Source organism: Ailuropoda melanoleuca, chromosome 12 (assembly GCF_002007445.2).
Source record: "Ailuropoda melanoleuca isolate Jingjing chromosome 12, ASM200744v2, whole genome shotgun sequence".
Lineage (NCBI taxonomy): Eukaryota > Metazoa > Chordata > Mammalia > Carnivora > Ursidae > Ailuropoda > Ailuropoda melanoleuca.
The window spans coordinates 48,303,385-48,442,000 of NC_048229.1; the positions used below are offsets into that span (position 1 = coordinate 48,303,385).

The following is a 138,616-nucleotide window of genomic DNA, read 5'->3' on the forward strand; positions in this document are numbered from 1 at the left end:
CAAGGTTTGATGATATTTGCTGTCTCCTAGATCCACCCATTCAAGAGCCCTTTTGGTTATTTATTGTCAAAATGACTCTGCAATCACACAGTCATTATTGCCATAAACAAACTGGCTGATCAATCACTCGTGTTTTGTCATTATCATCTGGGCTCCTTTTCTTTCTGTTTTTCACACTTTTCAATTCATTAAAAAGCATAATGATTCATGAATACCTATCTCTCGGAATGTTCATCTTACATTTTACATAACCGGCCAGACTTTTTTTCCTTGCTACCGATCCATTTAACCATGTATGTCCCCAACAGCTAACTCCTTTCTGGAATGATAATTTTGATAAGAATCTCTCGTTTGTTGGCCTGCCACAGGATTTCCTACAGTGGGAGCTTCCTCGCTGATCTCCTCCTCTTGCCTCCTCTTGCCTCCTCCTCTTGCCTCTTGCCTCTGAAATGCCTTTACAGAAGTAAATCAGAGGTTGTCTTTCTACTACTAGGAGCCCTGGATTCCAGCTGAGATTAGAACTAAATACAAATTCCAATGCCTGTTCCTTCAGGTCCAGCATCATCTGTTCATTGCTTATTTCCCAGTATCATGTTTTAACTCTTTCCCTCTCATTTGTTGCTATCCATCCATGCCGGCCTTCTTTCCTTCTTCTGCTCACCAAGCTTATTCCAGCCTCTGATCTTTGCACATTTTGTCACCTTTGCCTAACAGGCTACTCCCCAAGATGCCTGCATAGTTGACTCCTGCAAATTATTCAAGTCTTATATCTTCTCTTCAGAGGCCTTTCCTGACCACCCATACTCCCCACAGCTCTTAGGAGTTCCCTCTGCTATAGTACTTTTTGTAGGTTTTTTTTTTCTTTGTAGAATTTAGCACAAGCAAGAATTCTTTTATTTGCTAACTTGCATACTTATTCATTATCTGACTTCTCAACGAGAAGCTAAGTTCCTCTAGAACAAGGACTTTACAGGCCTTGTTCCTTGTTGCATTTCTAGCGCTGCAACAGTTCCTGGCATGGAGTAGAAAGCTCAATAGAAAATTCTAGAATGAAAGAACAAATACATGATCTCACTTAATCTTCACAAAAGCTTCACAGTCTTCACAATTTCAGACAATATGATGGAGGCTTACCAAACTTAAATTATTTTCCCAAGGCTAATAGCAGAGGTAGCAATGGAACCTGAGTTTCCAAATCACAGTTGTTAGGTGAGGACTCTGGGAGTTTCCACCCCTGCCCCTTTCCTCAGATGTTTAAAGAGATGCCCTGTCCTGACCTATCTCATCCAGATCCAGAACCATAGAATTAATGATTCGGATGGATTGAGAGAACACTAATATCCTCTCCGTTCAGTACCCTATGCCCTTTCTCGAGCAGAGTGCTATCTATAAAAGCATAACTTCTCAAAGCAGACAGACCTACGTCTGAATCCCATCTGAGTGCCACTTGATAGTGTCTTTCACTCCAGACCTCGATTCCCTTATTCTTACTCTCCAAGTGGGAACATGCCTGCTGGTGTTGCTTTGGGGATTAAATGAGATAACATACAGAAAGTGCTTAGTACTAGGCCAGGAACAGGTAATGTTCAATAAAAATTACCTATTTTTAACGTTGTTGTCATGTCTGAAAATGTGGTATAAGGGCTAAGAGAATTGCTTCTAGTGTCCTGCAGATCTGGGTTCAAATCATACCACTTTGGACAAATATAGCTTCGGGCAAACGCTGCAACCTCTCTATGCTTTGATTTCTTTATTTGTATATAGGCGATACTAATAGCACCTGGTTTATTGGTGTTCATGAGGAATAAAGAGAGCAGAGCCCAAATTTCTGTCCACATTGGAAGTGAACCCAGCAGCTGCTGCTGTCATCAGCACCATCCCATCAAGTAAAGTAAAATAGTGGGGCTTTGGCGGGCATAAGGAGGGAATCTCTCTGCCTCTCCCAAGCCTTGACCCTGTGATCCTAAAATTTCTCCAGACCAGCCAATCTCCCTGCTGCTTCTCAGGGCTGAGCCGATATCCACTAGAATCCTCCAGGTCTGGCATCACGAGCCTCCTCTTCAGAGGTCAGAGGCAGCCACCTGCTTCCAGAATCTCCATCTCTCCTTGAAACCACACCGCACAAATCCAGATGCGGGCACACACACTCACACACACACACACACGTGCACACACACACTCGGAATCCTGCTTGGCTTTCAGAGGAAGGAAACAAGCAGTTACTGTTGATTTCTCTCAAATTGCCGCGGTCGACATTACAGCTCCCACGCACTCCCCCAGGCCCCTGCCTGCAGAAAACACACTCCGGTTCATTTTGTCTTCCTCGCTACCAGTTGGACAGACTTTGAGGACCCTTTTAAGACATTTTGGGGTATTGTTTCCCAGCATATGTGGGCAGCATTACTACTTCCAGCCCCTCAGGACTACTTAACAACATCAGCAAAGCAATTAAGCCCGGTTTTCAGGAAAATGCCAGCGGCTCTGCAGTGTCTGGATGGGAGTCTCAGCCCAATTATTTCCAGCTAGTTGTGAACTGCGGAAAAGTGGACTTTACTTCATTAGAACTTCAGCTCCCACTGATTAAAAGTCGGCTGTGTTGGAGACAGTAAGGAAAAATGAAACAATTAAACTTGTCATCAGTAAAATTGCTGTGTATTCCTCAATGCAGAGTTTTCCTTCTCTCCAGAGGAGTGATTAAAATGAACTGATTGAACTCTAATTTGATTGACTGGAGAGCCTCCATCCATTGAGCTGAACCTGAACTTCCACTTATTGCTCTTCTTAGCTTGGGACAAAAAACCCTCCTGCAGGCCTGCCAGAGCCTGGCAGATGCTTGAACCCATCAGGTGGTGCTTGCCCTGCACAGAGATCTGCTGAGGCATGTGGTAGGCAGAAATATGCACCCCCAAAGATGCCCCGGCCCTAACCCTGGTACCTGTGAATATGTTATCTTACATGGCAAGAAACTTTGCAGATGGGGTTAAGGTTAGGGACGTTGAAAAAGGGAGATGATCCCCTTGGCCAGGTGGACAAATCTAGTTACATGAATTCTTAAAAGCAGAGAACCTTCCTGGTGATATGACTACAGGAGAGTCAGAGAGAAGCAGTGTTGCTGGCTTCGGAGATGGGGGAGGGGGGCCATGGGCTAAGGCATGTGAGTGGCCTCTAGGAGCTGGAAAGGGCAAGGAAGCGCATTCTTTATTGGAGACTCAAGGAAGAAATACAATCCTGTCAACACCTTGAATTTAGCACAGTGAGACCCTCGTCATACTTTAGCTAATCTATAGAACTGAAAAATAATAAATCTGTGCTGTTTGAAGCCACTGAGTTTGTGATAATTTGTGACAGCAGCAATAGGAAACTAATAGCACAAATAGGAATTTGTGATAATTTGTGACAGCAGCAAGGCTGGGTAAGAAGGGCAGGCACTGGTAGAGTCTCTCCAGAGGCTGCAGGCTGGAGCCAGATGCCAGGAAGGGAGCAAGTTGTATCCATGATGCAATCTGGTGCATTTATGGTGCAAGAATTTGGAAGGAGAGCAGCTAGAGAGGAAATGCCTCATGCCCTGGACATGCAGGATTTCCAAAGCCATCTGAGCCACAGAGGTTGCAAGATTACATTTCACTTATTTTACAAAGATCCTGCATAGAGTTGGTGCTCAATAAATGCTGAGTGATTTATTTTGGGGAAATCTAGAGCAGCATCCTCAGTTACCAAGTAGGGGAGGCCAGCATCAATGCATTCCTGGTCTTCCTGTCTCAGAGGGAAAGTCCATGAAATATATTTTCAACATACCCTTTCTTGATGAACTGAAATTGCAGACACCTTGAAAGTTAACTGTGAGATTGTTAAAGCCAAGGCAAGTAAAGGAGTATATTATATTTCCTATTCTGTACCTTATACTTATTTCTAAGGTATCTATTACCTTCGGCTGTTAATAATAGAAGCTATAAAGCTACAATAAAATCAATAAAAAAGGAACAAAAATAAAAAAAAATGCTGAGTGATTTAAGGTTGAATGGGAAATGTGCTAAAAGGGGGTGGCTCAGTCAGTTAAGCATCTGACTCTTGATTTCGACTCAGATGGTGACCTCAGGGTTGCGAGATCGAGCCCCATGTCAGGCTCCATGCTCAGAAGGGAATCTGCTTGAGATTCTCTCCCTCTCCCTCTGTCCCTCCTCTCTCTCTCTCTCAAAAATAAATTAAAAAAATCTTTTTAAAATGTGCTAAAAGAATAAATGAATGGAAAAATAAATGTGAATTAAATGAATGCTGAGTGAATAAAAATGCCATACCCAAGCTTGATAATCTGGGCACTTTAACATTGGGTCAGGAAACCATACAGCTCACTGCACAGAACCCCGTGGAAACCAAGGAGAAAGACCAGAATAAGGCAAAACATAGTCTTGTCTCCTGTTTGTGTTTCTGCATACGGGTGCTCAGAGACATTTCTAGACCCTGTCTAAGATTCCTACCTCGATTTGAAGCCAGAATATGAGTTCAAGTTGCGTTTTATCACACATCTTCCTCTGCTTAGGCCACCATAACAAATTCCACAGACAGGGTGGCTTAACAATAGAGATTTATTTCTCACAGTTCTAGATGCTAAAAAGTCCAAGACCAAAGTCCTGGCCTCTAGGAGTGGCCTCTAGGAGTTGTGAACTGTGGTGAGGGCTCTCTTCCTGGCTTGCAGATGGCCCCCTTCTTGCTCTGTATTCATATGAACTTTCTTCAATACTGCACTCAGATTGAGAGAGAGAGAAAGAGAGCCCTTGCTCCCTTTCTCTGCTTATAAAACCACCAATCCCATCATGAGGACCCCCACCCTCATGATCTAATCTAATCTAATCTTACTACCCAAAAGCCCTATCTCCAAATACCATCCCTTGAGATGTTAGGGATTCAACACATGAATTTAGGTAGGGGGAATACAAACATCCAGTCTCTAACACCAGACAAGCTGTGTGGCCTTGGTGATTCACTTAACCTTAGTGAACTCCATTATCTCATCTGCAAGTCAGGGTCTGGGATACAGATAACAGAGAGCACTTACAGAGTACCTATCATATCCAGGCTCTGTGCTAAATGCTCTTTGGGCATTAAACATTTTTGCACTCCCAATAACGCTGTACATTCTGATAGTATGTTATTTTGATTGTATATATAAGGAAATGTACAATGCCTAGAAAGATGGAGTAACTTGTTCACAGTCACAGTAGCAGGTCCAAAATTTGGACTCCAGTCTATTTGAAACCAGAACTGGGATTCTTAACCCAACATAAAGGAATATTATGACTGAAGCTGATGTCATGATTGCTTGAAACTCTTCAGCTCTAGAAACACTTTGCAGAGCTAGGCAAAGAAGTTAAGGCCATGTAAATCCTCTCTCTTAATAAGAATTCAAAGGAAGCTCGAAAATATCTACAGCTGAGTAACCAGAGTGTGTGTGCGTGTGTGTGTGTGTGTGTGATTTTGCCCATGTACGTTTGCAGGCATTGTGCAGAAACTGTCATTGTGCAATAGCAATGTTCCACACAGAACGAAGCACTGCACAAGGCCTGCCATTCACGTGGCCTCCCCTGGCAACTGATGCCTGCTGCCATTTTCCACTGGAAGAGAAATGTGATTTCTATATGTCAGGTGACAGTCTTTAAAAGGCCTCCAATGATTCATATTTCAATGTGTATTTAATCCACCCTGGCAAACAGCCTATGTGAGCCTCTCCACTGCCTTCTTCCTAGCAACCAAGGCCTTTTGTCATCGCAACTTCAAATGGGCTTGCAGTCGCTTTGCACGTAGGACTTGGATTCCTGACACCAAGGCCCGCCTCTCCTCCCCACCTCACAGCATTGAAAGAAAGATGAATCAATGCGGCTTTTACCTTGGGAATGAGTTCACTGTCAAAGGTCCATGTCCATCTTGTTTATGAGTCTTTCAGCACAACCCAGTGCGTCCTGTTGCTCAGAAGTAAGAGGCTTACATGAGACTAGCTTTTAATTAGAGCTGAGCCAAGATCGTGCTGTTCCATTACTCTGAGGCTCGGTGTCTCACTCCTGCCTTTGCACAAGCCTCCAGGGGGCCACCCACTAGTCCCCATGATGGAAGGAAAGCAGGCATGGAAAACGGGAGAAGGAACTTGGGACCCTTGAGCAATGCCTAACCCTGCAGATAGATCCTCTTTCCCACTTAATAGATCCCATCTTTCCCAACCTTTCAAAAAGCATCTCTAGGCCAATGACTCTCAAGTTTAGTCTCCAGTCGAAGTGACTTCACCAAAGTCCAGACCCAAAAAGCCAATACTAAATTGCCATCTCAGCCTGTGGGCCTTACAGACATCTCAAACTCAACATGTCCAACTGTTTGATCGCCCCTAGGCATATTCAGACACTTTCTTATTTGTTTTACTCACCTCAATAAATTACATCAAGTTTCTCCAGGGAATCATCACTGGAACTTCTGTCCTTTCCTGACATCCAACCCACCAGCAACTCTGGTTGACTCTACTCCCCAAATACCCCTCAACTCTACCCATTTCCCTCTATCCTCACTACTATTATCATCTCTTAAATACCACGAAATCCTCTTAACTGGTCTCCCTATGGCCCTCCACCGTATTAGTTACTTCACTATGTCAAGAGCGATCTATTCTAAACCAAAAATTTGAGTACATTGCTCCTCTGCATAAAATGCTTCTATGGCTTCCCTTTATCTGTAATATAAAACCTGAGGGGAGCCTGGGTGGCAGAGCGGTTGGGCGTCTGCCTTCGGCTCAGGGCGTGATCCCGGCATTATGGGATCGAGCCCCACGTCAGGCTCCTCTGCTATGAGCCTGCTTCTTCCTCTCCCACTCCCCCTGCTTGTGTTCCCTCTCTCTCGCTGGCTGTCTCTATCTCTGCCTTATAAATAAATAAAAAATCTTTAAAAAAAAAATAAAAATAAAATAAAACCTGGAGTCTTTTCCTTGGGCTACAATGCCCAGCATGAGGCAACCTCTCACTCCCTCTTCGATTTTATCTCATGACAGTCTTATTCTCATTTATTCTGGCCTTGTCAAACTGGATTCCTCTTGTTTCTGCAAATATGCAGTCTCTTTATCACCTCTGGTCATGACACATGTTGTTCTATCGGCCTGGAAAGTTCTTACTTCTGCTTTTCCATGGTTGTCTCCTTTTATTCCATTAAGAAACTCAGCTTTATCACCCTATCTTCATAGTTTATTCACCTTCCCCACCCTCAATATACTTTATCATTTCACATGATTTGTCTTTACAGACTTATAACAATTCATTTTTACCCATTAATTTCTCATCTTTTATTGTCTTCATCTAGTCTTGAAACTTCAGGTGGACTTGTTCCATGCCTAGAACAGAGTCAATGTTCAGTAACCACTTAGTTAATTAATAGCTACATAGGTGAATGAGTGACTTGCCCCAAATTCCACAGCTGACAAGTGGCGGGACTAGGATTCAAACCCAGGGCTGCCCTTGCCATAGCTCATGCTCTTAAGTCATGATTTTTGGCCTCAGAGCTAGTTATTGGCAAACTCATGTGCTTCCCTTCCACCCCATTATACCAGGAGTCCAACATTCCTATGCTGCCATTCCCACTGAAGGTTTTGGTAGAAAATAATCCCCTCACAGAGAAATCAGAGGTGGAATTCCAGGCATCCAAAGGGAGGAGATAATCGTTTACTCTCCAGGGAAGCTTTCTGGTCTACCTGTGTTTTAAATTGTGCCCATCTGGGACACATACTCTGTGTTATTGGCATAGGAAAGGACAACCAACAGCTCCCCCAAAACTCATCCATGGGTCCCCAGAGACTGAGTTCTGAGTAGGTGGGGTCATGAAGACTTCCAGACACTTTTCAGTGGCCTAAGGCACCTGTTCAAAGTATTATGTATCCCATGCCACATGCCCTAGACCCACCTGAGTTCCAGGCAGCTGTGTGGGCATCTCTGAGCACACAACCAGCATCTTACCTCAACTGTATTTCAGCATCTCTCTGTTTCTTTCTATTCCCAAATGTTATCTAAAGCCATGAAGGTTCTCAGGCACCAACTCGTGTAGTCCCAAAGTGTATGCTTTATAACCCCAAAGAGAATCCTCAACCTATGTGGTGTGGGAATCAGTGAACAAATGTTTCACCTTCCTGTTTGTCACAGTGACAATTCCACAGTGAATTCTGTACCATTCCTCAGAGGGTCCCCAGCAAAATTGAACCCCAATTGCCCACTGGGTAAATCACTTAGTAATACATCTTTTACTGGCTTTTCTTCTCCGTCTCCCTCCTTCCTCACTCTACTTACTTGGATCACCCCACAATTAAACTACTTCCACGCAACTCTGTGTCTCAGGCTCTTCTTTCAGGGAAACCTACTTGAAGCAGGGCTAAGTCCTACTGTAGTGTTCAGCACCCAAGAAACCAGAAGCTGAGAAGAACAAAAGGCAATGTCGGCTCTGAGCAGTGCCTCCAAAAAAAGTAAGTTTGGAAGCATAGATCACTGCCATGCAAGGAAACCTTCCCAACTGAGTCAGTCTTGGCCTTTGACCATCAGTGGAACTTCTGAGGTCATCTCACTCTACTCTGAAACTTTCCACAGCTTCCTGCCTCCTTTACCCCAACACTTAAACCACTTACGATGTGCCTCCAACTTACCCCTATAGCCTCGTTCTCCTTACAATGGTTCCTCTAAACCTTTGTACTTCCCATGTTCCAGTGGAACACCAAAACTTACCCAACTTGGAGTCTTTGATTCTTACACCTCCATCTACCCTGTTCATGAAGGCATCCACATAGGGCCAGCTTTGTGGTCCTTCAACCTATGTAGTCACTGGACCCCATACTTAGTTGAGTTAATGTTCCGCTATTGTCATCTTAAAATTCTTAATTATTTTTTTAAAATGGAGCCCTGCATTTCATTTTGCACTGGGCCCTGAAAGCGGTGTGGCCTGTCCTTGCTCCCGAGCATGCAGGCATGAGATTTGACTTTCAATGTACCATATAGGATTATAAAGGAATTATCATCTCTTATATTAGGGCAGAATCTCTTTCCCATCTCTCACCTCTCAGACCAAAACCTTTTTTAAAGCCAATAGTGGATTATTTGAAGAAGGGGAATATTGTTTAATGCTGCTTCTACCCATTTTCTTAGTGAATTTGGGACCAAGGGCAGAGTTAATCTTAACACCCCCAGGAGAGCCACATATTCCCAGGCACCCAATAAATATTTTCAAAACGTAGAGGTTATATCTGTGACTTACAAGGAGGGGAATTCCAAGGGTTCTCTCTTATACTTCCTTTGTTGAATCTCAACATCTCATTTTAGTATTTTGCAGGTCTTTAAATACCCATGGTTTATTTATGAACTGAGGGTTATTAACTGTTTGAAACTTCATTAAGTCCTTCCCTGGGGATAGTCTCGGCTGAGGTCCTTTTAGATGATCCCTCCCCAAATATCTGTCTAGTTTAGATTTAATAGAACAGTTTATTGTATGTTGATAAAATAATAATGAATTAATAAAGCCTTCACTGAGACTTAGGTAACAGATACATAATCTGTCGTTGTTAAAGCACCATGCAAATGTTTTTAATAATCAGCATTTAATATGCAGCAACCCAGACGTAAATCCAGTCTCAACACACATTTGGAAACTCATTTTCAGCAGCTCATGAGTTTCTTAGAGAGGAGAAAACCCTCTCCAATTGATGCTAATTGTACAGTGGGACATCTGGTGTCCTTGAGTCCCTTAAATTCTGGTAGGGACCATGGGACCTTAGTTCAGGAGAAACAGAGGACCCACCATTGGAAGATGCCTCCAGTCGCCTCCCTCCAAGGTTGAGATTTGTAGATTCTTGCCACTTCTGCCTTGTATTTTAAGATGATCCACCCAGAAAATGAATCAAGGGTACTGTAACCAGGTGAGTTGGACGTCCATGTTTTTTTAAAACATTGCAGGGACAGCTACGAGAAGCTTCAGAGTAGCAGGTGGGAGATGCCACAATAGTTATATACAATAGCTACAGCCTATATACGAAAGTTAAATAATAAATAAATAAATAAATAAATAAATAGTTAAATAGTTTAATCCTGCTGTTTATTTTCTCCCTATCAGATTTGCCCTCTGGCTGGACTTTTCCAGACAGGGGTTTCGGCACTCATATCTAGCCCAGATATCACAATAAGAGTTATTCTTTATCCTCCTTTCCTGTATCTTATTCTTGAAAGAATGTCACTTGGGCGACTGACACTTGTCGTCACCTTGAATTTGTGCAAGAGGTCACATTTCAGGTTGAGATTTTTATGATCTTAGACAAGTACCCAGGACAGATGTAGGCAAGTCGTCATGTTGAATCCATTCAAGAGGGCTCCCATTCCAACACTTTGAGAAAGCCAGCTTTACTCACAGATGAGTAAAGCTGTCGTATAACCAGTTGACTAATAGTATAACCAGACGATAGTACAACCAGAGTATCTCCACCACGGACTAATCTCAATACCTGCAGTTCCCACCGTTGTCATATTTCTTTGGGATTAAGTGTAAATCCAGAATTTGGTAAAGTAAAAGAAGTTTGGGGTTTGAAACCACAAGAATTGAATTCAAGGCCAACACACCATCTTATTAGCTGTTGGTTCCTTGGATGGGTCCCTTCCCTTCTGTGAGCCTAAGAGAGGACATTGGATTTCGTGAACCTGAAGTGCACATTCAGCACATTTCAGGGCATTCTGTCCGGGGAAAGTGAGACATTTAATTTCATTAGTAGCCATAATCACCTTAGCACTGATTCGTTTGCTCAATATGGAAACACCTTGAAAAGCAGAGCGCAGGTCAGTGAGAGTATGACTGCGAAGACAGGCAATCTTGATGAAGTCAAGAAATTGGGAAGTGAGGGAGCTCTGGGAGGACAAGTTTTAGCATGGCACTTCAGTGGGAAGCTCTGGCTATTGAAGCATGAGGTATGCACATGTTTGGAGCAAAGAGAAGAATGAAGAAGAAAAGGAAGAATTGCAAAGAAAAAAATGTCACTATTTTGCCTTTTGTTCAGGAATGGCGTCTGGTCACTGCAAACAAGAAATCTTGGCTCTGCGTGGCTCATCCCAGAACTTAGTGCATAAGAGCCATTCTGTACATTTGGAGCCATGCTGCCTGACATCCAATCGCAACAAGTTGCTTAAACTTATTGTGCTTTTATGTTTTCATCTGGAAATTGGGACTAATAATCCTCATAGAGCTATCATGAGTCAAGTGAGTCCATATACGTAAAATGTAGCTCAATGAGGGTTTGCTATCACCACTATCTCCCCTCTGCCCCTGTGTTTTCTATTTCATGGTGAGTGAGGAGGGGAGGTGCAAGGAGAGGAAACCTGATTGCCCTGTTCTGTGGATATAGCCCTCTTAGCTCTCACCACACTTTCTTGCAGATTCTGATCTCTTAGACTACCAGGCCAGGGACAGTGTCTCAGACAATGGCCTTGGGCAACATAAAAGGGATTTATAGCCCAGCTGGCAACACAGGCTGCTGCCTCCTATAGGGGGATTTTGTCCTTAGAGGCTCTAAAATTCCAGAGAAGAAATTACAATGTCAGCTCTTAACTTTGCCTCAAGCACCTGTCTAACGCTCCCTAGCATTTTCAGATGTGTGTATTCACAGAAGCACTTGCACACACGGGTTTGTATATATGCACATATATACAAGTTCGTAGACATAAGCATCTACACACACTAAAACAGAGAGAAATAGACATAGAAACATGCACACATATACACTCACACAGAACAACACGTGAACGTATACACAGAGCGAGGTAATGCTAATATACAGCCAGGAAAAGACAGACATTCACATATATACCCATACTGGGACAATGTCGCTTGGCACATGGTTACACTGACACGAACTGTACATCCATGAACTGGAAGCCTTGTCCAGCAACTTGAAGAAACAGAGAATGTAGGAAACCATGCCCTCAGCCCTTAGTTCTAGTTCAAAGTCAACACTACACACACCCAGCTTTGTAGCTGTGTTGAGGACCCAGAGTGGAGGACAGAGGCAGGTCAAAGGAGACAGCGTCCCACCAACTCTGGGAAGGTCCAGCTGTCAGAAACTTGCAGCCCTGAGAGCCCACAGAAGCAGACACCAGGCTCTGCCAGTCAGAGGGGAGTCGGGAGCACTCTGCTTCTTAGAGTTCTGGGCCCCAAACCCAGCTTTTTCACCAGCAATGAAAAGGAATGTCTGAGGAGCTCCTGGCCGACCAAGAGCAGAACCAGCCATGAGAGTATGGCAAACTTCATCCTGATTGGATTCACTGGAAGAAAAAGAGGAAACCCAGACGGGCTTGAACCAGAATTCACCAGTAGTCAGGGGCAGGCGTGAGGGATAAGGGAAAGTCATGATCCTATGTAATCTCCAGCATAGTCCCTGTGGGAAAGTTCTGCCTGGGGCATTTCTGCCACATTTCTCCCTGACGTTTTGTTGATTCTAAAACACTTATGTCTCACTATTCCCACATTCCTTCCTTCTCCGCCCTTCACTTAAGGGCTACAGCCCAGACCAGCATCCTTACAGGGCCTCTATTGCCTACTTCAAGATGGCAACTTCTGCTGCTCATTGAAGGCCCCAGAGTCACCATCCAGACAAATAAAAGATTCCAAGTCATGGAGAAGATGACCAGTATATCTGGTCCGCCGCAAGACTCAGCCTAAAATAATCTACTTTGCATGTTATCTGGAGGTACAAAATAGAATGTGTCCTACCTCAATTCCCCAGAATGATTCAAAGAGCATTCTCAGCTCTCAGGAATTCCTCAAGTTATCTGCCATCATAAAAATCATTTATGAAGCCTTCCATTCAAATGTACCTGGAATTAGTAGTGTATTTACTTTTAGGAGCTGTTACTACAAGGAGAGCTCATAGAACCGATAAATTTTAATAGAGAACACTCTAAAATATTGGGTACTTCTTGGACTCTCACTCAACTGGACTCCCCAAAAGGAGCCAGCTCAAATTCCCCTACTGCCCAACCGCAGATGGAAATCTTCAGGTAGAAACTAAACAGCCCACCAGTTATGAGGAGCTTGTGGAGGGATTCATGGATCATGAAAAGGCTGGTCTGAATGGCCATGATGTCCTAACCCACTCTGTGAGTGTATGAATCTATGACATGATGGAAAAGGCACAGGACTTTGGAATAAGGTTTAGATCTGAATTGGGGGAGTGAAATAGGGAGTTGGTATTTGAGATGTAAATCCTAGTGCCTAGTCTGGAGAGGGGTTTCTATTTGGAGAGGGTTATAAGCCCAGATGGTTGATTGGCTCCTCCATGTCCCACGGGTTCTCATGACCAGTCCCTGCTTCTTCTGCCTTGCATTAATATATTCCCTACATTCTCGTGTGAAATGACTTAGGGTCTGAGAATACACACCATTTCCATGACTTTGTGCTTGCAGTTCCCTAAGCCAGTTCTCTAATCCTCCATTCCTCACCTGTTGGACTCCTACATATACTTCAAGTCCCAGTCTAAGCGGTATCTCCTTGGAGTAGTCTTTTTTGACCCACTTTTCCTGGAAATTAAGTGTCCTTCTATGAGCTCCTGAACACAATGTGGGAATTTTTGCTTTCTTCTCAATTTCTCCAACTAGACTACAGGAACTTTTTAGGAAGAGAGCAAGCCTTTATCTTATTGTTGTTATCTTTAGCAGTATCCTGGGGTCTGGTATGTAGCAGATGCTTCAAGTGTTAGCTGCATGCCTGTATGAATTGAGAAGACACAAGACAGCTAGTGCAGTGGTTAAGAGCACAGGCTTTGAGCTAGACTGCCTGGGTTTGTATCCTGGTTCTGCCACTTACTGATAGTTGGACTCTGATAAATTCCTTTATCCTCTCCATATCTCAACTTCTCCATCTGCAAAATGGGTATTATAATAAGGCTGTTATGAGGGTTAAGTGAGCTAATATGTGTAAAATATTTAAATAGTGGCCAGTACACAGTAAGCACTCAGTGTACGTTAGCTGTTATTATGACATCAAATGAGTCCAAATGCTTTCCCATCTGGGCATTATCAGTGATTCTGAAGACTTCTCTTCAATGGTCAATGCCAGAAGAGAAGCAAGAAATGACTCTACCTGCCCTTTGGCTCCTATAACCATCCCTTCTCTGGGGCCTGAACACTTGCTATTTAGGCAGAGTGGACTTTATTTACAAGGGCCTAGTTAATCAAGTCCATCTGTAATGTAAATGTGCTTCTCATTATGCTAATGCAAGCACTAGACATGCAAATCCATAAGCATTTGCATGCCTAATGCAACAGTTCTTGTCCACCCTGTTCTGTTGCTATTTACTATCTAGTTTTTATGACTTATGGATTTCCAACCCTTTAAATTTATATCAGCGCCGTGACATATCTGCAAGCAGCGACAGTTTTATGAGCACTAAAAAAGCTGCAACACACCACCACTAAATACTAATGACATAAATGCTAGCTGTAATGGCCCCTATTTTTATTACAATACCAAACCTCATATATTGCAATTACCTCTGCACTCAAACCAGACCGAGCCACACTGTACAGGAGCCAGCCCAGTGGAGGAGATGTGACCTGTAGTGGAGTTTCCAGGTCAAGCCAGTCAGTAGTGCTGAGGAGCTGAGGTCAGCAATTGTGGCAGGATTTCATCTGAGAGTCCACTGGGCCTGGAAGTCAGAGATCTCCATCAGAGATAGATACAATCAGATGCTGAAATGGGCCTTACAATCCTCAGGTACTGTTTAAAGATGTTTCATATGTTTTAGCCCTGCCACTCCCTGCTATTGCCATGAAAAGTAAGAACAGAATCTAGGAAAAGGTGTCACAACTACAGGCTCCTAGTCCCAAATGAGTCCCTAACCTGCTGTGTGACCCTGAACAAATCCTTCCCCTCTCTGGGCCTTAGACTCTTCATCTGAAGAGGTGGAACTAAATATCATTAAAGGCACTTTCAATTCCCACATTCTGGGACTGACTCTGTAGAAAATTCAAGCCCAAGATGTAGCCATTAATTTTCTCCAGAATGAAAATATATCCACCAGGACATTTTTATGCCTTGTTTTATAAGTTCTGATTTTGCACCTTAAAATAATAACACCTTGAATTTCTTTTATGGCATTTCCTATCTAAAACACTTTTCTGTCTATTACAGCATTCATTCTTGGTGTTGAGCCAGACAGGATTTTTTTTTCCATTGTGAAGGTGGAGAAGTTGAGGCTGAGAAAAAGGAAAAGGGTTTGCCCAAGTTTTATAACACATCAGGGCCAACGTCTGGATTAAAACCTGCATCTTTATTGGTGGCCTTCTATTCAGCTGTCTCCTCCTTGTCCAGTGGCTACCCCTTCCAGAATCTGTAAGAGTGACCTTTCTTGGTATAGTGAGAAGGACAACAGAAAGGATCCTGGACCATCCTCTCTGCAATGCCTCAAACTCCACCACTCAGGTTTTGTTCATTTGGCTTCTGATCTGAGCCCCTGGGAGAGAGAGTTCCTTAAGTGGTTATCCATCCCAGCCTTTCTGGGTGGACTAGTATACAGGATCACTTTTCCCATGGAGAGATAGCTAAGGGCAGGCTCAAGTAGGGGGGTTGCATTAGTTGAGAACATAGGGACATTTTCTAGGGGCAGGAGGCTTGGATGGGGGACATGAGATGGTCAGAGGAGAACACAAGTGGATGGGCTTGAGAGAGAATATCAGTGGGGATGAACTGTGCCATCAAAGGCCAGTCTAACTTCCATTTGCTGTCAAGGCCATGAGATGAAGTCCTGCTGGCCCAGGGCAGGAAGACAAGATGCATAACCTGTTTGCTGAATAGAATTTTCTACACTAGAACTTCTTCTGATCATCGTTTGACTAAAGCAATTCAACTCCATCCAGAATGAAGAGAAGTCACTGAGACTGACTAAAAAGTGGTGTCATGGACGAAATGTATCCCTTCAAAATTCATATATCAAAGCCCTAACCCCCAAAGTGATTATGTTTGGATATAGGGCCTTTAGAGAGGTAATTAAGGCTAAATGAGGTCATAAGGTTAGGGCTCTCATCCAGTATGAGCAATGCCCTTATAAGAGGAGAGATGATAGAGATGCATGAACACAGGAAAGACCATAGGAAGCAGAGTGAGAAGGTGATCTGTAAGCAAAGGAGAAAGGCTTCAGGAGACACCAAATCTGCCAACACCTTGATCTTGGACTCTCAGCCTCCAGAACTGGAAGGAATAAATTTCCTTTGTGAAGCCACCAGTCTACCATATTTTGTAATGGCTCTGGTTGGCTTCCTCAAAGTAAAAGCTGCAAGAATAAGCTTAACCTCACATTAAATGGAAGTCTGTGTGAAGAAGCTGAGGATATAAAATGGCAGGGAAAGGCAGACTCATTTTCAAGGAAACATCTCAAAATCCCATACATGAATGAATAGGATCCTGGGAAAACCACCCAGTAAACTTTGGGTAGAGTAGATAATAAAGAGATGAAAAGAATTCCAATATATGATACTTCAGCAAACAAGTACTCACCCCAGTACCACATAATGGGGGAATAGTCACCTTGAGTGTGAGCATGCATTTGGCAGAACTTGGATTGTATATCCCCTTATGAGGTCTGAAATCCTCCATGAAAAGTCATCTCTTTAGGTAAGGCATTGTTTTCTGGTATTAATATAGTTGATTGGCCTTACATTTCTATATTACTTAGGACTTTGGTTGGCAACAAAAGTAAACCCAACCCATATAGCTTAAGCAGAAAAAGAAAATCATGTAATGAAAGAATCCTGTAACTGAAAAGTTTATAAACCTAAGTATTTTCAGGCACAGCTGGAAGCACACGATTTAACAATATCACTAGGACAAGGTTTTCCCGTTTGTTCACATCTATCTTCCTCTACGTTAGTGTGACTGTCATCAAGCTCCTCCCTTTTGAGCCCATGCCTTCTCATAGATTTCCTTTCACATCTCCTTGGCTCCAGTGGGATTACAGGAACAAATGACTGTGTCCGGGGAAAACTTATGACTCCGATTGGCCAGATAAAAGTCACATTCCTGGAGGAGTAGAGGAGTTGGCCTCACCCAAAGCACATAGGTTACTGCTGGAGGAAGGGGTGGGGAAGGGCTTCATCTCTAACTGAAAAAACGAGGGCTGTTAGAACAGATGGAGTGAATGGATGATTAGGTGGTCAAAACACAACCAATGGCCATTCTGACATGACTGCCTTTTGTTGGTCAATTCCTGGTAATAACTCCCTAAGTGTAAAGGAGGAAAGGTGGAGGCATTGTCCAAGGAAGCCAGACCAGGATGGGTCCGTGTGTTCGCAGCTGCAGATAACCAATCACCCTGACTACTGGGGAAATGATTTTCAGGTTCCAACTGAAAAGTCATTTCTTGGACTTGTGGTCTCAGTTCTGACATATAAAGAGCTTAGATGACATCATTCCCATCCTTACAAAATAAAAAAAAAACTTAACTAACTGAAAAATCAATGTAGTTTTTTGGGCCTATTAGAGAATTGAGGTTGCAGGGCAGACTGATGTCTTGAAATGTGAAGAGACAGGCAAATACAGAAAAACGCAGCCAACATCAGCTTACCTGAAGCAAAAGCCCCTGGAGCCTGAAACCAAAACGGCAAATAAATGCGTTTATATTAAATTATAATATATTTACATTACATGGCTGGAGGAGGAGTGTGAACTAGCTTGAGAGTGAGGAAATCATGGAGACCAGTCGTACATTTTTCCTCACACTTTCATGGGTTTTAACTCCAGAAACCCCCCCAGAATCCCATGGTGAACAGCCAAGACAAATCCCTCATATTTCTGGCAAAGGGAGGGAGAAAGTAACATTTTTAAATATGCCCAGTGCATTCTCCATAACAAAGGCTTATTCTCCATTAAAAGAATTTTACCGGAGCCTTATCTCACAAAGGCAAAAGGGCGCTTACCTAACTGGAGCTCCCTCTAGACTCCTTGAAGAGGGGGAGAGAAAAAGAAAGGAGAGAGACTCACCTTTATTGACCTAATCAATATTTTTTTCAAATAATACTAACAATGTAGTGTATGTTTATCAATTTGGATAAATGAAATCAATAACAGCAGTTTTATAAGTGATTAGTGGGCAGAATTACGAATATTCTGCCATAACATACTACCTGTGAAATGGTATACAGTTGACCCCTGAACACCATGGTTTTGAACTGTAGAGGTCCCCTTATATGTGGATTTTTTTCAATAAATACAGTATTAGAAATATATTTTCTCTTCCTTATGGTTTTCTTAGTAACATTTTCTTTTTTTTTCTAGTTTAGTCTATTGTAAGAATACAGTAGATGACACATGTAACAAACAGAATATGGGCTAATTGACTATGTTATTGGGAAGGCTTTCAGTCCAGGGTAGGCTCTTAGCAGTTGAGTTTTTGGGGAATCAAAAGTTATACATAGATTTTCAAATCATGGGGATTGGCACCCCTAAACCCTATGTTGTCAAAAGTCATAATAGTGTTATTTGAAAGTAGACTTAGATCAGCTGTAAATGTATATTTCAAACTCTCAGGAAGCCACTAAAATTTTTTTTAAAGAAGTACAATTGGGGACGCCTGGGTGACACAGCGGTTAAGCGTCTGCCTTCAGCTCAGGGCGTGATCCCGGCGTTATGGGATCGAGCCCCACATCAGGCTCTTCCGCTATGAGCCTGCTTCTTCCTCTCCCACTCCCCCTGCTTGTGTTTCCTCTCTCGCTGGCTGTCTCTATCTCTGTCAAATAAATAAATAAAATCTTTAAAAAAAAAAAAAGAAGTACAATTGATATGCAAAAAGAGATGAGAAAATAAAATCATATAAAATGGTCAATTAAAACCAGAGAATGCATGAGAAGAAGGGGGCGGGGAGACAAGTACAATGGTGGGGAGTGAGAGGTACAGGCTTCCAGTTACAGAATGAACAAGTCACAAGGATGAAGGTACAGCATTGGGAATATAGTTGATGGTATTGGAATAATGTTGTATAGTGACAGATGGTGGCTACACTTATAATGAGCATAGCTCAACATAGAGAATTATTGAATCATTATATTGTACAGCTGAAACTAATGTAAGATTGTGTGTCAAGTATACTTCAATAAAAAAAGAAATCAAACAAAATGTGTCCTCAGACAACAATAGAATTCAGCTGTAAGTCCATAACAGAAAGATAATTTAAAAATCCCAAAAATATTTGGACATTAAATAACACACTTCTAAATAACACATGGGTTAAAGAAGAAGTCGCAGGAGAAATTTAAATATATTTCGAATTAAATAAAAGTAAGCATACAACTTATCAAAACGTGTGAAATGTAGCAAAAGCAGTATTTACAGAGAAATTTATAACATTATAATTTAATAAATTATAACATGTATTAGAAAAGAAGAAAGATCTGAAATCAATAATCTAAGCTTCCACATTAGGAAACTATAGAAAGAAAGCAATTTAAGCCCAGAAAAAAAGCAGAAGAAAAATAATAAAAACTAGATTACAAATAAATAAAACAGAAAAAAAATTTAATTCAACAAAACCAATATCTGATTCTTCAAAAAGATTGATAAAATTGATTAATCTCTAGTCAGGCTCAACAAGAAATAAGAGAGAAGACAAAAATTACTAGTAGAAATAAAAAGGAACCATCATTACTGATTCCACGGACACTAAGGAGAATCATAAAGGAATAAGGATGACCACAAATTCTATAACTTTGATGAAATGGACCAACTACTTGAAAGACACAAGCTATCAGAACTCACATAAGGAGAAACAGATCCTCTGATTAATCTATATCTATTTAAAAAATTAACAAATAATTAATAATTATACTTACTAAAGAAATTTGACAAATAATTCGTAACCATTCCAAAAGAAAGCACCAGGCCCAGATAGTTCCACTGGTGAATTCTACCAAAGGTTTGAGAAAAAAAGTAATACCAATTCTCTACAATCTCTTTAGAAAATAAAAGCAGAGGAGACACTTTCTAGCTCATTCCATGAGATCAGATTATCCTAATACCAAAACCCTACAAAGACATTACAAGAAATAAAGACCACAGAGCAATATCTCTTATGAGCATAGATACAAAAATCCTCAATAAAATATTAGCAAATTTAATCCAACAATGTATAAAAAATCTATTGAGTATAATCAAGTGGCATTTATTCCAGGTATGCAAGCCTGAGTCAACATTCAAAAACCAACCAAAATAATTTCTCTCATATTTAGAATGCCCAAGCTTCTCTCTGAGCCACCACATCAACAGGTTAAAGAAGAAAAAATCATATGATCATATCAATTGATCCAGAAAAGGCATTTGAAAAAATCCAACACCCATTCATGATTAAAAACAAAACAAAACAAAACAAAAACCTCTCAGCAACTAGGAATAGAGGAGAACTTTCTCAATTTGATAAAGGAAATTTGCAAAAATCCTACAGCTGAAATAATCAGGACAAGGTGGTACTCCTGAAAGAATGGACACATAGATTAATAAAACAGAGTAAAGAGCCCAAAAGTAGACCCACACAAATATAGTCAATCTTTGACAAAGGAGCAAAGCCAACTCAACAAAGAATCATCTTTCCAGCAAATTGGACAATTTGGACAACCTGGAACAATTGGATAACCAGCTGCAATTTTTTATCTAGATAGAGAACTGACATGTTTTCCAAAAATGAACCCAACATGGATTATAGAAATAAATATAGGGGCACCTGGGTAGCGCAGTCGTTGAGAGTCTGCCTTCGGCTCAGGGCGTGATCGATTGAGTCCCACATCGGGCTCCTCCGCTGGGAGCCTGCTTCTTCCTCTCCCACTCCTCTGCTGTGTTCCCTCTCTAGCTGGCTGTCTCTCTGTCACATAAATAAATAAAATCTTAAAAAAAAAAGATTAGAAATAAATATATAGAGCAAAACTATAAAATTTCTTTTAAAAAAACAACAGGAAGAAATTCTAGGTGACTATGCATTTGATGGTAAGTTAAGTACAGCCCCTGAAGCACAACCTATGAAAGAAAAAATTGATGTTGGACTTCATTAAAATTTAAAATTTATGCTCTTCAGAAGACACCATAAACAGACAAGCCACGGACTGAGAGAAAATATTTTCAAAACACATATCCAAAAAAGAGCTTGTATCCAAAATGTAAAAAGAACTTTCAAATTGCAACAATAATGCAGCAAATAACCCAATCTTAAAATGGGCAAATGATCTGAACAGATACCCCACTAAAGAAAACATACAAATGGAAAACAAGCATTATTTAAAAATACACAACATCATTTGCCATTACTGAATTATATATTAAAACAAGAATTGGGACCACTACGTAACCATCAGAATGGCCAAACTCCAAAAAATTAACAATACCAAATGCTGGTGATGACACAGAGCAACAGGAATTCTCCTTGCTGAAGGAAATGCAAAATGGTGCAGCCGCTTTGGAAGATAGCTTGGCAGTTTCCGACAAGACTAAACATGATCTTACCACAAGATCCAGCAATCGTCCTCCTAGGTATATACTCAAATATTTGAAAATGTATGCCTACACAAAAACCCACCTGCAAATGCTTATAGAATCCTTATTCATAATTGCTAACAGCTAGAAGCAACTAAGATGTCCTTCAGTAGGTGAATGCATAAACAAACTGTTATATCCACACAGTAGAATACTATTCATCAATAAAAAGAAATGAGCTGTCAAGCATGAAAAGACATGGAACCTTAAATACATATTGCTAAGTGAAAGAAGCCAGTGGAGAAGGCTGCATGCTGTATAATTCCAATTATACGACATTCTGTAAAAGATGAAACTATAAAAACAGTTAAAAAAAAGTGTTTTCTTGGAAGTTGGAGGACTGTAAGGGGAAACGATGAATATACAAAGCACAGGAGATTTTTAGAGCAGTAGAAATGCTCTGTATGATACTTTAATAGTGAACACAGGACATTGTGCATTGGTTAAAACTCAGAGTTTACAGCACAAAGAGTACACTTGAATGTGTGCGGATTTTAAAAATTAGGAGGTTGGGGGATCACAGGAAGAAATACAGATTGTGACAAAAGAGTCTACCTATGTGACAAATGTATGGAACAACCTCAGAGAAGAGTGGGCAGAAAAGGGGCTGACCTAAGTAACCTTGGAAATGAATGGAGTCTGTAAGACTAAAGGCAAGAAGAACTTCACAGAAGAACTGTGCTCTACTTGATCATGTTATTTCCTATTCAGGTCCTATAGGTTAATAATTCCGAAACCACTATTAATGTATACTGGAATCGAACAACTAAGTATATAGATGTTGGGGGTATGAGCCAAGTTTCTCACTGTTGGTGTGGGAATTTACATACAAATAAGGGGAGAAGGCCACAATGATCCAGGTGATTGATAACAGATTAGAGTTACAAACATTAGTATGAACTCACCTTTCATTTAATATAGACACAAATGGTTACATAGAGAAATAGTTATAAATGTGTGTATATGCATGGATTAGTATACATACATACATTTTCTCGATCTGTCAGCTGAGAGGCAGAGAAGCAATGACACCCCAGTAGCAACAAACACACCTGGTACCCAGATCTTGGTTTCTAATACCATTCTAATAAAGGAACCAGAGCTCCTTGAAGACACAGTAGATTCTAGGACTGGGGTGGGAAATATCCAAGATGAGCCTTGAGCATTTTATAGTACCAAAAAAATGAGGAAGTTAAAATTCTGTGTCAAGGGGGCACGTTAAAGAGGAGCCAATTGAAAGAGCTTCTAATGGTCAAAGCTGCAATGATATGAGCAATAAAATCAGATAGTATTAGATTGTAACCCAAACTATAAAGTAAATATCCAGGAGCCCATACTGATATAAATGTGATTGAATAAATAAGTAAATGAGGGAGAAGAGACAAATTTCTTTTGCATAGGAATTCCAAAAGATTCATGTAGATACATACTGAGCTCTCAAGAAGAGGAAGAATCACTCCACTTTTTAAACATGACTGTACATATTGACTTCCTTCCAAAGAATACAGTTTGGAGGAGTGCCGGGGTGGCTCAGTAAGTTAAACGACTGACTTTTGATTTCGGCTCAGGTCATGATCTCAGGGTCCATGCTCAGCAGGGAGTATGCTTGAGATTCTCTCTCTCCCTCTCCCTCTGCCTGCCCCCCCTCACCATGAGTGCTCTCTCTCTCTCAAATAAATAAATCTAAAAAAAAAAAAAAAAGAAGGAAGGAAGGAGAGAAAGAAAAGAAGGAAGGAAGAAGAGAAAGAAAGAAAGAAAGAAAGAGAGAGAGAGAGAGAGAGAGAAAGAAAGAAAGAAAGAAAGAAAGAAAGAAAGAAAGAAAGAAAGAATACATTCTGTAAAGGAGGAGATTAACTTCACCATGGAGAAACCTGACAAACACTGCCTCAGCCAGGTGACTGAGGTCAGTACCAACATGATAAAACATGCTGGTGAGAAGTACACTTGATATAATGTTTATGAAAAAGTCACTTACTTCTGTGGTCTTCCTCCTAAAAACCCATAATTCCACTCTAACCGTGAGAAAAATATTGGACAAATTCTGATAAAAGGGCAATCTACAAAATACTTGACCAGTACTCCTCAAAACTGTCAAAGTCATCAAAAACAAGAGAGGTTCTGAGAAACCGTTTCAGCCCAGAGAAGCCTAAGGAGACAGGACAACTGAATATAACCCAGCATTCTGGATGGGATCCCAGAACACAAAAAAACATGCGGTAAAAACTAAGGAAATCTACATGAAGCATGGACTTTAGTTAAGAATAATGTATTAATATTGTTTCATTAATTGTGACAAGTGTACTGTACTAATGTTGAGCTGTTAGTAGTGGGGGAAACTAGGTAAGAGGGTATGGGAGAATTCTCTGTACTATCTTCATAATTTATTTTTCCGTCTAAACCTATTCTAAAAAATATAGTCTACGAAAAACAAAATAAAGTCACATTCTCTCTGAAGACCTCCGCTTCCTCCAAACTCCCATGGGACTTGCTACCTCTCCCTACCAAGGCACTGGACGCATGTCTCCGAGCCTACCTCCTCTCCAGTCCCTCAGCCTCCCCAGAGCACCAGTGCTGTCATCCTTAACTTTGTAACCCTGCCATCATTTGAAGAAGGGAAATTGTACCTTCTGAGAATGGTTTTATAGACAATAACCTGTGCTTGCATCCAGATGTTCTGGTCTCTTCCAGAAACAGCCTGCCCTATTGCCAATGGCCTTGCCACCTCTGGGGACACTGCTGTCTGCATTAAGGGCTCCACGTGCCCCATGGACCTGCTCTCTTTTCAGAGCTAGAGAACACATTGACCACTTCAGGACAAAGCTCCCGGCCCAGGGTCCAATTACAGCCCTTCTCCTCTTGCCCGGTTGCCCTCTGTCTCCTCTCTGGGGCTCAGGGGCCTTCTTTGCCTCAGTGGGGATCAGTTGGTTAAAATCAGGAAGGTCGGCTTTGGTCTGGGTTATTTCCCTGCCCGAGGCAGTGTAGCAGTTCTATTTTTAAAACCCTTGGTTCCTCTCTGTCTTGCTCAGAAGGTGGCTGGTGCTTCAGGACCCTGCTCAGGATAAATGCTCCTCTTCTGCTCTTCCCTCTCTCCTCTGCTTTTATGCCATTGCCAATATCATCCTCCCCCTGGTGCTGTCAGGGGAAGTTGGGCGCGTAATTCTTCCAGGGAAGCCTTTAGAAAGAAAGAATTTAAGTTCAATCAAAGTGTCAGGACTGAGTTTCCTGTGTGGTGGGTGTAGGCGAAAGGAGCTTCGTAAGACCACCGGCATACCTCACTGTCTCCTTTTCCTCTCCCCACCACAGAGTGGCCCCTTCTGGATCTTAGCCTTTATTAGGTGACAACAGAGCAAATATGAGGTGACAGTCAGCCTACCAGAAGCCAATCACAGCAGCAGCTTCAAGAGGAAAGATCTGACTGTAGGAGCACACACACACACACACACACACACACACACGTATGCATACACATGTACTCATGCGTGCATGCCCACACACACACCTGCTCAACAATCATTTAGGTCTTTGTAACATGGCAGCACTTTCTAAGAGCTTTCCCCAAATTGTCTCCACGTCTCCCCTCAGCCAGTTCATCCCTTCTCAGCGCTCCCGACTTAACTTAATGCCTGTGAGGGCCGAGTTTATTCCTCCAGCTCAGACCTGTCCTCTGGCCTCCAGACCTAGATACTCAGCAGTCTTTTTGACACTGATGTATGATGTCTCAAAGGAACTTCAAAAGCAACATGTCCCATATTGACCTCACACCCGCTCCTGCCCCAGATCCAGCTCTCCTCTCTGGGAGTGGCAACACTGCCATCTTATAGCATAACCAGAAATCTTGGAGAAATCAAAGAGAGCACCCTTGACACCCTCTTTCCCTCACTTCCTAATCCGTCATTAATCATAAAGATTTAACTCCCAAATATCTCCCAAATCCATCTACTTCTCTCCAACCTCACTGTCATTGCCATAGTCCTAGCCATCTCTATCCCTAAGCCTGGATGGCTGCCACAGATGGCTGTCATTAGATCACCTGCTTCCACTCTTGTCCCCTTCCAGGCCAGATGGATTCCCTCTCCTCCCCAGTCTGGGACAACATTGGCCCTTTATCAGTCCTTCCAACATTTCCACAGAACTGTAGTGTTTTACACTTTGGGGGTTTTGCACATGCTGTTTCTTTTGCCTGGAATGCTATGCTCTGTCCCACCCCCCCCAACCTTGGCCTAGCTCATTCTTAGTCACACTTCAAATCTCAGCTCAAAATGAGACCTCCTCATAGCTCAGTTCCATATGCAGGGGACTCTTCCATAGCCCTATCACTCTGGAATTGTGCAACTCTGTATGATAGCCGGAATAAGGTATGCCTGTGTTCTCAAGGGCAAAGGTGTGTCTGTTCAGTTCATGCTGTAATCCCAGCACCTGGAACAGTGTCCGGCTCCTAGTAGGGACTCCATAACTATTTTTGGCTTGAATGCATGGACCCTCCCGAAGAAGTAGGTTTTTATTATCCTGCTTTCTATACAGCACAGAGACACTCTTCAAGTAGCCTAGGTCACACAACCGTTTGTAGCAGAGCCAGAATTTGAACAAGGTCAAGTCGCCTCTAAAGCCTATGTTGCTGATCAGTATTTTGTCCTGACCTGTCCCTCTGTGTTCATGGGACCTGTGGGCCAGGAAGTTCCTGAGGCTTCTTTCCTCCTGACCAGGTACCACCCACACTGGGGGAGAGGGTGACAAACCACAAGGAAATCTGAGCTAGAGGTTGATGAGGGATGTGCAAAAATCCCGTGGAGGGAGAATTCTGAGCATCCATGCAGTCATACCCCCGCCTTTTGGTCTTACCAGTGGTAACAAGGCTGATTGTCTACTGCGTGCCTGGCACTATTTTAAGTGTTTTACATGTATTCACTTAATTAAGCCTCACCAGAATCTTATGAAGTAGATATTATATTACCCCCATTTTTCAGATGAGAAAACTGAGGCCCAGACCAAAATTAATAAATGACGTGCTGAGAGCTGCACCGTGAATCATGGCTGAGCTGGGATACGAACCCAGGCAGTCTGCTCTGGAGCCCACACTTCAGCTACGCTTCATCCTGTGGAACTTTCTCAGCTGCGTTATCAACATCTCGGTATGTGGGACAATTACGAGGCGCAGTGCTTCCCCAGATGAGGGGTGAGCTTGCGAGGGAATCCTTTCTCCAGGGATGTTAAATTTGAGCCTCGTGACCCAGGAATGGAAATTACTATCGCCCAGGCATCCTGGAGGTGGGCTCCTGAAGGCTCTGCCGTTAGACAACCTTCGCCCCAGGGCTGTCCTGCTTCCTGCCTCTTCCTGAGCCAATTTCTCCAGGCTTTGCTGCCAAAAGGTATATTAAAAAATTCCTCCTCTGCTTAAAATAGCCAATTTCTGTTTCTTACAGCCAAAGTGTCCCCATAGACACTTTCCAGAACTCCAGGTTGGGCTCCAAGGAGAAGATTATGGACTTGGGCCTTTGATGCAGCTTTTCTTACACTTGGAAATTAAGCCAACATCCTAACAAAAACAGAGCAGCAGGGAGCTCTGAGCCTGTCACAGGGACAGCTGTAGGAGCTGGTGGAAGGTGGGCAGGGGCCCCCAAGACCAGGTCAAGAGGGCTGGGGCTACACGGTCCGGAAAGTAGGGGTAAGGAAAGGAAGAAGCTGGGAGCTCCCACCTCGGAAGATAGGCCCAAGAACGGCAATAGGCAGGAAGGGACAGCAAGCAAGGTGGCTTTGGCAGTGTGAAGGGCCAAATTAAAATGACACGAGTCAGGCAGGCAGGTTCTCCAGCAGGGACAGATTAGACAAGGGCTCTGGTGACGCCGCCTTCATTATCAGCACGGACACCAGGCAGAAACACCGTGGGCTGCGATGGGCTGTCACCATTAAGTGTAAGTGAAGGATGTGGTCACCAAACAGCCTCCCAGGCATCCTACAGAGAGGCAAACACATTCGCCAACACCAGCGCAGGCAGGACACCCCTTCTCCTGTGAAGCAAGCTGATGCTAATTACACTTCTCAAGTGATCTCTTCAGTACTATAGAAGTAACAACTATGTATAAGCGGATTTCATTATGGGAAATTATAGGTAACCCTGGTCCCCAGTCACTGCTGCTTCAGCCTGAAGACCACACACAAAGGGAAAGATGAGATGCTGATTCAGCAGATGTTTGTTCACTCTTTCCATACTTTAGCCCATGCAAGGTGTTGGGAGCAGTTGTTTGCAAAACTGGGCTGCACATCGAAATCACACAGGGCACTTGTGATCGTGCAGAACCCGAGACGCTGGCTTGTAAATAATGCTGCTACAAGCATAAGGCTGCATGTATCCTTTTGAACCAGTGTTCTTGGCATTCTTTGGGTAAATACACAGTAATGCAATTACTTGATTGTAGGGTAATTCTGTTTTTAACTTTTTGAGACACCTCCATACTATTTTCCAGAGTGACTACACCAGTCTGCATGCCCATCAACAGTGCACAAGGGTTCCTTTTTCTCCACATCCTTGCCAACACCTATAGAATCTGCATTTTAACAAGATCCCCCAGATGATCTGAATGCAATAACCATTGATAAGCCACAAGGAGCTTATGCTCCCTCCAGGAGGAAAAAAAAAGATATCTTTGTGGTATAATTAAATAACATTGCCAGGGTACATGGGCAAAAATTGTCTTGGAAGCAATAACAATCACTACTATTTACTCTGCACTTACTATGTCTTTGCCCCATTAAATCTTTCATAGGTATTACCTCCTTAATCCTAACAGAATGAAATATCATTGCTTATCTCATTTTAACAGAGAAGGAAACCAAGGCTCAGAGACATTAAGCCCCTTACACAGTCACACAGTCAGTCAGGGAGCAGCTGGGGTGATAGACATCTACTATTTTTGTTCACCCCACATGCATTTCACCTTCTCTGGTACCAGCTGTCCCTGGACAGGCCTGCCTCTTCCCACCTCTATCTCCAACCTGGCTCCATACCTGGTCAATTAGCTCATTTTATTTCTCTGGTTAAAGAGACTGGTTCTGACAGTGCACCTGACTTAATTCAGTCTGATATTCATCAGCTCTGGATTTTTTTCCTGGAGTTCTGGTGAAAAAGGGCTCTCCTCCTAATGGGGAACCAGATAGACTAATGTGAGCCTGTGGGGCTGCTGGAAACATATTGCCCCATTTGGGGGCCTGGAAATGAAACCTGATGTGAAAAGAGGCAGATCTCTGGTGACATTATTTAGGGTGCCTGGACCAGCCACACCTGAATTCAATCATCCTTGGATTTTTTTTTTTTTAAGTTATGGAAGCCAGTACATTATTGGGGGAAGGTGGCACAAAGTGTGGTTTGAGTTGAGTTTCTAGAGTACTGATAAATCCAGCTACAAAGGCAGCCCTTAAAACTAGCTCTGCTTTATTCAAAGGCTATTTCCTTAACCAGTACCCCCTACTCTGCCCTAAAAGGTGGTTGAAACCCAAAGGTCATGAAAATGTACTTGGTCCCCATGAGGAGTCCACAATGGTGTGGGAGGGAGAGAATTAAAGCAAACAAGACAGACAGCCAAGCCCTTTACCCTAATTTCTTATCCTTCTCTGCACTATACTCCCTTTCAGCTGGGCTATGGGCAAGGCAGGCCCCCTACCTGGGTTCCTCTATAGGACCTGTCCAGAACAGCCTGTGCTGTGCATGTGTGCAGTGACTGTGAGCTAAGTATTGCTCCATAAGTGTTTGATTGGCAACTCCAGGCTACCTGGAAACTTCTGTGGTGGGTATTCAGCAGGCTGAGTTCATACGTCTTTTTTCAACAGCCTTAGACTTACATTGCTGCCATTTTTGCCCCTGATGCTCCCTTCTCCCGTCTTGGGGAGAGTTAAGAAGCTGTCTTCTGATTACCCCCCTTTCTTTATCCCTTTCTTCCCCTACCGATCTTCCTAGTTCTTATGTTCCATAGATGAGAGAAAATCATAATCAGAAGGGGGAATGAACCATGAGAGACTATGGACTGAGAAACAAACTGAGGGCTTCAGAAGGGAGGGGGGTGAGGGAATGGGATAGGCCGGTGATGGGTAGTAAGGAGGGCACGTATTGCATGGTGCACTGGGTGTTATACGCGACTAATGAATCATCGAACTTTACATCAGAAACCAGGGATGTACTGTATGGTGACTAAAATAACATAATAAAAAAACATTAAAAATAAAAAAAATAAAGAAGCTGTCTTCTCTCTCATGCATATGATTCTCCAGCACTCACTCTCCTCCCTCAGTCCCCACCTCACTGCCCTTCTTTGCTCCAAGCAGAATTACAGTTCCGGGAGCAGCATCCAAGCTGCTTTTCACCCCTGCCCCAGACCAAGGTCCCTTTACTCCTCATTCTCTTGTTTGTGCTTGTCTGTGGCAGAATAACATCGGTGGGAAAAATTCAATAATTCACAGCTCACTTCAGTTTTCCCTAGCTCGACTGCAAGGCTAGCTGAATTAAGCAATTTTATCAACAGATATTAACAAGCAAAAGATTTATTCATTGGGCCTGTGGATGAGACCAAGGAATGGTGGAAGAGACCAATTCTCCAGCGCCCACCATTGACTTCATGGCTTCCAGCATGCTATCCCTCTGGATGGATATGGCTTCTGGTAGGTGACATGTTTAATGGCTCCCTTGAGCTTCTAACCAAGGAGAAAATGGCTTTGCCCTGATGGAGCAGAAGCCCTGAGCTCTGGGAAATATGATTGGATGGCTGGTTTGCCATTCAGTTGTTCATATATGAATCAAACCCCTACCACTCCAGCTTCCGTTCCAAACTCTAAGGATAAGGTAACACCAAGGACAGATTAAGTGCCTGTTCCCAGGGAGGGAGAGACGGTATACAGGTAAATGAGCATTCTGGGGCCATGTAATGAAGCTCAACGGGTAAGAGAGGAAGTGGCTCAGTATTAGAGAGAATTATCAGGGACGGCCAGCTGAGGCATGAAAGAGGAAAGAGCCATGCAAAACATAGGGATGGAAGAGTACTCCTTGCCCCCAAAAGATGAGCTCGGACAAAAGTTCTAAGACAGGAGAGAGCTTGGCATACTGTAGGAACTCACAGTGGAATGAGCTACTCTGCAGTAGAGGAAAACAACAGAAGATGGGGTTATAGGGGTCCCTAGGGACCAGATCATGGAAGCTTGGCAAGCCACTACAAGGAGTCACAGTGCATTGTGAAGACACTGGATGATTTCAAGCAGAGGATTCATGTGTTGTGGTTTGGTTTATGCTCGAGAAGCTCACTCTGGCTACTGAGAGGAGAGAGAATTAAAAGGGGCCAAAAGAAGATTTATATCACAGCTCCAAGAGCTAGTCACCACATAGTTTTCCTGTGGGCTAACACTTGAAGGTAGGATTTTGGGGGATGGTTTTAAGCTGGAAACTCAGAAGAACCCGCCTACCATCCAGGGAATCTTGCATTTCATAGGCTTCCAGTTGGAATGGGACCCTAGAGGTCATCTAGTCGCACTCCTGCGGGAACAGATTGGCTTCTGCCCTCAGCCTGGACCCCAGCTTCTCATGGAAGAGACAGGGACACATTTAGGCTATCAAAGAAAACAGCTGCCAACTTTACAGCCGCAAGGAGCACCACTGTCACTCAGATTGATGCAGGAGATTATTTCGACCCACATGCTGGCGAACCTGCCAAGCAAGTTCCCACTTGGCCAACATCCGAGAGCCCAGAGGAGAAGGAAGGAAAAGCACCAGACACTCAGATGCCACGTGAAGGGTGAGCTGTGAGCCCGCACCCACAGCTCAATTGGTATTGCTAACATACCCTCTCCCTCAGCATCTTCAGAATAAGTAAATAATCCATCTACCTGAAATGAACTCCTTCAAAAAGAGAGAAAGAGGGAGAGAGAGAGAGCATTTGGAACATTGCTGAGACCTAAATTGACCAACTTTGATCAAGATGAGTTAGTAAAATAGCAGGCCCCACATCAGCTGCGTATTTGGATCCACTCAGTCATTATAAAACCATCTGAACTTCTCAGCAGAAGTACACATTGGGGAGTTTATTTTTGAGTCTCTCAGAATACAAAGGAGAGTCTATCCAATACCAGATCTGGGCAGAGCACACAGCTTCCTTTTAAATGAGGAGAATGAGATGCCCAGTTGCTTCTCCTTTGTTAGTAATTCCCTCTTCCCTCTTTGAAAGTTTCCCTGAAAGTAGGCAGTAATTTCTGATGATGGAAGAAAAGGCTCTTGGAGCCTCACCTGAGTAAGCAGGTTGCTGCTGGCTCGCAGAGCATTCTAGAGAACTCTTTGTTGGGCTGAACTCCCAGCTGGACCCTGGGTCTGAGGAAGGAGGAGAATTTGCGGAATCCTTGATTTTCTTCAGAGGAAACCAACTGAGCCCACTCCACCTCCATGGTCTGAAGCAGAACCCAAAGCTGTGAGGGGATTTCAGAAGTCATTCTGCTTTCAGCTAGAACAAAAACCCAGAGACCCCATGACTAGCCACAAACCAGGGTCTGCTGGGGACATACCAGCTCCCTCATTGGTAAGGCATCATGTAGCTGCTGTCAACAACTTGCCACTATTCTGGCTCCATTGAAAAATCTTCTGGGCTTTACCACCATTGTCACCATAATCAAGGGCTTCAACTCCAGCCATTTCCAGAGACCTCATGGCTTGATCCTGGATTAAACAACCAATCAACCAATACTGAATCATATCATTAGGTGTTGGAAGAAAAGGAAGGTATTACTGCCCTATAACAAAAATAAAATATGGCCCCTGCCCTCTAAAGCCCATGCTGGGGGTGGGGTAGGGCAACAGCATCAAGGACAACTGTGCTATAAGGTTAACTCCAGACAACAGGTACCATTCCATTCCATTCTAGAATCAATGTGGCTGTCCGGGGTGATGGTGGAGATTTAGAAAGGAGTACCACGCCAAGCCTGCACTTCAGGATCAGTCCAAGGAGTCTCATTGCCAGAGTACTGTGATTCCTCATTCATCCATCCATCCGTTCAAGAAACACTTCATGCTGACCCTATTCCAGACACTGTGTTAGGCCCTGAGGATGTAATTGTACATCAGGCCAGTAACAAGGTAAATACCTTTGCAGAGTTCATGGTCTGGTGAATCAGGCAGATACACTCATGATGCAACCAGCAATCCCTCCCACTGTCTGCCCACACATTCGTGTGTTCACTCACCCTTCATTCAAGGAACATTTACAGAGCATCTACCAGCCCTGACACTGTGCCAGGCACTAGGCGCTCTGTGGGGAGCAGCAGATGAGGGCTTATCCTTATGGAGCTCAGTGCCCAGCAGAGTTGTGGTCAGGGTGTCATCTGAATAGGAGAGCTCAGGAGGTCAGCAGAGAGTGAGGCCTTGATGTGTGGGGGTCAGAGACAACCGTGCAGACTTGCAGATGGGGTGGATGGAGCTCAAATGAAGCCTTGAAGGTCAGGCTGGAGCCTGCTCGGGTCAGGCAGGGGTCAGTCCCTTCAGTTGCTGGTCCCTCCCCTGCACCTCTTCCCTGACCTCTTCAGAGTTTAGCAAGATGAACAAAGACCTCCCTAGGCTCTGGGCTGTGACTACACAACCGGAAATCCTTTCTTTGTAATCATGATATTCTCCTTGTTAATTTCAGCTACATTGTGTCTCCTTTGCTGTGGCCTGAAGTATGTTCCCAGTTAAAAGTGTTTTCCCAGTCAGAAGACCTAGCAACAAATTCAAACGCCACCCATACATCTAATCTTGGCCTTTTCCTCACTGTCCCTGCTTGCTGCTATTCCAGGGTCAAAGCTGGGACTTCTTGGGGACAGGCTGAGTTCAGAGTAAAATGGGAGAGGTGAGAGCAAGCACACGTGCCCAGGAAGGTTTTTCTGCCAGCACAGGGTCTGAAAGCACTTCCATGTCAGCATTTTCTTGCCACTGATGGGGGGGATAGAGGACTGGAGGATTTGGGAAGTTCCCCTGAAGGGCAGTTTCACTGGCTGGGTCCATGTCCTGCAATCACACCAGACACAGTATGGTTTCATTCATCACCATCACAGACACATGTTCTGTGCCAGGCACCATGGGAGGCACTGGGCCAAGCAAGATGAACAGGATGCAGTATCCACCTTAGAGGGGCTCACCCCCTAAAGGGACACAGACATGGAAACAGGACTCATGCAGTAAGGGGGGGGGTAGCATTCAGGCATGCAACCAGAGAATATTCATCCATAGTGGCCAATGAAAATACATGAGCAACAGGGATGGGGGTGAAAGACACTTAGGGAATACAGGTGTCTGTTCTCATTATTGACTGGGGGGGCAGGTGTGCAGGGAAAAGAAAGGTCGTAGGATCCTAACTCTACCGTTCACTTGCTCAGTGTCCCTCTTCCTATCTGGTTTTAGTTTTATCATTTATTTGATAAATACGCAGAGTTCCCCTATGTCCTGCTTCTGTGATAGGGTGATGCCCCAGGTGTCCACTGCTCCTCACTGTTACTACCATTTATTCCGGACTTGCTATGGGTAGGGCTATGGCAGCGCTGAGCATTTTTATGCCTTTTAACATAGTTTTCTCAACCGCCCTGTTGTGCAGGCATTACTATCCCCATTTGAAATATGAGCAAACTGAGGCTCAGAGTGTGGATGTATCTTCAATGAGGAGCTCTGTGCAAAGAGATCAAGAGACCTTTGTAATCGCCCCTGGGAAACATTTTCCTCCGAATTAAATTGGCTCAAAGGGAGGTGTACCTGCGCTTTCCCTCCAGGCTTGACCTCCCAGTTCCAGGGCACTGCTGGCCTCCCGCAGAGTCAGAGTCGGTAATAGGTTTCAGTTTTGTTTGAAAGCCAGTGGGGGTGACAAGGACTGGGCCAAGCGCAGGCCTGGAGTTACAAGGCTGGATGGGGCGAGGCGTAAGGCTTAGACTCACCAACGGGTTTATCCGAAAAGATGTCTCGGAGCAAACCTTGGACATCTAGCCCAACCCTCTCACTTGGGAGTTGAGGGAAAACGTTCAGACAGAGACGTGGCGGGGGGGGGGCGGGGGGGGGCGAGGAGAGCAGTCTCGGTTCGCACATCAAGCCAGGGGCAGAGTACCCGGCCGCGTCCGCAGCGCATGGTCTCTCCTCCTCCACTTGGTTCGCAGGGCCCAAGACCCCGTCTGAGACATCAGGACCCCTCCTGGACCCGCGGGAGCGGCCAGCCCCTTCGCTCCGCTCCCTCCCCCCGTCAAGGCACAATTAAAGAGTGGGGTGACGTGCCCTCTCCAACTGGGTAATTATATTCTCATTAGGAGCCGGCCACCCGGGGTTGGAACATTAGCGCTCCAGCGCAGCCCCGGGGACGCGCTCCCAGCTCTGGGGACCGTGGAAGCCGTGTCGGGGGAGTGAGCGAGCTAGGGGGACCGCGCAGGACCTAGCGGAGCCCGGCGCGGTTCCAGACAGCGCACGCGAGTGACCCCGGCTTCTCGCCAGCGATCCAGCGCTGGCCAGGAGGCTCCCACAGGTACAAGGCGCCGCCTGGAAAACCCGGGCCTGGAAGTCAGGTCTGGGCTAATTGGGTCCTAGAAACCTCCCTGAGATACCCACCCCAACCCCAACCCGCACCAGAACCCTAACACTGCCGCAGCCCGCAGGAAACTCAGGTTGGGAGCTGGGGGGAGGGAGGTAAGAGAGACCACACTGCAAAGAGGGAGGCCAGGAAGGAGTAATCACTCGGCTTCTCCGGGGTGAGGAAGGCGTCAAAAAAGCAGGAGAGGAGGAAGTAACCAAGGTGACCTGGGCAGGGGAGGAGTCTTTGAGACTTTTGAGAGGGAGGCTGAATGAGGGGGTGGTCCCGGAACCCCGACAGGCTCTATTCCGATCAGGTTTATAAGAGATGAAAGAGGAGGCAGGGCCAGATCTGAAAGGGCCTGGAGGGTTTTAAGCATTAAAGGGAACCACGGGGAGGTGTGGGTTTTAGGATGGGCTCCCTCCCTAGCCTCTGGTTGGGGGCAGGGATGTAGTTTCTACTGAGCCGCTGGCCGTTTTTTCCTCTATCCCTCTCAGTCCCCAACACACCAGTTAGGAATATCTGGTTCCCTCTCAGCTGGGGCACAATTTTCAGATGAAGGTTGAGTCACCTGCCTCTGGCACAGGTAACGATCACCCCCACCTCTATCCCAGAGGTGAGGGAGGCGGCTCAACTGACAAGTGCCTGGCCCCAGTGAGGCCTCTAACACCAACTCCAGGTCCCTGGGGAGAGCTGTCCACATCTCCACCCAGACTAATGGGAAGCTCAGGCCTGAGATAAGGGCAGTTTGGGGGAGGAGGGAGTGGAGAACCCCACATTTCCCCTGGGGCCTCTGGGGCAGGACTGCCTGCTTAGCACTTCAGAGAGCTTGCTGGAGTGGGTACCACTATCCCCTAAACCCACTGCCAAGCGGGAGGCAGGCCCAGGCCCAGGCCCAGGCCCAGATATCTCCCTTGCTAACCAGGACCAAACAAGTCCTGGTTGGGAGAGCAAAAAGGGGGAAATGAACCTTGGAAAAGCAGCTACAGAACAGCTTCCCAGAGGAGGCAGGTTCTTACCTGAACTGCTTAGATCCCTGAAAAACAGGATTTTGAAAAGTAGAGGAGAGAAGGGTGCTTCCGATTGAAGCAAAGAAACACAGCAGGTGCAGAGGCATGAAGACAGGAGTGGGAGATGGGCTCATCAAATGGCAGAGGGAAGGGATCAGCAGGTGGAGGAAGCAGTGACTGGAGCCAGTCTGAGAAGGATCTCTCATGCCAAAATCAGACCTCTGGGAAGCCAGGGGCCCTCCCTTAGCTGGAGCCAGGACAGAATCAAAGGATAACTTCCCCCTCTCTGTCCCACTTGGGGTCCACTTGGTCCCTTCTGGTTCACCTTCCAGGCTTCAGAGCCAGGGCTCCAGTGAGCCTGAGTTCCCTAGATAGGCAGGCTCCCTCTTTGCCTCCATCCCAGCATCAGGCCTAGCATTCAGGAGACTGCCCCCAGGAGCCAGATTAGTGCAGGTGACAGCCAGGGCTCATAAAACCCAGGCCAAAGAACTGCAGGCCCATGTTCAAGTTAACAGAGGACTGCTGGAATCTCAGAGCAGGTGAGACTTGGAGATTTTTAAATGCCTCTTTGTCTTTCTATAGTTGGGCAAACTGAGGCCAGCGGAGGGACTTGCCCAATCACCCAGATGGAGCACAGCCTGGTGATCCCAAAGCCTGGACAGACATCCTGGACAGACACACTAGTGGTACCCTCCCCAGGAAGAGGGGTGATCACCCACCCACAGCGAGCAAGCTGATAGCACATTAGGGGCGCTGCTTCCTTGGGTCGTGAATACCCAACCGGCACCGCCGTCGAGCCCTCATCCCAGGCGAGAGGAGAATACCAGGTGCACCGTGGGCGCGCGCCTGGCGGGCTGGCTGCTCCGGGACAGAGCGGTTGGGTCGAGCTAGTTCCGCCAAAGGCTCCCGTTCTCCTTGATCTCTCCCTCCCAACCGGAAGAATGCGGAGATAGCATTTTTTCAAGTGTCCCTTTTTAAAAAAGAATAGCTTTTCTTCTTAAACCTCTCCACACTTCCCTGGGGACTGACTGTGGGGGAGAGAATTGTGGGACAGGAAGAGAAAAGCACTCCTCACTCCTGAAGTCCCTACCTATCCCCACCGCGGGACCCCGGGCCGCTGGGGCTTCCGAGCGCACCCTTAGTGATACTGGTCCCTAGGATTGAGCGCGGAGGAGGAACAGGTCCGCGATTCAAGGAAGGCCGCTTGTTCGGTTAATTTCAATCAGAGGAGCCGCAGGAATTACGAGAAACGTTGCTTATTGTGCTATTATTACCCCCTTCTCTCCACCCCCCAGGAATCAATTAAATTCACCCCTGAATCTCGGCTACGAAAAAACTTCTAAAAGGACCAAAGCCAGAGGTGCCCCTCCAGGCCCAGACTTTTGCCCCAGGCCGTTGGCAGCCCCTTCCTGGAGCCCGACCTCCCCGCTGCTGAAACGACTGGGTCAGACTTCCAGACTTAAAACGAAGTCGTTTATTTCAATTTTGCTTTCACATTATGTTCCGATACAATCAAAACTCCTGGACGAACCTCTTGAATTAAAGTCCTGCGTTGAGCGCAATCCCAGGTCCTGGGCGCCCCGGGAATACGGCCGGCGGACTCGGGATTCAGAGGCGCGGGTATAAAACATAACGCTGCTTCGGGAACTGTGGGGCGGACGGTTGGGGAAATCCGGGGGCAGAGGCGTGGGAATCGTGCCGGCTCCTCAACTGGGATTCTTCCTGATGCATTTGGACTTAGAAAAATCCAAACTTCCCTTCCAGGCCTGTAGTGGCGCCGGGCCTATCAAGATTTCAGCCAAAGCAGGGAGCACAGGCGAATGCGGGGCTGGCTCTAGGCCTGGCGCAAAAAGGAGCGCAGGCCGGCTTTGCAAGGATGAGCCCCGGCCTTTCTCGGGTTGCCTTATCACCAAGTCGTCGACTTCCCGCGCCTCTGAGCCTCGCCCTTCCACAGCCCGCCCCCAAACCTTGCCGCTGGGGAAGATGCGGAGTTTAGAAAGCTGTTCCAGAAAAATAAAAGTCCCACTTCAACTTTATTGGGTTAAAGCAAAATTAAATCTTGGCTATTCACACGTATGTTACAGAGGACGAGGAAGCGTCCGGAAGAACCTCCTGGCATTTAGTGGAGCCACAGAACACGAGGGCATTGACAAGCATCAAGACATCAAGCAGCCTTAGATTTCACGATCACTCCGAATAGGACATAGAAATACGGAAATACAGCCAGTTTCCACTGGGAAGAGTTCTTTGAATACAAATGATATATATTTATATATATATTTTTGAACCAGTCACCCCTAAGGTGAGTCCTTTCTCTGCTAACGAGCAGCGGGAGGACACAACGTATCTTCAGCTAATTAACTCTTGATCGGTGTTTTAAGAGCAATACTCGCCAAATTAAAACTACCTCCCCCATTCAAAACAAAACAAAAACCAAACACAAACCTTATCCCCTCTCCAAACTAAAAAGAGGGGAGGGGCATATTAGATTTCAGCAGGTGGAAAGATTCAGAGGGATCTGAGGAAGATATTTCACATTATACAGTGAAATACAAAGTTTCTTTCGTATAAATTGTAGGGAATAGGAACATGGGGGTAGAAACAATGACAAGGCAGTCTCTCTTGATTACTTCAACCGGAATGGGGGAGACGAGTTTATTTTTGGAAATGGGAGTGCGCAGAGCTAAGCGGAATTTACTTCTCCTAATGAGGAAACGGACAGAGTGGTCCGACCGCCGGCGCGCACCTTTTACCCGGATACAGCTGGGGAACACGTAGGAAGTTTCAAGTCGTGCCGCTTTCTCGTCCTCTAAATTTCAGCCTCTTTCTCATTCCCCCTCCTGCCTTCCTCCTGCCTTCGCCCTCTCTCCGCCTCCATTCCGGCGATGAGCCAGTCAGAGGGGAAACACCAGGAATCCGGAGAAGGTCGAGTACTTCCAGCCCCCCATCAAGTTCCCCCGCTCCAGCTTGAGGTATGCTCGGTCGCCTTTCTCCATCTGGATTAGAACTCCATTGCTGGCGGCCTCCCGGGTCACGTCCTGGTCACCGGCAAAGGCTGAAATCACCGGCCACCCGTTTAACATGAGGCTCACCTGGGAAAGAGAAAGGCCTGCGTCAGAGGAGCAACCTAGGCGGGTCCGGAAGCGGCGGTAAAGACGCGAACCTTCGCCGCTTGGCTAACAGCCATAAAGGCCTGGGAACATGGTGGAAGGGGTGGGAATAGAAAAAGGGGCTTTGCAGCTTACTGCTGAGGGTCCAATGGGACGAAAGACAGCCAAACTGGGTGACAGGAAGGGCCTGCCCCCCAAGAGTCACTTTCATTCCTGAGCGCGCCAAGCAAATCCCGACTGCGCTCTTTTATCCAGTTTTATGAACCCGCAGGCGGCTCAGGTGCCCTGAGACTTTCGCGCCCCCCCCCCCGCTCACCCCCATACAAAGAGAAACTCAGGCAACTGGAATTTCCTGGAGAACAAACAAAACCAATGAAAACCCTAGTTCCTCCTGGCCCTAGCTGCCACTCTGGAGACACAGTGGAGAAGCTGGGCAAGGGTTCTGGAGGATGAGAAATTTCGCCAGGGCTGCACTCTGTGCTTCATCCCCAAACCCAGGCTCAATTCCTATCCCAGATCCAACCCTGCCGCCACCACCTCCTTTTGCCCTTGCCGTGGCATCGGCAGCCAAAGGCCCAGTGCCCTCTCCCCAGCCGTGCATCCTGCCTTCTGTCTCTGCCCAATGGAAACCTGGACACCTTCGGGAACCTGGAGAGCCGGTGAGTGCTGGCTGGAGCACGGCTGGAGCCCAGAGGGAGTAGCACTACACTCCCTCCCTTCTTTCTCCACCCTTCAACCGCTTGGGGTCGGCGCTGGTAGTTCAAAAACCCAGAGTCCGTCCCCAGATGGATGCCAGGAGTCCCCCTGAGCTTGGTGCTGAAGGCATGCACACAGGAGTCCAGGCGTCCCAGCTGGGACAGGGGATGGGGATCCTGTCTGTGGTACTGAAGGTGAAGGTCCCAGGGAACTGTCTCTGATGCTAACCAGCAACCGCTATGGGAAATCCCTGCAGTCCTGTCGGAAAGGGGGAGAACCTCTTTGGAGGGGCCCAGAAGGTGAAGGCAGGAAACTCTGTGTGGGAAGGGGACTAGGTTCCAAGAGCCCGCGAAAGAAGCAAGAGACAGTCCAAGCCACAGAACTGTGAGCCCCTGCTATTCGTCCACCCAAGCAACCCCAGGCACATGCAGCTGCCGGTTCTATCGCCCACCCTCATACGGCCCGCTCTCTCTTACGGCTAATAGCCCCCTACCGGGCCGGGGCCTGACCCTGAGACGGTGGCTGACCTGAATGGTCTGTCTGTTGTAGACTTTAACCACGTGGAAGTTAAAACTGTAGATCCCTTTGCGCGGGGCGATGAAAGTGCTGCGTTCTGAATCAAAGTTGTTCCCGATGTTCACTAGTACCTATAAGGAGACGGGAACGAAGGGGAGTAGACAAGAGTCAGTCCCGAACTCCTGTCCCCGAGCCTCTGCAGAGCCTAGGAGTGGATCGAACATCAACCTTCCACCTCTCCCCCGCCCCGCAAACCAATCTGCATGGAGCACTCACCTGGTCAAAGTAGATGATCATAGTGCGATTACTCATCTCGGACGGCTCGTGGTTGGTGCTTCTTATGGCAGAGAAAGCCACCTTGGCGCTGCCAGAGCGTACAGAGATGCCTAGAGCTGTGCCCGTGGGATCGGACGTGGGGTTGGAGTCGCACACCACCAGGCACTTGCCTTCCAGCACGATGGGCTCCGTCTCATTCTGCCCGCGGGCCGGGCCCGCCAGCCACGCCGCCCCCAGCAGCAGCAGCTCCACGACGCCCAGCATCGCGAGCCCCCTCCTCNCCCAGCCCCACTCCGAAGCCCCCTCCTCAGCTCCGTGCGCAGCTTCACAGACGCCTCTCCGGACACTACTGCTCTTCCTTGCACTCCCAGGCAAGCGTGCCCCCCGCGCGATGCTCCCGGAGCCCCGCCCGGGCCTCAGGGGTGCCGCGGCTGCCCAGCCGCACTTGGATGCATAGCCGCTGCCGCTCGGTCCCCGCTGCTTCCGCCGCCTTCTGCTCACACCCGCCACCGCCGCCGCTGCCGCCGCTCTGAATTATTGATGCAGCCGGCGCTGCAGCGGGAGCGGGCGGAGAGCGCGCGCCGGGCACAAAGGCGCTGACGGCCGCCTGGCCCCGCCCCCGCTGCCTCCTAGCCCGCCTCCCTCCACAGGTCCGCCCCCGCACCGGCCTAGACTCCGCCCCCCAACCAATCCTAACGCGTCGCGCTCCCCGCTGAGCCAATGGCGGCGTTGTCCGCGCGCGGCCACCTGACCCCGGGCGCCGTTGTTATTAGGCGCGGCGAGGCGGGAGGCGCGCGGCAGCGGGGTTGGGCTCTGGCCGGGAGTCGACTGAAGGAGCGAGGACTGGGAGCGCGCGCGCGCGCGCGCCTGTGCCCGGACTGTTTGCCGCGGCCACTCGCTCTTTCTCCTCCCGCCTCATGCCAGCGTCTTATTCAGCCCCCTCAGCCCTTCCGCCCGCCTCCAGTCGCCAGCCTGCAGGTAGGAGGCGGCGCGCGCGCCCAGGGTCGGGAATAGAATCAGGGGCGTGAGGCGCCCGGGTGTGGGCGCGCGGGGTGGGAGGGGAGCGNGTGCGCGGTGGCCTCCAGAGGCGATGCAGGTGTCGCTGTCCCGAGCCGGCTTGCGGGACTCCAGGCCAGTCTCAGCGCCCGCTTCTCCAGCCCGCGGCCACCGCGATGGAGTTCGCCCAGCCGCCCTCGCCCATCTCTCGAACCCCCTTGTCTGCGTGCCGCGGAGTCCCATCGAGTGTGCACTCCTTCCTTCTTTCGTTCATTTATTCGGAATAGATCTTTGAACGCGTACGAAGTGCCAGGCACTGGGCGGGGCTCTGAGGATGCTGTGGTGAGCCAAAGCAGACGAGGCCTGCCTTCGTGCCTCTTACAGTCCAGCACACTAGGCAGTGGCAAGTACAGTGGCATCGCACGCAGTTTCATTTACCTGATTGCATTTTCTCTTTTGCACTTACTCCGTATTTTTTATGTACTGTGCACCTTTACTTCTTGTTTTATCCACGTGTGTCTGCGCATCAGCGTTGAGCGTAGACGCCGAATCTTGTGATTTATGGGGGATTTTTAAGAGTAATTTCAACCCTAGAAGAATTTTTGCCTCACGCATTGACTTAGAACTTTACACACACACGTAATCACAAACGGGGAAGCAAAAATACAGTTTCCCCAGGGGTAGGCAGAGGGGAGCTGCGGAGAGGGTGAGAGGAAGGGCTCGTTCCAGTCCGAGGAGCCGGCAGGCGGAGACCTGAAGGATGAACGCAGGCAGTTAACCCGGTGGAAGCAGAAGGATGAGCGGACCTCTCGGTCACGTCCAGAGCAGAAGCGCGAGCTCCGGACCCCAAGCAGAGGCGGGTGGGGATGGGGATGCTGGCCACTGGGGCACCTAGCGCTGCGGTCACCCCTGGGCGACCTTGAACCTGCGTGTTCAGCGAAGCCAGAGCCGCCGACGTGCGGCAGGAAGCCGGGAGATCTGGCAAGATCTGGGGGCGCGGACTGGTTGCACTTCCTTTCAGCTTCAGGGTTTGCAGCCAATGGGGTCTGCGCCCCCAGGATACGCTCACGCGGGGAAACCTGTCTCGGAATTGCCAGTAGCCACGCCTTTCAGCTTCTCAGCCTCCCTTTGTTTCTTTGAGACTTTGATGGCTGTCTAAAGAATTACCCAGAGGGAACCCCATCTCGGACACCCTCCCTGTTTGGAGGCCTGCTGGGGCCACTGGGCTTGCCAGGAGAAAGGGCAAGGGAGGGGAAAGAGGCAACAATTTTTCTTTAAAATGACACAAAATTATTTTTTTACTCCAGTCTTTTTGAGACATCCCCAGAAAGCGTTGCCAGCTGCAATTACACAAACGTGAGAACATGAACTAATTTAAGAGGTGAGGGCTGAATAATGGGGCTGCATCCAGTCTAGCGGCCATACTCCAGTCCCTGGAGAAGCACTCACCCAGAACCAACGGTATACTCTACAGTCAGTCATTTCACAAGTATTTCCTGAGGGCCGGCCCTGTCTGGGAAAGCCTCTTTTCATGGAGCTCACAAGCAGGACTGAGATTACGGGGGGNGGGGGGGGGGGGGGGGTTGGTTGGTTGCCAGCTCCTTGTTCCTCTTCTCTTCATGGCGAGGCTGTAGCAGGGCAGTGCCCAAGCCTGAACTGCCATCTACATGCCAGTGATGCTCCATCTTGCATCTCCTATCTCAGCCTCTCTGCAGCCCAGGCCTGTCATCGTGAGGGGCTGCTGGACCTTTTTGCTTATATACCCTACGGGCATGTTTACCTGACCCATACCTTGTCTCCTTTCTTGCCTCCCAAACTCTGCCCCTTCCTTCTTCTCCTGTTCCAGTGACAACAGCTGCACCCACCCCACATCTAATTTGACTCCATCTCCGTCCTATCGTTTGAACCATTCTCATTGGGCTACCTATTTGGCATTCATTTGTCTGACCTGGGCTATTTCAAGAGCCTCCTAATTTATCATTGAGGGATTAGTGCAACAATTACATCCTGGCTCTGCTACATACTGTTTATCTTCCATTTGATGAATATGTATTGAATGCCTTAAGATATGTAACCTCCACTTTGTTTCCCATATAAGTGAGATTTCTGTGGTCACCAGATTTGCGACCGATCCCTCTCCAGCATCCTCCATCCTCTTCCACATAGTATGTGTTCGAAAAATAATGAATATTAATTTAATATTAATAGATATTTGCTTTCCTGAGTTGTGAGGATTAAATGAGATAATATATATAGGGAGAAAAATCCATTAGAAACCTCAAAAGCAGTCATTTTATTTTTAGCGTTGTCTCATTTTAGACTCAGGATTCTTTTAGCTGCAAGGGAGGAAGCAGGTTCCAACTGGCTTCAGTATAAAGGACTTTATCTGGTTAATGCAAAAAGCCTACGAGTACGTCTTGCCAGTGGAAACATGGCTGGATCTACCAGTCAAGGTTATCAAGATCTGTTTTCTGGTTTTGGCTTCATTTTTAGACAAGTCGTTTCCTAATGATAGCCCTTGGGTGCTACTACCAACTTAGTCCTAGCAAGAAAGAAAGACGACTTCTCAAAAGTCTCAGGGCTCTTCTTATAGGGGCAGTCCGAGTCGCTTGCCCCTTTCTGAACATAGAGAAGGGACTGTTCTCCTGAATAAGCTTGGATTCAGGTGTCTTCCTCTGAAAAGGCATCTGGTGTTAGCTGCACACTGTCTAGACTAGGGGGGTTCTCCAAAGGAAAATTGCAGAAGGGATGCTGGGGCAGGCAGAAACAACATATGTTTATGTTAGTCTCTCTCCAAGGGTCAGCTGCAATATATTTCACCCAAAAACAGCAGTGATGGAGACTGATACAGTAGCCAAAACAATAGATGTGTTTGTCTTCTTTCTTTTGGATCTTCATGATGTCGGCTAAACATGAAATTAGATGCTATCCACCATGACGTTACTTAAGGGTTAGCTTTGAAGGCTGGATGCACTTTGAATGGTAGAGCCAGATAAGTGTAAATAATTAAGTAATTGTCAACACTCTATTCTGAAAGGTTATTTTGATAACATTATGTTGGAATTGACTTTTTTAAATTCATTTTTTAGGCTCCTAAAAAGATAAAAATTTCATTTCTTTGTGGATAGGCACCTAAAATTCTTCATCATTTATCAATTAATAAAAACAAATGGAAATTTGAGAGAAAAAGTCCAAAAAATAAAAAAGATTGAGTTAGGTCATATTTGAAATTTAAGACTATAGGGTTTAACCTGCTAAGACTCTTCAGGTATTGAAATATTGGTAAAGTATCATAAAACCATCAATCTGAAGCTTTTAAAGTAATATAGAGATTTAGGCAACTACGAGATTGCAAATAATGAGTGTATACTGTTGCTGTTATATCCTTTACCTGCTGCTTTGAATTCAGCCTTCTGTTTTGGTGAGGTAAAAGGCTTATTACTCTTCACTGAATTCTGAATTTCCCACCACAGTGCATTTTGAGAAATGAACATAATAGCTATTTTGATCCCGCCCACTCCACACCCTGGAAAAAAAACAATCCCCTATTGTTGGAAATAAGGGAGCATTTTCAGGAAAGGGGGAATATTTTGTCATAGGATGTCAATGAACTCGTCCTTTATTAAATCAAAATGGATTCTCTAGTGTTTATGTACATCGAACAGCATTTTATTTCTTGGTCCTGTGGTTCAAAGGCCCAAAGAGTATAATTCCCTAGTATCTCGTTGATTTGCCTATAAAGCAGAAGAGAATAGCTAGTTTGTTCTGAAGTGTTAAGATTAGGATTTCAAGGGTCAAGTTCATTTCAAATTAAAGCTTGGACCTATACTATAAAATATGAAAGTGATTCTAAGTTGTACAAAGTATGAAATAGGATTTAAAATGTCACCAAAGTCTGTCTTACTGGGTATGTCTCTTTTTTGTTTATTTGTTTTTGCCTACTCAGATTCATTTTAAATGCAATATTTTTGCCGTTTAAGTTTTAAAAGTTACATTACAAAATAAACTTTATAATTGGACACTTATTAAATGCAGGATTACTTTTTAATGAAGGCCAGTTTTGTGGTGCTATTTTAATTCTTTTAAAAAATACTTGGATCTTAAAAAAAATCAAAGAATATATTCAAAATATCTTTAGCTCTTATGTTAATACCAAATTATGCATTTTCTAGCCTCTGTTCAGAAAGAGAGACTATGTGTCTTCTAAATTGAGAGATACTGGCCCCATTTTTAAAACAATACCTTGAATCTTCTGTGGTATGTGTTGGTAGGAATTTTGTATGAAGCTGTCGTTCAAGTACATGCCATTAAGGTCAAAGGAAAAAAAAAAAAAAACACGAAATAGCATAATCCTACAGAGCTGCCCTTGAGAGAAAAGTCACATAGGTAACATCAAAACAGTAGCTGGAATTTTTCCAACTAGTAATTATCTGTGTGCTTTTGGGGTGGTTGATTATGGGGACAAACCAAGGTTTGGCCATTTCAGCAAACATTTATTGAGTGCCTGCAATGCACGGGACACTGTTTTAGGACCTGTAGCTGCTGCAAAGATGAATCACACATGCTTCCTGCCCTCCAGGACCTTGTTTCGTGGTAGTCAGAGACGCGTACCTGGAGAACCACCATTTAAGACTTCCAGATATACTCAAAAGGCTTCCTAGTAGTGGGACTACCTAAGTTCTCATGTGGTAGCTTTTGATTATCCTATGTATTTGTTTACCTTTACCTTATAATCAGGAGATATGCAAAAATTACACACACACATATGAAATGAGTAGATCAGAGAACTTTCAAACAAATATTTCAGGTACGTACTTCACATGCATCTGACATTTGTCAAAGAAATGGTGCGTGTTGTCATCATTGGTGGGTGGCTGGGTTAACATTTGGAAAAAGTTATCACCAACCTTAATAGGGATCTTAGGGAAATTTCCTGGATTTTGCATTCATCGACAGTAGTATAGACTTCCCATAGCTCAGAGTGCTCTCAGGATGGGGTCTTAGAGAAAGGTCTACTTAACTGGAGGACTCTTGGAACCACAGACTTCTGTGTTACCAGGAGGAAAACAAAAGGAAGAATTTAAATAGAACTTGGAGGGGGGAAATGCAGAAGAAAATCGGTTTTTGTTTTTTATTTTTTAAAATGGAAGTGTAGCTGACACACAATGTCACATTAGTGTCATATGTACAACATAGTAATTCAACAAGTCTATTTATTATGCTGTGCTCACCGCAAGTGTAGCTCCCACCTGTCAACATACAACACTTTTACACTACCATTGACTATATTTTCTACGCTGTACCTTTTATCCCCATGACTTATGCATTCCGTAACTCAAACCCTGCACCTCCCACGCCCCTTCACCCATTTTTCCCACCTTCCTCCCCTCTTTAGCAACCACCAGTTTATTCTCTGTATTTATAGGTCTGTTCCTGTTTTTTGTTTGTTTGCTCATTTGTTTTTTAGATACCACATATAAGTGAAATAATATAGTATTCATCTTTCTCTGATTATTTCACTTAGCATAATACTGTCTGGGTCCATCCATGTTGTTGCAAATGGCAAGATCTCATTCTTTTTTATGGCCAAGTAATATTCCATATCTATATATGTGAGTGTGTGTGTAATGGAATACATATATAGATGCGTATATATATGCGTGTGTATATATATATATTTATTACATTTTCTTTCTCTATTCATCTACTGATGGACACTGAGGTTGCTTTCATATGTCAACTATTATGAATAATGCTGCAATAAACATAGGGGTGCCTATATCTTTTTGTATTAGTGTTTTTTCATTTTCTTTGGGTATATACCCAGTAGTGGAATTACTGGACCATATGGCAGTCCTATTTTTAAGTTTTCTGAGAAACCTCCATACTGTTCTCCACAATGCTGCACTATTTACATTCCCACCAACAGTGCGTAAGGATTCCTTTTCCTCTACATCATTACCAGCACTTTTTATTTCTTATCTTTTTGGTACTAGCCATTCCGACAGGTGTGAGGTGATATCTCATTGTGGTTTTAATTTGCATTTCCCTGATGATGAATGATTCTTGTGTCTGTTGGCCCTCTATGTCTTCTTTGGAAAAATATGCATTCAGGTCCTCTGCCAACTTTTAATCAGATTATTTGTTTAGGGTTTTTGTATTTTTTTTTAAGATTTTTTATTATTTATTTGACAGAGATAGAGACAGCCAGAGAGAGAGGGAACACAAGCAGGGGGAATGGGAGAGGAAGAAGCAGGCTCATAGCGGAGGAGCCTGACGTGGGGCTCGATCCCATAACGCTGGGATCACGCCCTGAGCCGAAGGCAGACGCTTAACCGCTGTGCCACCCAGGCGCCCCTGGGTTTTTGTATTTTTAAAAATTATTTGCCCAAAATGACATTTTTTGGTAGACTTCTTAGAAATTAGGTCAGAGGAGCATGCTTAGTCTTGCTTCTTTGTATCAGGCCTCAGTGATGGTTATGTGATTGAGCTCCCCGGTGCTATGCTCCCCTACCACTGAGTCACGCTCTGCCTTCTTCCTGTTCTTGCCCCTAGAAGCTGATTCCTTCCAATTGGCTTCTGTTTTGGCCAATGGAAGGTATAAGCAGAAGATCAGAGAGAAGGGGAGAGAGAAGCTGGGATATTTCTTCCCACTCTCTCCCTGCATCAGTGCAGGCAGTACAAAGCAATGACCCTGAAAAGTCTCTGGTGGTAGCTTCCCCTTTTCAGGGTTGTAGCTCCCCCTTTTCAGGGTTGTAGCTCCTGGTCGGTGACCTTCCTCCTGTCTTGGGCTCGAGCCCTCATGCCAGGAACTTTCTCCTCCCGTTGTATCTTCTGCCTGAGGATGAGGAGTTTGCCATTCCCTGTGTTCTTAGCATCTCGGGTTGATTCCCCTGACCCTGCCAACACCTCTGTAGGTTGTCCCTTCATTAAAAATCTCTCCATTTGAATTGAGTTTAATTCTGTTTCCTCCTGGGATCTCAGTGATACACTGTACCAGAACAAAATCTTGCTTCACCTTTGGAACCAGCAGAGTGGATACATTTTATCCTGTTGTGGAACCGTTAGTTGTTTAATTACTTGTTGTATCATAGAAAATCACTATGAATTAAACCGTAATTTATTACAAAACCAGATTAGATACATGACATTACCAAAGTTGTGTATTTCAAAAAAGAAAACCATTCATGTCAAGTTTTGAAAATTGACCTCTGATAGGTGTAAATATGCTGTTTTCAGAATATTAAAATGAAAATACTAAAAGAAGTATTGTTTAAAGTAGCAAATGCTGAATCTCCAAGTAAATTACATCCTATCCAACTGCAGTACAAGAATATGTTAATATCTTGGGGGAAAATACAGTATTATTTTGTAAATTCATAAAGCTATTTTGAGTTTTTAAAATGTGAAAACCTTACTGAAATGTGTTTTGTTATTGGGAAAGTATGACAATTACTGCTATTTACTTTTTAAGCTTGTAAACTTTTATCTGTGTATATTCTCAACAAATAAGGATTTTATTGTTATATAACATAGGTAATATCTTAGATTTTAAAATACCAGATTGAAAGGAAACCATGATAAAATGTATTTCAATATTTAAGTACTAATGAGGGGATCTCTTTTTAGTCTACTAAAAAAATTTTTTTTCAGATTTTTGTTTTTTAAGTAATCTCCAGGCACAATGTGGGGCTGGAACTCACAACCCTGAGACTGAGAGTCACCTGCTGTATATGGACTGAGCCAACCGGGTGCACCCTAGTCTGTTTAATTTAATTATCCATTTCACACCAACTGCCCAGTATTGTTTGAGGTCCTTACCAAAACAGTATAAAGGCTAGTTAGGAAACATAAAGCAATTAGAAAGCAGTCTTTGGCAAGTAAACTATCCATACGTGGCAACAAAAGTTAGACTAAATTTAATGAAAATATCTATTAAAATCTTAGTGTTTACTGGTCTAGAAGAACAGCCCGGTTGAATTACTATTTCCTCTGGTTGTTGTAGTAACATACTGTATAGTGTAACTTTTTAAGTAGCTGTAGATGTACTGAAATTTATCTATGGTTTTGTCACTATATCATAAAATTTCGTGAATAGTCCACCCTCACTTACTTTGAAATTGACCCTAATAATTATGTGCCAACAATACCAAGATGACAGGCTGTTATTGCAGTGAGACTTCTATGGCCTTTTTAGATAAATAAATATCAGAATTTTAGATCTTTAACCTGGAGTGTCTTTTTTTTTTAAATTGAGCTATAACTGACACATAACATTATATTAGTTTTAGGTATACAATATAATTATTCAGTATTTGTTATATATTGAGAAATGATCACCAGAATGAGTCTAGTTAACATCCATCACCAAATATGGTTATAAATTTTTTCTTGTGATGAGAACTTTTAAGATATTCTCTCTTAGCAACTTTCCAATACACAGTACAATATTATTAACTATAGTCACCATGCCATACATTACATCCCCAGGACTTATTTATTTTATAACTGGAAGTTTGTACCTTTTAACTGCCTTCACCCATTTTGCCCACCCCACCCCCCACCATGGAGTGTCTTGAACCTTAAATGTTGAACCTTAATTTTTATCAAGTTTGCTGCCTACATTTTTCAGACTGGGACCCAGGGAGGGTAAAAATGTCCCTGAGACAGTCCATCCAACATGGTGGTACTTGTGTTGGCTCTAAAATCAGAATGCAAAGGCTAAAACCTCACACCCATGCCTAGTAGGGAAAAGCCCTTTGATAAGCTGTATAACTGTCTATGTTTAGTTTCCTCATCAAACCGATAGGAATAAAATAAGCATCTACCCTAAGGGCTGATTTTAAGGATGGAATGAGATAATCCACAGGATTAGCCTGAACCTGGCATGTGCTCTGCAATCCATGAGTGCTACTGCTCTTCTCCTGCCTGGGTGCCCAGGTAGAAGGAATGCCAAAATTGGAACCCTGGGTGCGACGACCTCCAGTGCCCCAGGCTTGCTCCAGACTCATCGTGAGGATAAGCTCTTTGCCAGTGGTTTTTCTTCCATTGCTGCACAGAAGTTCAAGCAAGAATGTCTTTGTTTGATTGTGGTAGATCTATCCCATTGAAAGTCCTCATGCCCAAATTTAAAACAAAGACAGTTTACATACCCCAATAACAGTATACACAATCGACCCAGCTTCACAAGCACATCACGCACCAAATTTATATTTTCTGTATTTATTTATTCATTCCACTACTGTGTGTTGACCACCCACCCACTCTGTGACAGGTATTTGTTGTGGGGATCAGGGATTTATCAGTAAATAAAACAGAAGACTTCCTGCCCTGGAAGATGTCTGGGAAGAGATTGGACTTTGTGGCAGCCACGTTCTCCTCACTGTAAGAGTAAAGCTAAATTGACCCCATCTCATTGGTGCACACAATTATGGGACTACAGTTGTTTTGGTTTTTTTTCTGTGAAATACCCTTAAATTTCCCAACTCAGGAGTTGGCTGTTTTTTTCACTTCTGTCTTGAAATTTAATCGGAAAATCATATACATTATAAGTTTATGTTGTCATTTCCATTTTTAAATTCAGGGGACTCCAAGGACTAGGAACCTGGCTGCCTGTAAATGAAGGCGAAGGTACTGGTCAGGCTGCGTTGGCACGTTCATCAATTGAGCGTAGTTTACTTATTTTTAGTCTATGAAAAATGTTAAAAATAAAATTTAACATGCCCTTTAAATATTCCTTGTTTTAAAGATACTCCATTTTAAGACATGCCAAGAGAAGAATTTGATGTCTGTGTTTGAGGTCAAAAATAGGGGTCACAGAGACTGTTTTTCTGCTTTGGCCTTCCTTCCTTCCCTCCCTCCTTTCTGCCAATGCCTGTTTGACCTGACAGCACACTCTTGGGCTCCGGAAGGAGCTTCCATCTTCCCACTCCTACAGCTACATGAATCCTTCCTGTGTCTTTCTTTCCTCACAACTGAGTACTCTCCTCCCCACCCCCTTAGGGAACAGGGAAGGGAAGCTCTGATGTTGTGCTTGTGTAAACATAATGGAGAGCTTTCCAAGTCTCTCGCTTCTTCATAAGTGATTTTTTTTTGTATTATGCCGGGACAGTAGTTCTTTAAATAGGATATTCCCCCCTGGGAATCGCCCACAATGCTGAAAGTACACCTTGCAAAAGGTGAGTCTGGAATATAGGGTGCATCCTCAGCATTGCCTACGGGCTGAAGTTAGGGCTCTCTGGAATATCGAAAACAAATTTATAGCAGTTCATTAGTGTAAGGAATCATGAAAACAGTGTGCCACCTTTACCCGTGGAGAAGGCAGAGTTACCAAGCGAATGCAGACATGAGGCTCTGAAGAAGGAACTGCCTACAAGGGCTCTCATTTATTCTAGAGAAACCCACTTGCCTATTTTGAACCATTTTTCTTTAGAGCATATGTCTCACTGTGCAATCAAAAGGGTGTTTATATTCTAGTCACTTGGCAAAAATTCTGTCATTGCTTCAGAAAGATCCACTTTAAGCCCGAAGCATGGAGCTGAGAAATAGATGGGCTTTGGTCGCCTGAAGAAATGACCCTGGTGCAAATTTAGACAGTTACTTTTTCTTTTGTTCCCCATAATATTGTTGCCGGATGGGACTCCATTTTTTTTTTTAACTGGAAGATAAGTAAAGTCCTAAATCAGTTTGGTTATTCCCACTCCTTTGAAATGAGAACATTTGTTTCTATTCAATGAGATGAGAAAAATTGGGAACTTTTCATGATATTTCCATTGACCACTGAATTATTTCAATTGAAACATATTTCCTCATGTACTTGAAACAGTTTCCAAACAATTGCTCCTTAAAAGTCTATTTGATACTGAATGGCAAGAAGGCAGGTACAAAATTATATTTATAGGATGCATTTTTAGAAGATGTATTTATAGGAGATGACTGGTAGAGTATATGTCAACATGTTGATTGATTATTATCTTTGGTTAATATTGTAATTATTTTTACCTTCTTTACAGTTTTGGTGTTTTCCCATTCTCAAACTTATTTTAATGCAGTTTTCTTAAATGCCTAAAAGAGAATTTCCCTTTAAGAATATTAAAATAGACATAATGTCCATTGTTACCATCAAGGCATTTCCCCTTTTCCTTAAACTTGCAAACTACACATGAGGCTGCTCACAGGAGTACCTCTCAGGCTATGATTTGCATTTATCAATAAATCATTTATAATTAGAAGTCAAAGTCTTTTCTTTCCAAAACAAATATATCTCTTTCAAGAGTAGTTCTCTTTTGTGAATGGTGTTTGACGTCTTAGAAGCTAGGATAGCCTCTATTATGTGCATTGCTATAGTCAAAGCATTATTTTGTAGGGTAGGCTCAAGGTTACATGTTTAAGAAAAATGTCAGGTTAATCCCATTAGGAAAACCATTTTATTCATAAATCTTTGAGTACTGAAAAGACCATTGGGAGCCTATACTGGTTTGTATAGTTGGATAGAATTCAGTAATATATTTGACAATTGGCAATACAAAGCAACAGCCTATATTTACACAGTGCTATCCATTTAAAAACCAACAAACCTTTCACAGAGAAATACATATTCACCTCAACATGGGGCGTTTGGGTAGTTATATCAAATTTTTGGATGCCAAAATGTAGCCTGGCAGAGATAAACTGATTAGCCCAAGGTCATTCATCTGGCAGAGGTGGACTCTTTCTGTCCCTCAGCTCCAAAATCCTGTCCACTTTGTCCTGCAGGATTGCCTCTCCAACGAGGCACTCCTGCTGACTCCGATGATGGGGGGTAGTGTTTCTAGCTAGGAGTTAGCTCTCATGGGCTTTAAATATGAAATCTTTTTTTTTTTTCCTATTAAGCAGTAAGGTTTAATTTTTACAATGATAAACCTTTTTCCCTTTTGCTTCTTTCTCTTCTTTGGTTCCTAAATAGTGTTCCATATATATTATTGCCAGAAACAGATTATTGGCATTCATGTTATGTTTTTCCATACTTTCTAGTCATTTCTACAGCTGTTCACATGACAACAATTATATTTCCACTTTTGAAAAATTGTTACAATGATGCACAGAGAAAAGAGGAAAGCAAAGGAATAAACTACAAGCAATTATGTAAGTGATACTTTTGTGATCTGACATTTTGGGAAATGTTACTGGTACTGCAACTACCTTTTATTATCTAGGTTTTAGCCTTTTAGTGGATGAAGGTAACACTGACATGACTTAATCTTGGTCACAGCCTAATGATAGGGCATTTATTTTTCTAATTTTCACACCATCCAAAAATTTTTTTTAAAGATTTTATTTATTTGACAGAGAGAGAAAGAGCATGAGCAGGGGGACGGGAAGAGGGAGAAGGAGAAGCAGGCTCCCTGCTCAGCAAGGAGCCTGACTTAGGGCTCAATCCCAGGACTCTGTGATCCTGACATGAGCTGAAGGTAGATGCTTAACTGAGCCACCCAGGCGCCCCTACACCATTCAGATTTCTTAACTACAGGAAGAATGCTTACTCTATACCAGGTTACATGATGGCACCTACAAATAGATACACAATTTATCAATATGTCCTTTTACAAAACTGATACTGACTTTACTGAGAAGTAAATTGACATTGCACCAGGTGAGCCAGGGGGCTTAATTGTGTAGATCATACCCACTGCTCTTACCAATTGGGGATTTAACAGCATTTGATGACCTAGTGAGTTTATTTGTGGATCATTTATATTATCTTGTCATTTCAAAGATTTAAGTTTCAAATTTTAAAAAATCTCATTTCACTGAGATATGAATGTTTCTTTCTCATCACTTAACAAGAGGTCCTTTATTCTCTTGCCTCCTCCCCTCCCCACCTTTGCACTTACCAGTGTTCTTTTTACATTTGCAAGGTGATTGACTTGACATGTCTACGACACTACTCAGAGAGCCTCATCTTATAAATACCAAGCTCATTTTCCTAGAAGTCTTGAACAAGATAGAATATGACCTTTCTTCATGTGGTGCGTTCAGATTAGTGATTTTGGAAAGTGTCATGTGATCATTGTATTACACAGACATGGAAGTCCCTCAAAGATCATGTTTTGGGGTAGAAACACCCAGATAGCTAAACTTTTGACATTCTGAACTTATTAAAATTTAAAACTTGGTTAATAATGAACTTGAGATGTGTAAGATTTTGCTTAAGGTGTGTTTTTGTTTTTACTCTTGTTTTGCTTTCCAAAATGCATCTGCCTTATCTTCATATTATGAGAGGACCTAAGCATGATAGAATGTGCCTGAGAGGAGAGCAGAAGTGAGCATATTTGAACAAAATTTAGTGTAGTCCATATGTGTGTATTTAGTTTATACATTTTACTAATTCTTAGTGTATCATTCTTAATATGAATTTGGCTATCAAATTATATTTTCTTTTGTTTACCAACCCTGCAAATTAGAAATGTACGTAGCCATTTATTTAACAAAGTAGAAGGAAGGGGCGCCTGGGTGGCACAGCGGTTAAGCGTCTGCCTTCGGCTCAGGGCGTGATCCCGGCGTTATGGGATCAAAGCCCCACATCAGGCTCCTTCGCTATGAGCCTGCTTCTTCCTCTCCCACTCCCCCTGCTTGTGTTCCCTCTCTCGCTGGCTGTCTCTATNCTCTATCTCTGTCAAATAAATAAATAAAATCTTTAAAAAAAAAAAAAAAAAACCAAAGTAGAAGGAAAGAGAATGGCAGCAGTTTAAACTAGAATGTTTAAAGCAGAAATGATCTGACAATGAAAAATACCTAAAACAATGTCCTATCTCTTCTACTCAGTGTTTCCTCCCAAAGTCCAGTTTACTCTTAGAAGTCTATTCCAACAGGTACCATGTTAGAGTGAACCACGGTTTTATGAAAAATGGCACATCTGTTCAATACATCAGTATACCAATTTTAGCCTCTTCACAAAATACAAAGGAGACTTTACCAACCAGAAAAATCTAGAACCTGGCAATTCAAATACCATTCAAAACAAATATTTAATCTAATAACTGGAACTAAATGTTAGGCCTCATGGCAGCTAGGTCAGCAACTAAACAAGTGTTAATAGTAGGGTAAGCCCACTGTCCCCAGAGCAAAGAGAAGCATACTGTGTTTACATATTCAAATCGTTTACCTTTTGTGCTCTGATTTTAGCCCTCTGGACTCAGGAGTATTGCAGCAAGTGGTTTATTTTCAGTGCCTTAAACATCCATATCATACTATATATTTTACATATTGATTTTAGCAGCTACCACAAGTACCGAGTACGAGGCTAAATTCTCTACCTGCCGTGTTTCAAGTAATCACTGGAATAATCTTATGATTATTTTTTAAATCTAATTTTGCAGACAAGGACACCAAGGGTAAATAGATTGCCCAAGGCTTCCCAGGGCCCTCCTGGAATGTGCCGAGCAGGGGTTTCAGCCTGTCTAGTCAGACTCCAGAGGCGGTGCTCTTAACTACTATGCAACTCATCTTCTCCAGGAATGACTCGCGTGAGCCTCATTGCCACCTTTATGAGATATGCAGTATGGATAGAATTATTATTGCTTTACAGATGGCAAAACTGAGGTCCAGAGATTTCTAGTGATCTGTCCCAGATTACAGGGTAATGAGCAGCGGCACTGGTCTATAAACTCTAGCAGACGGTCTTCTTTCCCATAACACTGCAACTGCTCAGATTTCTTCTGACACTGGTGAGGGTGTGTTCTATATGTTGGTATTTCTAGTTTGGAATGAAACATCCTGTGGGTCTTCATCTTGACTAGGAACCCCTCTGAACTGCACCCCACTGCCGCAGAGATGGCATACCTCTAAACATCGCGTCTGTTTGTTCCCACCCCACCCCCAGAGCTGTAACAGGTGGAGCTGTCCAGATGTAACATGGGGTCTTTGTCTTGGTCACCACTGCCTTCCCCCTTCTCTGGCTTTTATTTGACAGGGAGGTTCCTTCCCCTTTTAGTTCATTAGTGTCCTTATGCTCATGAGCATCTCCCCACCATAAAAATAGAAAAGAAGCTGTGAGTCATTTACACTTTAGCATGAATGTGCTTTCATGACTTCATCAAGCTGCTTGTGCCTAACTCTTTAACTGCAGAAGGAAAGTCCTGGTTTCCTGGAGGCGGTCTAGATGTCAGGACTACTGGAGACCTATTACACCAGAGATACGTGGTCTGCATACTTGTTGCAGATCAGCGCCTGGGGCAGCGTTTTCTACACAATGGGACTCCCAGCTCATGCTCTCTCTCTCTTTTCTCCTCTCTGCTGAGCCAGGTGGACTCTTGCCCTCGCCCCCTTCCAACTTGTCAGGAATCCAGAGAGCATTCCCCGTCCTGTTAGTGATCACACATTCTTTCATCTTCCTGGAGCCCATGACATGGTAAGAGCTGCCCTCAGGAGAAGCACAAGCTTATGGCACAGCTCTTCAGCAGATGGCTGTATCCAGAAAGGCTGGGTGTGATTGTGTGTGTGTGTGTGTGTGTGTGTGTGTGTGTGTGTGTGGAGTAGGAAAGCCCTCAGAGGGAGGGAATGCATCTGACTTGCAGCCCCAAAGTAAGACAGAACACTATGTGGGGGACCAGAGGCAGACCTGGAGACAGGGATTCAGGTGCAAGTGATATGTTTGCAAGGTGACTCCATGAAGCACTGGTTAGAGAGTGGAGAAGTGAGCAAGGAAAGGAAAACCGTCAAAGGGGGCATTCATAAGTCATTTAGCACTGTGAGAAGCCCATCAGGCAACTCCAGGAGCACCTCAGCCATGACTGCCGCTTGCCCTGAGGGCTAAGGGGTAAGGATCTCATCACAAATTCCCTTTAGTCACTGGTGAGAGCCTCTGGGTAGGGGTTATTATTTCCCAACAATTCCAGCGTGTCCTTCTGGGTCATAGAGGCTTTCTTTCGTTTGTTTCATAAAGGCGGAGATCCAGCCATTAGAGTGAGAATACACTGAGGTGTAGCTCTGGGTATGCTTCCGTTTCAGGTGTTTTAAGTGGTAGACGTGCAGAGAGCCTTACCTGCTGAGACTGTCTTTGGTAAGGGTCTCTGTGTCTGTGCACTGAGGATTAAATTATTCATATATCCGAAAAGACCTTCACACTGATCGTTATAGTAGGTATAGAGAATTAACAATTGAAAAGGGGGAAAAATGCCAGCCAGTTGGTTTGGTTGAACACAAGTAAAGACTCTTACAGGCATTGGCTTGGACTGCTTATTATTAATGTCTGTTACAATGCTACATAATAATAATTATGCATGTCATTAAATATGTGTCTGATTAACTTTGTCATAAAATTTATGACAATATTAAGTTTTATTCACATGCTCAGCCTTCATAATTTATTGCTTATATAGTACGGTTATGACTTTAAAAAAATCTCCAAGACACTGTTGGTTTGATGACTACTTTCTTATCCATGAGTCTAGTTTATCCATTCATTTGGAATTTCCATATTACATGATAATAGTCACTGACAGCTTCTGGTACTGCCCGTGACAAAGCAATTTCACTTGCCTGGTGATTATGGCTGAAAGGATCTCTCCCCTTCTGGTGTGAGTTCTCTCACCGTATATTATTGATTAATTCAACCAACTTTTATTTGGCCCCAGTCATGTTACATTCATTGCGCCAGATGGTATGGATTTACATATGGATTAGAACCTGATTCTGTCCTCAAAGAGCTCATGGTCTAGTAAAGAATAACACCACCTTATAGACAACTGTTCAAGAAGGGAGCAAGAATGAATAAAGAACTACGTGTCTTCTGTTTCCATAGGTATGCAATAACAAAGCTGTTCTTATATTCGGTGTCCAGAAAACATTTCTAAAGCTACCAGTCATCGTTTTGTGCCCTCAGAAATGAGTAGCATTGTAGGATAGTGCTTATTACATGGCCTTAGCTTTTTGTGCTGGCTGAGAATTTGATAAATGAAAGCCATTCACTGGTAAAATGTGTTTCCTTTAGCCAAGTGCACAGTGGTAGCCCCTTTTTAGAATCCAAGTCTAAAGATGCCATCCATCAGACCCCATGTCTATGCACTTCTTAACAATAAAGCAACTGGAAGAACTTTACTATTCACAACAAAGGTAAAATGCTATCAAGAATGAGGCTTAGTATCACAGGGGAAAGAGTCAAATATGTTCTTGAAGTTTATAAGTATACATAAAAGGGAGATATTGGGAAGCCAAGCTTGCCACTATCAGCTCTCAGAATTGCAGTTGGCAGGAGAAACCAGGGTTCAAGAAGGGAATGCAGAAGGTCAATAGCAGATGGGCTCGGGAGAGGGTTAGTGTTGATCCTGTGGTCCAGTGACCTCCCAAGGGTTCTAGTGTGGGTCTGGCAGTGGACTAGATAAGTGGAGCTAGGTCACACTTGCCTCCTAAAGAGAGAAAGAGGTTAGTGTGGGAAGAATTTAAGTAGCTTACTTTGAGTCCTTCTAAAGAATTATCTTTTCAGAACTACCAACATAGAACATCCCATATGATCATGCAATTTAAGGCTATGGTATACCCATAGCAAGTCGAATAGCCCCAAGAATAGCAGGTAAATCAGATGATAGCAGCCAGGTTTGAAGCAACTCCATCCTTTCCTTGTCCGGAGCAATGATTAGAGGCAAGATCCCAGCATATAAAAATGCACATATTAGTACATCCTTAAGATAAGCGAAGATCTGGGCATGCCGCTGTTTCCTCCCTCCACACCAAACCTGAGTTGACGAGTTCCTGGTATTAGTAGGAAACTTTGCTCCCCACCTACTCCATCAAGCTAGAACTTTGAGACTATCTTGGGATCGTCCTTGGCTCTCTACACCCAGCAGGGCAGCAAACCTCACTTGCATCTCTTTAAATGTTTCTCAAGCCTCAGCCTTCCTTCTCAGTGCCATTCCCTCTGCTGTGGTCATAGCCCTTTGTGAGACCAAGTGGGTTTCTTGATTCTCTTCTTCCTTCTCTTCAACCCCTCTTCCGGAGTCCATGGCATGGCTTTTCCTGCTTGCCTAGAGAATAAAGTTCGGACAGTTTGCAACGGGTCCTTAGTTCACTTTTCCAGCTTCATCTCCAGTGACCCCTTGCAGTGCTCCACACCAGTTACTCTGACCTAAGCTTCATTCCTTGGACACACCAAACAATTTCACGTCACCATCCCTTACATACCCAGTTCACTACCTTTCTGGAAATGCCCCAAACCCTCCCAGGCGGGATTAATCACTTCCGCATCCGTACTCCAAGAGCTAAGGTTCCATTAAAGTGTTTATCATGTTGGTTGCCAGTTAGCTTTGTAACACCTAGCATGGTAACTGAAACAGAGTCAGTGCTCAAATATGGATCTATTTTTAACTTAATGTGAGATAGGATTTTTAGGATGCCAGCATCTTTAGGTCAAAAAGATCTGACTTTTTATACCAGGCAGAGTTCTTAGTTTCAAGCAATATAAACAACTCTGACTCATCCAAGCAAGAAAAGAGATGAATTGAAGGCTGTTGTGTTACTCACAGGCTTTCTGGGAGGTCCGTGGAGACAGATGTTGGGGACTCCAGCGGTAGAGCAGTCCGTAAGATCTCTGCAGGGAACCATGCGGCCGCTTCTGCTGGGTGTGGGTTCCGCCAGGTGCACCACGTGCACCCCACGCCTGACGCTAGACTCAGCTGCTCCCTCTGGAAACTGAGGTAGCTGCCGCTGCAGCCAAAACAGACTCTCTGCAGCCCCTGCTTGTCCCATGTCATGTCGGGAGTCAAACTCCATCCAGTTGGTGGAGCCCGGATCGCGTGTCTGAGCCTAGCTGCAGGGGAGGCTGGGAGAGTGAGCATGTGGCTTCCAGGGAGTTTTGGCTTCTGTCACCCATCAAGAACCATGAGGTAGGGCAATCCCCAGACAGCTCAGATGCCAGGAAGGGGGTGAGTTTAAGGAAAGTGCAAAAAGAATGACAAGTGTTTACTAGAACTTTCCTTCAGGACACCAAGGACCTGATTAAGAGACACAACCAGCCTTCAGCAACCCCTCAGAGAGAGAACAAGAGTTGTAAATGCCCTGACTCTTCCCCTTCCTTTCCTATGAACCCCTGCCAAGGTTCCCATTGGCCCCAGTGGGCTGCCAGAGAATGGGGAGCCCATTCCAGCTGTTCATACTTGTCAGGCGCGTGGAGCAGAGCATGGTGAAGGACGGAAGTAGGTCTGGAGGAGCCAATAAAGATAGGCAGCACGCGAGGTCTAATCGCTATGTCACCAATGTGTTTCTTTTCGTTTTATTCAGTATCTCCTTTGGGATGTCACTTTACATTTTTAGTACCCCAGCCTACAAGATAGATGATCTTAAAGTGTCCTTCTCTTATTGAGTTTAACAAGGTTCTGTTTTCCCCCTTGTTTGCTGTTTAGAATGCTCTATTGTATGGTTCAGCAATCTATACCATTAAAGTTTAGTGAATGCCAACCAGTCCATTTTTTTCCTTCACCAACTTGGGGAAAAAGAGTGGGACGTGTGACCCGCGCACACACATCGTAATTCTCCCTTTCCAGATTTCCATGCAGATATCCTACGTATGTATTTTATCAGCACGTGAGATTGCCTGCTGCTCATCTCTACCTCTGCCTTGTTAATATCCAGCCTTCTAAAGAAAGTGGGTATAAGAATTGTCATTACAATGAGCCCCATGGCATTACCGGTTATAAGCCCCCACGAAGATTCATGCAATGTAACCCTCAATGCTTTCGAACTATATGGTAACTTGTGCAAAAACAACCAATTATTGGCCATTTACTCTGGAAGAGAATACTGTGGGGAAACCTTCATCATTGTTTTCAAGTATATTATGGGTTCCTTTGCAGAATATGGAAATCAGTGGTTTTTCATAATCCCAAAATTTCAACTAAGGGAAATGAGGTAGATCATGAGATATTTAGGTAAGAGAAGAATATCAATTTTTTTTTATTTTAAAAAACTACATTAATTGAGATCTTATCTTTTAAATGCAAATGATAGAGGGGTGCCTGTGTGGCTCAGTTGGTTAAGCGTATGCCTTCAGCTCGGGTCAGGATCTTGGGGTCCTGGGATCCAGCCGTGCATCGGGCTCCCTGCTCAGTGGGGAGTCTGCTTTCCCTCTCCCTCTCCCCCAGCTCATGCTCTCCATCTCTCTCTCTCTCTCAAATAAGTAAATAGAATCTTTGATAAAAATAAAATGCAAATGATAGAGAAATACACAGAGCAAAGAGCAGAAGTCACCCTTTCTCTGTGTTCACTTCCTTCTCCATCCCTTGTCCACTCCTACCCCCTACCAGCACTGACAGTATGGCAGAAAAAGGAAGATTTTTTCCTAGCCACATTATTATAAACCATGTCCTCATGGGTTGTTGAGGATGGGGTCTTGAAACGATGTTTACTGCACTGCTCTCTCAAGGCCCAGGCAGCCTTGCTCTGAGAATTCATCCTGCTGCATCACACTTTGTGAGAACAAGAACATTTTGCAAAGCTGCAAACCTGGGTCGTGTCCATGACAGCCACTTGCATGGCATTCCTGAGCTCCTTCCATCCATTTATTTATTTTAACTGCTAATTGTACATTTCTGATTTGCCACTTTCCTACCGAAGTAGGGATTTGCTTCATTATTTTCAAAAAAAGTTTGGGTGAAGGACTCTGCTACTCATGAATATTTTGCATTTCTAGGTGTGATTTCTGGCATTGGTAGGTATCAAATGCCAAGAGCGTTTACTTGCCAAGAGCAGAATGTGTACACATTTGTTAAAAAGAGATGTCCGTGCAATGAGTATGGTTTATATTTGACATAAGCATCAGAAATCCTTGTTTTCAGTCTTATACCGAACACACTGAGTTTTTTACATGCAGTTTAGGGACGTGTTCACAAGGATTTTGGAAGCTGCTCCTGTGCTCCATCCTGCAGGAGGCACTCGCTCACCTGGCCCACCCTGGCCCTTCTCTTCTTTGGACTTCTAGGTCATGTGGTGTCAGTATCTCTTATCGTATCTCTGGTCTACTCATCCCGAGCACTGTAAACAGGTGGGTGCTTAGGTGCTCGGCTCATCTTACCAGATTCTGAGTTCCTAGAGGTCAAGGAAGTTCTTCCAGGCTGACGCAAACAGTGAGTTCCCTCACCCTTCCTGTTCGTAGCCCTCATACAAGATCCTTAACCTCTGTCTTTCATTTACAACTATGGCAAAATATCAACACTGGGTGAAGAAGAATGCCCACCATTGGCAGTTGTCTCCTTCATCACCCATAGCTTATCCGCCTCCTATAAAACCTATAGATTTTACCTCCCAAAAACAACTCTGAAATCCATCCACTTCTTTATAACTCCATGACCACATCTTTATCCAGCCACCATCATCTCGCTCCTAGAACACTACAGTAGCCTTCTAGCTGGCTTCCCCTCGTCCGTTCTCATGGTTTCCCCTCGACTATTCTGAAGCCCTTTCATCAGTTCTCCGTAGGGCAGAAAGAGTTGTATTTCTAAAATGCAGACGTGCCCCTATCTGTCCCTACTTAAAATTCTTCAGTAGCTTCCCATTTACATTCAAGAGGAACAACGTTCTTACCATAGCTTGCCCCCACCTGCCTCTCCAGCCTCATGTCACTCCTGCTGTCCATTACCACCGACCTCCAGTCCCTCTGTGCTCTCCCCTGCCCGTGGGCCTTTGCACATGCCGAGCTGCTGCCTGGAAGGCTCTTCCAATCCCCTTCACAGTCAAATCTCTTTGCCATTCATATCTCAGTGAAATCGACACCTCCTGAGTGAAGACTTCACTGTGGCCCCTTGTACGGGGATCTCTTTGCCATGCACCCCTCCTTAGGAATTACCACAGTTGGTAATTAAACAGTTATCTGTGTGAGCCTTTGCTTAATGTCTGTCTTCTCCACTAGACCATAAAGTCCATGAGGTCAGGTACCCGGTCTATTTTTATTCGTCGTGTAACCCCAGGACCACATCTAGCATATGATAAACTCTTCATAAATATTTATTTTAAAAAGATGGATGGACGGACGGAAGGAAGGGAGGGAGGGAGGAAGGGATGAGAGAGGGAAGGAAGGAAGGAAGGAAGGAAGGAAGGAAGGAAGGAAGGGGAAGGGAAGGAAGGAGGGGAGGGAAGGGAGGGAGGGAGAGAGGGTGGAAGGAAGGAATGTGAAAGACTGTTGAAAGCCAGTTTGGACTGCTTACTTCTAAAATGATTCAGGGACTTTCCACATTTACTACCTATAATGGCTTTTTTTTTGCTGTTGCTATGTTGCTGTGGAATTTGATAAAAATCATTTTCTTTTAATATTTTCCTTCGGGCTTCCTGTTGTGTCAAAAAGTAAATTTCTGTCATGCAGCTCCTCTTACTGAGCCTGCCTCACATTCCCAGCTGGCTGTTGTGTACCTCAGCCTAGCTTTCCCACCAGTGAACGTGTGTAATACTTCCATGTGCAGTTCAAAACCAGCGTATGCAATATTTAACTCATCGTACCCCCCAACCCTGTCCCCAAAAATGCAAGACCTAGGCTTCCTGCTCACTTACCACTCAGTCTACTGATTTGTCCCGTACGTGCCTTGTCCGCCTTCCCACTCCACTTTCTAGTTCAGTCACCTGTTATCTCGCCCCGGATGGTTACGGCAGCCTCTCCATTGGCCTTTCAGTTCCAAAATTCAGTCACCTCCAACTCTTCTTTCTCTTCATTGCCCCCAGAGTTCTCTCTTGAACATGCACACCTTACCACGTTACTTCCTGTAGCGAATTCCTGCATGACAACTATCACCCTTGGGTTGACAGCAAAACGTGACCTGGCATTCAGGGCCTTTTGCCACTCGTCCCTTGTCATCTCTCATTCCCGGGCTCGTGGCTCCTGCTTCTTGTATGCAGTCACACTGAGCTGCTCAGTATCGCTATACCAGTGGGGCTGATGGAGACCCTCATATTTTTGCACAGGCTGTTCCCTTGGCATACTTCTCCTCACCATTAAATCCCACTCTTGTCAACACCGGTGTGAAGCCCCAGCCAAATGTGTGAACACAGTCACTTTCCCTATACTTACTTTGTACAATGGGGCATGAAATCTGCTTAGAGAAGGTTGACGTGGACCAAAGGTGGTGGCGGTTGAAATAAGGGTGGTAGCTGGGGAATGGAATGAAGAAGGTCTTGAATATGCTCCAAATTTAGAGTTTGGGGCATCTGCTGACAGAGTGGTTATGGGAATGAAAAGATGCGAGGAATCCAGAGGGCTATAGCCTCTAATCAGAGGAGGCAGCTGCAATAGCAGAAGTGTAAGGAAAAAATACTCACATGCTGATCACCCAACGTCAGTAAATTTTAACTCTTGCCTCAGTCTCATTTTTACTCCCTTATGTCCCCACCCCCTTCCTCCTCCCCACTTCCCATCCCCTCACACACACAATGAATCATTTTGAAGTAAACCCAGACATCTTATCATTTTCTCTGTAACTTTTCTATCCTGTGCCTCTAAAACATTATCACTCCTAATATTAACAGGAAAAGAATACATCAAAAAATTAATAGTGTCCTTATATCATCGGATATACTTTTAGTGATCACAATTTCCTGATTGTCTTTTTTTCAAAATCAGGTATCTTTTTTCTTCTTGCTGTAGGTTTGTTTGGGTTGGGATCTAAGTTAGTCCAGGTATTGAATTCATTTGCTATGTCTCTTTAATCCTTCACCATCCCTTTTGTTATTTTTCCAGTTTGGTTGCCGCTGCATTGTTGCTGAAGAAACCTGGATGTTTGCCCAATAGTGTCAGGATTCCACTGCACGCACACACACACACACACACACACACACACACCCTGGTGTTGTCCATCTTGTTCCTCTGTCTCCTCTATTTCCATGAATTGACTTTTTCAGATACAGGAGTGGCGTTACTGTTGCCTCTGGGAGGGGGGTGGGCAGCAAGACTATTTCATAGGTGGTGTTTTATACCTTCATTAGGAAGTTTGTAATGTCTTATGATCCCTGTTTTTGTGATGTTAACAGCCATTGACTATTATTGCTTATATCTGTTCATTTATTAGGACTGCAAAAATGGCAATATTCTAATTCTATTGTTTCTTAATTTATTAGCCGAAATGTTCTCTAAAGAAAAAATCCCTCTTTACTCATTTGGCTGCCTTGGGGCATAATTCATATAGGAAAGGTAAGTTAGGTCCTTTATTCTTTCCTTTACATATGAATGTCAAAATAATGAGTTATTTCCCTTGCGTCTTCCAAAGGTAACCAATGAACGTTTGTGTTGGTTACTGTTATTTTATTGTGAATATTATTGAGTCCATGTGTTAAATACATTTTGTGTATTATGTTAAATATGTAACGTCAATTGAAATTATTATATTTATTGATGTTTAAATTGTTCTGTCTTTGCCCAGTGGATTTTCAAGTTGGCCCTGGAATTCTTTTGACATTGTCCTAATTCTCTTTGATAGCTTCTTTGCTTTCTGCTATGTTCCAGGCTCATCTTATATATATCCTGCTCCAGATCTGGAAGCAGCTAATTCTCTTAGGTTCCTTTCAGTGGGGAATATTGTTTAGAGACCACAAAATCTGGATAGTAAGTGAATAGAAGCTTCTGGATAGAAGATCATTGCTTCTGGGTTGGTTACTGTTTACAGTAGACGAAGGTAGAAAATGTGGGGTTTTTTTTTTAATTTTTACAGTAGACGAAGGTAGAAAATGTGGGTTGTTTTTTTTTAATTTTTTTATTTTTTTAAAATTTTTTAAAAGATTTTTTATTTATTTATTTGACAGAGATAGAGACAGCCAGCGAGAGAGGGAACACAAGCAGGGGGAGTGGGAGAGGAAGAAGCAGGCTCATAGCAGAGGAGCCTGATGTGGGGCTCGATCCCATAACGCCGGGATCATGCCCTGAGCCAAAGGCAGACGTTTAACCGCTGTGCCACCCAGGTGCCCCTGTTGTTTTTTTTTAATAAAATGATCATTCCATTCTAATATATCCAATTCAAATTCAGGACAACAGTGGAGTTTTTTGTTTTGTGTTTTAGAGAGTGCATGCACATACACCAGTGGGGGGGAGGGGCAGAGGGAGAGGGAGAAAGAGAATCTCAAGCAGGCTCCACACCCAGCGTGGAGCCCAATGTGGAGCTCGATCTCATGTCGCTGAGATCATGACTTGAGCTGAAATGAAGAGTTGGGTGCTTAACCGACTGAGCCACCCAGGTGCCCCAACAGTATTTTTACTTTACTTTATGGATCTTACATCCATGAAGTGTCCCCCTTTCTCTCATGCCAAAAATCCCAGTTCTGAATAACCCTGATGTAATTACTAATTTGCCACATCCCACACTACACACAATCAGCCTCAGAGTAATTATGCAGAAACTACTATCAACAGTATGATTAATGAAAACAGCTAAGCTTTTTCTCTTTTTCTCTAGGGTATATCCCACCAGAGACATAAATTATTGTGTTTTAGAGTCACTTAGAATAGTCTTTTCTGTGTCGCCGTCCCCCCAACTATATATATAGTTATTTGTTTTATTTTGCTTTAAATTTTTAATAACTTTAATTTTTATTTTATAATTATAAAAAATATTTACATGGTTACAAAGTCGAATCTACAAACTTAGGTATATTCAAAGTCTAGCTTCCCTGCGCTCTCTTCCCCCTCTCTCCCTATAAATAACCATTTAAAAATATGATTTCTCCTTTCACTTTTTTAATATGAGGAAATGTCTGCATATTTGTATCTCTCCTCTCTCAGATAAGCAGAAGCAAACAATAGGCACTTTTCTCCACCCTGTTGTTTGCACTTACTGTATCCTGGCAGTTACCTCGTGGTAACAAATACAAGTCTTGGGATTGGGCTTTCAGTTCAAAGTATCAAATAAAGAGAGCACATGATTTTTATACAGACTGCAGCAGATTCTCTCTACTCTCGCTCACATGCCACATCTAACCTGTCGGAATGTAATTTCAAAATCCCAAATCTGACCACATTTCGCCACTTCCACTGCTATTACCATGACCCAAAGACCATCACCTGCTGCAAGGATGCTTGCAGGGACTTCCTCGCCTTGTCCCCACTTCCACCCTCCACTCCTATGGTCTGTTCTCAGTACAGTTGTCATCGTGAACCTTCAAAACATAAGCTCAGAACAATCCAGAGGATCCCATCTCATTCTGAGTGGAAGTCCAGATCCTTATAATGGCCAGCGGACCTCTACACTGTCACTTGCCCACCCTCCTCATCACCCATCTCTGAGCTCTCTCCTACCCCTTTCCTCCTCACTTGCTCCACCCCAGCCTCTGCTGTGCTCCCACCTCAGGGCCCTTGCACTGGCTCTTACCTCTGCCCGGCATGCTCTTCCTTGTAATATCTGTAGTGCCCACTCTGTCACCTCCTTCAAGTAATTTCTCGAATGGCATCTTCTAGGTGAGCCCTACCCCTCCCCTCTTAAAAATTGCAAATGTACCCCAACTTTCGATTTCCTGTAGCTCCTCTATTTTTTCCATAGTACCTTTTTTTAACCTTCTATCATGCTATATAATCAGTTTATTTATCATGCTTATTCCTTGTGTTTTACACTGGAATAGAAGTTCTACAAGGGTAGGGATCCTTATCTGTTTTGTTCACTGATACAGCCCAATGCCTAGAACAGTGCCAGACATATAATAGGAACTCAACAAATGTTTTTTGAGCAAATGAATGAATGAATAAATGAATGAATGAATGAAAATTTTTTGAATTTCAGCAGAAAAGATTATCAAGCTATATGTCCCAATGTTAGGAAAACATTCAGAGCCCAGCCACTGACTGTTGGGCCCAAAGGTGAATAAGGATCTTCTCCCTCTGACCAGAACATTGCTCTTCCTCTGCCATGTCCTGATGCTCTGGAAGTGAGACATGATGAGACCCATGTGGCATTTTCCTACCATCAGTAAGACGGCTGAAAAATAATAATGGCTTCCTATTTATATGATGTTAATTATGTTAACATAAGCTCTACATTTAATCCTTACAACAATCCGGTGAAGAGGGTGTTATGATTTTCCTCATTTTACAGGTGAGGCCAGAGGTAGAATAGATTAAGAAATTTGCTGATGGCCAGGTAGTTCCTAAGTCGTAGAATCGGGACTCTGGAACCCGTGCTCTAAGCTAGTGCTGTCCGACAGAACTTTCTGCACTAAAGGACATGTTCCGTATTTGAACTATCCAGTAAGGTAGCTTCTAGCCAGATAAGCATCTGAAATGTGGTTAGTGTGTGTGAGGAGCTGTATTTTTAATTTTATTTACTTTTGATTAATTTTAATTTCAGTTTAAATAAGAGCCTGTCGTGACTGTCTTAGACAGCTCAGCTCTAAACACGACACTATAGTGCTCTTGGTTTTGACTGGCGGAGTGGCAAAGAGTTATTTAACTCTCTTTTGCAACTGTGATTTAAATCCAAAGATGCAACATCTTTGTGGGAGTCCATGAAATGCTGCCACCCGTGAGCTCATTTTCCAAACAGTGTCACCCATGACTTAATGAAACATACACCTTCCTGATCTTAAAACTCTCTTCAAACAAGCAAAAAAAAAAAAAAAAAGTCCAAACACATTATGTTCCCTTTTGTTGAAAGAAATGGAGGATCAAAGTGTTCTGATCCTAATTTGTCCTTATTTAAGAGCCAAAGTTTGGGGGAAAAAAAAAAAAGAAAGAAAAGCTAATGACAAGAGGTAGAGTGTAACATTGCAGATTCAGCTGAAAAGTACGGGTTACATTTCTATTGATTTTTAAATTACATATTTTTTTATTTTCAAAAATTGAAAAAATATGAAAGTTTTAAAAAAAGGAAAAGAATAAATTGATGTATTTCCACCATCTGGAGTTAATTGCTGGCATATTTGATTCAGTCTTTTTTAAAAATGTATATAGTATTTTTAAAATCATATAAGTGATATATAAAAGTGAGTTTCTCCCTTTAAAAGAAAGAAAAACCACCTTATTGAGTTAAATCTCCCTTTGCATGTCCCTCCAATTACTGTCCCCTTGCCTTACTCCCCAGAAGTACACACTAATCTGAACTTGGTATATATCCTTCCAGTCACTTTATGTACTCATATAAATATATGTGTGTGTGTGTGTGTGTGTATATATATATATATATATATATACACACAGAGAGAGAGAGAGCGGGAGATACACATATACACACATATATGTACATATACATGTATATATGTGTATATATGTGTGTGCAAATGTGTATGTGTGTATACAGGTGACCCTTGAACAACACAGGCTTGCACTGCACGGATCCACTTATACAGAGTTTTTAAAATTAAATACAGTACAGTACTGTAAATGTATCTTTTCTTTCTTGTGACTTTCTTAATTACATTTACTTTTCTCTAGCTTAGTTTACTGTAAGAATACAGTCATACATATGCATATAAGACATAATACATATACAAAATGAGTGTTCATCAACTGTTAGTGGTGAGGCTTCTGGTCAACAGTAGGCTATTAGTAAAGTTTTGGGGGAGTGAAAAGTTAATATGTGGATTTTTGACTATTTTTGGCATTCCTAACCCCCACATTGTTCAAGGATCAACTGTACATATACATATATATATATATATATATGCAAATTCTTGGAAACACATAATATTTTTGTGTGGGTTTTTTGACATTTATATCAACAATATCACATTGTATCCTGTCCTGCAACTTTTTTCACTTAGTTTGGTTTTTTTGAGCTTTGTGCATTTTGCTACATTTAAATCTAGATTAGTGTCCCTAACTATTATATCATACGTTCATACCACAGTTTCGTTATCCGTTTCCTTGCTGATGGGTATTTAAGTTATGTCCAGTTTATTTCAAATAATACTGCGGTGACCATCCCCCTAGCACATCTCTGGGACAGATAATTTTAAGATCATAGAATTCATTCATTTTCCCTTTTACTGGGTACTTCTGCAATACCTCCAAATTGTGCCGTTTATAATCCCACTGGTAGTGTACAAAAGCATTCCTTTTCCTACACTTACACCAGCATCTGATATTGGCCACCTTCAAATGTTTGCCCATCTGAGATAGGTAGCTTATTGTGGTTCCAATTTGTGTTCCCTAATTACTAGCAAGCCTCTGCATCCTTGCCTATTTGTTGACGGCTCACATTTCCCATTCTGTGAAATTCTTGAGTATATCATTTATGCTTTTTTTCTGTTTATCTTATTGATTTGTAGGAGTTCTTTATAACTTCTGGTTAACCTTTTGTTTACTAGATATGTTGCAAGTATTTACTCCTCATTTATAACTTGTCTTTTTAACCTTTGTATGATTTATTCTGTCATACAAAAGTTTTAAGTCTTAGACTCTAATGGTGGCTTCTAATAGGCTTCTCTCATCCCTCCTGAACTGATTACAAATTTTACTTCATGTGTTAAGTTCTAGGAAAAGGAATGAAAACTGATGTGTATGACTTGGTGATTTATGGGCTGGTTGCCATTTTTGGGAGACACAGTGTTGTCTTGTGCGTATTTATGGCATTTACCTTAAGGAACAGAGTTCATTTTTATATTGTTGTGAATATTGTGTTGTTGTGGTAATGATTTTTTGCTATCTAATAATAAAATGTTGACAGTGGTAAAATCCTTGTAATAGATTTTAAAGTAAGAATTGATTTTGCCTTTTATTATATACCCTTTGAAAGTGTTTATTCAGGACTCTTTTTGCTGGATTTTCCTAGTTATTGGGATCTGCTGTCTAGAATTGTGCTGCCAATGATTTCAGACTGTTTAAAAAATATTTTAAATAATGTCTCTTTTAGACAGGAAGCATAGCAGGCTGGAGCCAGTCCACCAGCTTTGAATCCCAGCTCTACCACTTATTAAGCAGAAACCTTTGGCAAGCCACTTTTGTTCTTTGTTTCTCAGTTTCCTCATCTGTAAAATGGGGTGGTAATAGCACTAGTCATGGGACTGGTATGAAGGATAAACGTCATCACACATCAGAACAACCCAGAGTAGCCATTGGCACAGGGAAAGCACATTGTAGATCCTGGCAGTCACTCTTTCTCAGATCTTTCAAGATTCTTATAAATGAGGAAACACATTGTAGATTTAGTGCTCTCTGGAAATAATATTCAAGCTGAAGAGCAGCAAATGTATGACGTGCCATTAGTGATACCAGAAAACGTACAAATACAAAAACCGCTGAGAGCACCGGTTGACTCAGAGCTCTTCTATAGATTCTCTGTGACACGCTTTCCGCCCCCCAAGCTCAGTGCCTGTCTACCCCAAACACGTAAAGTCAACCATTTAAAAACCAAAATACAAAAGGTAAAAAACTTTGAATACCATCTCCAGAGTCTGGCCCTTCACAAGCGTAATTGTACAATTATTTGATGTTAAGTATTTATTCACTTCTCCCTCCCCCACTAGTCTGTAAGCTCCATGAAGGCCAAGGCAATAGAGATGCCACACTGTGCATCAGTTGAATTCACTCATTCATCGGTATTCAGAGCAGCTTGGTGAACACTTTGTTCTGCCTACAGCCCCTGGCTGGCTCCATGCCTGGTTGTAGATTCCCAGCTTCCCATAGAGCCCGGAGTCTGGAGTGACAAGAGCTGAGTTTGAGACGTGGCCCCCCACTAACCAGTAATTGACCCAACCTGCCTACCTTCAGCTTCTTCAACTACAAAGGAGATGCTATCATTAAAGAGTGAGTGAAATTAACACGTAAGGTGATAGAAAAATACAGGGTTTCAAATGGTGAAAGTGGAATTCACCAGAAATTCCTTTGATGACAATAGCTGGATATTAAAATGAAGACAGATGGATACATACGATAAGACAGGATGAGAACTCCAGTGATTTTGTGTTTGCAATCTACACTCTCTCCTTACCTTGGTAAATCATTATGAAATAAACCCACCCCTGCCCCACAGCTTCTTCATTTAAGAACGATGCAATCCTGACCTATGGTGTTTTCTGAGCATTGGCAGCTCAACTAAAAGCATCCTCTCTATTTTTTTTTTCCTTGCTATTGCATTTGGGATAACTGCTCTCACCTGTTAACCCCCTAGCAGAAAATCTGCCTGCCGCACAATAGCTTGGAAACACAGCGTGTACTGCGTAAAGAAGTCAGTGGGCAGGGCGTGGGGTCAGCCTGCCGTTGGGGGCAGGCTGGTTTTGTGGGCACGTCCCTTTTGTGAAGGATGTAGTCATTGTTCTACAGTCTGTATCAGGCTGCACACCAGCTATTTACTTGCTATCCTTGAACTAACAGGGGGTATTTTCCCCCAGCTGTAAATGGGTTGGTGTGAGAGAAGCTTCTCCCGCTGAGGGACTCACTTCTGCACCAAGTCCTCTTTGTTAATCTTCTGCAAAATAAGGCAGTTTTCTGTTGAAGAGAAAGCAATCATTAATTTTTCATAAGAGCAGCAAAGTTGTGAATAGCGGAGGACCTCTTGAATAAAGAGCTTAGAGGTTCCAAAGAGAGAAGAATAACAAAGCCCAGGGGGAGAAAAAAAAAAGTATATTCTTTCTTATACTATTTATCATTCCCCCTACCCCTTCATGCCCTGTTAAGAAGGAAGAAGCCATTTATGCAAACTAACAGTTCTTCAAATCTCATGAACCTTAATTTTAATCTTTATCAGTGCCTTTTTAAATGAATAATACAGTGACCTTCAGTTTTGTCCTGTATTATGTGAGGTTGATTCATAAAGACTGCTTTAGTTTTTTAAATTAAGGCAGAAGCTGTATGTATTCTACTCAATTCTAGCATTAGCGTTATCCCAAGTGTGGCATTTATGTTCTTTCGCTTCTTTGGTATAAATAAATATCAAAGTGGGAAGACCAGTGTGAACTCTACAAGGAATAATAAACTAAAATAATGTGGCATTGATTTTGTTCAGGGTGTCTAAATGCGTTTTTATGATTGTGTATGTTTATAGCTTCTTCACACAAGTGACATGAATTCGGGCAATTAAAAAGGACATGAATTTCAAGACATTAGGAAGAGGCTCCATTTTCTAATAGCTCTGCATTTGACCAAGTTGTGGTTCTTGAGAAAAGCACTGCAGATTTGAGACCTCCACCTTAAGAAACAGTGGAGTTATTGCCATTTTGTATGTTTTACAATATTATTGCAAGGAAACCACATTAGGGGACGATTTTGGCTGCTGAAGTGCTGTATGAGGATATAACAATTTAATAAAAGAGCAGAGAAATATTCCTTTGCACTGCATGCGTATTTTCATTTTGCGTTTCCTCCAATCAAGGGCCCCTTAGACTGGCTTGGAGTCTTGTTGCTGAGGTCTCAACCTTTGTCACCTCGAGGGAGGGAGACATGACCCAGGAGCCTGGGAGCCCTGCAAGGTCACAGAGAGGACTCCTTTACAAAGGGAGGGGAACCCCACATGGACAGCCTGCCACATGGTGCATTTAAGACTCTCGATGTTCTCATGTGTTTCAATAGGATAATAGGCACCTCTTTATTGCTTTGTTAACTTCTCTGTCTCCTCTGTGTCCTTCTCAGAGCATTACTGTTATTCTTTTAAACATTTTTTGTATCATCTAGATTACTCAAGTAATACATAAATATCAACTCCTTGAAAAAATTGAAACATATTACAGAAAACTTAAAAGTCCTCTTGGATCCCGACCACCAATATGGGTTCCTGTTTGCCTTCCTGTCCCTAGTACCTCCACCCCCCTTTTCAGCAACCATGTCCAGTTCAGTCTGCATCCTTGGAAAGCACAATGCCTGCAAATCAATAGCATTAAACAACTAGATAGGATCATTTTTAAAAGATTCCCCCCCCCACATTGGTATAATATTCTGTTTACCTTTCTGCTTTTTTTTTTTTTTTACTCATTAATATTTCCTGGAGATCTTTCCATGTTAATCTTTCCATATAGATCTTCATTTGTTTTAATTGCTTCATAATATTTCTTGGTGTGCCTGTGCTGTAGTTATTTAGCTTTTATCCTAGACAGGGACACTTAATTGTTTTTCCAATTTTCTGCTGTTAGAAATGCTGCTCTGGTCTGTGACTTCTTGCACACAAGAATGCTCCTCTAGGTTCATACCCATAAGTGGGATTGCTGGGCCGCAGAACATGCACATTTTATGGTTTAACAGGTAGGGCCAAATTGCTCTCCAAACTGGAGGCACCGATTTACATTCCGACCAGCAAGGTCTGAGGGTCTGCATGTCTCTGCATACTCACCGGTATTATCAGATGTTAAAATGTGTGTGACTTGAATGGGTGCAAAATGGTGTCTTTTTATTTTATTTCTCTTATTACTAATGAGATTAAGCCACTTGTTATGTTTATTAGCTATTGGCATTGCCTCCCTATGATTTGTTTTTTCTATTGGGTTATTTGCCTTATGGATTTGTAGGAGTTTTGTGTGTGTGTGTGTGTGTGTGTGTGTGTGTATACCTATACATATACACACACACTGTGTTGTAATCTTCTATCTGCTAGACACATTGCTATCTCTCAGACCGTGGCTTTCATTTAAATTTGTTTATGGTATCTTTTTTCACCATTGTCTTTGACTTAGATTTCTTTTTTCTCTCTCTTTTTTAAAGATTTTATTTATTTATTTCAGAGAGAGAGAGAACAAGAATGAGCAGGGGGAGGGGCAGAGGGAGAAGGAGACTCCCTGATGACCAGGGGCTCGATGTGGGGCTCAATCCCAGGACCCTGGAATCATGACCTGAGCTGAAGGCAGACGCTTAACCAACTGAGCCACCCAGGTGTCCCTCTTTTTTTCTCAATCTTACTCTTCTTTTCCCCAAATGTCCTTGAAAACGTGCTGTGATTATCATCCAGAGCACATGGTACACTGGTTACTTTTCCAACTAATCATATCCAAGAGAGGGTTGATGACCTTGTCGCCACCTACCATTCACAGCTGTAGGAGAGGCTCGTGTGAGAAGGAAATAGTAATTGCGACTTAAACCCATTTGCAGCAGCCTACCTTCGATGTGCAACTTTTCTTCCACATATTTGTCTAGGTTGAGGGCTTGGAGTTTGAAGGAACGTATATATGGGGATGGCGAGTGCAATTATATGTGGGAGGTTTTTTTTTTTTTTAAGGTATAATTGGGAATGGAAAAAAACCCAACTCAGCAGTTTACCTGCCATCTACTTTTCAGAAACTATGGGCCCACGACTCCCAAGGCTATATTCTGGGTTTTACTCTGCACTTCAAATTGGGATATATCTCACAACAGTTGCATTTAATTGGGAGATTATTAAAAAGCATGCGCAAATTCAGAGTTTCTCAACCAGAAAATGCGGCTGGTATCCAGCCTAAATGAAACCATTCTTCCGTCTGTGTTCCACTGTCCTGCAAGGAGACATACAAAGAGGGTAGACCAGGACAGAGCTTTGGTTAGACTGCTGTCCCCCAAACTTCAGTGATCTGAACACCACCTTCACAAATACTGCCCCAATAACTTTCCTCCTGTGCTATTATTTACTTCATACTCTTCTGAAATCACCTACTCTGTGATTGTAAATAAATTTATTAAAAAGGATCAATTTAACCTTTATCATTACCACAAACAGTTCACTTGTCATATGTAAAATAGGTCATAACCATGAAAATAAATACAAACACAGTAACTATGTAGCCGGGAAATACTCTGCACCGGAGGTCCTCTAGCTCTTGTTTAAAGGGGAGATTTAGCTGGGGCGCCTGGTGGCTCGGTCGATTGAACGTCCAACTCTTGATTTCAGCTCAGGTCATGATCTCAGGGTCATGAGATTGAGCCTGGCTCCCTCAGTTGGGAGTTCACTGGAGATTCTCTCTCCCTCTCCCTCTGCTCCTCTCCCTGCTTGTGCTCTCTCTCTTTCTCAAATAAATAAATAAATAAAATCTTCATTAAAAAGGTGGGGGGAGGGGCGCCTGGGTGGCTCAGTCAGTTAAGCATCTGCCATTAGCTCGGGTCTTGATCTCAGGGTCCTGGGTTCAAGCCCCGCCTCATCAGGCTTCCTGCTCAGTGGGGAGTGTGCTTCTCCCTCTGCCTCTCCCCCTGCTCATGCTTGTGCTCTCTCTCTCTCTCCCTCTCTCTCTCGGATCTCTCTCTCTGCCTCAAATAAATAAAGTCTTTTTTAAAATAAATAAATACATGAAAGTTTTTACAAAGGGGGAGATTTAGCAACTATTAGAAAAAGGTGTTAAATACATAATGGTACCAAACTAAGATTTTCTCTCGATAGAAATAAAATGGAGAGAGGATTGAAATGAGGCCCAGTGCTATGCTGCCTAAAATCATGTGGGGAAATACCACAATCCCACATTCAGGAAAATAGCGGTATGGCCAATATTGGAGTATCCCAGTGAAGTGGAGTATCCTTAGTCTAGGAGAGAGTGCAAAATATGTCCCTAGTAATTTTCCTAGTAATTCTGAGGCCAAGTTGCCGGTTCCTCCAAAACACATCCTTTGTCCTATCTCCCCTTAGAGTGCCATTGATGGAATAGATCGCTTTCAAATGAATTGATTGATCGTAGAGCCTTTTGGGTGCCTGAATGCTTTTATCAGTGTGAGGTCATTACTCTGTGTATCCAGATCAGATACTCTGCTGGGTTTTGCTTGGTCCTAGACCAGTGGGCCTCATATATAAGAACAGTTCCATCAGAGTCACACCCAACAAATGCTGTTTTTCACAGGAAGCATAAGGTGGGGGGAGGGAGAGTAGGAAGGATGGGGAAATCTATTCAGTGGAATTGATGCCTATTTTAAGAAGAAAACAACTGGCAATTGGCAGTGACATAGGATGTCATGCCCATACTTTGGAAAGTATATCTGTGTGACATTACTTAACCTTGCTTTGGGTTCAGGTGGCATCATGTACCCACTGTATTTTTTAGATATGTTGAAATCATGCATGTACTTTAAAAAACTAAGTAATAAAAAAAGGGGTTTTTAAATGATTGCATTTGTTTCCTACCCCATTTTTCTCCCCTTCCAGTCCTACTCCCAGAGGCAGCCAATTTTAACCCATTCTATTTGCAGGCCTTCTGGTGGTAAGCTCCACATTTCTACATAACGTGTTCCTACTTTTGTTTGGTCATTTACCACCTTTAAACAATGTCTGTCTACTTCTTGTAGTGTTGGATGAGAATGTAATCAGTAGCATCACCCTCCCCTTTTCCTCTTGCTTCATTATGTTTTGACTGTTGAGAAGTCTAATGCCTATCTGATTTTCAGTCCTTTATAGGCAATCTGTTTAGTCCCTGTGAAAACTTTCAGGATCCCTTATTTTTATGGCTCTGAAATTTTGGAATGATGTATACATGATTTATGCCCAAGGACTCCAGACTTTTGTAAAGATAACAGTTCAGTTGTCTCCAGTAATTTCTTAGTATTTCATATCTTTTGATGCTGCTAGTAACAGTATCTTTTTTTACATTTTAATTTCTGAGTATTCATTTTAGCATATGTAAATATAATTAAAATTGCATAATGATCCCATATCTTGCAAACTTGTTAAACTCACATATTAGTTATGGTAGCATTTTTGTACATTCTCTTGAATTTTCTACATAGACAATCATGTCATCTGTAAATAAAGACCGTTTTACTTCTTCCTTTCCAGTCTGGCCTTTTATTTCTTTTACTTGACTTCATCCATTGGCTAGAAATCCAAGGACACTATTTTTTTTTTAAAGATTTTATTTATTTATTTGACAGAGAGAGAAACAGCCAGTGAGAGAGGGAACACAAGCAGGGGGAGTGGGAGAGGAAGAAGCAGGCTCATAGCAGAGGAGCCTGATGTGGGGCTCGATCCCATAACGCCGGGATCACGCCCTGAGCCGAAGGCAGACGCTTAACCGCTGTGCCACCCAGGCGCCCCCCAAGGACACTATTGAATAGAAGTGGTGAGGGTGGAAATCGTTGTCTTGTTTCTGGTCTTGGGGGGAAACATTCAGTCTGTTACCACTAAGTATGATGCTAGCGTATATTTTTGGTAGATACCCTTTTTCATATTGGACGTGTTCCCTTTTAATTCCTACCTTTTTGAGAGCTCTTATCAGGAATGTATGTTGAAATATATAAAAAAACTTATACAGCTCAACACCCAAAAAGCAATTCAATTAAAAATGGGCAGAAGATGTAAACAGACATTTCTGCAAAGAAGACATACAGATGGCCAACAGACGCATGAAAAGGTACACAACAATACTCATCATCAAGGAAATGCAAATGAAAACTGCAAGGAGATCCCACTTTACACCTGTCAGAATGGCTAAAATCAACAACACAAGAAACAAGAAGTGTTGGAACCCTCTTGCACTGCTGGTGGGAATGCAAACTAGTGCAGCCACTCTAGAACACAGTATAGAGGTTCCTCAAAAAGTTAAAAATAGGGGCGCCTGGGTGGTTCAGTCGGTTAAGCATCTGCCTTCAGCTCAGGTCGTTATCCCAGGGTCCTGGGATCAAGCCCCTCATTGGGCTCCCTGCTCAGCAGGGAGTCTGCTTCTCCCTCTCCCTCTCTCCCAACCCCCCACTCATTCTCTCTCTCTCCCTCAAATAAAGAAGTAAAATCTTTTTTTAAAAAGTTAAAAATAGAACTACCCTACCATTCGGTAATCACGCTATTGGGTATTCACCCGAAAAAATACAAAAACACTAATTCAGAGGGATGCATGCACCCCTATGTTTATAGCAGCATTATTTACAATAACCAAGATACAGAAGCCACCCAAGTATCCATCAATTGATGAATGGATAAAGAAGATGTGGTATATTCACACAATGGAATATTATTCAGCCATAAAAAAGAATGAAATCTTGCCATTTGCAGCAACATAGATGGAGCTAGAGAGTATAACGCTAAGCAAAATAAGTCAGTCAGGGAGAGACAAATACCATATGATTTTACTTACATGTGAAATTTAAGAAACAAAACAAATGAGCAAAGGGAAAAAAGAGACAGACAGACAGACAAAGCAAGAAAGAGACTCTTAACTATAGAGAAAAAACTGATGGTTACCAGGGCCGGGAGGGCGGGTGAGTTAAAAAGGTGATGCAGATTAAGGAGTGCATTTTGTGATGAGCGCTGGGTGATGTGTGGAATTGTTGAATCACTATATTGTACACCTGAAATTAATATAACGCTGTATATTAACTATACTGAGATAAAAGCTAAAAACTTAATAAATAAAAAAAGGAATGTATGTTAGATTTTATCAAAGCCTTTTCTGTATCCGTTAAGATGACCATATGGTTTTTCTTTACAGCTTATTAATATAGTGAGTTACATTGATTGATTTTTAAATGTAAGCCAACTTTGTGTTTCTGGGATAAAAACCTTCTTTGTCTCTCTGTGCATTCTTGGATTTGATATGCTGTAATTTTGTTTGGAATTTTTTGTAGGTTCATGAGGGATATTGGTCTGTTTTCTTTGCTGGCAATGTCCTTGTCTAGTTTTGGTATCAGGGCAATAGTGAGCTCATACGATAAGTTGGAAAATATCTCCTCCATTCCAATTTCCTGGAAGAGTTGTGTAGACTTGGTATTATTTCTTCCTTAATATTTGATATAATTCACCAGTGAAGTCATCTGGCCTGGAGCTTTCTTTGTGGAAGATTATTTTTTAATTAAAAATTTCTTTGGTAGATATAGGGCTATTAGGTTATCTGTTTCTTCCTGAGTGAGCTTTGGTAATAATTTCTGTTCTTTCAAAGAATTTGTCTATTTCATCTAAGTTATCAAATTTGTTGGCATAAAGTTCTTCACAATATTCCCCTTATTATCTTTTCATTCTCTGTATATTATCACTATATATTATAGTGATGTCACTTCTCTTGGTCCTATTATCTGCAGTTCTGCCTTCTTTTTCTTTTTTTCTTGATAAGACTGACTACAGGCTTATCATTTTTATTGATCTTTTCAAAGAACCAGCTTTTGGTCTCATTGATTTTTTTTCTATTGTTATTCTTTCTTCTATGTCATTGTTTCACATTCCTGTCTTTATTATTTCCTTCTTTCTATATATTTAAGTTTAATTTGCTCTTGCTTTTTAAATTTTTTACAAGGAAAGCTAAGACTTTTCTTCTTTTCTGATTAGGCAACTGGTACTATAAATTTCCCCCTCCATACTGTTTTAGTGGCATCCTCCACATTCTATGTTATTTTAATTTTCATTCAGTTAAAAATGCTTTGTATGTTCCAATTCATCTTTGACCCACAAGATATTCAAAAGTATATTGTTTCCAAATATTTAAGGATTTTTCAGGGACTATTCTGTTGCTTATTTTTTATTTAATCCCATTATGATCATAGAATATGCTTTGTGTGACTAGAATCTTTTTTAATTTACTGAGACTTTTTTTATAGCCCACAATATGGTCTATTGTTGTAAATGTCCGTATGCTCATGAAAGGAATGTGTATTCTGCTTTTGGGTGAAATTGTTCTGTAAATGTCAATTAAATAAGTTGTTTTATAGGGTTGTTTAGATCTTCTATTTCCTTATTGATTTTCTGTCTACTTGTTCTATATATCGAGACAAGAATATTGAAATTTCTGACTATATTTGTGGTTAGTCTATTTCTTCTTGCAACTGTACTAGTTTTGTCTCATGTATTTTGAAGCTCTGTTATTAGGTGCATAGACATTTATGGTTTGTGATTATTATATGCTCTTGATGAATTAAACCCTTCATCTTTATGCAATGACATTCTTCATCCCAAGCGATACTCTTTGATGTGAAATCTCCTTTGTCGCATGTTAATATAGCTGTCCTTTGATTGTTCTGTGTATGATATATTTTTCCCTTCTTTTACTTTTAACGTACGTGTGCCATTATATTTGGAGTGTGTTGCTTATCGGCAATAGTCAAGTCTTGCTTTTATTTAATCTGACAATCTCTGCCTTTTAATTGTGGCATTTAGACCATTTATATTTAATGAGACATGTGATGTAATTAGGTTTAAATGCTGTTTCTTTTCTGTTTGTCTCATCCCCTCTTTGTTCCCTTCTTCCTATTCTCCCACCTTACTTTGGATTAATTATTTTTTACAATTCTGTTTTATGTCCTTTGTTGGCTTATCAGCTATAACTCTGTTTTTTTGTTATTTTATTTGTTACTTCAGGGTTTTTAAATATATATATTTAGCTTATCATAGTCCACTTTCAAGTGATTTTATGCCATACAGTGTAAGAATCTTGAAATAGTATATTTTTATTTCTTATCATAGTCCACTTTCAAGTGATTTTATGACATACAGTGTAAGAATCTTGAAATAGTATATTTTTATTTCTCTCCTGACAGCCTTTTTTGCCATTATTACCATACCTTTAACCTCTAGAAGTGTTACAAACCCCACATTATTTTTATTTAAATAGTTATCTTTTAAAGATATTTTTAAAATTAGTGTGTGTATATATATATACGTATATATGTATATGAGTATGTATATGTATGTGTGTGTATATGTGAGTGTGTGTATGTGTGTGTATATCCATTTCCATTGTTCTTCTCTCCTTTTTGTAAATTCCCATCTCCATCTCACATCATTTTTCTTGTGCTTAAATGATTTTAACATTTCTTGTAGTGCAGTCTACTGGTAATGAGTTCTTTTAGCCTTTGTGTGACTAAAAAAGTATTCACCTTTTTTTGAAATTATAATGTCCAATCTTATTGGTATAAAACTGAGTAAGGTGCCCATGAGTTGAAAACTTATGTCCACATAAAACCCTGCATATGAATGTTTACAGCACCTTTATTCATAATTGCCAAACATGGGAGCAGCCAAGATATCCTTCAGCAGTGAATAGATGAATGAACTGTGGTACTTTCCACAATGGAATATTATTCAGCAATAAAAAGAAATGAACTATCAAGTGAAGAAGTGAAAGAAGCCAATCTGAAAAGGCTTTGTGCTCTATAATTCCAACTATATGACATTCTGGAAAAGGCAAAGCTAGGGGGCAGTAAAAAGATCAGTGCTTGCTGGGGTGAGGGTGGGGGGGTACTAGTTGGGAGGGAAGGATGAACAGGCAGAGCACAGAGGATTTTTAGGGCAGTGGAACTATTCTTATGGTACTGGAATGATGGACACATGTCATTATACCTTTGTCAAAACCCATAGAATGTACAACACAAAGAGTGAACTCTCATGTAAACTATGGACTTTAGTTAATAATATATCAATAATGGCTTATCAATTGTAACAAATGTACCACGGTAATGTAAGATATTAATGATAGTGTTAACAGATGAGGAGTGGGCGAGTGCATGGGAACTCTGTACCTTAGTTCAATTTTTCCCCTAAAACTAAAATTAATAAAAAACAATAAAGTCTACTTTTAAAAACCTGAGTTAAGCAGTATACATTGTAGTTATAGAATATGTGTGTGTATATAAAATCTATATTTATTTATAGTACTTATATATACTACTTAACATAATAGTTAAACCCATGGATTTTGGAATCACACTGTCTGGGTTCAAATCCTGACCCTGCCACTTAAAAACTATGTAACCTTTGGGCAAGTGGCTTAATCAGTTTGTATCTCAGTTTCCCCACATAGAAAATAATAATAAAACAATAAAAATAAAACATTAATAGGACCAGGGTGCCAGGGTGGCTCAGTCAGTTAAGTGTCTGCCTTCTGCTTAGGTTGTTATCTCAGGGTCCTGGGATTGAACCCTGCATCAGGCTCCTTCTCCCTCTCCCCTTCCCCCCTGTTCATGCACTCTCTCTCTCTCTCAAATAAATAAATAAAATTGACTTAAAAAAACAATAATAGAATCTATTTCATTGAGTTATTATGAGGATGTGAAGCCTTTGAACAGACCCTGGTACATACTCAACACACGTTAATGATATCTGTGGTTAGTGTTATTTGATCATGAATACTCACTTGAAAAAGAAAGTCTGAACATATTTTGGGAACCACCTCTTGAATACACTCTACATGATGAAGAGTCGAGTCTTAAAAATGTAAATTTTCATGTAAAAGGATGTGAGGTATGCCAAGCTAATATAATTGCCATTGTGCACATTAAATCCCTGGCTTTGGGACTGCCTGATTTGGTGCTGTTGGCCATAGTGGCGTTGGTTTTGGTGCCATTCATTTCATTTCCTTCAAGAGAAAATATTTCTGAATTTAAGAATTCTGTAAGGACATTCGACTAAAGCACTTGTCTTGTTAACAGCCAAAGACTTTCCACAGATTCCGGCTCTGGGGAGGCACGAAGCCACGGAACATGTTCCTGGAGCTAGCTCTGTTTCCATGTGCCAGTCAGCGTGAGATGTCACAGCACAGGTGCTGTAGAGATCTCTGCAGGGGAAGGATGTGGTTGGCTAGGCCCCCTTCTTGATACTCTACCTCAAGGGACCACACCTGCTCTCTTGGACCCCTGGCCACTCACCTGCAGACAGACACCCAGCCCATTCATAGTCTTTACTTTTCCTTTCATTTAAAAAGGATAGGTTTACTAAATATAGAATCCTTAGGTTGACAGGGTTTTTTTTTTCCTTTTAGTACTTTAAAAATGTGATTCCACTGTCTTCTCATATCCATTATTTCTATCTAGAAAGCCACAGGAAAACTTAACCTTTGATTCTCTCTGTATAATGTGTCTGTTTATCTGAAGCTGCTTTCAAGATTTTCTTCCCATCACTGGTTTTAAGCACGTTGATTAAGATATACCTTGCCGTCTCTTTCTTCATGTTTCTTGTATTTAGGGCTCATTAAGATTTGTGGCTCTGTGATTTTATTGTTTTTATCAAATTTGGAAAATTTTTTAACCATTAGTTCCTCAACGTTTTTTTCTGTCCTGCCCTTTCTCTCCTGTATTTCGGGGATTCCAAATTCCAATGTATTTGGTGACTTAAAGTTATCCCACAGCTCACAGATGCTCTGCTCATTTTATAAAATTCTCTTTCTCCTGATCTTTTGTTCTGAATGTTTTCTATTGCCATGTCTTCAAATTCACTAGTATTTTCTTCTGTAGTCTCTAATCTACTATTAATCCTATCCGATGTAATTTTTATCTTAGATATTGTAGTTTGCTTTAAAGATTTATTAGGTTAGGGGCACCTGCGTAGCTCAGTTGGTTAAGCATCCAACTGTTTATTTCAGCTCAGGTCATGATCTCAGAGTCATGGGATCAAGCCCCACATAGGGCTCCATGCTTGACCTGAAGTCTGTTTGTCCCTCTCCCTTTGCTCCTCCCCCCTCTCACACTCCTCTCCCTCAAATAAATAAATGAAAATGTTTGGAGATGTGTTAGGTGAGATCAAAGAAGTCTTTGGTTTGGGGGCAATTATTCTTCACAGTTGAGGCATAGTGTTCTGTGTACGTACACAAGGTTCCGCGAATCTTGAAGTTTCCCAATTTCAGTGGTTGGGAATAGGCACTATTCCCAGGCCTGTGTAAGCAGTTGACACTGTTCTGTATCCTTTTGTATGGGTTTTCACCTGGCCTTGGGTAGTGTCTTCCCATACGCACACTTTTACTTCCTCAGCCAAATACTCACGAAGAGCTGTCTTCAGGTCTTTGGAGCTCGCTCTCTGTGCAGCTCTCCCTCTAATACTCTTCTCTGTAAGCTCTAGCTGCCAAGGTCAATTCTTACACACATCTGTATCCACTCAATCTAGGACTCCTTTGACTCCACCTGGGTTCACCCTCTTTGTGCTGTGGCCTGAAACCTCCCTCCAGGCAGTAAGCTTGGGAAATCACAGGGTCACCTCATTTGTTTCTTTATTCTCAGGATCACTAGTTTTTTGTTGGCCCACATCCAGTGTCTTGCATCCTCTTGTTTTCTACATTTTGTCCATTCTTCCGGCTTGTCTTAGGTAGGAGGGTAAATCAAGTCCCTGTTATTCCATTTTGGCTAGAAGTAGAAATTTGGCTCTTTTATTTTAGTGAGGTTTCAGTCAAGAGCGGAAATAATGCGTCTACTCATTCCACCACATTGAACCAGAAGTGCAAAGAGAACATTTTTATTTTTTTTTCTTTTTTAAAGATTTTATTTATTTGAGAGAGAGCACACAAGAGGGTGAAGGGCAGAGGGAGAAGCAGCCTCCCCACTGAGCCAGGAGCCCGATGTGGGGCTTGATCCTGGGACTCCAGGAACATGAGCTGAAGGCAGACGCTTAACTGACTGAGCCATCCAGGTGCCCCCAAAGAGAACATTTTTTAAAAGGGTGCTGCTGCTTATGGTATAAGAGCCTCTATTAACACAAGCTCATGGCCTTATAATTATTTATTCAAATTCGTAATCTCTGATGGATTTCTTGAGGAGAGGAAACTTCTTCTCATTCATTTTGGGATTATCTTAGTGCTAAATGGGAGCTCTATAAATGTTTGTTGAATGAGTGAGTGAGTGAATGATCTTGTTACTGGTAAGGTTGCAGATATGAGTTGAGACTGAAGGTAAGGGTGCTTTAGTTAAGATCTTTGTAGGGAAATGGAGTTTGCAGGGAAAGGCAGGACATTATTCTTTTAGGCTGCAGCCTTTTGGGAGATGTTAACATTAGCACCTGCTTCTACCTTTGTGGCAGGAAACACTTCCTTAAAATGCTGTCTTACATCGTTGTGGTGGAACGTATCCTCAACACTTGGGAGAATTTTATTCTTGGCCATTAATCCTGGTCGTTTTCTAATCTGATCTCAGTGTGAAAATTATTGTGGAATAACAGAAAAATATATCTTTCCAACCCATCTATTCCCTTATTTTATTTTTACATAAGACCAATTTAATATTTTAAAGGATCCTTAAGGTTCAATGTATAGTTATAAAGACAAATGGATATATTTTAAGACTGATATTCCTCAATTTTCCCTTTTCTAGAGAGTACGGAACTGTATCATATATATATTAAATCTTTCAAAGCTTCAGAAGCTGAGAAATTTGAGTAAGATAATCTAAATGTGTCACTTACTAATTCCTTGGCTTATAAAGTCAGCATAGCATAGTAATTTCAAGTAAATGTGGACCCTGATTGCTTGTGTACGGCTTCACCTTTTACTAGCTGTCTGACCTTGGGCAAGTCACTCGACCTTTCCAAGGCTCAGTGTATCTTATGTAAAATGGACTAGTAATAGTACATTCTCAGTTGTTACAAAGATTAAAATGATTATTGCTTACGAAATGCTTTAAATGGTGCCTGATACATGGTAAGTACTAGGTAAGCATAAGTAAACAAAAATAAGATAAAAGGAAGAGAAATGGAATAAAATAAGATAAAACCTTACTCCATCTTTTTGCATTTTGTCTCATTCTGCCATTCCCAAGAAGTAAAATCTCCACTGTCTGTTTTATCAGACTATTTCCTACTTTAATAGGCTGCATTTTTGGAAATCAGTTGGCTTGAAGGTGAAGGAAGCTTTCCTGATTTCCTTTTCTAGATCTTTTATACAGTAATGATTCCTGTCTCCCTACTTATTTCACTGGGTATGTTTAACCAGGTTTTTTCCTTGACCTTCACCTTTCCTTTCCTTTAGTCAAAATCTTCAGTTTTCTTCAATTCTACCTGAAATTCTGCCTCTGAACTGGCCCCCCCCCCAGCAGCACGTTGATGCTAGGGATTTCCCATCATGATGTCCAGTCTACACTCACCTTTGTTATTTGGCTATTACCTGACATGCTTTAACACCACAAATACATTTTCCGTCCTCACTGAGTTCCTTCCTAATTTAACATCCTTATTTTCTACAGTATTCTGATTTCACAGGTATCTAAGGCCTGCAGCATTTTCAGGTTGTTAGAGACATACTTTTTTTTTTTTAATAATTTTTTATTATGCTATGTTAGTCACCATACAGTATATCCTTAGTTTTTGATGTAATATTCCATGATTCATTATTTGTGTATAACACCCAGTGCAGCATGCAATACGTGCCCTCCTTAATACCCATCACTGGCCTATCCCAATCCCCCACCCGCCTCCCCTCTGAAGCCCTCAGTTTGTTTCCCAGAGTCCATAGTCTGTTAGAGACATACGTCTGATTTACTGTCCCTTTTCCATTTTTAAGCTTATTTATCTATTATGTTACTTAATTTGTTATAATTTATATTTATATTCTATATTTTATATAATGATATGATTTTTAGTATGTACTTAGTTTAATAATATTTGATATTGTTTTATCGTTTAGCATCATCCTCCTGGGCCATGATTGTCCTAGCGTATCATTGTCTAGATTATTAAGAAGCTGTTTTTAAAAAAAAAAAAAGCTTAATCAGCAATAAGTGATTGACTTTCTTGTGAATATGACTCAGCTCATGGCTTTTTTGAAATTTATATTGATTTATGTTTTTCTTCTGTCATCTCAGTCCATCTGATGCCATCTTTGGGGACTTCTGTGCACAAGGCATATCCTTCTATCTGTTTCTAACTGGGTATTTGAGGCAAGGAGACCCACAAGGAAAACTCCACAGAAACAAGGATGAGCCTAAAATCAAAGTTCCTAATTAGAATTAATTTCAATACAGTCCAGTCCCATGCAACATCGGGAGACTTGACAGCTGTCAGGAGGGCATCTCAAACCCACGTTGCACGAGCCTCTGCTTACCCGGCCCTGCTGGGGCAGTTGCTGTTCTCCGTGCATAGACGGCAAAGGCTCTGTGGGTGTCTGACAAGAGAATCTCAGTCGTGCACGCTGCACTTACTTCCCTGCACAGCAGCCCTGTGCAATAACAAGTACTTATTATGAGGGTGGGATAAAGTGTCGATTCAATAAAGCCACATTGTGGTGGTCATGGTTTCTAAACAAACCCTCCTGGCTGATTTGGGCCTGACGCTTCTGAAGCTGCTGGTGTAATTGAACACAGACATGTGGAAAGAACAAGTCAAAGCAGACTGCTGAAATTCTGGAATGCTTTTGTTTAAAATCACTCTATTGTATGTGTGTATGGAGACACACACACATACACCTGCATACGTGAACTGCTCCCTGGGTGGACTTTCATCATTTTACCCAATCAAACACTGGTCGTTCTTACTATGATCCTTCTCTAGACGAATTCTCTAAATATTTGGAGAAATAAGAGGGTATCGTTGATGTGTGTGTAGTAGTGGATTTTGCTGGCTCTTTAAACATTATCTTTTATAAATCCCTGAGTGTTAGAAGTGAGAAAACCATCTTTCTTTTGAATTTAGCAAATAGCATTTATGTGCATACATGCTTATACCATCTACACACTTACCCTGTCATTGAAACACCGTGAAAAAGCAAACCGTAAGCTTTTAACATTGTCAGGCATGAGCTTCTCCATCTCATCTTCTCCTAAATTGACGTTTAGAAGAACAAGAGGCCTCTCTGGCTCCGTGTTTATAAGCCTTACTGGAAAAAAAAAAAATGTCAATGCCTTTTTAGACTCAGAATCACATGATAGTAAATGTGAATCTAAGCAATGGCTCAAGTGCTTTCTAAGCAATGGCTCCATCGATAATCACACGCATCCTTCTTTTATTTAGTAAATGCCAATAAAAGCTAATAAGAAAGCAGGGCTATTTGCATGTTTCATACTCTCACTCAATGTGGAGTCCAGTGGTTGAATAGCCTCATCTGGGAGCCAAGAGAGGCAAACAAAACAGATTTCCTGGGGCGCCTGGGTGGCTCAGTCATTAAGCGTCTGCCTTCGGCTCAGGGCGTGATCCCAGGATTCTGGGATCGAGCCCCGCACCAGGCTCCCTCCTCGGCTGGGAGCCTGCTTCTTCCTCTCCCACTCCCCCTGCTTGTGTTCCCTCTCTTGCTGGCTGTCTCTCTCTCTGTCAAATAAATAAATAAAATCTTAAAAAAAAAAAAACAACCCTGATTTCCTGAATCTCCTAGTGAGTGTCTGCAGATCTGGGGGACAGGAGTTTTGGGGTGTGAGATAAAATCGGAAAGGTTTTGCTGGTAGAGTAACCTGGGCATGCTGATGGAGAAACAAGATGCAGCCCTTGGGAAGTTGAAGTCTCTCTCCTCCTTGAATGCGCTCTGTTCTAGGATGGTCCTTATGTGAGGGTATTGTACTTACCATGGAGTTAAATATCAAATCATCACATCCTTAGGATGTAAGCAATTAGAACAAGATTTATGTTTGTAAAGACATTTAACAAAGTAAGTAATCAGGGTACATGGAAGAAAGATAATGCAGAGATGTGGGTTCTGGAGTCAGATGACCTAGTTTCCAGTCCCAGCTCCACTTGCTGAGTGATCCAGGGTGGTCACTTAACCTCTCTGGGCCTCAGATTTTTTCTATATAAAATGGGGGAAATTACAACGAGTCATACATTTATAATGAGTATTAAATGAGTTAATATGTGCAAAACGACTCACAAATAATAAGCACTAAATAAATGCTAATTACCATGATTTTATTAATATGTATGAAGAAAGGATTTTCACAGCTAAGATATCAAAAGAAGTGGAGATGCTGAGGCACTCTTTGGCTCGAAAGGATAAATTCCAGTGTGAAATGAGGCCCTCCCTGACAACCAGATCCCATATGACAGAATGGTCTGGCACGGATATGTATATGTCAGGCTTCGGCTGGGAAAAATGTTTAAAGGTGCCAAAAATTTTTGTGGGATTTTTTCAAATTACAATAAAGGAAGTCCTCATGCCTAACTTGCTCTCCCATAGCACTATCTCTTACTCTGTGGTCTGTGAGTGTATCTCTCTTCCAAGTTTGGTTCTTTTTTTAGAACTGGTTGTGAATTCTTTATTCTCTCACATAGACATATGACAATGGGGGAGGAGGAATGTGTATTTCTTAAATTTCTGTTAGAAATCTGTCTTGCCATCTCTGTAGAGTGGAAAATTCAGCAAGGAGAGTCTGTTAACTTCATTCCCCTTTCAAATCCCATTCAACAATGTGCTTAATGCACGGTAGAGGTTAACCAGATATTTCCACCATGAGTAATGGTGAAGTCTTCAGAAGTTGGGGATGGGGTGTGGATTTTGTATATACTAGAGGAAATCCTTGGGGTGACTTTTGAAGTGGTCTTTTGGGGGGCTACACTAATTTTGCTGTATCTTCCCTGTCTCATGTATCCCTTCACTTCCCCAAGCTCCCTGTACCACCTCAGAAACCACTTGGCTCTCAGATCCTTAGCTCTGGGTGTCTTCTAAGATGGTATACACACCGTAAAGGCAGAAGGGCATCTGCTAAGCCTGGATTAGGTTTTGCCAAAACTACTGTGGGCCCCGTATTGGCAGGGCACAATTAGCAGACCATTGCTTCCCTTGGGTTTGAAATTCCACCCACTCAGGGCACAGCTTATCATGGATGCAGACCTGTCAAGGTTTAGACTGTTGGGAAGTGGGCAAGGACCATAGCCACTCATTCACGGACTCAACCTTCTGTCTGTAGGACAGCCAATTTGTCTTGGGGAGGGGGTAGTTTTAGTAGCAACAGACTGACTTCTAGCATCCAACATACTGTGAATGCTGGTTTCTAAGCATGAGCGGGCCTCAACAAATGCTCCTGTCCATTTCATCCACTCTCTTTACAGACCTATCAGAAAAGTGCTTTGCTGTTATTCCAGTACCAACCTAGCTAAACCAGTCACCATACCCACCATTGTGTCAAAGAAAACACCTGCTTCCTATAAGGTTCTCTAGCTAATGGGGAAAACAGATTGGTTTGCATGGTCTCTTACTGCAAGCCAGCTCATCCTTTGGCCATCTGAGACCAAGATTGCACATTTAGCCAGGTGGATCTCTTAAAAGCTTCTCCTTTACCATAGTCTCCATTTCAGACTTATCCCTATCTTCTTTCCTGTTTTGCTTTATCACCTTTGTGATGCTTTAATGCTCAGCATACCAGCTGAAGCTCTGTGCAATCTGTATCACAGTATATTAGCATTCCAGAATACATGCTATCCCTGAGTAGACAATAAATTTGATTTTGCACAAGTGGCATCCTTTATACTTTGCTCATAAGGCAATCTCTCAAGTGTATCTTTTTTTTTTTTTTTTGGAAACAGAACACAAATAGTCTGGTGAAGTAAAAATGGGTTGCACGATGGGTTTTGTGCTCAGCAAAAAGAACTTGGACAAAGCAGCCATGCTGATGTTCTTATTTACAAAGGTTGCCGTCTGGGAAATTAGTGTCTGCTGCTGCTCAGTAATTAGGAAAATTTAGGACCCCTAGCGCTCCAACATCTTGCATTAAAGGTTGTATGTCATCGGTGTTTTCATGAGAATTTGCTGGATCTGTCATTAATAACAGGCATAAACCCAGCAAGCAGTAGAATATGCATTACATTTAATCAATTTGCTATTTGTATTCATTATGTATGTCCTGCATTTTGAGTCATGAAAAATTGAAAGGCCGTTACAAATAGAAGGAGCATCATGGATTACAAATGATGTAACAAGAGCACAAGCGCTATTAATTGGTCATTTGTGCTTGTCGGTACATTTAAAGTGATTAAGGCAGGAAGATTAGAAGGGACATGTGTGTGCTTGGGAAGGAGACGCCCAGGAACGCTGGGGTGCTCCTGAGTGCCTTGTGCCCACATAAATGCAGCATAAGCCAACGGCATTGATTCCAACAGATTCATTCAACAAGTGTGTGTTGAGCACGCGCTGTGTGCCAGGAGTTGTGCTGAGTATTGGGAATACAGCAGAAAACAAAGTAAACGAGGTCTTTGGCCTCAGGGGCTTGTATGTGGGTAGGGAGGGCGAATTGTGGATGATATGTAATGCATAAATACAGATCTGTAACACAGATACGTAATATCCGGTAGTGGTGAGACCCACAAAGACCACCGGAACAAGAGAAGGGCATTGAGAGCGAGGAATGGTAGTGAGGGCAGGCCTCTTTGGGGAAGTGTCATGTGAACAGAGGTTTAAATGAAGAGAGAAGACAAGCCCGATGGCTCTTGGGTGAGGGAAAGAGTAGTTCATTCATATGAATTGGCCCAACACCTCACCTTCTACCGTAACTCTCAAGAATGCAAGAATCCTTGTCAGTCTTTCTGTTGGCTTGACCCAGTGGAACCGCTTCTCCGGATCTGGAGAACTAGTCGTCTCCCTGCCCCGTTCTGTGGTAGCAGTTCTGTTAACGTGAAAGCTGATGGTTTTAGTTACCGTTTTAAGTACATGCATCTCAAGTCCTCATCATGGCTCCCAAAGCCCCAGGTGACCAGGCTTCAGTGACACATTGCATACCAGTCTTCTCTCCCTTGCTAAGTTCTAGCCCCTGGCCTTTCTGTTGCTCGCACTGCGCTAGGCGTGTCTCTCCACCCAGTACAGTCTGCCCTCAGACTCAGACCTCTACTGCCATGCCAGGTCACCTCCTCAGAGAAGCCCTCCCTGATTAGCCGGCCAAAGTCATTTCTCGGTCCCTTGCTATTAGGTCCTCCTGCTTTGTTTTCATCACAGCCCTTACTGTTACCTGAACTGCACACTCTCTCTGCTTGTCTGTTTCTTGTGTAGCTCCCACATTTGACTATATGCACTGTGAGATCAGACACTCGTCACCTGGGTTCACTGCTGTATTCCAGTGCCTACAACAGTGCCTGGCACAAAGAAGGGCTCAAAGGCCCAAGACGAAGGAAGAATGAGTGAGTCAGTCGATCAATCAGCTCACCAGCCAAAATAAAGGTAAACACGGACAGTTTGGTTTCTGCTTTTTTATTCAGGTAGCTATTTAAAATTTTGCCTGAAATCCACGAGGAAGAAATGGGTACATATTCTGAGCAGTGCTGTGCAAATGAAAATAATTAGATAACACTGATATTTGTGCTACTTGGTTCATGTGTCCAGGATCTCTTGCTGTACCTTTTTAAGTAACTTAATATTTCTTTTCAATGTATTAAATCATTTTTACGGTCTAAATGGTATGTTATTGTCTTTGAGTATTGGCACGGGATTGAATGGGGGCCCAGAGTGAACCATGGCATATGACTTTTATGGCAATTCTGCCTTTTAGAATTGATGATCTGACTCCTCACCTAACACACAGCACCTGGAAATGCATCAGAAGATGGTGATATTGTTGTGTGGTGGTTCCAGACCCCATGTTCATTCAGGGACATGATTCCTAGCAGACTTCAGAGTGTCTGTCCTGTACCAGACTCTGTGGCAGGTGCTGGGGTACCGGGCAAAGGAGGCAGTGTTGCTCCCTGCCATCAGGAAGAGCTGATGGTCAAGAACAGTGGTTCTAAAACCTTCACACACACACTGGAATCACCTGGGGGGTCCCCCATATATACCAGCATCTGGACCCCCTAACAGGCCAGTTGGTTCAAGATCTCTGGCCCAGGGGCTTACACATTCATATTTTTTAAACCCCATGCACATCCAGAGTTGAGACCCACTGGGCTAGTAGAAGGATGGACGTACAAAGAGCAAACCACAGACGATAGGACAAAAGCCATAATGACAGCAGGTGGGCGTGCACTGGAAAATGATATTTCTCTTTGGTTCATAACTACAACTCTAAAAGAAATGTTTTTAGGAATCCAGAGGCCAGATGACCTGGTTACACAGCTGATAAATGTTAACGTGTATTAATTACCCACTCTCACCCCACAAAAACTGATCACAAAGTGGCAAGGACCATGCATTAAATGATTATTTTTCCTATGTGGGTCCAAACAATGATTTTATTTTTCTATATAAGCCAGGAGTTGGATATTGTATCCTTGGGCAAATAAGGAATTTTAATTAAACTACAGTGTCTTTCCTAACTGGCAGACATGAGAGAAAGGAAAATAGGAGAATCCACAGGGTAACCGTCAAAGGGAAGGAATTAACATGTCCTCTAAAATTATTTTAAAAGGTCAGAACTTCCCGAAGTGTGGTGGTGAAGGTGATCTGAAACTCTCTTCTTCAGCCTGCCTGTGCCTTTGATGGTGGGCCCTGAAGTGTTTAGACTGGAATAAAGGCACATCTTCCGGGTAATTAATTGAGGGTTAGGTTATTGAGCTGAAGATCAAGCTTGGCTTTTTCTCCCCTTGACTCGGGTGAAAAAGAACAAGCAAGTGAGAACGATTTCATAAGAGCTAACTTGTTGTTCAGAGTGGCACTTCTAAGTAAAATATTAGTAAAATATTCCTGTCCTTTGTCTAGTGATAAAAGGTGAGGTTTTAAAAAGCAGTGTTTGCAGTCTGATGGGCACGTCACAAAAGTCCGCTGGCGTGTTGGAAAGAAGTCTGCAGGCAGCGTCTTGGACTCACGCCTTGGCCTCCCTTGCTCTACCACGCTCTCTGCTCCTCACAGGGAAGACTGAAGTTTCCAGCCACTGTATAAACTCAGACAAACACCTTTGAGGCTCGGAAGAGTGGCCACCAAACCCCCAGGTCTCTCCGCTGCCACCCCGTCCCCTTGGATTTTACAGTTACCAACAGTGGGTGATCTTGAGAAATGCTCATAGTTTCAGACAAGCCACATACTTGAATATTTAAAGAAAGCGATATTTTATAAAATAGAGGGGTGACCCTGGGGGAGCGGAAGGAGGGAAGCAATGAGGACCTAGCAGCCTCTTCAGAAATGAGATGACCGGGAAGGCTGGGCCCAGGCAGGTGCCTCCCTGAGGACACACTCCATCAGGGGAAGCCACAGGTCTCAGTGCTGGCCGCACACTGAGGTCACCTGAGGTGCTTGAAAAATATGGAGGCCTGTGCCTCCTGCCCAGATTCCTGGGGGATGGGGGTGCATTACAAAAGCTGCCAGGGGACCTGAACATGCAGGCAGAATTGGGAACCACTGATGTCACCCTGGATTAGTGACCAAAGTAGGTGACCAAGGAAGTACCGTTGGTGCTACAATCCACTGAGCTCAAGGTCTTGACACACCTGGGGCTCGGCAGAGGGCAAAGACTCATCATCAAGGGAGACACTTTGGTGGGAAAAACTGAATGCATCCACAGTGGGGCAATTGTCCCCTTCCTTCCATGACTTCCTGACTGCTTCTTGCTCTGCAGAAACAGCAACGGGCAGGACAGACCTCTCTGTCATTCAGGTCCCTCCTTCGGTGAATGATACCATGGTGAGAAAAGCCACTTGCAGATGAAGTGAATCCTTGAGAGAGAATCAGAAGTGGAGCGATCGTGGGCCTGGTAAGCTCTACTGTGAAGGACAGCAGGTGGGGTCTTTGGAGAAGTTTGTGCAGAGATAAAAGGCAGCTTGAGACACACAGGCCAGTGCCGGCCGGGGCCCTGGGGTGTAGAGATGCCATGTGATTTCACACCTCCTACATGCTCCTAGGACAAATCAGAGTGGGGTAGAAGATGAGGGAGGGGAAGAAGCCAAATAAGGGGGCAGTGGAGGTGACCTCCCAGATGCAGCCTGGTCCCAAGAGGGGACCTTGGGGCTTGCCCAGCCTGGGGACAGAAGAGTGAGGTCTGGGTACTCCCACAGGGGCTACGCATTGGCCAAAGGCCACCCGAGGCTTGGTGGGCTGCCGTAGGAGGGATGCAGGTCCGGGGCCTAAGGAGCATCCCCTGAAGGTCACAGGTGGAAGCTAGTAGCAGCATAGCCTACGGAAGCTGGGAGATGGGTGCACAAGCTGATGAAGGGATCCGGGGGGATGTGGGCAGGATACCGACCACCTGCTGCCCCAGCCAAAGCATCGCCTCCTCCCTGCCTGTATTTCTATTGACAAATCACAGAGCGTATTTCTACATTCCCTCCTCTGATTCAGTAGATTTCCTCTCATTACCTTTCTCTTCCTTCCTGCCTGGTTCCTTGTTTTCAATGTTTTCTGTTTCTTGTGGTCAGCGTGGGAAACCTAGGAAGTCTGGAGGAGGGTGCAACTAAGGGAAATGGGACAAGGAGGCCACTCCGACCTGCATGGCGGCTAGGATGCTCTCTGCGGCAAGACACAAGATAGCCAACCAAAGGAGCCCTTGTGATGGCTCGTGCAAGAAGTCAGGTACCAGGTGGTCTAGCTTTGACTCAGCTGCTCAACAACGTCAGGACTCTTAGTAAGGGTGTGATACTGTGATTTAGAGTAAGTAACATGTATTTGGTCTTTGTTCCTTACTCCTGGCAGAGACCCCCTAAAACTCTTGGAACTTCCTAATTGAGGAGAGCTAAAGGTGATTTTGTTATGTTAATCAGGCAACTTTTGGATCCCACCTTAAGGGTGGGAGTTGGTTACCCGGAGAACCAACCATGTGATCAGAGGGTGGGAACTTTCAGTCCCACCCCCAAGCTCTAGGGAGGGGAAAGGGGCTGGAGGTTGAGTTTAGTCCACCAATGTTCAATGATTTCATCAGTCAGGGAGATTTAGGGAGAGTGAGATACTCAAGAGAAAGCCTGCAAGTACCTCGCCCTTTCTCAGGACCTTGCCTGGTGTTTCTCTCCCATCTGGCTGTTCCTGAGTTACATCCTTTTAGAATAAACCATAATCTAATAGGCAAAATGTTCCTTGGAGTTCTGTGAGCTGCTCTAAGAAATTGAACTCAAGGAGAGCATCTTTAGAACCTGTGGTCTGTAGCCGGCTGGTCAGAAGCACAGGTGACAATTGGCATCTGAAGCAGGGGTGGGGGAGAGGCAGTCTTGGGGGACTGAGCCCCTAACCTGGGGACCAGATGTTGTCTCCAGGTAGACAGTGTGAGAACTGAGTTGAATACTTGTAGGACACCAGCTGGCGTTGGAGGACTACCTATCGGTGTGGAAACTGCCCCCACCCCCAAACACACACGTGTTGACATTAGGTGCAGAATTACGAAGGGCTTCTCTGCGATCCTCTTGGCCTTCCATCCATCATGGTGGCTGCATGGCTTCTAACATCATGTCCTCACACAATAGTATCCAAAATCAGAAAGGGAGGGATTGGCTTTTCCTCACACACCACTCTCCAGTCTTCCAGATCCAGGCACAGACTCTACAGGTGAAGGGTTGGCCAGGTGTCACCTTCCTATTGGTCAGTGTTAAGGAAGATTGAGGAAAGGTAGTATCTGGCATTTTGGCTTCTGCCTGCCAGTCCCTGCAAAAGGAGGGGTACTGGTTATTCTCCAGTTGCCCCTTTGGATTCATCCTCTGCCCTTTTCTGCCCTTCTCCTTACCCCATGCTCTTGGAGGCTGATTTTCTACGGATTTCACCACCAGGCTTTTCCCTTTGGCTTTTGATGGAGTTCAGCCCAGGGGAGGCCCAGGGGGAGTTGGGAGGGAACAGGAGAGAAGGTGAGGTATTTATTCCCTCTGCTCTGACCCTGCCGGACCACAGTTCGTCAGGGTCTGTGTTTCCCTACTAGAGGACCAGGTCAGGAAGATAATGCTTCTTGTTACCTTACGAGTTACTGTTTTACCTTTCCTACTTAAATCTACAGTCCACGTGGCATCGATATTTTCCTTCTGCTTTTTATTTTGAAAGTTTCCAAATCTACTGAAAACCTAAATAACTTAATAAAACACATATCCTTCAGTTAGCTTCCACAGTGGTTAAAATTATGTCATTTTCTTTATATCACTCAATGTAGAGATACAAATAGACAGTTGACCCTTGAACAGCGTGGGTTTGAATTACACAGGTCTGCTTATATGCAGATTTTTTCGATAAATACAGTACAGTACTATAAATGTATTTTCTTTTTCTTACAATTTTCTTAATAACATCTTCTCTCTATCTTATTTATTGTAAGAACACAGTATAACATAACATATAAAATATGTGTTAATCGGCAGTTTATGTCATCAGTAAGGCTTCCAGCCAACAATAGACTATTAAGACTTAAGTTTTGGGGGGAGTCAAAAGTTATATGTGGATTTTCAACGGCATGGGGGTTTGCACCCCTAGCCTCTGAGTTGTTCAGGGGTCAACTGTATATAGATGTATAATAGGTAATTCACTGAGCTGTACAATTTTGGGTTTTGCTGAACCCAAATTTGAATGTTTTAGATGTTCTGACATTTAGCTCCTTAACACTCCAGCTTACATCTCCCAAGGATAAAGACATTCTCCTACCTAACACCCCAAAATTAACACAACTCAATAATATCACCCCATTTTTTTTAATTTTATTTTTTGCTTAAAAATACCCTCTTGGGATGCCTGGGTGGCTCAGTCGGCTAAGCGTCTGCCTTCAGCTCAGGCCATGATCCCAGGGTCCTGGGATTGAGTCCTGCATCCAGCTCCTTGCTCAGCAGAGAGCCTGCTTCTCCCTCTGCCTGCTGCTCCCCCTGCTTCTGCTCGCTCTCTCGCTCTCTGACAGATAAAATCTTTTAAAAAAATACTTTCTTGATAATCTCTGCCATTTGAGCGCTTTGTAGCTGACAAAGCACTTGCACCAACATTTTTTCATTTCATACACAGTCACCTTCTGAAGCAGTTGTTACCATCCTGGCCTTATGGATGAGGAACAGAAGGATCAGAGAAGCCAAGTGACCCACCCCAGGTCACACAGCTCATAAGTAGCATGACTGGGATTCCAAGGCAGGCCTTCCGACTGCAAGTTCCATGCATTTTCTGTGACATTTTGGCCAGAGTGTTAGGTTTTCCAGAACTTACGTCCCTCAACGCTTCCCTTATTTTTTCACTATCAACCTACGTATCCACCAAAACTAACGAGGCTCCTGTCCTCCAGCTTCAAACAGTGATACTCCAGATATGCTGGTTTTCCACCTCGGCCTTTGTGTGGTGTAGAGGAATGCCAGGCAATGTGTTTGGACCTTGCATCTAGTTTAAGCTAAGCATGGTTGATGACGCAGTATTTCTTACCTGCATTATGCTTCAGTCTCGCCTTCGTACCCTGGCACCGGGTGGAAGAAAGCTTCCCTCTGCAAACCCCTGGATTTTATCCTCCGTGGTGGGCAGAGGCTGCTTTATGCTGCTCAGTAAGCAGGTGAGAACAGTGTCCTTGAAGCCCCACGAGGGCAGGATTTCCGGCTCTCGGCTGCCAGACCTGCCTCTCAGGCATTTCCAGGATCAGCTCCTTTCTGTGCTTTGCCACTGTCATGTGCCAGACCCGGCCATCTCCACTGTCGCTGGGAAATTGCAGCAACCCCTCACCTCGTCCCAGACGGCCGTCTGCCCTCCGTTCTTGCCTCCTGCACTCGACGGGCATACCTCATCAGTGATGTCCGATGACCCCGGAGTGAGGGCTGCAGTCCATGCTGTGGCCCGTGCCACCCTTCCCCACCAGCCCCTGCTGACCTCACTGCCACCTCTCACACCATGCTCCCCACCTCACCCCAAGTTCAGGCTACACCAACCTTGTTTTCCTCAAACAAGCCTGGCCCCACCTCAGGGCCACTCACCCTGCTTCGTTGTCTGCCTGTATTGCTTTGCCCCCCCCCCCGGATCGACCCCCAGTCACCAATCCTTCACACCTCAGCATGAAGCCCTGGACCTGAGCCCCACCCTAGATCCCCATAAATGCTGGCCTAACACCCTGTTTTTCCTGAGTGCAGCCCCAGCATCTCTACATAATGGGTGCTCAGCAAAGTGTTCATACCCCCCCCATATCTCTTGAGAAAGAACGGAGACCCAGAGGGGCCCCACCTAAAGTCACACCACGGGTCACTCTCAGAGCCATGATCTTTCTCACCCAAAGCTGCTGCTTCAGGAAGGAGGCCCCTCCTGCTTCATCCTTAGGCTCCATTGTCAAGGAGAGATCCCCTCGCCCCTGCCACTGTCACTGGACACTGTCCAAGGGAGGAGATGGAAACTCCACCCCAGCCTTCCTTCCACATCTTCTCATGAATCTGCACCTGTTCACACAGCCATTTGTTCATCTCCTTCCCTATGACCATTCGCCTATTTATCAAATACTTACTGAGCTTAATTACGTGTGTGACATTGTGCTATTCACAGGGACACCGTGGTGAGCAGAACAGACAGGTTGCTGTCCTCAGGGAGTCACCATGTCGTAAAAACCATGAGAGAGTGTCAGATGGTAGCCAGAGGGCAGTGCCAGGAAGGAAACGAGGAGAGGAAGCAGTGGGCGGTTCCCCACTTGGCAGCAGCCTGCCATTCTCCTGGGGTTCAAGAACCCCAATTGCTTTCAGTGGTCATCCCCTCAAATATCCCCTGGACCTTAGGAGAAACCACCCCAATCCCCACATCCCACGGTGGACCAGATTGGCCCAAGGGTTGTTCCACCTCCTTGACAGTGATGGGCTCAAGAAGGAGTATAAGACTCATTTCGGGCCAGGTAATTCCTCTAGGGAGGCAGGAACCTCTATGGAAAGTGTCTGTGCTGTAAAAGAAAGCTGCAAGAAGAGATGGCTTCTCTTCTTCATCTGGATGTCATGTCCAGCTGTGATGGCTGGAACTGCTGCAACCACTTGCTCCCAGCTGAGGGTGAAGCCAACCCCACACCAGCCGAGCAGAGATGCATGAAACTGGGCCCTAATGACACCACTGAGCTCCTGGAGCCCTCAGACTTCCCATCCAGGGGAGATCATTAGTTACTGTTTAATGTCCCTTTATTTATAGGCCACCTAAAGCACCAAAATTGACAGAGACGTGGACCTCACTGTTTTGCCTCTAGCTCCGACCCTGGTGCCTGATATACAGTAGATGCTCAATAAATGCTTGTGGAATGAATGGTATGTCTTCCATCAGATTCCTCGGAAGCACACCTGGAGACAAGGCTTCATGTGAAGGTACTGTGTTATGGAAATGCTCCCGGTTGGGGGGCGGGGGTCCAGTAAAAGGAAGCAAAAGTAGGCAAGGCAGGGAGAAAGCCAAAGCAGAGGCGAACTTAACCAAAGCCCCCTGGGGGCAACTTCCACCTGGTTCCCAGGGAACTCTGGAGTGAAAACCACTCCTCCTGAGTTGTCCCACCTGCAGCAAGGGGCCAGTCTTTCCTAATCCCACTCCTCGATCTCCAGTCTCCAACTTAATAGCCATCCAGGGGGATACAAACACCAAGCCTCCTCCCAGCTCTCAGCTCCTATAGTTGAAATGGTTCTAGGAACCCAAGAGTGGCACCTGCTGACCACTGGAGGCAAAAGTATAGTGAAGTTAACAGAAGGATACTTAGAAGTGAGAGAGGGGTCAAAGAGGATCTGGATGTGAGCCATGGGGGTAAATGAATGAACAGGCTTTGGGTGCGTCCACAATTGATTCTCAAGTCTCTAGCAAATAGCAGCGCTGAGGCAGCCTTCTGGTCCGCAAATTCTTCCCCATATCCCTCCTACAGAGGGCGGGGTGGGGAGGCAGTCTTTTTCTGCTGCCCACACAGAAAGGCCAATGGGAGCATCCAACTCTTACTAAAATGAAAAAAATTTTGCATTTCAAAATTATTACTGTGCTTCAATATTCATCTTGAGGTTCCTTTGCAAAACATTGAAAGCTAGATCATGATTTGATGATGGAATATTGATTCTCCTCTATATTTGTGTTCAGAGGTCTGTGCTACGTAGATAGAACACCCACCCTGCAATATCTTCTATTTTAAGTCAATACGAAGGTGGATGTTCCCCCCAGACAAGTTTTGATAAAATACTGGTGTCAATACAAAAAAACATTAACGCCAATGCAAATCATCTCTGCTTATTGGATTGGGCTGCTTCTCCTCCATGCAGCAAGCTCCAGGAGGGGTTTCCAAACACCACCAGCTCCTGGCCAGTCTGCATAGTTCTTCACTTTTACCATGTGAGTAGAAAATGTCAGGGGAATGCGGACTGGTGCGGGGCTGCCCATGCCTGCTCCCAAATCGAGAAAGGAAAGAAAATAAAAGCAAGCACCACCTGTGAATAAGTCCGGGAGCAGCTTTATTACTGTTATTAGTGGTGTGCTTGTCTTCTCTCAGTTTCAAAAAGAGTAAAATTAAAACAAAAGGAGCAAGAATCATCTCCATCCTTGTTCGGTTCTCAGCATATGACAGGCACAGGGCGCATCTCGACTGGGGGTGTCTGCTGTGTTTGCCTGCCTGGCACTTCTAACCACCTGAAACTCTGTAAACTTAGTTCCTCTTAAAAATCTCATTTATTGTCTGCCTTCCACACCAGAAAGTGAGATCCAAAGGGACAGAGGGGTTTTTTTGCTTGTTTGTTTTGTTCACTGCTGTATTTCTAATGTCTGGATGTTGAATTAATTTCTTTCTGCTTCATGCATTCATCCTGCAAATTGAGCAACTTCTATGTGACAGGACTCAACTGGGTTCTTGGGATACATCATTGAATAAAATAGACATTCTAGTGGCTATAGGGCAGTAGGGATAATAAATAAATACTATATAGAGGAAATTAGAAGGCAGTGATGGCAAAGGTGGGGGAGCAAAGTAAGAAGAACTGGATTGCTGCGGACATAGGTTCTGTTTCCAAATCAGGTGGTCAGATTCAGCGTCCTTTGGAAGGTAGATCCAAGGAGGGTCTTGTAGGAGGTCAGCGAATGAGAATGCAGCTGTGGAAGGGAGGAGGTAGGGATTTCCAGGCACTTGAATATAGTGCACATTTCCCAAGACACGAATATGCCCAGCTTATTCAAAAAACAAAACAAAATAGTGGGTGGCTGGATGAGGTGAATAGAATGTTAGGACAATTAAAACGATGAGTCTGAGGCACCCAGGGGCTACCTTGCCCTCAACAGCTGCCCCCTGGGAGGGGCTCATGTGAAGAATAAATGAAGCAGAGACAAATGGAGCCCCCTGGATCCAGCCGTGCCTGAAGCAACTTCTAGCCCACACCTTTTCAGTGCTTGAGCCAATATATTCCCTTTTTATAATCACTTGTCACTGAAAGAGTCCCTAATAAAACTCCCTGAAATCCGAGTGCCTAGGACACCTGAGTTACTGTGCCCACAGTGGATTTCAGAGATAGCAGCTGGCTGACTCCCAGGCAGTGGGAAATCTAGCCTAGGAGGGCAAGGCCTGGAATCCGTCTGTGCAGAGGAGGCCTGGACAGCTGACAAGTGAGAAGGAACCTTTCAAATTTGCAATTTTCAAGTGTCAGAAGGATATTGTACCGCTCCTCTGACACTCAGCCTCTTAGGCGGATTTTCCCCACTTTTCATCAACACGTCTGCTGGGTGAGGTGTGGCCTTTGCACTCACATGATCCGGAACCCACAGCTGAGAGCGAGAGCTCCAGGTGTTAGCTTTTCCACCAAGTCACATCTGAAGGACCAGACAGACCCTCTTCTTCTTCAATTACCCACATTGTCAACACAACACTTCCAAAGGAATCTATTCAATTCAGCAGGCACTTTGAGTGGTTATTCTCTAAGAGGCCGGGAAGTCAGAGAAACACACAGCTTGGTCTGTCCCCTTAAAAGGCAGGTCATCTAGTGGACAAGGGGTCCTTTGAGTCATTTCATTCACATGTATGCTAAAGGCAAGACACTAGGTGGTGGGGTAGAGATTCCCCAAACGGGAAGGACAGACATGCACATGTGAGTACTTTGTGTGTGATTATTCATCCTTATTCATTCAGCAGATGTGAATAAATGCCTCCTGTGAGCCCCGCACTCTTTTAGGCATTAAGGATACAGCATCCAGTAAGATGGGCAAAACCTCGATTCATGGGGAACTTGTGTCCTGTGGTGTAAACAGACATTAAAGTGACACTAATTTTTTTAAAGTTTTATTTATTTGAGAGAGAGAGCATGCAAGCACAGGGGGAGGGGCAGAGGGAGAGAGAGACTCTCAAGCAGACTCCCCGCTGAATGAGGAGCCCAACTCGGGGCTCGATCCCACGACTTGAACCGAAATCAAGAGTCAGACGCCCAGCGCACTGAGCCACCCAGGCGCCCCGGACACTAATTCTTTTTTTTTTTTAAAGAGGATTTCTGTCAGCAAAACATGAAAGAAAGACACAAAAGGATCAGAAGAAGTCTTCAGAAACAACTGCAAAACAAGTAATAAAATGGCAATAAATACATATCTATCAATAATTACTTTGAATGTAAATGGACTAAATGGTCCAATCAAGAGATACAGGGTGACAGAATGAATTTAAAAAAAAACAAGACCCAGAGCACCTGGGTGGCTCAGTCGGTTAAGCCTCCAACTCTTGATTTTGGCTCAGGTCATGATCTCAGGGTCGTGAGATCAAGCCCCACGTCAGGCTCTGCACTGAGCATGGAGCCTGCTTAAGATCCTCTCTCCTTCTCCCTCTGCCCCTCCCCACCCCGCTCGTGCTCTCTCTCCTTCTCTAACAAAACAAAACAAAAACCACATCCATATGCTGTCTCTTGTAGACTCATTTTATTTATGTATTTATTTTAATCTCATGGTTTTTTAATGTGGACATGCATTTAACGATAGTAGATGGTTCAAGCAAAACACAACCAAATTTATCACTCTGTATGGGCTTCCAAAATTGTACAACGGAATCAATGTGTATCTCAATGCTGAGATGCCCTCACCCTGCAAACCGCAAGCAGATGTTGATTCAGTGTCCAGAAGCCTCTAGTAGAGAATCAATGCCCAAGACACTGTGCAGAATCTAGGGAAGTATTTGCTAATTTCTTCTGGTGTAAAATCTTATCAGTATCAATCAGGCACGAAGGTAGATCATTTTCCAATGGCCTTCGAGATAGTCATCTGTGTGTTTAGTCAGCTTTCGTTGGCCATCACGTATGGAAGGTTTGGTGGTCCCTACACAGTGGGAAGAGGCTGAGAAGAACAAGATACACTCAGGGCTGAAGTCCAGCAGGTACACTCCTCTGCTGCCCTACCAGCTGTTTACCTATTTATCTGCTTCCACCCAGCTTGGTTAACTGTCACCATCCAAGCCCTAGCCCTGTTGGCCTCAGACCTCTGCAGGAAAGAGAGTGCCCCAGACACTCCAGAGGCCAATGCTGGGTGCCCATCTCACTCCCTGTGGTTGTGGCCCCTGTGGCCAGCTGGTGCTTTCCTGGAGTTGCCCTCGTGTGGCCACTTGTAGGAACTGCAGCATTGCCCACCAACTTTTCTAAGAGAAAGTAAAATTATCAACATCCCCCCAAATGCCCAAATTGCTCCACAAGGGACTCATTTGAGACCTAAAAACACCTGCAGATTGAAAATGAGGGGATGGAGAAGCATCTATCATGCAAATGGATCAAAAGAAAGCCAGAGTAGCAGTACTTATATAGGACAAAATAGACTTTAAAACAAACATTGTAACAAGAGACAAAGAAGGCCTCTATATATCATAAAGGGGACAGTCAAACAAGAAGATGTAACAACTGTAAATATTTATGCACCCAACATAGGAGCACCCAAATACATAAAACATAAAGAACCGAACTGAGAATAATACAATGATAGTAGGGGACTTTAACACCCCACTTACACCAGTGGACAACCATCTAAACAGAAAATCAATAAGGAAACAGTGGCTTTGAGTGACACATTGGACCAAGTGGATTTAACAGATATTTAGAAAATTCCGTCCTAAAACGGCAGAAAACACATTTTTTTCAAGTACACACGAACAGCCTCTTGGATAGATCACATATTAGCTCACAAAACAAGCCTCAACAAATTCAAGAACATCAAAGTCACACCATGCATGTTTTCTCACCATGAGGCTCTGAAACTGGAAGTCAAATGCTAGAAAAAACCAGAAATGACCACAGATGCATGGAGATTAAATAGCACACTACTAAACAATGAGGGTCGATCAGGAAATAAAAGAAGAAATAAGAAAATGTATGGAAGCAAATGAAAATGAAAACACAACAGTCCAAAACCTCTGGGATGCAGCAAAAGCTGTCCTAAGAGGGAAGTATATAGCAATACAGGCCTAGCTCAAGAAGCAAGAGAAATCACAAATAAACAATCTAACCTGACACCTAAAGGAGCTAGAAGAACAAACAAAACCTAAAACCAGCTGAAGGAAGGAAATAATAAAGACTAGAGCAGAAATAAAGAATACAGAAACTAAAAAACAATAAAACAGATCAATGAAAACAGGAGGTGGTTCTTTGACAAAAAAATCAATAAAACTGATAAACCTCTAGCCAGACTTATTAGGAAAAGGGAGAATAGACTCAAATAAATAAAATCACAAATGGGAGAGGAGAAATAACAACGCACACCACAGAAAGACAAACAATTAGAATATTATGGAAAATTGTATGCCAACAAATTGAACAACCTAGAAAAAATGGATAAATTCCTAGAAACATAGAAAGTGAAACTGAAGAAATAGAAATTTTGAATAGACTGATAACCAGCAAAGAAATTGAATCAGTAATAAAAGAAATTCCAACAAACAAAAGTCCAGGACCAGATGGTTTCACAGGCAAATTCTATCAAACACGTAAAGAGTTAATACTTAGTCTTCTCAAACTATTCCAAAAAATAGGAGAGCAATGAAAACTTCCAAATTCATTCTATGAGGTCATCATTACCCCGATACCAAAACCAGATAAAGACGCCGCCAAGGAGAACTACAAGCCAATATCCCTGATGAACCTGGATGCAAAAATTCATAATAAAATACTAGCAAACCAAATTCAACAATAAAATTTTTAAAATTCACCATGATCAAGAGAGACTTATTTCTGGGTTGCAAGGGTGGTTCAATATTTGCAAATCAATCAACATGATAAGTCACATGAATAAGAGAAAGGATAAGAGCTATTTGAACATTTCAATAGATGCAGAAAGAGCATTTGACAAAGTACAACATCCATTTATGATAAAAACCCTTAACAAAGTAGGTTTAGAAGAAACATACCTCAACATAATAAAGACCACATACAAAAAACTCACAGCTAATATCATCCTCGATGGAGGGATACCGAGAGCTCTTCTTCTATGGTCAGGAACAGACAGGGATGCCCACTCTCACCACTGTTACCTAACACTGTTCTGGAAGTCCCGATCACAGCAGTCAGACAACAAAAAGAAATAAAATGCATCCAAATTGGCAAGGAAGAAGTAAAACTTTCACTATCTGCAGATGACATGATACTCTATATAAAAAACCTTGAAGACCCCACCAAAAAACTGCTGGAACTGATTTAAAAAATTCAGTACAGTCATAGGATACAAAAATCTATCGCATTTCTATACACCAATAATGAAGCAACAGAAAGAGAAATTAAGAAAACAATCCTATTTACAACTATACCCAAAATAGTAAGATTACCTAGGAATAAACCTAACCAAAGAGGTGAAAGACCTGTACTCTGAAGATTATAAACACTGATGAAAGAAATTGAAGATGACAGAAAGAAATGGAAAGACATTCCATTCTCATGAATTGGAAGAACAAATATTGTTAAAATGTCTATATTACCCAAAGCAATCTATACATTTAATAATCCCTATCAAAATGCCAACAGCATTTTTCACAGAGCTAGAAAAAACAATCCTAAAATTTGTATGGAACCAACCATAAATGATCCCAAATAGTCAAAGCAATATTGAAAAAGAAAAGCAAAACTGGAGGAATCACGATTCTGGACTTCAGTTTATATTGTAAAGCTGTAGTAATCAAAACAGTATGGTACTGGCACAAAAATAGACACACGGATCAATAGAACAGGATAGAAAATCCAGAAATAAATCCACAATTACATGGTCAATTAATCTTCGACAAAGCAGGAAGGAATATCCAATGGGAACAAGATAGTCTCTTCAACAAATGGTGTTGGGAAAACTGGACAACAACATGCAGAAGAATGAAACTGGACCACTTTCTTACAAAATAAATTCAAAATGGATTGAAGACCATTTAATAAATGTGAGACCTAAAACCATAAGAATCCTAGAAGAGAGCACTGGCAGGAACTCCTTTGACGTTGGCCATAGCAACTTCTTTCTAGATATGTCTCCTGAGGCAAGGGAAACAAAAGCAAAAATAAACCATTGGAACTACATCAAAATAAAAAAGCTTCTTCACTGTGAAGGAAACAATCAACAAAACTAAAAGGCAGCCTGCAGAAAACAATCCAGTTAAAAAATGGGCAGAAGACATGAACAGACATTTCTTTAAAGAAGACATACAGAAAGCCAACAGACTCATGGAAAGGTGCTCAACAAACTTATTATCAGGGAAATGCAAATCAAAAGTACAAGGAGATATCACCTCACACCTGTCAGAATGGCTAAAATCAGCAACACAAGAAACAACAGGTGTTGATGAAGATGTGGAGAAAGGGCAACTGTCTTGCACTGTTGGTGGGAATGCAAACTGGTGCAGCCATTTGAGAAAAAAGTATGGAAATTTCTCGAAAAGTTAAAAATAGAACTACCCTATGAGCCAGAGATTGAACTATTGGGTATTTACCCAAAGAATACAAGAACACTAATTCAAAGGGATACATGCACCCGTATGTTTGTATCAGCGTTATCTACAACAGCCAAGATATGAAAGTAGCCCAAGTGTCCATCAATTCATGATGGATAAAGAAGATGTGGGGAGTGTGTGTGTGTATATATATATATGGCATGTTTTTCCTTAATAAACCAACCTTCCAGTTAATCTCTCTCTCTCACTCACACGCAGACACACTATATATAGAGAGAGAGTGTAATACTACTCAGCCATAAAAAGAATGAAATCTTGCCATTTGCAATGACATGGATGGAGCTAGAGAGTATAATGCTAAGCTAGATAAGTCAGCCAGAGAAAGACAAATACCGTATGATTTCACTCATATGTGGAATTTAAGAAACAAAACAAGCAAAGAAAAAAAAAATAAGAGAGGGGAAGAAAGAGAAATCAAGAAATAGACCCTTGGGGCGCCTGGGTGGCACAGCGGTTAAGCGTCTGCCTTCGGCTCAGGGCGTGATCCCGGCGTTATGGGATCGAGCCCCACATCAGTCTCCTCCGCTAGGAGCCTGCTTCTTCCTCTCCCACTCCCCCTGCTTGTGTTCCCTCTCTCGCTGGCTGTCTCTATCTCTGTTGAATAAATAAATAAAATCTTTAAAAAAAAAAGAAAAAAAGAAATAGAACCTTAACTCTAGAGAACAAACTGATGGTTACCAGAGAGGAGGTAGGTGAGGGACTGAGCGATACAGGTGATGGGTATTAAGGAGAGCACTTGTGATGAGCACAGGGTGGTGTATGGAAGTGTTGAATCACTATGCTGTATACCTGAAACTAATACAACACTATATGTTAACAAACTAGAATTAAAATTGAAACTTTAAAAAAAATTTATTTATTTTACAGAGAGAGAGCACAAGCAGGGAGAACAGCAGGCAGGAGGGAGAGGGAGAAGCAGGCTCCCCACTGAGCAGGAAGCCCAGTGCGGGACTCGATCCCAGGACCTTGTGATCATGACCTGAGCTGAAGGCAGATGCTCAACGACTGAGCCACCCAGGCGCCCCTAAAAAATTTTAACTAAAAAACAAACAAAAAAACTACAATGAATTCTGAAATTGATAAGTGCAATAAGGAGAGTAAATCAGGGAAAGAAGTTCTAATAGAGAGGTACTGGGGAGTGCAGAGCAAGATGGAGAGGTCAGGGGAGCCCAAATTGAGACCCACAGGATGGGAAGGAGCCTGCTGCAAAGATGCAGGGAAGTGTGCTTGAGGCCGAAAGGTTGGTTAGCCCTGAGCAGAAGGGAGCTCGGCCCACCTGAGGACCAGAATCAAGGCTTGTGTGGCCAGAGCTTAGTAATGGAGAGAGACGGGAGGTGAGGTCAGAGCGAGCATGGCCAAATAATGAAGAGTTGGAGTTTTATTCTGAGTGCTGGCACCTTTATTTCTAGGTGATGTTGACATGCTCCCACTTGGATAAATTAACATTCTCACCTTAGTAGATCATTTGGGTAGAAACCAGAAATATACTCAGCAATGCAGAAAGATGAGGAGGGTTCTATGATTTCTTAAGATGTCAACCATGGCACCTTGTTTTTTCTAAACAAGGAGAAAGCCTGCAAATACACAGAGCCCCAGAGACAAGGAAGGGAGGGAACACCACAACACACAAGGTGGAGAGCAGTGCCAAGGCAGGAGCAGTTCTTCCTGAGCACAGAGGCGTGAGCAGGTGGAGGTGGGCTCACAGAGCTGGGGAGAGATGTGCCTGCTCTGGGGGTCGACCAGGAAGACCAAAGATAGGGTGTGGGGATGAGAGTCGGGGAGGGAGCGGGGTTTGAGAGCAGATGTAAAGTTAAATGGCTCTTGTGGACCTCATGTGGCCCCATCAGCTTCTACTCTTCCAGGGAAATCTCAATCCCAGGCCCAGGGGAGGTCTTCCCAGGCCTCGGCTTGGTACCTGGGCTGTGGCAGCCATTGGGCTGCAGGCATCAGAATTCAAGACTGAGTTCCCATGCTTATAGCAAACCACACATCTAGTCCTCAGAAGTGGCTGCTGTGTTTTTTGGCAGCAGGAAAAACATGAAAGAAGTTCATTTCTCTGTAGCAACTACAGTGATGAGAAGGGAGAAGTAACTGAAAAGGTCAAACATGCCCTTCACCTACTCAGCTCATAAACCAGGGGAAAGGCTAAGCACTGAGACTTTGGGAGGAGAGTAAATCCTCCCCTGTGCTGAGGCCTGCAGAGCTGGGGTAAGGGTCAGCCCCTCGGGGGGGGGGGATAGCTTCTCCTGCTCCAGAACCCCGGGCCCTCTGGCTTAACTTCCGTACAGAGTGGGCTAGGACGCACTGTGCTTCTAGAGTTTAAAGTCAAGGCACCTTAGAGAAGCATATAGGGTGGTGCTGACTGCAGAGAATGGGCCCTGGACTCATAATGATATCAGCTCAAACCCAGACTGGTTGTCATTTTAACTTGAGAATGGCACCCTTGAGGCTGAAAACAACCAGTAAGATATTCCAAAAGGAGTCCATCGGCATGAGGAAGGAGCTTGTTCTCCCCTGTGCCCATGCTAGAGGGCCACCCCAGGGTCTCCGCCATACTCAGAGAACAGACTCTCAGCTGGCACTAAACCCTGAAGCAGGTAAGAGGTACAGCAGCTTGAGTACCTCAGGTGGGTCCTGTGCCAACAGGCACAAGTCAGCAGCAGAGCCAAAAGGTAAAGTGTTAGTGGATTGCTTCCAGCATTATCTGCGACAGAGTGGGGTCATCATTCCTGAAAGGGCCTGAATAAAGCCTCTAGGAAGTTATATGGCCCAACAGCCATCATAGTTTGAAGACCATGTCATTAAAACTATCCGATGAATTTAACTCTAATTTTGTGCCCACCCAGCATTTGTCTGGTTTCAAATTAGTTTCCCATGTCATGTGCAACAAGGAGGTGGGGGGGGGATGTTGACAGAAAGGAGGGCAACTGACTATTTCCCTTGGCAGGCATGTTTTTCATTAATAAACCAACCTTTCAGTGGATCTCTCTCTCTCTCTCTCTCTCTCTCTCTCTCTCTCTCTCTCTCACACACACACACACACACACACACACTCAGATTGCCTCTCACTATATTCACAGTGGAAGGAGTGGAAGGGATTATGAATTCCATCTTTCAGGTGTGGATTAAACAAAACACCAGGGGATGTCTCAATGATTCCAATCCCCACGGTAAATGTTGCTGACCCACAAGAACCGCATCTCTCTCCTCTTCTGGGCCCGCTGTGCTCCACCCCTCTTGGTACATCAGAGCTCAACAGAATCAGGTCAGAGCTGGAAGGATCCTGAGAGTCCATTGAAAACAATGACTCCTGCTCTGAGGTTCACAGAAGTAGCACTGGGTTCTGTGAATTCCTGGCAAAAATTCAGAAAACCTAAGGGAATCCACACATTAGCTGATAATGAGGCCACACAGACTAACTAAAGCATCAGCCACCTCATTAAACTGGGAAGCTTAATACTGTTTTTATTGCACAATCACTTCTAAATGTCTTTTATTAATAAAATTGGGGAAATGAATTTGTTATTCCTTAATAAGTGCAGTGTGTTTCGTTGACAAAATGATTACAAAGACGGGGATCAATGAGTGTTGAGAATATTAAAAGATGCCGCTGTTCTGTGGGGTTGGAAACCACCGAGCCATCACCCCTCTACCAACCATTTTACAAATGAAGAGACTAGGGGGAGGGGGCAAAAAAACTCCAGACCTTTACTCAAGCTTCAAATTTCCCTTAAACCCTTAGAATATTCCCATATAGCCAGTAGCATCCATAGTAATTAGAGTTAATGTCTCCAGAATCTGTTTGTTTTATTCTCTTAATTCACTCAAACCTCAGTGAACAATTGGCTCTTGAAGTCAATACTACACATAAGTATGAAATTGTCATCAATTTACCTGCTACTTTTGGCAAGGAGAGGAAGGAGGGGGTTCTATATTTTTTAAAAGTGGGGGAAAGGGGATGTAAAACAAACAAAAAAACCCACACCTATTACACCAGTAGTTTCTCCACATTACTTAATCTCCAGAACAATCTCATGGGGAAAGAATAATTTTTCCATTTTACAGCTAAGGAAATTACCATTGGAGAGGTTAAAAGACTTTACAAGGGAACATATGTTTAGAAGGAAAATCCAGTTCTGTCTAGTGTTTGAGTCCAGGATCATTCCCACTACACTGCTCTGTAAACCCAAGGTTCAGGACCGTGGACAGAGGCAGAGTCCCTAGAGTATTCACTGTGGAAGGGATGGGGGCAGAGTGGGTGGGATGATGGGTGCTGAATCCCAGGGAAGAGCCCAAACTAACAGGAAGTGGGTCAGGGCCAAGGAAGGGCCCATCATCATGATCTTTTCACATCTTTATCAAGCTGCTCTTTTTAGAACCAATTTCTATCCTCCCGTCAACTAGTTAAGCTAGGACAAGCATTTTCATACGTAAAATGCCATTCCCAGACTGCCACCCAGAGTTTTTGTAAAGCAAAGATGAATCAACGGTTGGAAAAGTTATCTGAAATTCATAAAAATTCACTGTTAAAAAAACAACTAACAAATAAACCCCAAAATTCCAGTGGCTTAACATAACGGACATTTATTTCTCATTTGTGTACTGCCCCAAGCAGGGACTTCTGTCATGAGGCTCACCTCCCAGAGTGATTCTGGTACCCAGGGCCCTTCCTCCTTGTTGCTCTGCCACCTAACAATATGGCCTTGAAGGTCCTTGTGTTTATTTGCATCAAGCTAGAAGGATGAAAATCATGAAGAATATCCAAGGAGCTTTTTATAAGTCAAGTCTGGAAGTAACACACATCCCTTTGGCTCACATTCTATTGCTTAGAACCCTGATCATGGCCACACCTACCAGAAAGGGTCTGGGAAGTGTAGTCTAGCTGTGGGTACAGGAAGATAAGGAAATGAGTTTTGAGGAACAGAGAACAGTCTCCCAATCCTGTACAAAGCTGAGAAGTTGTCACAATCACGTGATTCTTAGCCCCATTCAAGAGCTGGAGAGTTGGAATAAACTAAGGATCAACCATGTACAATATCTTAACTACTGGGCTTTTCACCTGACGCCCATGTGAGTAGTTTTAGATTCCCCACCTGAGCATTTTGCATCCTTCCATGGTGCAAAATTGGATGAGACTGTCAAAAGCTAGAGCTGTTTGACCATTCGATTCCCCAGGAAGCTCGATCTACCTACCATCTCCATATTCCTAAAGATTCTAATTCAGCTACCAGGGAATTCTAATCCAGGTGACTTGTTTTTAAGACAGGGGAATTAAGACTCTTTCAGTTACAAGTAACAGAAATCTAATTCACGTGGTCTTAAGCACCAAAGGAAATGTGTTGGTCCATGTAACTGTGCCAGTGGTGGGACTACTTTGGGACATAGCAAGATATAGACACGAAGAGTCTCATTGGGTCACCCCCACTCTCCATCTCTCACCTGCTCTCCTCAGTAAAGGATCCATTTTCGGGCCATCTCCCCCTCATGGGTCAAGGTGGCCACTAGCAACTCCAGGCATACTTTTTTTATGAATAACCCCATGAAAACTACTCTTTCTCTGTAAAAGTCCCATAATTTATCCCTTTGGCACTAATTGTCCTGGCTTGGATCCCAAGCCTATACCTGAACCAATCACTGTGACCAAAAAGATGGTGGCCTCTGATTGTCCAGGTCTGGGTCATGAGACCATCCTGAGTTGGGGGTGAGGTCAGATCCATACCACAAACATAAACCAGCGTACAGCAGGGTGGCTCCTCAAGGACAACTAGGGTGCTGTTCCCAGGATAAGGGAGACGGGAAGGGATGTTAGGCAAGCATCAACAACAGGATTCTCGTACACTAGGCTATGGGAGGCTCCAAGAGAGGTGGGGCTCTGAACTTGAGACTCCCCACAGGACTGTACGAAGGAGCAGTCCCTCAGACCTGCAGAGGGGTCTCTGCTCACCAAGCTGCTTAATGCCTTCCCCCCACCCCCATCCCAGACCTCTGTGGAGTGCCCCATGCATTGAACACATGAAGCTGGTGCGACTCTCCAGGTTTTCTTTGTCAGAAGGCCAGGAGTGTGCTTGGCCCTTTCACCCAGACCTTCTCAGGGGCCCTACCCCCGGCAGGCTTGCACCTCCCTGCCCCGCAGTGCTTGGCTGCCAGTAACACGGGAGTACGTAAGCTGATAATGACTTAAAACAAAGTTTCATGACTTCAGGCCTATGGACAACAAATGACCCGTGAACCCCTAAATCTAAATTCAACAGGCTGTGTGTATGTTGCATAATGTATATGGAGCTTCTCCTCGTCATCAAGGGAAAAAACCCACAACTTTCGACAAATTACCTAAGGACACTTAACCTAAAATGTATTGAGAACAAGCAATGTCAACTGTGGCTTCTCTGGGCATCTGTTTCAAGTATTTAGTGGTGAAAATTTCATGTTCCATAGTACTTATTCTAGAGAAGCAGGAAGCTATGGGCCAAATTGAAATGATACTCTGAGATCAACGTTTCCTGAAATGGGCTGTCTGGAAGATGGGTCAATGTGATCTTATGTCCAGTAAGAGAAACAAAAACAGTTTCATGTTCAAATAAGTTGGGGGAAATGCTGGGTGAAACAGACTTCTTTTCTGCAGGAATTGTCATCATATTCTTCAACGTTCTCATGTGTCGAGTGACTTTCCACGAGGGGTTGTAGCAGGCAGTGTTTCCCAAACTTACTTCACACATGCAGTCTGGTATGGGGCTTTGCTTTGTTGCCAGCATCCTGTTAAACATTTCCCTGAAAGGGACTCATGGGATTAGCCACTCGGGAAACCCCTTGTCCTCAAGGGATGTATGTTTGTAGCGGCAGCTTTGAGTTTGTGCAGTGAGGGGGTCTGGCAGCAAGCATGGAAAAGCTTCTAAGGGGCAATATTTAAGAGAAATCCTTCTCTGTGCTTTGCCTGCATTAGAACAAATGAGATGTCGGTACGTTTGCGAGGCATCTCTGTATCTGTGAGCTGTGGAGTGTCACGTAGAGAGAGCAAGGGGCTGGGCTCTGCATGCCGGACTCACGGCTCTGCCACTGACTGGCTGTGTAATTAAGGCATGGACTTAACCTCTCTGAGCGTCAGCTGGTGATCTGTAAAAGGATTTGATGTGAGGATTAAGTGAGATCGTGTGCTGAAGGCACAGTGTCTGGCACTCAGAAATGTTCCTCCAGAGCAGCTGAGGCTGAAGACTGTCTTGGTTTGGGGTCCTCAGAACTTCACCCTTTGTTCTGGCCACTGCGGGAAATTCTCCGCTTGTCCTTGCCTACCTTATCCTCTTGCATCAATCACCTCCCCCCTGCTCTTGGCAGCTCCCCCTCCTCTCCTCCTCGAGCTGCTTCGCTGGTGCTCCAGATATGTCCAAAGGCTGCTGACCCCTTTCCCTGCCCTCTTGGGGCAGCTGGGGTGATGGCAGCTGGACCACGACCTCCGAGGCCGGCTCCTTCCCACCTGCCCCAGCAACTACCCTGGCCCCACCTTGGGCCGACAAAGCGCATGGAAATGGATGCAAAGGCCCCACTATTTGCTGACGCATGCAGACTGTCCTTAAGGTCACCCTGTGTGGTATGTCACCAAAAGCGAACAAGTCCACGCCGCGACTACTCTATCAGAGCTTGTTTCTATCTGCATCTGTCATCGCTGATTGCATTTGAATGGGTTTAGTCTCTATTTTAAATAAAAGATTTATGCCTTAGCTGTCAGAGCCTGCTTTTATTTGAAAATTTAATCTTGTTTCTAGGAGTCTAGATTAACTTATTAGATTCAGGCGTCCCTCGTGTGTCTCTGAGGGCAAAGGAATAGATTCTCCCCTCTCTGCCTACAGCGCTGCTCACACCACATGGCAGAAAGCCAAGAGCTGCAGGGACTTCACTGTCCGCAAACCAAGGCAGGACAGAGGCCACCTCTCCGGCAGCTTTCTTTGGTCACCTCGGGTCCAAGGAGTTCTTCGGTCTCTGGGCCAGCTTCCAGGCCCTTCCCTCGGGGGCCTGTGTTCCCTGCAAGTATGCTCCACCATACTTGCCCATTCTCAAGGGTTTTGTGGGGGCTCCAAAGAGGCCCCCAGTGAGAGACCAACTTGTCAACCTCAGCTGTGCCAAGGAGTTCCAAGTTTCCTCCCTGTCTGTATTGTATCTTCTACCCCTCCGAGGGTGCTCACCCTACTGGTTCGACCATGCGGTCAGAAGACCCGGGTTTGAGTCTCAGCTCAGACCTTGGGCAAGCCACTTAACTTCCCTGACCCCTGGTCTCCTCACCTGCAAGATGGGGCTAATGTAATGCCCATCTCATAGGGTTGCTGTATCCCTGAGTGAGGAAATGGGGGGAAGCTCTTGAGAGCTCCCTCCCCTCTGTGACCACTTCAGTGTGCATGGGGGATGGGGTGCGCCACTACCCCTTTGGAGATGAGGATGGGAGAATCAAAGGGAAGAGTGACTCGTTCAGGGTCTCAGTAAGGCGAATGGCAAAGCTGGCCCAGGACCAGGAACCCGGATCCCCACCCAGTGCCACAGGCTCTTCCCTCCTCCCCTCGCCACACCCCACCCTTTGCCTCTCTGTCTCTCCCTTCCTCCTTCCCTCTCTCTCCCCCTTTTTCCTCTCTCTAGCTCTCTGCACTGGACTGAATTGTGTCCCCCTGAAATTCATTTGTCGAAGGCCTGACCCCCGCTGTGACTGCGTTTGTTTTCTGGGAGAGGGTTTTTAGGAGGTAATTAAGGTTAAAGGAGGTCATAGAGATGGGCCCTAATCCAAGAGGACTGGTTGCCTTATATGAAGAGGAACATCTGTCTGTCTGTCTCTACCCACACACACACACACACACACACACACACACACACCTACATGCACTGAGGAAAGGCCATGTGAACACAGAGTGGGAAGGCAGCCACTTGCCATCCAAGAGAACACGCCCAGAATGAAACCTGCCTTGCTGCCACCTTGACCTTGGACTTCCTCGCCTCCAGAACTGTAAGAGATTTCTGTTGTTTAAGCCAGCCAGCCTACGGTATTTTGCTATGAAGGCGCAAACAGACTAATATACTATCTGTCTGTATCTGTCTCTCTTCCTTTCCCCCTCCCTTCCTCCCTCCCCAGCGGTCCCTGACTTTCCCGTAGCGCTCCCGCCATCTGCTGGTCAGTCTCGGGATAGCAGGAAAGCGCAGGCCTCAGAGAGAGACGTTGCCTCCTCCTGGACTGCCAGACCCGGGCCGCGCCTCCCCATCCTCGCGTGAGCACACGCACACGCACACACAGCAGCCAAGGAGAGCTGAGACGGCTTCTCACTCCGCTTCGTTTGTCCTCTCTCATACCCCATAACCTGGCATACCTCCACTCCTGACTTACCTTTCGTTATGAGCTGCTCAGCGTCAGGGCCACAGCTGACCCATCTCTGTCAACCCTCGTTCCCACCCGCTAACTGCCCGGCACACGGCAGGTGCTCACGGGATGCTCCTCGCGTGGCTAAGGGAAGACACTCCCTTTGGGGGATTTCATTCATGGGCTCTGATCTTTGGAGGGCTGGAATGGCTCTTCCTTCTGGTGTGACTTGGCAAAACAACTCGAAAGGGAAGGAAGACACAGTGACTGTCTCTGTAAGTCAGCTGCCTCCGCCCCAGAAAGGACTGTTATCTGAGGGGAGTAATTAAGATGAATCTGTCCAAGGGGAGAGCAAGCTCTGGCTCCAGCATTCCAACCTAGAGGCTCCTCCATCACCCCAGTTCCTAAATCAGCCCAGAGTGGCTGGGGGAGAGGAGGCTCCCAGGCCCAGGGGCTCGGCCAGGCTCCCAGCGTCCTCCTCAGAGCCTGGACTAGGGGCCTGGGGGCCACGGCTTAAAAGGGTGCCGCGAACAGGCTCGTGCCAGATGAGAATTGCCCACTCTCCCTTTGGCCTGGAACTCTCGTGCGGCTCGGCACAGCGCAGGTTCTGATCTCGTCTTCAACATTTTGACAGTTTATTCATCATGGAGTTTATTGCATGAGTTTTAATTTTTATCAAATATCATATTAATGAAAGTTGGGACTTAAACAGTACCTGTGCACCCAGGTTCATAACAGCATTATCCACACCAGCCAAAGGCTAGGAAGCGCCCCACATGTCCATGGATGGAGGAGTGGATGAACCAAAGAAGGAAGTCCAAGGGGTGCTTGGGTGACTCTGTCGGTTAAGCACCTGCATTTGGCTCAAGTCATGATCCTGGAGTCCTGGGATCCAGCCTGCTGAGCAGGGAGTCTGCTTCTCCCTCTCCATCCTCCTGTCCCCCAGCTTGTGCGCTTGCTTGCTCTCTCTCTGTCTTTCTCTCTCAAATAAATAAATACAATCATAAATAAACAAACAAACAAAAGAAGGAAGTTCTGACCCCTGCTTCCATATGGACAAACCTGGAGAATATCATGCTGAGTGAAATAAACCAGACACGAAAAGACTAAGACTGTATGATTCCCTTTATATGAAGTACGGAGAGTAGCCGAAGTCATAGAGACAGAAAGCAGAATGGAGGTTGCCAGGGACTGGGGGGAGCAGGGAATATGGAGTATTTAATGGGAAAGTTTTAGTTGGGAAAGATGAGAACGTTCTGGAGGGGATGGTGTGAATGTATTTAACAACACTGAACTGAACACTTAAAAATGGTTAAAATGGTAAACTTTATGGAGTATTTTACCATAATAAAAAGTACTGCATTAAGGGGCACCTGGGTGGCACAGCGGTTGGGCGTCTGCCTTCGGCTCAGGGCGTGATCCCGGCGTTATGGGATCGAGCCCCACATCAGGCTCCTCCACTATGAGCCTGCTTCTTCCTCTCCCACTCCCCCTGCTTGTGTTCCCTCTCTCGCTGGCTGTCTCTATCTCTGACGAATAAATAAATAAAATCTTTTTTAAAAAAAAGTACTGCATTAAAATATTATTGATCTTAATTGCTGAGTTCTTTGGCACCCTCTGAAATTGTATGCCTGAGTTGAGAGCCTCTCACCTCACCCTTGCCTGATCCTGAATTCTTCACATTGTCCCCATCTTACCGACAACGGAACCGAGCCTGGGGGATGTTAGAGGTTAACAGGCCTGCTCAAGGTCACCTAGAAGATGATTGACCAGACGTCAGAAGGCAAGGCCCTGGCTTCCAGCTAAGGACTTCGTTCCATACAGCGCCCCCCTGCCTGCTCATCCCCAAGGTGCGTCCAGGGAGCTCGGTGGGCACACCATCCTGCCAGGGTCAGCTGTTTCTTGGCTGGAATCTTACCCCACAAATAAGGGCCTCAGTGGACCCCGCCCCAGCCCTCCCCTCTTATGGAGACCCCTCGCCACAGCTACAACTCTCTGCTCACCTTGCTAAGAAATCCCCAGGCAGAGGGTAAAGCCATTGGGCAGATAGCGCAGACAAAGGGCCATGTCTGTTTCACACTCCCTAGCTATGACAGTGGCTGCTACTTTGCCCCCCAACATCCATCCCCCCTCCTGCCCAGTAACAGAACCCAAATTTAGCTGGGCACAGGCTGCCTAGAACAAAGCTTTCATTTCCTAGCTTCCCTTGCTAGCTGGATACGCTGACAGACTTTAGATGTGGCTGAAAACCTGGAAGCCAAAGCATCATGTGCACCTTTGAAGATGTGTCCTTATAGAGAGTGGCATCCCCTTTCTTTTTGTCTCCTCCTTCCTGTTGGCTGGAAGGGCAGGTGTGATGGCTGGAGCCTGTGCTGCCATATTGGAGGCTGGCAGAGCCTGGGATGAAAGGGGGCTAGGTCCCTGACCTGGGCAGGGCCACAGCAGCCCTGGACCACCCACCTGCATACTTCTATGACAGGTTCAGTTCCCAGCAGGACACAGGCCACAAGCCTTGGGCAAGTGAACTGACGGACCCAGCCTCTCTCTCCACAGGACAAGGCCTCTCTCTCCAAGTAGATCACTCCCCAGCCCCTACTGGTCATTTCAGAAACACTTCCTAATGAATTATTTTCACAGGAGTCCTGAATGCAGGGTCTTTCTGGGAACCCAGCCTACAACATCCCTCCCTCCCTACTTGGCCTATATGACAGCCAGCTGGGCAGTAATACAGCTGCACCCAAGGGCCTGCCCTGGGCCATCGGCTTGCGCACTTCTGTAGGGAAGAGAGAAACTTCTATCAGGCTTACATCTCTGGTGTGTGAACCTGGGCAAGTCTCTTGACCTCTCTGGCTTTAAGTTTCATTTCTGTAAGATGCAGATAAAGCCAAGTGAGAAAATGAACACAAATGTATTTTGTAAACTGTAAAAGGTTACAAACTGAATGTTTGTGTCCCCCCCCCCCGCCAAATTCTATGTTGAAACCCTAACCCCCAGTGTGATGGCATTAGGAGGTAGGGCCTTTGGGGAGCTAATGAGGTCATGATGGGATTAGTGTCCTTATAAGAAGGACACATGAGAGCTTGCTTCCTCTCTCTGCTCTCTCTCTGCTGTGTCAGGGCACAGCGAGAAGATGGCCGTCTGCAGACCAGCACGAGGGCTCTCACCAGAACTCGGGCAGGCTGGCCCTCTGATCTCGGACTTCCAGCCTCCAGAACTGGGAGAGATACATTTCTGTTCTTTAAGCCAGCCAATCTACAGTATTTTTGTTTCAGCGGCCAGAGCTGAGACAAGGTACTTGTTTGTATTATCTGGGGAATGGCCAATCCGTTAAAACCAAGAACTCCCCCACAAATCAGTGATCATCTCCAGGCCCCAGATATTTGCTTTATTTCCAGCAATTCTGGCTGAGAAATCGGGTCCCTCAGACTTTGCTATAGGGAATGTGACCTGAATGTTGTCTATTCAGAGCATGGCTGAAGGGACTGGCTTATCAGGAAGCGGGTGAGGACGTGCCCCTGGCCTCCCAGCCCTCACCCCATCACCGCCACTCCCCACCCTGGGGCCACCTCGGCCACTCACCCCGCTCTGCTGACTGACTGCCCAGCATGTCTCCTCTCCAGGCGGGGGGAAGGGACAAGACCCTGGGAAAGTCTCCCAACATGACACCTTCAGCAGGAACATGGGCACAGGTCTGAGCCCCAAGGGTGAAGGGCACAGGTCTGAGCCCCAAGGTTGAAGGCCGGGAGAAGGCAGGGGAGAAGGCCGGGAGAAGGCAGGGGAGGACGCCGGAGGGAGAGATGGAGATGCGAGGGGAGCTGGTGGTCAGGGGGCAAACAGGCCACTTCCTCCTAAGTCCTGACCAGAGACAAAAGCAGTCATGAGTAGTTTCTCCAAGCTCTTTGCCTTCTTTGCGCCTTATTCCCAGGAGGAGACAGAGGTTCAGAGAAGGCTGAGAGCTTGCCTGTGGTCACACAGCAGCTAGAGACACTTCACTGACCCACCTTAAACATTCCTCAGACATGGGAGAACATTCCAGACACTTGGGCCCTTGGTAGACTTGAGGGCAACGTGAAGGAACACTCCTCTGCTGACTGTTTCCCAGCTGTGGCCTGGTCCCTTAGAGGAGGACCTGGACAGATGTTGGGGTGGAGGGACAGCATCTTCCTAGGGGTCCAACCTGCCTCTCCTCACAGATATGTCCATAGACACATGCCCCTCCCGAAACCTGGACATGGCTCAGTGGAGGGGACACTGTTGGTTTTGTTCACTCAATACCCACTCCCCTCTTCTGGTCATAGCACCCCATCCCTCCTCACAGGACACACTCTGAGTCCTTAGTCAAGGGTCCCACTCCCCCCTCCCCCGGCACAGGGGTGATTACGTCATAATGGTGGCCCAGCCAGTCAGCTGTTTCCCTGGAATCTGCCGCAGGGGAACACAGCGATGACAAATCTCCAGCAGGCACACCGCATAGGGGTCTGCCCGCATCTCAGGCTCCCTAAGACATAATCTTCCACCTTCTCCTCCTGCTGAGAGCTATTCCAGATCCTTCCAGTAGATGCCTGCTTGGTCAGGTTAGCCAGAGGCAGTGGCTGGGGCTCCCAACCCAAGCGCCTGCCTGACCACCCAGCCAGGCTCCGCCAAGGGAGACTCCCGGGGGCTCAGGGGTTCCCAGAGGACACAGGCCACCAGCGCTGGAGCTGCCGCACTGACCTGCCCCCCTCCCGCAGGGCCAGGCTCTCCCTGTGCAGACGGCTCCCCAGCCCCTGCTCCTCTTCTCCGGGATTTCTGATGAATCGCTTTCATAGGAATCCTGGACGCAGATCTATTTCTGGGGACCCAGCCTCCCCATGCAGACTTCCCCGGGCCTTATGATGGCCAGTGAGGCAGGTGCAGTCTCCCACCCTGCCCCAGTGAGAGATGACCCACCGGCTGTGAGCCCCCGCTGCCCAGCTGTGGCCTGGTCTCCCGTTACTGGCCGCTCACTCCAGCCTCCTCCTCGGGCCGGCTGCACAGGCACCCCCGGCCCCTTCCCAGCACGGGACCCCTCCCCGAGCAGCACGAGGCTTGCTGCTCTTGCCCATCCTGTGGGCATGAGTTCCAGCAACACCTTCTCAGTGAGACCCTCCAGGAGCCCTGAAAGATGGAGCTCTACTTGGCCACCCCCAGGCCTTGCTTAACAGCAAGACGCAGGTGGGAGTGGGCATTCCTGCCGGCTTTGCTCTGGAATGCAAGGGGGAGGAGGATAGAGAAAGCACCAGTCAGCAAGAATGGAGCCAGCCCAGGGGGTGACAGCGGTGGGGACCTTAGGCAGCGTGGAGGTAATGAGCGAGAGAACTGGAAAGATAAGCTGGAGTAGACAGTGGGGGCATGAAAGCCGGGTGAGGACGGAGGAGATTCTCCTCTGGGGTAATTGGGCATCTGGGTTCCACATTAAAGATGGCGAAGCCTCGGGTCCCTGCAGTCCTGGAGGGTCACCACGATGGGCAGGGTCAGAGTCAGGAGCGGGGCTAGGCCCAGCAGCGTGACAGAGAGGGTAAGGGGGGCCAGCTCGGGGCACTGCAGGAGATGCCCCTGGAGCTGCCCCTCCGAGTTCCACCTATGCAGAGCGCAGGGCAGATACAGTTCCAGCCTGGCTTTCTGTGCTTCCAGGCCTCCGGCCCCCAGGCCCCAGGGCTTCTCCCAGGGGAGGGGGGGAGGAGGAGTGCCAGAGTCACGTCTGGGGTATTGGTCCTTTGTATGTCTCCCAGAGTAAGCTAATGGTTAGTATTTTTCATGTGCCTATTGTGTTAGGAAACCTTCACACGGATTAATCCTCACCACAACCCTAGGGGAGCTGGGGGGGGGGGGCAGGGCGGGGGGTAGGCATGGTTATTAATCCCAGATTTTACAGGGAAGGACAAGGGGGCAGAGAGGTTGAAAATCATGTCTGTGGTCACACAGGCCGTGAGCTATGACTTAACAGCGGTCTGGCTCTGCCCCACACCCAACCAGCTACCACGCTGCCCTGAAACGAAGGGGGGTCCGTCATCCCCCACACCACCGTGGTGTTCCGGAGCCCTGCCCAGTGCCCCAGCTTCCTGAGGTCCCATCAACCCCCTACCCCACAGGGGCTCCAAAATCCTGCCAGCCTCTGCTCCCTTCCAGCCCTTCCAGCCCCACCCTACACCCCTACAACCACCCACCCCCACAGTGACTTCCAGTCTTCACCGTCCACCCAGGTCCCCTTTCCACTCTGTCTCCTAGAAGCTGTCAGCAGGAGAGACAGCTGGGAATCTGCTCTGTAACTTGCTTGGGACAGCCACACCGGGGCCACCCAGGCCTCCTGCTGCCACCGCCGCCCAAAGGCAGACATTTGGAGCTTCTGAGCTGACTCCAGCAGAGAATTCGCCGCACCGTCTCCGACTGCCACCATGCTGTGATTAGTTAATCACTAAGTGCATGGGGCTTTTAATTAACTGCCAGCCCTGCACGGGCGGGCAGCTGTTCCACGAACCACATCAGCTCGCAGCTCCTCCAGTCCGAGCTGATGGAACACTTCAATCACGCAACTGATGCTTGGGTATTTTGATGCTGCAGGGATGGCAGCTGCCACTTCTTTCTTCAGCCCTGACTGAGCTGCCAGCCACAGGAAGGAGAAGAGAAGGTGGCCGTCCGTTGAGGGTTGGGGGTGCCGCAGGTGTGTAAGTATGAAAGGGGACGTTTGCACAAGATCTGAGTGTGCAAATGTGGCAGTGGTGTCTATCTATGTATTATTAAAAACAACTCAACTCAAATGAGTGTAAGGAACAAAAAACAAACCTGTAAGTGCCATAAACCAGAGAGTTGGGACTTCAGGCATGGCTGGATCCAGGAGTACAAAGGAAACTACCAGAGCGGATGGAGCCTGAACTCTCAGGGCAGCAGCACTGGCATCCTGGGAAGGTCAAGTGCATGCAGGGAGCTTATGCGAGGCATGAACAAGATTGCAATGTTGTCACTTCTCCAAATAGGGAGTTCCTTGCTCCTCTCTGATTCAGTTACTCCCTCCCACTTCTGGGTTTCCAACTAATTCTGGCCCTATTTCTATTGTAGCCGTATTACATTTCATTTTAACTATTTGTTCACATGTCTGTGTTGCCCAACAGATCAAGATTCCCCAACGTTACGCTGTTGACATCTGGGGTCGGATAATCCTTCACTGCGGGGGCTGCCCTGTGTGTTCTAGGGTGTTCAACAGCATGCCCGCCTCTACCTGCTAGATGTCAGTAGCACCACCTCCGTCACGACCCAAAATATCTCCAGACCTTGCCGAATGTCCGTGGAGGCAAACGCCAGCCCGAGGGGAGCCTCACTGCAAGAGACGCTGAGGCATGGGGAGGGTCACGCCCTGCGTGCAGGGCCTGAGACCAGTGGGGTTCCAGGGACGAGGGTGGGGGAAAGAGAATGCAGGAAGGGCCTGACACTCGTGGGCTCTGCACTTGACATCTCCTGTGCATCCACCCAAGGGGGAAGATGTCAACCCCGTCATGCCCCATCGCTCATTTATTAAGCAAATCAGAAACCTGAATTTGTTTATGACATGCCCCGATTTCTGAAACACGTATGCAGGCTGAATAACATACATCTGTGGGCCGAATGTCACCTGCACCAGTTTGCAACCCCTCGCTGAGTCCTAGTCACTGTAAGACTGCAGAGGCCCCACAGCAAAGCCAAGGTCACACAGCCAGAGGAAGCAGAGCCAGGTGGGCCTCCGACTGGGTGTCTGGCTCCCTGATCAGCCAAGTCTGTCCAGCCCCATGCTGCTCTGAGCTCACATCACCCTTGGAGCCATCCAGCCCTGAGGCCTGGCCCCTGGAAAGCCCTGGCAGCCTCCTTGGGGGCCCTGCAGAGCGAAGGAAGGACATGCTCAGGAGAAGGACACTGCAGGGCTCAGAATATGCAAATCACAGCCCACACCACAGCACATCCATCCTGAGGCCTAATTGAGACATTTGCTTGGAGTGTCCTGGAAAACTAGGGCAGATGAGACATTCTGAGAACCAGAGCCACCCTCCTCGGACACCCTGCCGAGACTGGGGACCAATGGCTGTTCTCTGGAACTTGGACCAGCCACAGGGAAACAGGTTTTGCTAATAAGATGATATATATACTTAAAATGGCCCTTGAGTATTGCCGTGACACTGCGTATTCAGATGCCAGAAAGGAGGGCAAAGGAAAAAGAGACAGCTAGCCCATCTCTACAAAACCATGCAGCACCAAGTGAAAAACCCGCTGATTTTACCTGCATATATCCCTGCAGCTTGAGCCTGTGAGGTTGGAGGTATGTTCAAACCTTTCCTGACACTGGAGGCTTCCTCAATCTGCAGTTCACCTCAGTAAGTACCACTTGGTGATGCGTGGGGGAAACACTGTCCCCCACTCTACGCTTAACATCCCCGAGGGCTTCATTCCTTTCTCGCAACCTAGCCCCAGGCCCTACTCTGGCCTCGGGATCCCAGCCTGCCAGCCGCAGTGCTCAATTAGATGTGGCCTCTCTATAAGCCTAGAGTCTTCCTGGGTGTTTCTCTGGCTGAGCCTGCCCCCTCTCCTCCCCACCTGCCCCCGTTTCTGCTCACATCCCTAGAAGGTACCCAGCTGTTGGAAGCATTCAAGAGCTGCTTGTTGAATGAATGAATGAATGAATGAATGAACGAATGAATGAGCTTCTAAAGCAGCATAGCGTTTCAACACCTTCGTTCTCTGGCTCTGAGCTAATTCTCCACTCCCCGTCCCCATGCCTCCACTCTTTAGACACACGGGCTCTCTCCTCCTCCCTGCACACCTGCGTGCCTTGGCAGCTGCTGTCCCCTCCAGGTGGAATGTGAATCCCCTGTTGTCTAAGCTTCTGACTCCTTCAAGACCCAGCTCCCCTGCGTTCTCGGTGGGGTCTTCTCTGATGCCCCCACCTTGCAGACTTCACCTTGCCCTCCCTTGTGCTCCCACAGCACATCGTTGTGATGCACCCCTGTACCATTACCATCTCCCCGTATTAGCTATTTGTATCACACGAAAGATTTGTATTGCACGTTAAGAAAAAACACAACTGAGGCTCATTAAAGGTGTGAAAAGCTCAGACACTGGCTCAGTTTTTCAGTGAGTCTCTTGGCTCTGCCCTGCTCTTTGAATGGCCTTCAACTTCCCTGTAGCTTCCCTCCCTCCTCAGAGCAAAATGACCATGGCTGTTCGGGCTTCACATCCAAATGCCCCACCATGCAAAGGGGAGGTTTTTTCCTCACATGCCCCGCGGAAGCTCCCAATTCTATGCCTATTGGGCCCCTCTTGCATCAATCACTCCAGTCGGGCGAATGCAGGATATTGACTGGCTTACACCAACCTGATCCCTTCTCTCAAGTTGGAGTGGTGTTTACTCACCCAAACCACAAGGGGGAGCCGTGGAGGGGGCTTGAGAGACAAGACCACGCCCACCAGGCTTTGCAGGTGTCTGCCCAAGAAAACGATAAATAACTCCATGATGACATGGACTGATTCTACTTGACTTCTGTGTCCCCTCCCTCACGGCCCAGCACAGTGCTAAGTACCAGAGACACATCCATAAATGTTCCCTGATTTGAACTTAGTCCTGTCCCATGCGATGACCCTCTGGGTCCTGGGTATCCAGACCTCTGGTCTCTTTTAAAATAATAATGGCTGTAAGGAAAGGGAATGCTAATACTTATGTTCACAAGCATAGAGTTCTGGCAACCCAATTTCCACTCCAGAATAGGGCTTCTAGAATGTAGACACTGATTTCTACTGTAGGTTTGGGATGAGAAACCTGGGGTGAAGAGGCCCCCATGTATTGTCCATTCACTCACTCATTCACTTACTTACTCACTGTATTGATGCCTGTTTGTTATTGCCTCCCGCCCCCCCCCCACACAGTCCCTGCTCAATGGGAACCTACCATGTGACTGCCCCCCATCCCATCCACCCTTGATTGATTACAGTTAATTATTTCATTGGCCCTTAGTAGCGATGTACCATTCCCTAAGAGGCATTTGGAAAATTTGGAGGATTGCCTTCTATTTTAGTTGTGACCAAGCATTGAAATAGTGAGATAGACCCAAAAGGAGACTGTATATATTTTTAAAAATTTATCCTTTACATTAGTTTGGGGGATTCCAGTAACTTTTACAAACGTGTATGCATGTAGCCTCAGTTACATTTAATTTTATGTCATTATAGCAAAGAGGGTCTTACAAAATATATAAAGGGGGTACTGGCAGGTGACTTCTGCCTATGGCTGAGTAGGGAGCTTGCAAATCCTCTTCCCTAAAAGCAATCATAATGCTGAACAAAATTGACAAAACAACCATGTAGCACTCTGGACATCAACCAAAGGCATATCACAATGGGAGCAGTATTTGTGCTTGAAAGCTAGAAATTTGGGCAATAACAGCGAGAATCTGTGGCATTCTCGCCTAAGGCTGCTCCCATTCTCTCCTCCCAGCTCCCAGCAGAGAGCTTCCACTAGTGTGGAGAAGTTTCTCTGCTTTGGTTAAAAGGGGATCTCTGGATTTGGGCAGTAAGCAGCACCCACTCTTGGCAGCCCCCTAGGTTTAAGTGAAAATCTCCAAGGCAGAAAAGCAAGGCCAACAGCTCCACCAGACTGAGGTCGCCAGTTGTGGTTGGGCAAATATACCCCTGGCTAAAGCGACGTGCGTACCCTGTGGAAATTAGAGAAGACCCAATCCAGCCACACACTCCTGGCCAACCCCTAAGCTGTGGCTGTGTGCAAAGATGAGAAAGAATCCAGCAGAAGGTAAACCATAGGAAACACATGGAAGAGGTGATGGGTGTCACTTCCGAGGCTAGGTTATCAAAGAATGACTTCCACCCTGCCCTCCTCCTCTCTCTGGTTCTTCTCCCTTGCTGCTCTGATGAAGCCAGCTGCCTTCAGATGACTGCAACCCGGCCAACACCCTGATTGGAGCCTGAGTCAGAGGACCCAGCTCAGGCACACACAGAATCTGGACCCATGGAAACTGTGCAGAAATAAATGTTTTTGTTTTAAGCCACTAAGCTTCAGGATGATTTGTGACGCAGAAACGGGATGACTGACACCACTCCCCTAACCTCACACAGATTGCTCAGCAGGACAGACAGGTTACTGACTTGAGGTATTTGAGCACAATCTCTGTCCACTCAGATATGCAGACATGGAAACAATGCTTAGGAAGCCAGACTTAAATATAAAAACAAAAATACAAAAAATTTAAGTGGAAACTTCAGTGGCTTCATGCTATTAGGAAGACAGGATTCCCAGATTCCAGATAGGAATTGTCTGATTCACAAAGCCTGGGTAAGTTATTAAACAAATAAACAGGTGAAAAAAAAAAAAACCAGCCACGATAAACCTGACAGGAATCAGAATCCAAAGTTGCTACAATATTTTCTTAATGTCCAGTTTTCAATGAACAAATTACAAGATATGCAAAGAACCAGGAAAGTCTGACACATGCTCAGGAAAACATCAGTCAGTAGACACTGTTTTCTGAGTGTTCCCAGATGTTGGATTTAGCTTATCAATGTGGCCAAAGAACTAAAATAAATGATGTTTAAAATGTTAAATGAAAGTATGACAACAATGAATCAACAGAAATTCTAAACAAGGAGACAGGAATTTTATTTATTTATTTATTATTTATTTATTTTTTAAAGATTTTATTTATTTATTTGACAGAGAGAGAGATAGGCAGTGAGAGAGGGAACACAAGCAGGGGGAGTGGGAGAGGAAGAAGCAGGCTCCCAGTGGAAGAGCCTGATGTGTGGGGCTCAATCCCAGGACCCTGGGATCATGCCTTGAGCCAAAGGCAAGATGCTTAACGACTGAGCCACCCAGGCGCCCCTAGGAATTATTTTTTAAAAAAGGGAAATTCTGGGGTTGAAAAGTAAAATTGAAATGAAAATTGTACTATAAAGATTCAACAAAAGATTATATGTGGCTGAGGAAAGAATTAGCGAACTTGGAGAAAAGTTGATAGAAATTATCCAACCTAAGAACAGGGGAAAAAATGACTGAAGAAAACTATATAAAACTTCAGAGCCCAGGGGTGCTTGGGTGGCTCAGTCAATTGAGCGTCCTACTCTTGGTCTCAGCTCAGGTCATGATCACAGGGTCCTGAGATGAAGCCCCGCACTGGGGTCCATGCTCACTGGGGAGTCTGCTTGAAGATTCTCTCCTTTTGCCCCTCCCCCAACTCATGCTCATGCTCTCTCTCTCAAGTAAATAAAAGAGTAAATCTTTTTAAAAAGACAACTTTAGAGCCCAGGGGGACAACATGAAGCATGTCAACAGATGTGTAATGAGGGTCCCAGAAATAGAAAGAGAAAGGAACAGGAAAAAAATGGGAAAAACAATAGCCAAGATCTTCCAGAATCTGATGGAAAACATTCACTCTATATCCCGAAAGTTCAACAAGCCTCAAGGAGAATAAATACAAAGAGATCCATATGCAGACATACCATAGTAAACGTTTTTTAAAAGATATTATTTATTTTGAGAGAGAGAGCAGGAGCAGAGGGGAGGGGCAGAGGGAGAGGGAGAAGCAGACTCCCACTGAGCAGGGAGCCTGATGTGGGACTCGATCCCAGGACCCTGGGATCATGACCTGAGCTGAAGGCAGATGCGTAACCGACTGAGCCACCCAGGCTGCCCACAGTAAACATTTAAAAGACAAGAACAGGGGTGCCTGGGTGGCACAGCGGTTAGGTGTCTGCCTTCGGCTCAGGGCGTGATCCCGGCGTTATGGGATCAAGCCCCACATCAGGCTCCTCCGCTATGAGCCTGCTTCTTCCTCTCCCAGTCCCCCTGCTTATGTTCCCTCTCTCGCTGGCTGTCTCTATCTCTGTCGAATAAATAAATAAAATCTTTTAAAAAATAAAAAAATAAAAGACAAGAACAGAGAGAAAAAATCAGCAAAAGAAAAATGACTCATATGTGCAGGGGAGCGACGATAAGGTTAACAGCTGACTTCCCATACAAAACAATGGAGAGCAGAAGGCAGTGAAATGGCATATACAAAATGCTGGGGGGAAAACTGTTAACCAAGAATTCTACTATCCAGCAAATCTCTCTTCAAAAATGCAAGTAAAATAAAGGCATTTCCACATACACAAAGACTAATAGAATTCATTGCTAAAACCCTGCAAATATACTTGTAAAACGAATGAAGCCAGATACAAAGACTACATGTCTATAATTCCATTTATATAAAACACTAACAGACAAACCAAACCTATGAAATTGGAAGTTAGGATAGTGTGTATACCCTTGGAGGGCACCCGTGACCAGCAGGAGCCATGAGGAGGAGCTCTGGGGAAACTGGTTACACAGGTGTCTTCACTGGTGACTCCGGCACATTTCTGTGTAGATAGGTCCCTTCAATAAAAGTTTACTGAAACAAAAAAGGAAGCTTGATCATACCACTCCTTCCCCTCTTTTTGAATCCCTTTATTGTTTTCCCCCTCCTTCTCAATTTGAGCAAACCTGTGACTTCTAAGGTCCTGTCTTGTCTGATCTTTGCCCACCTCGCCAGCATCATTTCTCACTACCTGATACTCTAGACTTTGCCCTTCTGTTAGTCCTCAAGTCTGCCGTGCTTTCATCCTGCCACAGGGCATTTGCACATGCTCACCCCTCTGGTCCAGGGCCCCATTGAGACCTAGTTCCAAGTTTGAGTGGTGACCCAGCCACCACAGAGCTAGTGCTTTTGTTTTGTCCACTCCACAGAATTGTATTTCTTTCCTTCAGAGCACGCATTTTCACTTGCTGTTATGCATTCACAGAGTAATTTGACTGCTGCTTTGTCTTTCCCACTAGCCCATATGTTTTAGGAGGTCTGGCTATGTTGTTTTGCACTGTGTCCCCAGGACCATGCCTGGTACATAGCAGGTATCTGATAACTATATGTTCAGTGAACATAAAAGTTATTGAAGCTATAGAACTTCATTCTAATTAGAGTACATTGTGAAAGGCCCGGATACCAAACTAAGAAATTTAGATTTTTTATAGGCTGCAGGAGCCACGGAGGTGTTTTGAGAAAAGGAGCTAGGTGACCTTTGTTTAAGAGCTCTATGGAAGTGGAGGTGGAGAGGCCGTCAGGGAGGCCGTGGCGGGGTCCAGACAAGAGACAGTGCCTACAGAGGGGCCGCGGCCGTGTGGGGAAGCCGATGTTGTGCCACACGCAGCCCCCACAGGCCAGGCTGACTGTGACCTCACAATCACCCTGCAGACCTCCCTCCCTTGGAGGCCAACATCCCAGCTGCTGGCCTACGTCTGCCTTTTATATCCGCCTCCTAAGGGCCACCCCCTGCCAGCCGAGGTCCTCCAGGCCAGCTACTAAAGACAGAGGGATCGACAAAGCAAGAGAGTGCCACCTTCCCGCCCAGCGCACAGCCAGGATTCCAACATGACAGAGAACTCAGAGCACCTAAAGGACGCAATGCCCATAGAGAGGAAGTCCACGTGGAGGACGGCCGAGGACAGGCGGATGTCCGACCTCACTCGGGTGCTGGAGTGGCTCAAGCGGAGGCAGGGGAAGAAAAAGCAGGTACAGGCTTCCCAGGTATGGACTGTCCGAGCAAAACTGTGAGGCTGTTGGACTCAAGATTATTCCAATAGGGGAGAGATCGAACTGGACTCTCAGAAAACAGAAGGTGGGAGGAGCTTCAAGCGCTGGAGTGAACTAGTAGAAAATTCCTGGGGGAGAAGGGGACGTTATCCATGTGGTTAGGCCAGCTGTGTTCGCCAACTGTCGCTCAAGTAGTTAGGCTCCTACCTTCCCACAAAGACTGGGGGGACAGGGTGCTACCTTTCCTGACTGATTACACTTCTGTTTTTAAAAAATGATTTTATTTACTTATTTGAGAGAGAGAGAGCATGAGCAGGGGGAGGGTCAGAGGGAGAGGAAGAAGCAGGCTCCCCATTGAGCAGAGAGCCCTATGTGGGACTTGATCCCAGGACCCCCAAGATCATGACCTGAGTGGAGAGCAGATGCTTAACCCTTAACCGACGGAGCCACCCAGGTGCCCCCTGAGGATTACATTTCAAAGGGATGGCTTCCAGGTCCTTGAGAAAAACATTCCTGGATTATAAAACTGGCAAGAGGCTAGGAGAAGATTTATATCTCAAGGGGGCAGAGAAAAAATTTACAACTGGCCAGGTTTTTTAAAGGAAAAGAAAAGAGAAGTCATGGGCCTAGAGACAGGGAGGAACCTATCAGGAGCTTAATCAAGATGAGGTGGGTGTTAAAGCTGTCTTGATCAGTGTTCCAGAAGAGCTCAGAGGCAATAGCTTCTCAGATCTCGGTGGTGGCAGAATGGGTCCTCCCCAGTGTCCCCAGACACTTCCACCCTGACGATGGCCCCAGGGCCAAAGGGTATTCGGTCTCCACCGGCACTATCCCACTGGGACTCCTACTAACATACTTCCCCCTTTCTACCCTGTATCACAACTAGTTCTCATCCACAGGTCTTCGTCCTTTGGGGCTGCTGTAACAGAAGACCGTAGCCTGGGTGGCTTATAAACAGCAGAAATTAATCTCTCCCAGTTTTAGAGGCTGGCAAGCCCAAGATCAAGGTGCTGGCAGATTTGGTGTCTGATGAGGGCCCATCTCCTGCTTCATAGACTTTCTTGCTGTGTCCTCGCAGTAAGAAAGAGAAGGGAGACCTCTCTATGGTCTCTTTTATAAGGTCACGAATCCCATTGGAGAGGCCTCCACCTTCCTGACCTAATCACCCCGCAAAGGCCCCCTCCTACTACCATCACACTGAAAGTTAGAATTTCAACATAGGAATTGGGGGGGGGGGGACACAAACATTCAGTCTATAGCACCACCCTTCCCTCTTTCTCCAGGAACTAAGACAATCAGTTTTGCCTCAGTTTCCCCCAGAGATCCCCCAGGCCCATCATCTATGGAAAATCAAGCCATGCCCTTAGAAAGTGGTCTCCTCCGTAAAGGATGCCACCTGATCTTGAATTCCCCAGCCCCCAGGGAAAAATGGGTGAAAAACGGCATTCCTAATGACAATGCTAATGTTTATTAAGCACTTACCACGTGCCAGGCCCTGAGCTCAGCATTACACACGAGTTATCGTGTCACCTGCTCCCAGCAGGGCTACAAGGTAGGCACCATTCTTAGACCCCAGTGCCCGGGCGGTAATAAGGAAGCTGAGCGAGGGGCAGAGAAGTCACTTGCTCGAGCTCAAAGAATGAATGAAGGGCCAAGCCAGGGCTGCAAGTCAGATTTATCCCGTTCTCAAGCTCACGGGCTTTGTCAGGTCAACTCCCTGTAGTCACCTCCACTTTCTCCACTCCAACCACTGAGGCGCCCCCTGCTTTTCCGAAAGGCTCCCTTCTGTGTATATGCTTACTTATCATTTATATTCAGAAAGATCTGAAGTGCCAGTTCCATTAAACGTACTAAAACACATCTGATAGACATATTTTACATTCAGGTGCCCATGACTGATGGATAGGCTACCCCCTGCCCCCAATCTGACTGCTGGGTCGCTCAGAACTCAGTACCAATCACAGACATTTACATTCACTTCAATGATTAACATGCATCTCTTCTCATGGAGATCATATTCTAATAATGTTTTCACAGCTTTACCTTTAATGTGGCTTTTTCTGGAAATAATTTTGGACTCAGGAAGGGAACAAATTTAAATTGAAAATACAATGAAGGGGCGCCTGGGTGGCTCAGTCCGTTGAGCGTCTGCCTTGGGCTCAGGTTATAATCCCAGGGTCCTGGGATCCAGCCCTGCATTGGGCTCCCTGCTCAGCGGGGAGACCTGCTTCTCCCTCCCCTGCTCTTGTAGTCTTGTGCACTCTCTCTCTCTCTCAAATAAATACATTTTTAAAATCTTAAAAAAATATAGAAAATAAATTTTCAAGCACCATTATCCTTCCCAGGGCACCTGGATTTTGAATGAAGCTCTTGTGATTCCATGGATGGTCTCAGCACAGGTGGAGGGGGCCCTTTGGTGTAGACAGTTGGAGGGGTACTAACCGTGGCCTCCTCTCCCTTCTCCTGGCATCTGCACAGGGATTCATTAATTTCCCAAAATAACCCTAGGAGATAGATCCTTCTCTTCCCTCCATCTTCAGAGGAGGAAACCAAGCCACGGTTTCTCAGCCACCGAGCAATCGAGCGGGATTCCCACCAGGCGTCTGACCTGGCGACCAGTCCCAGCTGCCATGTCCCCACAACCACGAGCAGCTCACTGAAAGTGGAGACCCGGTCGATTCAGCTTCCTTGAGGTGCTTCGGCACCCCCACCCCTCCTAGATAAGCCTGGAGGCCCCTAGGTGGGCCCCTCCCCAGTGGACCCTGGAGCTCTGTAACCAAGGCATCCTCCCTGACTGCCTGGTCGGGGTAGAAGGCCAGGCTCGCACCCGAGGAAGTCCCCCTATGCCAGGAGGAGCGCCCAAGGAACGGGAAAGGCAGGATGGATTGTGATGACAGACAGGATGGGGAGGGCTTAGGAGAGGAGGGAGCTCTGGGGACGGAGGGACTGTCCTGGCTGGACTCCAAGACAAGGTGGCCTTCCTGTGGTTTCAGACTGGAGGCCGTGACAGGGAAGTCACAGCTACACAGGCCATTTGGGGGCCGGAAGGAATTCCTAGCAGGCTGGGGGGAGGCTAGGAGAGGCATTCCAACCTGTCCTTGTGTAGAGGGTCTTAGGGAGCTGGTGGTGGGCTCTGAGGTTGAGAGGGACCATCAGACCCGACGTTTAGAGGTTGTTCTGGGAGCAGCCTGACATTACACCAGGGCATGTCTGGAGACAGAAGGATAATTCTGGGGGGTGGGGGGGCAGAAGTCCCAGAGTTCAGGCCAAATGTGGAGGTGGGGAGGGGGCAGCTCGCTCACCAGAGTGCCGCCCCTCTGTGGGGACACCAGGCAGCCACAGGGCAATACTCTCTGTCTTTTCAAGCAGAAACCCAAGGGGATAATGACCCCTGAAACAAATGGGAAGGAGGGAAAGAAAACCCAAAGCACCCTGAAACAGCAGAAAGGAAACCGCCAGGTGGCATTTACCAACCAGGTAACACGGCTCCGCGCACAGAGGAGGGGTACCCACCCTGGTCCCGCCTAGAGCCTGGCTACACTGTTTAAATTGAAGGCTCCTGCCCCACACTGACACCCAAATGAATCACCTGCCCCCTTCACCCCTCCAGCCCCCACCCCACACACTGCCCCGTGTGTGCGGTGGAGACTGGCACTCTTGCCACGGAGGGTCCTTCTTCCCAAGTGCCTGTGCCTCCTCTCACCGCCCCCCACCCCACCATTCAGGAATGCCGGCTGAGAGATGAGGACACCCGGGCCTCCCTGCCCCCTGAGGGCTGTGGCTTCCGTGGCCCCTTGTGGCCTCCCTCTGAGATGGGGGGACAGAAAGTGGGGAGTGGGTGAGCAGGCACCAACCCGCCATCCCGGCCCCCCTCCCCTGCCCCAGGGCCCAGGGTGGCCTCTCCTTTGGCCCCTTTGCCTGCCTTTCAGCAAACCCTTGTAATCACTCATTTTGAGGGTGGAGGAGGCCATGCCAAGGCCCGTTCCTCGTGGTTTAACTTCTCTCCTGCTCCCCTCCCAGTCCTTGGGACAAAGTGCCAAGAAGGACAGGGACCCTGCCGCGCATGGAAAGCTCAACCACGGGGACCCAAAGGGAAGACGCCTCAGCATGGTTCCCGGTAGCTACACCAGGGATGGCCCCAGGAAATCCGGTAAGGGAAGCATCTTGGTCCTGGGGTCCAGAACTGTCCCCCGTGATCGCCGGCCTCTCAGAGGGACGGGAAGCTCAGGCCGGTCTTAGAGCAGCGGCACCCACATCACCCCGGCCGCTGTGCACCGTCGTGGAGCCCCACGTGGCTCTTTAGCGGTCACAGCACAAGCAGGAGGGCAGGTGGGCTGGTGTCTAGGCTCCGCCCACACCTGGCTGTTCTCTTCTCTGGGTGCAGCAGGGTGTGCCCCCTGGTTCCTAAAGCCGGTGGCAGCAATCTCGTGAGCTCCGACTTGTCTAATTAGATACTGTGACAAGGTTAGCGTAGCACATGAGGGACCACACCTGCTGGCCGAAACCTGCCAGGTGTGGCTCACACCCAGGAAGAGGTAGGCTGAGGTTGGGCCGGATCTCCAGTTCCCAGGGCTGCCCGGGTTCGAACCTTGGCTCCGCTGCTCTGTAGTGAACTCAGAAGAATCTAGGGTGAGTCAGCCACTCCATCTCTGGGGTTCAGTTTTCACATCTGTAAAATGGGACAATAGCATGACTTGCCTCCCAGTCGAGTTTCAGTGAGATGAGGCATAAAAAACATCTAGCCTGATAATACAGAGTTACATGCTAAATAAATGGTGGCAAATAGCTATTTCTAAGGGGAAAAAATTTGCTAAATTGCTCAGGTGGGCTGGACCGTGGTGTTGGAGAAACAGTTGCATTTCTTGTGACTGGCTTCTTGGAAAGGAGGTACGTGGTCAAAGAAAGGTGGAAGGAATTCCAATTAGCCCAAAGGAGGAGTGGGCAAAAGCTTTGGAGTAGGGGCTGCCAGTTCTCCTGCATAAAGCTGTTCCCATCGTGCCCAGCAAAACATCCTCCCCCCCTTCTCATTTAATACACCAAAGCCGTTGAAACCAAACTGCGCTCATTTGCCTGTCAGATTTAAATATGATTGGCTCTAAATGCCGTGCAGGATCCTGGACTGAATCCTAGAACAACATTTCAGTGGGAAAACTGGTGAAATGCAAAAAAGCTGTTATGTGCCAATGTTAATTTCTGAGTTTTGACAAATGTGCCCTGCTTGTGTAAGAGGCTAACATTCAGGGAAACTGAGCGAGCAGTGCCCAGGAGCGCTCTATACCATCTTGGCAACTCTTCTGCAAATCTAAACTTACTCCAAAATAAAAGGTTTATAGACAGAGATGTGGATGTGGATGTGGCTATAAATATAGATACAGACATACAGATAGATTGCCATATGTCCCATGGGAGGCCTTACACATTCCCCAAGTCTCCTGTGACTCCCATTGCAAGTCTGGCTCTGCAGTCCAGGTTCAGCCGAGCCCCTGAGCATCTGCAGATCTCAATTCCAGTGGTTCCTCCCTGCTCCCTGCTCCTTGCCACTGCACACACACACAGAGCGCAGCAATGTTTCCTTCCTTTCCCCCCCAAACCTCTCACATGAAGCTTTTGTGTGTAAACAGACTTTACTAAGGGTTTGGGGCAACAAAGAGAAAGAATTTAATGGCAGAATTATACAGAAAACAAAACAGAAGTTGATTACAAAACCCCCTTAAGGGTTCTTCCAAATCCTTGGTCCCCTGCCACCAGGAGGTGGTCCCTGAATACATTTGCCTGCAGGGGGTCCCCTCCAGCTGTTTTGCTCACCCCTTCACTGAGCCCAGCCAGGCACCCAGGGCACAAGATTTAAGGAGGCGCTCGCTCTCTGGTACTGACTCTGCGCTTGCATGAGCCTGAGAGTGAACACCTCCTTAAATTTTGCCCCCCCCC

General features: G+C 44.8%; 2 protein-coding genes and 1 long non-coding RNA gene across 4 annotated transcripts in view; 2 read left to right on the plus strand and 1 right to left on the minus strand.

Moving 5' to 3' along the window:
• Window positions 1-37,575: 37,575 nt before the first annotated feature.
• Window positions 37,576-40,959, minus strand: CBLN1 (cerebellin 1 precursor). The gene is made up of 3 exons (XM_002914216.3): window positions 40,696-40,959; window positions 40,431-40,550; window positions 37,576-39,189 (listed from the first exon to the last, which is right to left on the minus strand). The coding sequence occupies exons 1-3, from the start codon at window positions 40,957-40,959 to the stop codon at window positions 38,992-38,994; spliced, it is 582 nt and encodes a 193-aa protein (XP_002914262.1). The 3' UTR covers window positions 37,576-38,991.
• Window positions 40,960-41,492: 533 nt separating this feature from the next.
• LOC109488849 lies at window positions 41,493-119,479 on the plus strand. Its single transcript, XR_004619221.1, has 5 exons — window positions 41,493-41,673; window positions 93,061-93,228; window positions 95,552-95,686; window positions 101,011-101,180; window positions 117,873-119,479. It is a non-coding gene; the product is annotated as an uncharacterized LOC109488849 (long non-coding RNA).
• Window positions 119,480-132,399: 12,920 nt separating this feature from the next.
• The window catches only part of C12H16orf78 (chromosome 12 C16orf78 homolog), a 15,135-nt gene continuing 8,918 nt past the window's right edge, over window positions 132,400-138,616 (plus strand). Inside the window, exons 1-3 of one of the 2 annotated variants that reach the window (XM_019794111.2) lie at window positions 132,400-132,667; window positions 136,055-136,165; window positions 136,709-136,838. In XM_019794111.2, the coding sequence (XP_019649670.1) occupies window positions 132,527-132,667; window positions 136,055-136,165; window positions 136,709-136,838 (382 nt within the window). In that variant the 5' untranslated portion in view covers window positions 132,400-132,526. The remainder of the gene's footprint in view (window positions 132,668-136,054; window positions 136,166-136,708; window positions 136,839-138,616) is intronic. The other variant, XM_019794112.2, reaches the window with a different exon arrangement.

Excerpts from the sequence above, each read along its gene's own strand:
- CBLN1 (XM_002914216.3), bottom strand. The coding sequence starts at position 40,959 with ATGCTGGGCGTCGTGGAGCTGCTGCTGCTGGGGGCGGCGTGGCTGGCG. Across the intron at positions 40,551-40,695 it reads TGATCATCTACTTTGACCAG|GTACTAGTGAACATCGGGAA; the intron begins GTGAGTGCTCCA and ends GTCTCCTTATAG. Across the intron at positions 39,190-40,430 it reads ACAACAGACAGACCATTCAG|GTGAGCCTCATGTTAAACGG; the intron begins GTCAGCCACCGT and ends TCTCTTTCCCAG.